Source organism: Malania oleifera, chromosome 7 (genome assembly GCF_029873635.1).
Source record: "Malania oleifera isolate guangnan ecotype guangnan chromosome 7, ASM2987363v1, whole genome shotgun sequence".
NCBI classification, from domain to species: domain Eukaryota; kingdom Viridiplantae; phylum Streptophyta; class Magnoliopsida; order Santalales; family Ximeniaceae; genus Malania; species Malania oleifera.
In genome coordinates this window covers 104,754,918-104,899,096 of record NC_080423.1, presented here as the reverse complement: position 1 = coordinate 104,899,096, position 144,179 = coordinate 104,754,918, and the positions used below count along the sequence as shown (strand labels likewise).

Genomic DNA, 144,179 nt, shown 5'->3' with positions numbered 1-144,179 from the left:
ATAGATATCATTCTCTTGGTTTTGAAAGAGGTTTTAACTTGTTTTCCATATTGACATGTATCACAAATTTTGTCTTTCACATAATTGTCTTTTGGTAGGCCATTTACTAGTTCTTTGGATGAAAATTTATGAAGTAGATCCATGCTTGCATGACCTAGTCTCCTATGCCATAACCAACAATTTTCATTAGTAATTGCTAAACATTTAACGTTACAAGTTTTGATGTCATCAAACTCAATTGTGTATATGTTGGATTCACGTTTTCCTACGAGGATGGTTTTTCCATTTAAATCATTTATTAAACATTTGGTGGATTGAAAAGTAATGTTTAACCCTTAATCACACAATTGACTAACACTTAACAAGTTGTGTTTAAGAGTATCTACATGAGCAACATTTTCAATAGCCAAGGATGAATTACCTATTTTACCTTTCTCGATGATTCTTCCTTTGGCACTGTCTCCAAATGTGACTAATCCTTCCTTTTTGTAGGATAGTGAGAGAAATTTGCTTGCATCTCCCGTCACGTGTCTTGAACATCCACTATTGAGAAACCAGTTGTTTCTTACAGAGCCAGTCTTCAAGCATACCTGCACACATCATTAAGTGACTTGTTTTGGTATCCATATTTTCTTGGGTCCTATGGGGTTAGTGTTCTTAATCACCCTTTTGTAATTCAAGTTCTCTCCTCTATTTCCCCTGAAGGGACAAGTAAATCGTATATGACCTTTTCTTTCACAATATAGGCAAACTTTATTAGCATGTGAGGGGTTTGGTTTAGGTGCAGGGTTTTTCTTTGATGCGGAGCTCCTTTTGGCATAAAGATTTGCAAATCCTATTGATTCTGAAGACGATAGGCCGTATCCTAATCCTTCTTTGAAAATTCCAAACCTTTGAGCTCCAAGCAACTTATCAAAATTTTCTTTACCATTTGTAAATTTATAAATAGTATTGTTTTGATCTTCTACCTTCTTTTTCAATGTAGAGTTTTCTTGAAGAATTTCGATTATTTGTCTTTTCAAGCTTCCAACTTCCTTTTGAGAAGACTCTTTGTAACTTATGTATTCCTTAGTGAGTTTTTCATTTTCAAGACTAAGAGATGCATTTTCTTCTTTCAAGGTGTCACATGAGCAGATTTGTTTTTGTTTGCATCTTGAATGATTTTCTTCTAAGAGTTTGAGTTTCTTTTTAGATGCTTTTAATTCAATATAGAGTTTTCTACAATTTTCTTCTAGTTCTTCATAAGAAGGGAGATATTCTTCATCAGAGTTTACCTCACTTTGTTCATCCGCTATAAGGCAGAAATGAGCAGCTTCTTCCTCAATTTCTTCGTCGGTTGAGGTCCCATCCAGTTCATCCCACTCAGTTGTGTTCATTGCTTTGAACTTATTTTTGTCTCCCTGTTGATTGTTGCCTTTGTTTTTGAAGAGAGGACAATCGGCCATGCGGTGCCCGATCTTTTTGTAATTGTAGCATCTTATGCTCAATTCTCCTTTCTCCTTTTGCCATTTCGTTTGTTCATCAGAAAATTCCTAAATCTTCTTGTAAGGAGGGCGACTTCATTATCATCATCATTTTCTTCCTCTTCTACGAGCTCTTTTTTGCTTTCTGGCTTTTAGAGCAATTCTGGTAGCCTTCTTGGGTACTTCAGCTTCTGCGGCATCATTTTTCTTCTTGATCTCATAGGTCATAAGAGACCCGATCAGTTCGTCAAGGGTGACCTTTGAGAGGTCCTTTGCTTCTTCAATTGCTGTGGACTTGGCGTGCCAAGATGCCGGTAATGAGCGAAAGACTTTCTGCACATTGTCTTCCATAGAGTACTTTCTATCGAGAGCTTTTAGTCCATTTGTGATGTGTGTGAATCGAGTAAACATGACAGTAATTGTCTCACCTTCTTCCATTTTAAACATCTCATATTCTTTTACCAACATATAAATTTTTGACCTTTTTACCTGGGTTGTACCTTTGTATGTCACCTGAAGCTTTTCCCACATTTCCTTAGCCGTGTTGCATCCTCATATTCGGTTGTACTCTTCATCATTTACAGCGCAATAGAGGAAGTTCTTGGTCTTGAAGTTCAGTTGTGCTAGCTTTGCATCCGCCTAGGGAAGTTTTTCAATAGGTATGTCATCGCCTTCTTCATTCTTGAAGGTGTAGTCTCCTTTAGTGATAACGTTCCACACTTGGTACTCAAAGGCCTGGATGAAGATTGACATTTGATCTTTCCATGCCAGGTAGTTAGCTCCACAAAATTTGGGGGGACGGTCCACGGATTGACCTTGGGCAAACATATCCGCCATATTGATCTTTTCACCTGGGAGTTACTCTGAAATTCAGCGACTGGCGCTCTGATAGCACTTGTTGGCCTGATTGAGCGTTTAGAGGGGGGGGGGGTTGAATAGATGTTTCTCGCGGATATGCAAATTTTCTACAAACACAAAATCTTGTCAAGAACAAGTGCATAATATCGCAATATAAAAGTGCAGCAAATGGTAATGAATGAGCAGTATAAAAGAGAGAGGAGAGAAGAGAAACTTAACACAACGATATTAACGTGGTTCGGAACCCAGCCTACGTCCACGCCTTGAGACCAACTCAAGGATTCCCAAAATTCACTATACGATCCTCCTTCAGGTGGAGAAGCCAACACACACAACTGCTCACAAAGAGCTTCAACAAAGTACTCACTTAGAGATACCATACAATGGCTCACAAAGGGCCTTTCTTTACAAGTGGTTGATAAGAGGTGAATACAATATTAAATGCTCCCTTTGAGCTGAGTATCACCACAATATCCTCACACTATGTCCTCTTTTCAATGGAGTAAAAACAAGAGCAAGAGCAGCAAGAAGAGGGCAAGTGAGTATAAGGGAAACCCTAGAATGAAAGCACAAAAAATGATCTTAATAAGTAAATAGGCTTTCTTGGTGAGAAATAAATGCAATAACTCTTATTTAAACATCAAATGGGCGAGTTGGGTGCTCGAGAGCCGTTGGACATTTATTGATGCAAGACAAGGGTGAAACTAGTCATTTTGTTGCATTTAATGAACCCTGTAGCTCGACATTCATCGACGAGATTTGTACTTTGTCGACGAGTTCTTCAGTGTATTCGTCGACGAAGCCCTATGTTCGTCGATGAGTTGCTAGTTCTGAATTCAGACAAGTCTTGGTTTCTTTTCGTCAACGAGAACCTTGTGTTCGTCAACAAGCTCTTCAGTGTATTCGTCGACGAAGCCCTGTGTTCATCGACGAGTTGCTGGTTTTGAATTCAGACAAGTCTCAGTTTCTTTTCGTCGATGAGAACCCTGTGTGTAAAGACCCAGAAATTTAAAAGGATTAAAACTATTTGGAAAAATAAATAAATAAAATAACAGATAAATAAATAAAAGGAATGGCGTGGGAAAAAGAAGAAAAAAAATTAAAATTTAAGAAATTAAATTAAATTAAGATAAATTAAATAATTAGTTATTAAATTAAACATTTTTGCATTGAATTTAAAAAAAGAAGAAGAAGATTCTGCAGAAGAGAAGAGGCGACCAACCCCCCCCGGAAATATTTTCCTGTGTCCAGCCATCTTCGTCTCCGTCTCTCTCCTTCTCTCAATTTCTCGATGAGTTTGCGGTAGATCGGGAAACGGAAGGTGCCGTTGGATTCCTGGTTCCGCTGCCGATATTTCTACTGGAGCAGATTTTTCATGGGAACGGCTTAGGCACTGCTCCTGAGGAAAGATAATTTTTTCCTATTTTCCTAATTTTGCTATTAATATGCGGTTAAATCGATGATCGGGTACCACCACGTGGTCCTAATCATGGTTGTCGTCATTTTGGTGTAGGTGAACTTCCAATTGGGGTTTTTTAGGTCCTACTCCAAAGCTAGAGTGAGATTTGGGAAATTTGACAATTTAGGTATATTTACGGGTATTATTATTTATTTAGGAATTATGGCCTTAGGAAATATTTAAATAATATTTTATTCAAGAATAATTTATTAGAATTAGGAATTTAATTTCAGGGTTAGGGTGAGCGCCGCAGGCATCTTTTCGGGGTCCCTCTTGGCGTAGTGCAAGAAATCAGGTAAGGGGAAAAATATATATTAAATCAGAATTTTTATAAATTTAATGAAAAATAAATTGTATTATATGTACGTGTAAATATTTCGGTATGAGTTTAAAATGCCAACTATTTACATTATATTTTTCCGAATTTAGGACTATTTATTGGATATGTATATGTGAAATTGAATTGATGAAAGAAAAATATTTTTCAGAATAATTATACAAGAAATTAAAAGTATTTTTCTAGTATGTGAATGTTAAATATGGGTTGACTTATTTTCAGGCAATGTATGAATTTTACTATTAAATTGTGTGGCATGAGTAAATAGGAATGCTGTATGGAAAAATGTTATATATATGAGATGCATGATATACAGGGAATGAACTGAGTATGAAAATGTTAAAGGAACTATGTTGCTTGTGTGTGTTAATGCAATCATGTAAAAAATTGAAATTTTCTGGGTAAAATAGCTGAAAGTGGCTGGTTAAATGTATGACAGCTGAAATATGTTGGGTAAAATAATTGAAATATGATGGGTAAAACAGCTGAAGTGGTTAGGTAAATGTATGATAGTTTAAATATGCTGGGTAAAACATCTGAAATATGCTGGGTAAAATAGCTGAAAGTGGCTGGGTAAATGTATGACAGTTGAAATATGTTTGGTAAAACAGCTAAAAGTAGCTGGGTAAATGTGTAACAGCTGAAAAATGCTGGGTAAAACAGTTGAAAGATGCTGGGTATGAAATGAAATGAAATGAAAAGGGAAATGAATGAAATGGAAAATGAAATGAAAAGGGAAATGAATGAAATGGAAATGAAATGTGAAAGGTGAACAATGTAAAATGGGAAAGAGTCACTTAAAGTGAAATACAATGCAATATTAAGCCAGGAATATGAACAGATGTGTATGATTGAATAATGATAGAAAGAATGATGTATTATGATATTAGAAGTATGTATGTACGTAAAACATGTTACGATTGGGCGAGGCGTACCTTTCTCCTAAGGGCTTGCTGAGTAAGGCGAGTGCACTAGTAGCTACAGATGTGGCAGTAGCCGCATAACATACTAGGGCAGAGGGAACCTACTTGTATGGGTGGGTAGATTTTCCTATCCTTAGGGCCTTCGCCGGTGAACTTTTGTATGAACTGTGCGACTACGAGATCAATTTATCACTTAAGGGCTTACTGAGTAAGGTGAGTGCCTTGGTATGCTTTAGCTGCAACCTTTGAGTTGCCTAAATATAAGAGCTGAGGGGGGTGCTACTTGTATGGGCGGGTAATCACCCCTATCCTTAGGTAATCTCGTGGGTTAAACATTTGCATGTGTTTGATTAGGTTCAGGGAATGATTTCAGAAATTATGTTAACGATTTTCAAACTCATGTTAGCCACACACTGTTTTAATTATTTGTTTCTTCCCTTACTGAGATGTTTCTCACCCGAATATGAATTTATCTTTTTCAGGATTTCCTCGAGATCAAGCTTTGAAAGCTCGAGGTTTTTATAGTATTATTGGGAAATGCATGTGTTGAAGGATATTATGGTTTATGGATAGAATTAGTACACTCTGTTATTATGTTATGTGGAGATTTTGTTTATGTTTTCCACTGCGTATATTATGGATCATGATTATCAGGATATTATCAGGTACAATGCACCGGACCCAGGTTTAAGGGTTCAGGGCGTTACACTATGTTCGTCGACGAGGGTATGTGTTATACTCATCGATGAAGCCCTGTGTTCGTCGACGAGTCCCTTCTTACTTCTTTAGAAAAAGTCCTTTTAAGTTCTAAGAAAGGTCCTTGTCTGTTTAAGGGTTTTTAGACACCTTAAGTAGCTTTACTTGTTTTTTTTGTGTGTGTTCGATATGCCCATTTCTTGCTCTTTATTTAAGTCACTCCATATATAAGAGATTTACAAAATAATCTCTCTCACTTTCACACTCAATCTTTTAAACACTTGCATATGATGTAGAGTCCATGAATGCTTTGAGTGGCTGAACTTTTGGTCATGTCACGAGTTGCTTCTGGCTTATTTGTAACTTATTTGCTTTGGTGCCATTCTGTGCAGCTGAACACGACTAGAGAAAAATGTTAGTAGCCTTAAAGAACTGCTAATGAGTTGTTGTTATCAAAACATAGTTGGAATGAAAGACCCTTAACCACTTGGTCTAACGATGCATATTTGTATGATGAAGAAGATCCGAAATGTATTTTGATTGACTTTAAGTACAACCCTTTATCATTTCGGCAGATTTCAATTCCTTAAAAAAATGCAATGGACCTAAGTCTTTGACAAGAAAAGACATGCCTAAGGTAGTAATGAAATCAAAGATTAATTTAGAATCAGATCTAGTGACTATAATGTTATTCAAATATATAAGAACAACATAATATGAGATGCATTATGATACAAAAATAAGGAAGTGTCAAACTTTGATTTGTTGAAACCAAGCGAAAAAAAGCTTGGTACTGAGCTTTGAAAACTAGGCCCAAGGAGTCTATTTGAGGCCATAAATGGCCTTTTTCAGCTTACACACATAAGGAAATTTTGGATGTACAAAACCAGGGGGTTGCCGCATATATACTGCCTCCTCTAAGTCACTGTGCAAAAAGGCATTTTGTATGTCTAACTTTTGGAGAGGCCAATTAAAGTGACAACAAGGGACAATATAATTTGGATGGTAGTAGGTTTGATCACTGGTGAAAAAGTTTCTATGTAGTCAATGCTTGCTTGTTAATGAAAGCCTTTGGCTACAAGACACACACGCTTTTCACAATTCTAAAGTGCCATCAGCTTTCCTCTTTGTTTTGAGTATCCTCTTGGGACCCAAAATATTGAGAGAAGCTGATGGTGGGATCAAGTCCTATGTGTGATTGTGTAAGAGTGCTCGAAATTCCAATTTCATGGCCTTTCGCCATTTAGGGAATTTAGAGGCCTAAGTGTAGGAAGTAGGTTCTTCTGGAACAGTGTGTGAAGTGGTGGTCATTGAATGGGAAGGTGATCGTTTTCGAGTGGGCCACAAAATTGTACCATCAATACATTTAAGAAGGTAATAAGTGTTTACCTTAGCACGAGTGATCATCGGATGAGATTTCGAATGTCACGACCCCAAAGTTTCTACTATATTTTTTTTTTCATTATCATATTAAGCTCTAATACCAATAATAATATCCACAAAGTCAACTTGAACCCAGGATGGGGCACCCGGGATATACTTGTCCATAAGTACATACTATCACTACAGCGGAAAACATAATGTATCTAAGTCTCATATACAATAACAGAGTGCTATAACCTCCATACATATACATATACATTCCCAAAAATCCAAAAAATACTCTAGGGATTATACAAAACATATCTCCAACTCTAAAACACTTACCCTGTATACTAGGGTACTAAGATCTCCTCTACTTAGGAGTTCGCTCCACTCGTCTATCTTGATTTCCTGAAATGTTTGAATTCTGGGGTGAGACACCTATCAATAAGATGTGATAGATTATTATTAGTGTGTGGCATCATGAGTTCTAGTGTGCTATAAACATTACTGTATATAGTCATTTGTACTGAAATAACTGTAACTGATAAATCAAGTAAATCTGTACTCATACTGTTATAAATCTGGTAAAATCACAATTTTCAACATATGCATATTGTATCATAATAACTTTCTATATACATGTAAATCATCTACTATATTTGTATAATACTGAAAGTTTCCCTTGGATGGAAGGCTAAGTCATGAATTAACCCCGCATGATTCGGGTTGTGCGGCTTGAAGGCTGGACTTAACACTGGTTGGCCTATCAGGTTAAGTCAAATTATGTCTGTATCTGTAACTATAATTGTATGCTCGATTGCCTACCCAGCTAGTCTGGACTCCAGGGGGTAACTCTACTCATCTATGGCTAATCGACGTTCATCCACTGACACCATATTTAATAGTGTGGCTGCACTGGATGTCTATTTAGTATAGAAACAGTACCGTGCTTTGTATCTGAACGATCCATCAGGGTTCTGCTATCATATAGTATGCTTCATATAGTATAACTGTAACATTAACTTTTCCTCCTACCTCTGTATAAAATCCGTCATTTGCATACTTCTATATAAAATCTGTCTTATCATGATTTCTGAATAAACTGTCATATTAATACTGTTCACAGCATCTAGGCCAGCTATATTGTCACGACACTGAGTCGGGTATATTATCACGACATCTAGGCCGGTTATATTATCACAATATACTGAAAAATATCATAATTTCTGTACTGTTTAGAGTTTTTCTAAAAATTGTTATCAAATCATATTTGTTCTGTGTAATCATAAAATAATCTGACATGCTAATATCTGTAGTAAAATATTTATACTCATGCCACACAATTTGTAATGACCTGCTATTTAGCTGGGTTTTTTTTTTTTTTTTTTAAAATTTTTTATACTATAACATTTATAATACTTTGATACAAAACTGGAATATACCTAACCAACAACCTAGCAGGGAGAAGCGGAAATCAAATAAACATAACCATATATAATTATATACAATACTAGAGTGCTAAAATATTTTCCAAAATATACATATATGATTGTTTTCCAAAAACACCCTCAACCAGACTAGGGCTACACAAAAATACTTCCAAAAATACTCACTCTAATATCAGGGCAATACTAAGACCCCTCTATTTGCGAGCTTGGTCTGCACGCTTACCTGGATCACCTGAAAAATGTTAAAGTCATGGGGTGATCCAACGTTTAGTAAGACGAAATATGCTATTGCTAGTGTGTGATAATTGAGTTACAATACTGTGAAAATCTATTACTATATAGTCATGTATCTTTGAAAAAAACAATACCAGTAATATAAACCATCACCTTTTCCCGTTTGCTTATCATATCTGTACTTTAGGTTTCTACTCAAAATACTTCTAATATATATATATATATATATATATATTTTCTGTCTCTATAAAACTGTATAAACATAATAATAACTGAAAACTTCCCTGTGGATAATTGTGTATCATGATTTAACCCCTCATGATAGGGTTGTGCGGCTCGTAGGCGGGATCTACCTTGACTGGCCAACTAGGAATAAATCACTATACTCCATCAGTTTGATCATCCCTCCTCAACCCATATCTGATGGGGAGGCTGTCCACTCATGGGCTCTATACGATCGACCTTTATACCACGTATTATTTGAATAGGTGGCTGCACTCTATATACTGTATGCAACTACGGTACCGTACTCTGTAAATTGTAATGGTCTAACAGGGTCTAATAATATATAATATATCTCTATATACAACTATCTATTTTACCATGATTTTGTAATAACTGTATAAACCATGACGCTGTAGAAAACTATATCTAAATCAATTGTGTTTCTGTAACTAACTGTAAATCTGTATAACATGGTACTATAAAACTATATAATCATGGTATTTCTATAATTACTGTAAAATATATTCACTGTCTGTATATTCTGTAAAACATATCTCTGAAAAATACTGTAAAATATATTTCTGTACTATATCTATTTTCTTAAGCCACACAGTAATTTTAAAACATATTAATCATACTTGATAAACTGTATAAATCTTTGCTTTGAATAATACTCTGGTAGAACATTTATAATTTTATACTGAAATCATACTCAAATAACCTAGCATAGCATATTTCCCTTAGCTGACTACTAAAAGCCTTAATCGTAAGGCGGTCCTACCCTCGCAAGGCTCTCCACTCAACACCCTAAAAACAACATTCGCCATAACAAAATATCAATATTTCTTTGCCTACATCATTTCTTACAACTGACAAAAGGCAAAAAATTGACTAAAAGACCTTACCTTGATTCTGGGAAGAAATTCAACTTGGTCTCACTGACGATCTGCCCCAGCAGACTTGAAGAGAACTCCACCAAGAGCGTCGTGGTGGCCTCAAATCATCGATCCGGTGAACGACGGGGCCGGAATGGAAGAGAGAAGAGGGAGAGGCCACAGGAGAGAAGAGAGAGAGAGTCTGCGCTGAAATTTTGCGTAAAAACTGAGTTTAAGCACTATTTATACTGCAGGATTCGTTGATGTGCCACGCCACCTCATCGACGAGTCCTATAGAAAATTCATCGACAAACCTACATCCTTGTCGACGAATTTCAGACTTCTCAAAAAATCCTCTCTTGGTATCTTCTCGTCGACGAGACGGGACCTCATCAACGAGATCCTGTAGAACCCTCGTCGACGAAACCCTTGTGTTCGTTCCTCTTTATTATTTAAATATCATTATTCTTCGGGTTGTTACACAATTTGAGTATTATTCTATAATATACTAACTGTTTGGGAAGAATATACTTTGCTAAAAAATAATATTAAATCAACTTCTAGGGTTTACTTAACTCAAACACCTGATTTCCCAAAAATATAATAACTCACAATCATAGTTCTCATATGCTTGGATATTCTAAAAAATTATATATATATATATATATATATATATCATTTCTGTAATAATAATTTTTTTTAAAGGATCATTCCATTAATCTTGTTTAACCTTTTTTTTTTTTGAGGTCGTTACATCAAAGACAACATAGGAGGAGACAAAGTTGGTGGAAAGGCTGAAACCGATTGGGAGAAATATGCATTTTGGGAATTTAGGGATTGTAAGGAGCTCAATGATGTAGAAAGGACAGTATTGGATCATGTGAGGAGGTCGAGAGTCTTAGTGGGATGGGAGAAGAATTAGATGAGTTAAATTGGTCCGAAGGTGATGTAGAGGCAGTGAGGATGTGTGAGTCGGCGAGAGAGGGATGGCTTGGGAGGCATGTGAGTGTGGGTTGGATGTAGGTGCAATGGGTGAGGTTTGTAAGTGTACAGGACGAACAAAAGTGGATAAAATAGGCATGGGTCGTGCGGTGTTGGACACATGCTGGACAGATTGTTGAATTGGAAAATGATTTTCATTAAATGTTACATCCCTAGAGCTGCAGACCTGACCCGATGGAAGATGAAGACATCGATATCCCTTATGATCTGGGTTGTAGCCCATAAACACACAGAGTGTGGATCGATGGTCCAATTTATGACAATCGTATTGTAACAACCCGACCCTCTACGTGGGCTCGAAGCGCTACTAATCCATTCATTTACCTGATAATCCACATTCTAATATCATGTACGCAGCGGAAAACATAAATATAATCTCCACAAATATAGTACTAGAGTTAACTATTTCTATCTATAATCCAAAATAACTAATCATCACCTGTATTCCATTATATACACATATCTCAAAAAACATTTAGTATTCACAAATATCCATTTCTTAGAAGACTTAAAACATAAAACATAAAATTTATACATTCTCAAAAGTATCATCAGAAATTATACCCTTTCTATTACTATATCCCAAAATGATATAACAACCTTGAGCCATCTAAGCTTGATCTCATGGAGGTCCTGAAAAAGAATAATTTGTATTCTGGTGAGACACATCTCAGTAAGGGAAGAAATAATATATTAAAATATCGTGTGGCTAACATGAGGTTTGTAAATAACATAAGTATACATTTTCATCATTTGCAAATCATTAGCATAATTTTTTAAATCATTTCCTGTTCCTAATCAAACACATGCAAGACATTTTACCCACGAGATTACCTAAGGATAGGGGTGATTACCCGTCCATACAAGTAGCACCCCTCTGCTCTGATACATTAGGCAACCCAAGGGTCACAACTGAAGCATACCAGGGCACTCACCTTACTCAGTAAGCCCTCAAGTGATAGATTAATCTCGTACTCACACAGTTCATACAAAAGTTTACCGATAAAGGCTCCTAAGAATAGGGAAATCTACTCGCTCATATAAGCATTTTTCCTCTGTCTTAGCACGTTATGTAGCCTATTGCTGCACCTGATACAATTAGGGCACTCACCTTGTTAGCTTTACCGTAATCCCAAGAGGGGGGGGTGAATTGGTATCTTTAAAATTTATCTCCTAGGTATTCCTCCTAATAGCAGTATGTTCACAAGCCTATGGTCAATCTAGTGCAAATAATGTAAATATACTAGAAATTAAATAAAGTAGTTAAACAATCACAAGCACCAGAAAGCAGTAAAGAGAGGATGACATGCAGATATGTTATCGAGGTTCGGCCAACTGCTACGTCCCTGCCTTGGCTAACCAACACAAGGATTATCCCAATATCTTGCTCACTTAAACGGGTGGAGCGGCACCTATACAAACCAGGTCAAATTACCACATGGCTGACCTCAACCTTTACACCAATCCTTACTGGGCTGGATTACCGCCCCTTTAGGCCACGCCTAGAATCTCTCAGATATACAATCAAAAGGTACAATGTATGGGTGCTTTCAATTAAAGAAAATTTGTACCAAAAATGCGTACAATATCACATACACCATAGATGATTTAATAATGTAAGCTCAGTGTGGTCTAAGTTGTTTAACTCTAAAAAATGTTTTCTATCAGTGTAGTGAGTATGTGAGAGTATCAATAATAATCTGTGTGTTTCAAAATATTCAATCAAACGTGTTCACACAGAATATCAAACAAGCCTCAAGAGTATCAATCAATAGAATGTCTCAATCACATGAATATGTATATGCTTGGATTGCAAGATATATGTAATCTTTGTATTTCAGCAAATGATATAGACTTGAATGGATACTGCCACAAAGATTAATATAACACACACAAATATCTTTTCAAAAACATATCAATATGAATACCAAAAGATATTTGAGTACCTTTGAAAATATTTTTGCAAGTCAAAACAAATACAACCTTTATAAGTAATTGTAATGAGAATGCAACACTCGGAAGTTCAGCAAAGTGTTCTTATGATAGGCTTATGAGACAAGCCTCCTAAGAATACTTAGGTAATGCTCTCAAGAAAATCGATTCAAGCAATCAAAGAATGAGAGAGCAAAAGCTCAAACCAATAACACTCAAATACGCTTACAAATGATACTGAGATGAAGTAGGTAAGTTTGAGTGAATTTGGAAGTAGTATAAGCAAGAGGGAGTATTTAACTTTGAGAGAGAATTTGATTTTCTATTTTTGCTAATCCGTGCTTAATTCTCCCAAGTGAAAGAGTATATATAGACATACCAAAATATTTGACCGTTGGGGACCTATTAGGGATTGTTAGAAAAGATTAATGATATTTAAATTAATTTAACCCTATCTAAAAATATTTAACCCGCAGTAAAAATGATGGCAGCCAGAGAGGTCCGGTCGACCAAAAATGTTTCGGTTGACCAAGTCTCAAATGGTTCGGTCGACCAGGAAATATTGAACTAAGGGCACAATCGACCAGGAGAGGGCGATTTCCCAATTTTCTGATTTTCGGTCGACCAGGCCATTTTGAACTGGCCTTTTCGGTCGACCAGACCACTGGGAATTCTCCCGAGGACCCTCCGGTCGACTAGGTAGTTGGAGTACAAAAAGGGTCCGTCGACCAGATGGTCAAACTTTTGACCCCATGGGGTTTCGGTTGACTAGGGCCTTTTGAACTACCTGGTTCGGTTGACCAGGTGGTCAAACTTTTGAGCGAGGAGGTTTCACTCGACCAGGGCCTTTTGAACTACCTGGTTCAGTCGACTAGATGGTCAAACTTTTGACCCAGGGTGGTTTCGATTGACCAGGCCGAAATGAATTGGCTTGGCTGGTCGACCGAAAGTGCACCATGTGTGCATTTCGGTCCCGTATCGAAACAAACAAGCCCTATTCAAGTGCCTTAACAAATATATGTGTAAATGTGTGTCCTAAGTTCACTTGGGGGCCAATTTGAAGACACCGAAAAAGTCTTTCTAAGGTCATTTTTTATTTGTGTCTAGTTTGAGCTTACAAAATAAATCATGTATGTGATGTGTGTGCTTATTACAAACCGAATACCCTAATTACTATTACAGACAAATTTCACTAAAAATATTACAATTAAGAGTATGAATTTGCCTTCAAGCTTTGAACTTTCATGTGCCATTAATGATCTGCTAATATGGACCTGCACATGAACTAGATATTTATTAAATACCGGAGTATTTGTCATTATCAAAATCGGGCGTGACCTATAAGGTCAACACGCCTTTTTCAGCAAGCTCTTGGGCGAAGAGTTTACCTCGCCCAAACGTAATATGTTCTACTAGCATAAATACTGATAATACCATAATACATTATTTTGTTTGCCATTATTTTGCATTTCTCAACTATTCATGTTTTCATCTTTTACTTTTCATTTCATTTCACTTTACATGACTCTTTCCCATTTTACATTATTCAAATTTCACATTTTATTTCTATTTCATTCATTTCCATTTTCATTTCATTTCATTTCATACCTAACATCTTTCAACTGTTTTACCCAGCATTTTCAGCTATTTTACCCAACATTTTTATGTTGTTTTACCTAACATCTTTTAGTTGTTTTACATGGTTGCATTAACACTCACATGCAACATATTTCATATAACATTTTCATACTCAATTCATTTCATATATATTTCCTATAAAATAAGACAACCTACATTTAACACTTATATGCTGAAAATATACCTTTCATTTCTTACATAATTTTTTTGAAAAATATTTCACTTTCATCAGTTCAATTTCACATATACATATCTAATAAAATAATCATAGGCTCAGAAAGCATAATGTAAAGGGTTGGCATCTTAAAATCATACCAAAACATATATACGTATATATAACACAATTGATTTTCCATTAAATTCATAAAAATTCTGGTTTAATACATATTTTTCTCCTTACCTAGTTTCTTAAATTACGCCAACAGGAATCTCGAAAAGATACCTACGGCGCTCACCCGAGTCCGGGAATAAAAATTCTAATTCCATTAAATTAATCCTAAATAAAATACTATTTTAATATTAAACTCAAAAATTCCAAATAAACAATTATACCTTCAAATAAAACTAATTTACTTATTTTTCCAAATCTCACTCTCACTTTGGAGTGGGGCCTAGGAAACCCAAATTGAAAATTTACTCAGACCAAAATGACGACAATCGCGACTAGGACCCCATGGTGGTCTCTGATCGTCGATTTAACAGCAGATTTAAGGAGAAATTGAAAAAATAGTGAAAAAATTCCTTGTCCCAAGAATGGTACCTACGCCGCTCCCACGACAAATCCGCTCCAGTAGAAATGTCGGTGGCAGAGTTAGGAATCCAACAATACCTTCAATTTCCTGATCAGCCAAATATCTGCCAAAAAATGAGGGGAGAGAGAGACGAAGATGGGGGAGTGGTTGACGTTTTAGGGGGGGGGTGGTGGCACGGTTCAATTGAAGATTTTCAATTTCATCCCAAGACTTCCTTAGCAAGTCTCTTTATACACATATATTATATATTATAACTTTACTTTTAAATATTATATATATATATATATATTTCTATATATCAATTACATTATTTATCTAATAAATCCAATTTAATTATGTTTAATTAATAATTTATTTATTTAATTAATTAATTTTTATTTTATTTCATTTTCCTTTCATACTATTCCTTTTTATTTAATTATTTATTTAATACCTTAATTTAATAATATTTAACTAATTAATTGATTAATAATTTTAATTAATAATATTATTTTTTTTCCCGGATTACTACAGTATGGAAGCAAATTTGGCCAACATGCTATGCCAAAGGTCCGTAGAAAATTGTAATCAAGTTTGAAAAGGAGAAAACCGATGTAGGCATTCTATTTATAAGATAAACAAAAGTTTGAAATGCCTCAGACTAGTATTTTGTTGGCATAGATGTCTGAGTTAAAACAGATAGTTCGATTTCAACTATATGACGATGATGACACTCAACTGTCCCATTTTGAGCATGTGAGTACGGACATGTGAGGCGATGAATAAATTCAAATGATTGAAGAATTTGCTTGAATGGTCTAAATTCACCATCGTCATCTGTTTGCATAATTTTAATTCTTAAGGAAAAGTAATTTTTGACATAATGTAAAAAGGCAAGAAAAACTGAAGAAACATCATATTTAGATTGGATAAGAATACACCAAATATATTTTGAAAAATAATCAATGATAGACAAATAAAATTAACAACCATTCGAGGATAAAACAAGGGACGAACGCCACACATCTAAGAAGAGTAACTCAAATGGATGTAAGGACCTAGAGGGTGATGGATAATGAGGAAGTTCTTGTGCTTTTCCTTAATAACATGTTGAGCAGTGTGAAACAGTCGTGTGAGAATTTATTGGAAGCTTAAACTGACTAATGATGAAAGAGGTAGTTTTCAAGGATGGATATCCAAGTCTGAGGTGCCATTGATATGAAAAAGTGTGTTCACCAATGTGTGCTTGAGGAGAGGCCGAAACTGAAGCTAGGGTGGTGGTATCCATAGGTGAGATAAACAAGCCATTTTCAATGGTTCCCTAAAGTAGAAGCCCCCGAGTTTGCAAATTATTCACATGAAAATAATTTGAATGAAACTCAAAGTAAATTGAATTGTCATACCAAAATTGATGAACAGACAACAAAATTTTTTTAATTAAAGAAACATGGAGGAGTTCAGAAATAAGAAATTTGATAAAGGGAGTGTGCAGATGTGCAAAAATCGTGTGATATATAGGCATTGTAGAACCATATCCGATGCTTACTTGATTCAAGCCCTGATATGAAGAAGAATCCAAGTTTAGGTTGCGCAACTCAGATATGAAATGATGGGTTGTGGCAGTGTCAAGAAACCAAGAATGAATATTTTATGGGGTGAAAGGAAGAGTGGTGATGATATTTTCTGATAATGAGGGAGGTGGAGCTGTTTGATAGCTATGATCAAATCTGTGGTAATAGACCAAGGCAGAGTGGCCGGGTTATTGACACATTTGACATAGGGGCCTCTTACCGATCAGGTTGAGTGTAGAAGAAGGAAGGGTCATACCTACCTCCTCCACGTCGACCACGAGAAGACCAAGAGCCTCTATGTAATAACCCAAATCCGCTAAATAAAATAAAAATAAATATAAAAAATGGGAAATGAATAACAAGAAAAGAAATTTAAAAAGGGGCATTAGAAGGGACTCATCGACGAACTCATTGTCTTCATCGACGAACGTCCTTCGTGGTCTCGTCAATGAGTACACATGTCTCATCAACGAGGAATTACTGAAAGCAAGGAAAATTCAGGTTTTTAAATGCTTCTTCGATGAACCCAATGTTCTCGTTGACGAATGTCCTTCTTTGGTTCGTCGATGAACCTTTTAGACTCGTCGATGAAATCCAGGTTATAAAGAGACACTGGATCCATTTTTAGCGTGAAAATTCTCTCTCCTCTCGCTTTCTCTCTCTAGGTTTCGGCCCTACCACCTTCCCTCTTCGATTCTGGCCCGTATTCAGCCCGATTCGATGATCGGAAATCACCACGAGATTCCTGGGGTGATTCTCTTCAAGTTAGCCGGAGTAGAAACTTGATTTGGACTTCTTGGGCACCACTCCAAAATAGGGTAAGTAAGATGTTTTAATATTAAATTAATTATTGGGACTGTGTGGGCCTAGGAGATGTTAAATGATAAATATTCTGGGGTTGAACTGATTAAGTAAAGATTTTTGGAATACAGGGTTCCATTTTCTGTTTGTTTTAGGCAGAGCTTCGAGGAATCAGGTAAGGGGAATAAAATTATACCCGGATTTTATTAAATTGAATTGGTTATTTTTGAGTATAGGAACCGTATAATTATAGTATGATTTTTTGAACAGTTTAGGAAAATGAAAATAATGATTTTGATTATAAATCATAATTGGGAAAAACAGTACGACATGAAAATATTCCTTTTGAATTACCTGGTTGTAAATATTGTATGGATGTGAATACCATCTGCTTGCTAGTGCTGTCTGGATGTGAGTACTGCCTGTGATGGTATGCAGTAGTCCTACATGGGCCACGTACATAAACATACAGTGAAATAAGTAGCTGCCCTACGTGGGTCACATATAGTGTAGTACGCAGCTGTCTTGTGTGAGTCACGTACTGGGTTTATGCAGAAGCCCTATGAGGGCCACGTACTGCGAAGTATGCAGTTGCCCTAAATGGGCCACGTACTGAGATCTATGTAATGTATTGTAATTCTGTGTGGTTGTGTGGTGATGTATGTGAACATGTGCATTTATGGAAAATGATTGATATTAGAATATGTGTGAATACTAGTATGTGAATATTTATGGCAAAGTAAATCTCTTCGCCCCAGAGCTAACTGTGAAAGGTGAGTGCTCTGATCGGTATTAGTTGTAGCCATACTCGAATCAAAGGGTACGATTATAAACGATGTAACGACCTCAAAAATTACATCATCATTTTTTTTAAACAAATGTGAACTACTCTGATACCCCTATTATGGAATCTCAGGCCTCAAAAGGGCACTGGGGTATTCCTGTATGCAATAATCATACCTACGCAGCGGAAATATACATCATACAATCATATATACCATACAATACCAGAATTCAGTATTACCATACTATAGTCATATAATACATCTCTCTCTAGTATCATCTACTCAAAATACCATACTTTGTACAAACTTACCCTATAAACAGGGCAATAAAATAGTCACGCTATCTGCGAGCCTGACATGCTCGCCTAGCTGGCTCACCTGAAAAAAATGTTAAAGTAATGGGGTGAGCCGACGCTCAGTAAGTGGAAATATGCTATTAGTAGTGTGTGGTGACTAAGTTGCATACTATTTTAATAACATTTGAACTGTATGAAATGATAAATTTGTAAAACATTTCGTATATTTTTCATAGTTTAAAGTATAACTGTATCATCTGTATTTTCTACTTTTCATACTGCTAATATCATACTATATTCATCAAACATTGTAAAACTGTATACATTTACATAGTTGTTCTTTATCCCTGGAACTCTGTATGTCATGATTTGACCCCTCATGATAGGGTTGTGTGACCCGTAGGCCAGACTTAACGCTGGTCAGCCCTCCAGGTAAGTCGCTATACTCTACACTACCTCAGTCTGGCCAAACTACATCCACTCCTAGGCGCAGTCAAACTGGCCCCCTCAACCCAGGGAACTGGGGAGCTGCATCCACTCCGAACACCGTTTGACGATACCCACACACTATCTGAGATATGTGGTTGCACTCTATCTGTATTAGAAACGGTACCGTGCTCTGTTTTCTGTATCTGTATCTGTAATATTTCATAGGGATCTGATACTATATATATAATACTATAATCTTTCTACTATTTTCATCATGTTTCCAAAATAACCCTAACGCTATAATTCTGTACTGTAAATACTGTAATATCTAAATAATATAACTGTAGCATCTTGATGCTATATCTGTAGATCTGACTGTATAATCTGTCTGTATACTCTATCTGTATATTCTGAGTGTTATGGTATTAGGAAACATGACATACTATAAATACTGTGTATACTGATCTGAATAAAAATTGTAATAAACTGATCTGAATAAATATCTATAATATATTGATCTGAATAAATATCTGTAATATTCTGATCTGAATAAATATCTGTATATGTATACTAATCTGAATAAAAATTGTAATAAACTTATAACGACTCGAGGAATAATGATGTTTAAATAATAAAGAGGGAGGGAAATGGAAATAGAAACAGAAGGAGGTAGCAATTCAGATACTTGAGGATATGTTGCGAGCGTGTGTACTGGATTTTGGGGGTAGCTGGACTCAATTTTTGCCGCTAGTTGAATTGCTTATAATAATAGTTATCAGGCTAGCATCGGCATGGCCCCATACGAGGCGTTATATGGTAGAAGATGCCGATCTCCTCTTTTCTAGGATGAAGTTGGCGAGAGGCGAGTTTTGGATTTAGAGATGGTTCAGCAGGTGTGCAAGAACGTTCGACTCATTCGAGATAGAATCAGTGCAGCAAAGAGTCGGCAGAAGAGTTACGCGGATACTCACTGCCGGGAACTGGAATTTGTAGTGGGTGATCATGTATTTATGAAGATAGCACCATTGAATGGGATCATGAGGTTTGGGGAGAAAGGTAAGTTAAGCCTTAGGTACATTGGCCCATTTGAGATACTTGAGAGAATATGGTCAATGGCCTATGGGTTAGCTTTACCACCATCTTTATTTAGAATTCACGGCGTGTTTTATGTCTCTATGTTAAAAAATACGTCCCAGATCCTTCTCATATCATTAGCTATGCAGAATTGGAACTCAGTGGTGATCTAACGTACGAAGAAGCTCTAGTGCGGAACTTAGATAGAAAGGAACAGGTATTGCGTAGCAAAAGAATACCATTAGTGAAAGTCTTATGGATTGAATCAGGTGATAGAGGAAGCTTCGTGGGAACTTGAAGATGAAATCAGACAGAAATATCCCCACTTATTCCATGAATTATAGTAGTAATGTATATGTTTAGAGTAGTAGTTTTATTTTGTTTAGCATAGTGTAATTGTAATATAGTATATAGGATAGGTAATATTTTAGTTTTAGGGGAAATTTTCTCTTATAGTTGTAATCTCTTAGAACTATCCACGTAACCACGGTATTCTTTCGCCATAAGTGAGGGCAGGTAATAAAATAAGTAGACCGTTTTGCCTTCTAAGAAGGAGGAATCATATAAATAATAAATTTCAAGGACGAAATTTTATAAGGAGGGGAGAATGTAATGACCCGAAGAATAATGATGTTTAAATAATAAAGAGGGAGGGAAATGGAAACAGAATTAGAAAGGGAAGTAAAGGAGCAGTTGCAGGACTTGCTGAACAAGGGGTTTATACGACCCAGTGTATCGCCATGGGGAGTTCCAATGTTGTTTGTAAAGAAAAAAATGGGTCTTTGAGGATGTGTATCAATTACAGGGAAATAAACAAGGTTACTATCAAGAATAAATATCTTCTACCCCGTATCGACAATCTGTTTGATCAGCTCCAGGGTACACGAGTGTATTCTAAGATCGACCTTAGATCAGGGTATCATCAGATGAGAGTAAATATAAAGGACTTAGCAAAGACAACCTTTATGACCAGGTATGGGCACTATGAATTTCTTGTTATGCCGTTTGGTCTGACGAATGCCCCAACTGTGTTCATGGATTTAATGAATAGAGTTTTTCACCAGTATCTAAGTCAGTTTGTGGTGGTTTTTATTGATGATATATTGGTGTATTCGAAGAATTTTGAGGATCATGAGGTGCATTTGAAGCAGGTACTACAGACACTCAGAGAGGAAAAGCTTTACGCCAAGTTTAGTATATGTGAGTTTTGACTTAAGAAGGTTGCATTTTTTAGCCATGTGATCTCAGGAGATGGTATTTTAGTAGATCCCAACAAGATTGACCAGGTGGTGATTTGGGCCAGGCCGAGGAATGTGCAGGAAGTCAGGAGTTTCTTGGGGCTGGTAGGTTATTACTGTCGATTCATTGAGGGGTTTTTAGTTTTATCACGACCACTCACACGTCTGACCAGGAAAATGCCATATTTGTGTGGGATGAAGAATGCAAGTAGAGTTTCCAGGAATTAAAGCAACAGCTCGTCACTGCACTAGTCCTGACGATTCCATCTGGAGGTGATGGTTATGTTATCTACAGTGACGTGTCTTTGAAAGGGCTCAGTTGTATATTGATGCAGAATGGTAGGGTGGTAGCATATGCGTCCAAGCAGTTGAAAGAATATGAAAAGAACTACCCTACTCTCGATCTGGAATTGGATGCGGTTGTACATGCACTGAAGATCTGGAGACATTACTTATATGGTGAGAGGTGTGAGATATTTTCTTATCACAATAGCCTAAAGTATTTCTTCTCACAAAAAGAGTTGAATATGTGCTAGAGAAGGTGGTTAGAACTCATTAAGGATTACGATTGTACCATTAGTTACCACCTAGGTAAAGCAAATGTGGTGGCTGATGTTTTTAGCCGCAAATTAGAGGATACAGCGCAGTTAGCAGTAGCAATTCAGCACCCGATTCAAATGGACTTGGAAGGCTTGGTGTAAAGTTAGTGGAAGATGATCCTCAGGAATTTATTACCAGTCTGGTTGTACGGTTTGCATTGTGTGAAAGAATTAAAGTTGCTCAAAGAAATGATCCCAAATTAGTGGAGGTGCTAGCGAGAGTTCATGATGGTCAAGGAGAGGAATTCAGCATTTCTGATGATGGGGCTCTCAGATTTCGCACCAGTTTATGTGTGCCTACGGATGATAGCATCAGGAGGACGATTCTAGAAGAGGCACACAGATCTCTATACACTATTCATCCTGGTTGTGATACCCCATGGATGAAAAACTTAAAAGGATTAGATATTACTACCTATATCAACAAGGTGCACCTTTCTTTTCGGCATCTTGGGATGGGTGACCATTTGGGAAATTTTCTCAGGAAGTGTGTGAGTGAGGACAAAACACATTGAAAAGGACACGTGTTAGTTTGTGGGACCAGTCATTAGTCTGATAAGGTCCGCTCCCTGTTGTCTAGTCCAGGTGGAGGATGAGAGACGCAATGCTCCCTGGCAGACCCAGGTTGGGGCGTTACACTGGTAGTACAAAAATGCATAGGGATCTATAGGAGTATTTCTGGTGGAGTGGAACGAAAATGGAAATAGCAGAATTTGTGCAGTAGTGTTTGACGTGCCAGCGGGTTAAGGATGAGCACTAGAGGTCGATTGGTCAGTTGCAGCCACTTTTCATTCTTGAATGGAAGTGGGACCACGTATCCATGGATTTTGTTACTAGACTACCGCCGGTGCCGCATGGTCAGAATGTCATCTGAGTAATTGTTGATAGGTTGACAAAGACAGCTCATTTTCTGCCCATTAAAGTTAGCTACCCTATGAACAGGTCAGCAGAGATTTACATACATGAGATTGTTCGACCCCATGGAGTTTCGGTATCCATAGTCTCGAACCGTGATCCACGTTTTACATCATGGTTCTGGGGGAGCTTGTAGGAGGCATTGGGGACTCAACTAGCATTCAGCACCGTTTTCCATCCTCAGACAAATGGCCAAACAGAGAGAACGATTCAGATACTTGAGGATATGTTGCGAGCGTGTGTACTGAATTTTGGGGGTAGCTGGACTCAATTTTTGTCACTAGTTGAATTTGCTTATAATAACAGTTTTTAGGCTAGCATCAGCATGGCACCATACGAGGCATTATATGGTAGAAGATTTTGATCTCCTCTTTTCTAAGATGAATTCAATGAGAGGCGAGTTTTGGGTCTAGAGATGGTTCAGCAAGCGTGCGAGAAAGTTCGACTCATTCGAGATAGAATTAGTGTAGCACAGAGTCAGCAGAAGTTCTACGCGGATACTCGCTGCCGGGAATTGGAATTTGAAGTGGGTGATTATGTATTTTTGAAAATAGCACCATTGAAGGGGATCATGAGGTTTGGGAAGAAGGGTAAGTTGAGCCCTAGGTTCATTGGCCCATTTGAGATAGTTGAGAGAATTGGGTCAGTGGCCTATCAGCTAGCTCTACCACCATCTTTATTCAGAATTCACGACATGTTTCATGTCTCTATGTTAAAAAAATACGTCTTAGATCCTTCCCATATCATTAGCTTTGCAGAATTGGAACTCAATGGTGATCTAGCGTACGAAGAAACTCCAATGCGCATCCTAGATAAAAAGGAACAGGTATTGCGCAGCAAAAGAATACCTTTAGTGAAAGACTTATGGATGAATCACGCGATAGAAGAAGTTTCGTATGAACTTGAAGATGAAATCAAACAGAAATATCCCCACTTATTCGATGAATTATAGTAGTAATGTATATGTTTAGGGTAGTAGTTTTATTTTGTTTAGCATTGTGTAATTGTAATATAGTGTATATGATAGGTAATATTTTAGTTTTGGGGACAATTTTATTTTATAGTTGTAATCTCCCAGAACTACCCATGTAACCACGGTATTCCTCTGCCATAAGTGAGGGCTGGTAATAAAATAAGTAGACTGTTTTGCCTTCTAAGAAGGGGGAATCATATGAATAAAAAATTTCGAGGACGAAATTTTATGAGGAGGGGAGAATGTAACGATCAAAAGAATAATGATGTTTAAATAATAAAAAGGGAGGGAAATGGAAATAGAAACAAAAGGAGGCAGGGGATTTGTCGACGAGGGCACACGAGGGTCTCGTCGACGAGGGCATATTTCGTTGACGAGAAGATACCGAGAGAATGTTTTCGGTAATTCAGAATTTCTTCGATGAAGGGGAGAGTTCATCGACGAATTTCCTATTAGACTCGTCAATGAGATGACGTGGCTCGTCGAAGAAGGCCGCAGTATAAATAGCCCTAAACTTGGTTTAATCGCAAAAAAAATCAATGCAAATCTTCCTCTCTCTCTCTCTCTCTCTCTCTCTCTCTCTCTCTCTCTCTCTCCTACGGTCCTTCCCTCTTCTCTCTTCAATTCCAGCCCCGTTAGTCTTCGGATCAACGATCTAAGGCCACCACAACGCTCTTGGCGAAGTTCTCTCCAAGTTTTCTGGGGCGGATCATCTGTGGGATCAAGTTGAATTTCTTCCCAAAATCAGGGTAAGACCTTTTATTTAGTTTTTGGCCTTCTGGAAGTTGTAGGAAATGAAGTAGACATAGAAATAATAATGGTGTATGACTGATATTCAGTAGGCGCTTTCCAGTAGTCAGGTAAGGGAAACGTGCTATGCTAGGTAACCATATATGATTTCAATACAAATTATATGCTTGTATTAAGTTATTATTCAAACTATATATATACAGCTTTTAGAGCCTGGTAATATTAATATTTACTTGTGTGGCTTGAGTTGATAACAGAAACAGTACTATATTTATAGAATTTTTGAATACCATGTTTATAGTTATTAATAGAAATACCATGATGTTTGCATGTTTATAGAATGACAAATTTTTTAGTGTACAGTATACTTAGAAATATGCATTTTCAGTAATTTTAGAATAAAACGTTTATCAGTACCATAACGCCCTGATATACAGATATTGAGACAGCAGTTCAGTTATACAGAAATCAGATTTTCAGTCAGTTTATTTAGAATTTTAGATAGAGTCTATGGGGTTATGGTTATTTTAGAAATCATAGTAAAAACAGTATATTACAGATATCAGTTACCTATATAGTATCAGACCTTGATGGATCAGACAGCAGAACACGGTACTGTAGGTACAGATATTCAGTTCAGAGTGCAACCACTTTACTTAGACAGTAAGTAGTATGAGGTCCATCGTGCCCACATCGGGACAGGCTCTCCATCAGATATGGATTGAGGGGGCCGATCAGACTGTTGAAGTTCAGTTGACTTACCCTAGTCGGCCAACCAGGATAGGTCCTGTAATAACCCAAAAAAAAAAATAGAATAATAATAATGGTTATTTAGTTAGTATCAAAACGAAAGTATTTCTCTGTTAGGATCCTTGATTCCATGTTTGATGCCTAAGAAAGACCTTGTCTAAGCGAGTGCTCAGAGACCATTGCGGCTCAATTGCTCCCTAGTGGTCGGCCTGGTCAAAATGAAATTTTATAGGATAAAACATGGTAGACACTGTTTATATACGTAAATAAGTACATAAAATAATATTTTTACTGACATAATTTGTAAAAATATATGATAAAATAATAATAATAAGTAAATTTGATTATGTTAGTTTTTTTTTTATTTAAAATTCATACCCGAGTTTATTTTATAAGTAAATTCAATTGTGTTAGTTAGTTCCACAAAATTTCCATGAGTTTATTTTTACGCATATTTAATTATACCAGTTCTATCTCTAATATACTTGCATCTATTTTTGGGTTAAGAAATGTTCTAATCTCCTCGGGTAAATTTTCAGCATTTCTTTCTATTAAAAAAAATTATATATATTTTTAACACAAAAATTATGTGGCATGAGTTTATTTTTACGTAACATTTTTCATAAAAATATGAGTAAAGATGAGATTTTCACGAGATTATTTTAAATTGCATAAATTATAATAAGATGGTTTTAAAACCCCTTATGGCAAAATAAGTTCAAAGTTACAGATGTTTGGTCCCGCAACTTAAAGTTTAAACAGATCAGAGTGCACCCACACTGTTACAAAGTGGTTATTTATGTTAGTGGATTTCTCCTGAGTGCACACCTGGTTCCGGACCAGGACTTAACAAGGAAAATCTCACTTAATGTTTACGTATATTGATTTAGTTTGGTCGGTCAGCCAGCTAAGTCCAGTTTTCGAACCGTACAACCCAGTCATGGGGGTAAACATGACTTACGGCAAACAAGGCTAAGAGTGGTTTTTACAATATATGTTTATACATATTTAATTACGTGTACAAAGTTATTGATGATTTGAAGGAAAAGTGTAAGTTTACATGAAAATTATCATTCTTGTGCTTAAATGACGATCTAAAGAAAACGTATAAGGAAAAGCATATGTATGTTTATCATTAAATATTTTTACAGTTACAAAGTTAAAAATTTAATTTAACAGTTATAGTATATGATTATAAAATTTTACTATTGTAATTGAAGACAAAAGTTTTATGCAGAAATTTTTAAATTTATATTTATTCTAGAAGCAGTTTTGAAGTTATAGCATTAAATATTATTTTACGAAATTTTTTAAAAAGCTCATTTTGGCCACACACTAATAATAATCTCGATTACTTACTGAGCGTCGTCTCACTCCAATCATACTTTTATTTCAGATAACTCTGAAGGGCATGTCAGAAATCAGGCTTAGCAAGCATGCGGGTGGAGATAGAAAAATAAAGATTGATTAGAAATAATAGTATGATGTCAGATATTTATGCCTGTGTAATTTTTCTTCTTTTGAAATAAATGATTGTAATATGGATAGTTAGCGCTCTTGTTTAATAATAATTGAGTTTATTTACTTCCGCTGTAAATCAATAGTAAAAAGTAAATATCCTAGGCCCTTCGGGGTTGGGGTATTACAGGTCCCACCTTCGGGCCACACAACCCTGTCATGAGGGGTTAAATCATGACATACTGCCATCTAGGGAAATTTTCTCAGATATTATAAGTATAAGTAGATTTCCAGAAATAGTAGTAGTATTATGAAAAGTAGGTTTATATAGTTTTAATTAATGTTATTTATACCAGCATTTGCAATTTCAGTTATCCATGATATTATTTTTAAACCCGATTATTTATACAGAAATATAGCTCAGTGGCCACACACTAGTAATAGCATTTTTCGTCTTACTGAGCGTTGGCTCATCCCAGTTTTGAATTATTTTTCAGGTGAACCAGCTAGGCAAGCGGAGCAGGCTCATAGGTAGAGGGGCTGTTGTATTGCCCTTTTTGAGAGTGAGTATTTTTGGGTGGCATGTTTTTGTAAACCCTTGGTATCGGTAAGGATAGTTTCGAGAGAACAGTGATGATTGTATATTGTGGGTTGATTTGACACTCTGGTATTGTAATATGTGTGGATTTATTTTATATGATTGGTTTTCCGCTGTTTAGGATAATGGTTGGATCTAAAACTAGGGAAAAAGATTTTATTTTATTAGCAGGTCGTTTCAAAACTAATCTGAATATTCATCTGTATATACTGTATAGCATGATATGCTGGAAAAAAAAAATATAAGTTATATATCAGATAAATATCTACCCAGGCGACACAAAAATTAAAACTCTTATTCTGTAAAAACTGCATAATAAATTGGTATATATGTATCTAAGAAATCTTTGTTAACATTTTTAAAACTTCTAGCATAGCATATTTCTCTTACCTAGTTTCTGAAAAGTCCCTACTGTACTCTGGCTCTACATCCGTAGGGTTTTCCACTCAACACCCTAAAAATCACATCTCCTAGAACAAAATATCATTATTTCTTCGTATATTATATTTCTTATGACTGTAGGAAAGACAAATACTGCATAAAATGCTTTATTCTGAAATTGGGATGGAATCCAAACCACTTCCACCAACAATCCACTTCGGCAGACTTGCAGAGAACTTTCCCAGATGCGTCGTGGTGGCCTCAGATCATCGATCCGGTGAGAAACGAAGCCAAGATCGTAAAGAGAAGGGGAGAGGGATATTTTAGAGAGAGAGAGAGAGAGAGAGTTTCCTGCGCCAAATTTTCTAGAAAATTCGGGTTTTCAACTATTTATAGATCCGGATTCGTCGACGAGACACGTCATCTTGTCAACAAGTTCCTAAGAATTTCGTTGCCGAACCTGAACCCTTTGTCGACAAATTTCAAACTATCAAAAACCCCTTCTCGGTATCTTCTCGTTGACGGGACATATTCTTGTCGACGAGGCCCTCATATGTTCTCGTCAACGAATCCCCTGCGTTCGTTGACGAGACCTTGTTTAATTCTCTGGATTATTACAAACGATATCAGAGCAGAGGAAAGATACATGTATGGGCGTGTAATCTTCCCAATCCTTGGGAACTTTCGCTATAAATATTGCTTTTGTTTGTGTGACTACAGTTTGTATGTTCCTTGCCAGTTATTGTTGATTAATTGATAAGTTTATATTTTATATATATATTAAAACTCTTCTGCCACACACTACAATAATTTATTTCTTCTTTACTTAGAGGTGTCTCACCCCAAGGAATTATTGACTTTTCAGGTCCTTCTGGTGATCGAGCTTAGAAAGCTCAAGAGCAGGGCTGAGAATTTTGGGTAAATTTCGGGTGGTAGTAAGAACTGAAATATGTATAACTATGCTTCAGAATTTCTGGTTATGTAACATAAAGTGAAGGGATACTCCTTTTTGGGTTGTATATAGTACTCTGGTATTTTATTTGAGGTTGTTCATTATTTTTCGCTGCATGTATCTTAAATATGGTATCAGAGACGGTGATTGGTCTCATCACACTCCGGGCCAGACCTGGCGGGTTCAAAGAGTGGCACTCTACCCTAAGGTGAGGAACCAAATGAGTTAGGAGATTTGACTGAATTATTATGAGTGGCCAGAGAATGGGTAATGAGCATTGTGTGGGTTTGATGGGCTAACTAAGATTCATCTGTAAGCAAGAAGCTGTATATTTGTTGTGGTGAGAGGGTATCATCTCGAGTTGTGAGAGAGGTGACCAAGGGATCATAATTTGTCCCAAGGTTAGCAAGTAAATAAATTGAAATTTCAAAGGGGAAGAGAGGCTGCCCAGCGGCGCCTAAAAAGGGAGCCAAAGTGTGACGACCTGCTTAATTTCCATATTTTTTTTCAATAAATATAATATCGCAAAGCTCGACATATCATAGCCCACCTGGACCCGTGGGTACCAAGGATATATCAGAACATATAGCAGAAGTCTAAGCAGCAGGAAGCATACAATCATATACATCTCATTTTACCATACACAATACCAGAGTTACTACAATCACTGTATATATATATACATACACAACACCCAACCCAAAAAGATGACCCTATCAAATACTTACCCTTCTGGAAGGGCAGATCTACCATACTAGATCAGCAGGGCTTTACCCGCTCTCCTATCTGGGGCTCCTGAAAAGTTTATAAAATTTTGGGGTAAGACATCTCTCAGTAAGGAAAATAAACTAATACCAGTGTGTGGCAACATGAGTATTCCGTGTTATACATATACCATACAGAACATATTCAGTAACTGTTTTGTCAAATCTGGGAAAACATATATATCATCGAAACATGGCAGAACATACTGCATCATCATAAGCATATTCATCTCATATAATATAATACAAAAACATTCCTATTAGGTTAGCTGGTTGTTGTCATGTATTACCCCCACATGACTGGGTTGTGTGGCCCAAAGGCGGGACCTGACAATGGTTGGCCGACCACCGCCAAGTCAAAAGTACAGTCTATAAATCTGATGAGTCTGCCAAACCTGATTTGTACACCAGGGGTGCTCACACACTTCTTAAAAACCACGTCGACCATCCAATCTCACACCACTCCATACAGAGGTGTTAACACAAATATCATGATCACAAAAACCATGGACACATAGCAACGGTACCGTGCAAGTGGTAACCTAGAGGCAATCAGGTTCTAATATCATATAACTTTTACTGAAACTATGATACATGGATATTTCATATCATTAATTATCAGATCAATCATATCATTTTTCATATATATACATATATCATGAAAATCATCGGCCCGTACGCCGGTATTACATATTTTACCATAGCTCGGCCCATACGCTAGCAAATCATAGCATAGCCTGTACGCTGGCAAATCATTTCCATAGCTCGGCCCGTAGGCCGGCAAAAAAATCATAGCATAGCCCGTACGCTAGCAAATCACATCCATAGCACGGCCCATATGCCGGCAAAATATATTCATAGCTCAGTTCGTACGCTGGCAAGTTATACACATAGCACGGCCCGTACGCCAGCAAAACATATAAAAATCTCGGCTCATACGCCGATTTTCCATTATAAAAATCCATATCATAATCACATTTCCAGAAAATAGTATTTCATAACATTTTATACTCATGCCACACCAACAGATTTTTCATATATTCAACATACTATCATTTTCAACAGTGTTTTCTCAAATATAAATCATATATATATATATATATATATATATATGAACATATTTACTTTCTTGAAATCAAATGCTATATATACATACATTTTCTTAAAAAGAACTAACTTAGTTTATCTCCTTACCTGATTCCTGCAAAGCCCCTAAGAAAATTTTTCTAGCACCCACAGGGTTCCCAACTCAACACCCTGGAAATAACATTCCCCAGAACTAAAGTTCAGTATTTCTACGCGTATAACACTTTCTACAAATGTCAAAAATCCAAATGTTGAGTAGAAAGCCTTACCCTGGATTTGGGACGGTTTCCAACTCAGCCCCACCGACGATCCACTCCAGCAGACTTGTAGAGAACTTTCCTAGGAGCATCGTGGTGGCTTCAAATCATCGAACCGGTAGAAATCCTGCCCAAAATCTTAGTGAGAAGGAGGAGGGACTGAAGGATAGGAGAGAGAGAAGCTCTGCGCAGAAAATTTCGTCCAAAAATAAACTTTAGGCCTATTTACACTGTGGCCTTTGTCGACGAGCCACGTCACCTCGTCGACAAGGTCAATACGAAATTCATCAACGAACTCTCCCCTTCATCGATGAAATTTAGAAACCCCAAAATCATCCCCTCGGTATTTCCTCGTCGATAAGCCACATCACCTTGTCAACGAGCCCAATTATATTTTCGTCAACGAATCCCATTCTCGTCAACGAGCTCCTGTTATACCCTCGTCGACGAGTCTCTTGTATTCGTCGACGAGGAGCTAAAAAATTCCTGGGATTATCCTTTCCAAAATGCAACGTCGTCGACTACCTCCTTCTGTTTCCGGTTTCCATTTCCCTTTCTTTTATTATTTAAATACCATTATTCTTCGGGTCATCACAAAAAGTCTTGGCTCTATGAAAATAATCTTAATGGACTCAGAGACCTTTTTGAGAGTGGCCAACTGATACTGAGTCTGCATTACTTGGGCAGTGGATTGAGAAGAAAAGAGAGTATGTAGTGTAGTCCAAGCATCGTGAGCAATGTCGCAGTTAAGAACTTGGGCTAGCACCTAGTCAAACAAAGATAAATTAATGGCAGATAGGATGAGTTGGTTGTGTAAGACCCACTAAGTATAATATTGGGGGAAACGTTGATCATGGGAGAAGGCATAGGAGAAGAGCCATCTACATCCAAAGAGTTGATGGCCCTTCAGAAAGGGTACAGATTGTGCCTTCCAGAGAAGGAAATTGTCGATTGTAAGCTTTATAGTGATGAAGTGGCTAGTGGAATCAAGGGTGGGATTAGGGGCCATGGAAGGTTGATTCTGTGTTGTGGAGTTGGGTGAAGAATCACTGGAAGCCATGGAAATACGAAAGGATGCAGGACGCGAGTCTCATATGAGCTCTGATACCATATTAAGATAATTTCTCAGCATGAGCATCAAGTGTCAGATGGAGTGCTCAAAGGAATTCAATATTCATTCCATTTCTCTTTCATACATTCTGTCGTGTTATTACATTGCATTTATAAACACATTCTAGAGCTAACAAATTTCCACACAATCAAGATCAATGTTGTCCTACTAGAAATGATCTTTTACTTCTAGAAGAATCTTTGCTAATCCTCTGCAGCACCGTGCTATCTTTCGCAGTGCCTTGCTTGTTGCTTGTTGTGATGATGGTGGAAGGTTGTTATGATATTGCCAAGCGATTATCTTACTAGATATTATCCTTAACATGTATAAATAACATAGGGAAAATAATAATATTTTTAGCACAAAAGTCAATGATGACTATATATTAAATTAAATTAATATACTAAATGAATAATATTTTTAGCTCAAAAATCTATGAAAATTAATAATATTTTTACCTCGGTTACTCTATAGATTAATATGTAAGCCTAGACAACGAGTGCTACAGTGATTTTAATCTAATATATATTTTAGGGGACTAAATAAGCCATACAACTTGCAAAAGATCTAACAACAAACCAAGTTAAAAACAATGTTTAGATCTTATTAATTATATTTAATATTCCTCTATTAACTTCTCATACTATAATATTTGCTTAATTAATTCATCACCTCATTATGTTGTAATCCTTGTTGATTTACATTGTTTCTTAGAAAAAGAGGGCTAGCTCACTTCTATAAACATAATCGTCATTTTTATATACCTTATCAAATAAATAGTCAGACCATAGATTCGAATTGTTCAAGTTGTTGACAGATGTACAAACTCAAAGTAAGCGCTAACATTCTTAATTAATAATTACTTAATTATAAAATTTAGCTATCTATTATAACATAAAAATATTTTTACTCACAATGATAAGTGGTGACTATTTTCCACGTACAAGCCTCACACATGTTCGAGACCCATACATATCTATATACAATATCGGTAAAAAATTTGGCTGAATGAATCTACGAGTTTGATGCTGGATATTTTTATCACTATTTATATCTTAATAAATATAATATTGGGTTGATTATAAGCTACATCTTTCTTTTAGATTTTGCAAACCCTTGCTTATAGCATGCACTTTCTTGGTTTTCTTACATTTAATACTTTTGTGAGATTTAAGTATGATGTTTTAGATTATACATGACAAAGAATATTTCTTAAAATAGTAATGTTAACTCCTTATGACACACACACACACATATTAAATTGACCTTTATCTCCAATTAATTAATTTTTCAAGAGTTTACCTTTTGGTCGGAAAAAATACAAGCACAAAATACGAGAAAAGGATTTTCGTTATTATTTGTCGGAACTCAATTGGATGGTTGATATGTGGTAAATTAGGCAGGTCGTTACATATTGACTTTTCATGTCCTTCTGGTGATTGAGCTTAGAAAGCTTAGGGGCAGGGTTGAGAATTTTGGATAAATTTTGGGTGGTAGTAAGAACTAAAATATGTATAATTATGTTTTAGAATTTCTGGTTATGTAATATAAACTGAAGGGATACTCCTTTTTGGGTTGTATATAGTACGCTGGTATTTTATTTGAGATTGTTCTTTATTTTCCGTTGCGTGTATGTTAAATATGGTATCAGAAACGGTGATTAGTCTCATCACACTCCGAGCCCCACCTGGAGGGTTCAGGGCGTGGCACTCTACCCTGAGGTGAGGAACCAAATGAGTTAGGAGATTTGACTAAATTATTGTGAGGGGCCAGAGATTGGGTAGTGAGCACTATCTGGGTTTAATGGGCTAACTAAGATTTTTGTGTAAGCAAGAAGTTGTATATTTGTTGTGGTGAGAGGGGATCATCTTGAGTTGTGAGAGAGGTGACCAAGGGATCATAATTTGTCCCAATGCTAGCAAGTAAATAAATTGAAAATTCAAAAGGGGAGAGGGGCTGCCCAGCGGCGCCTAAGGAAGGAGCCAAAATCTTCGCTCTATGAAAATAATCTTAATGGACTCAGAGCCCTTTTTAAGAGTGGCCAACTGATATTGATTCGTCATCACTTGGGCAGTGGATTTAGAAGAAAAGAGAGTCTATAGGGTAGTCCAAACATGATGAGCAATGTCACAGTTAAGAACTTGGGCTAGCACCTAGTCAAACAAAGATGAAATAATGGCAGATAGGATGAGTTGGTCGCGTAAGACCCACTGAGTATAATTGAAATTGGGGGCATCATTGATCATTGGAGAAGGCATAGGAGAAGCACCATCCACATGACCAAAGAGTTGATGGCCCTTAAGAAAGGGTACCATCTTTGCCTTCCAGAGAAGGAAAATGTCGATGGTAAGCTTTATAGCGATGAAGTGGCTAGTGGAATTAAGGGTGGGGTTAGGGGCCATGGAAGGTGGATTTTGTGTTGTGGAAGCTTTATAGTGATGAAGTGGCTAGTGGAATTAAGGGTAGGGTTAGGGGCCATGGAAGGTGGATTCTGTGTTGTGGAGCTGGGTGAAGAATCACTCGAAGCCATGGAAATATGAAAGGATGCAGGATGCGAGTCTCATATGAGCTTTGTTACCATATTGGGATAATTTCTCAACATGAGCATCAAGTGTTGGATGGAGTGCTCAAGGGAATTCAATATTTATTCCATTTCTCTTTCATACATTCTATCGTGCTATTACATTGCTTTTATTAACACATTCTAGAGCTAACAACTTTCCACACAATCAAGATCAATGTTGTCCTACCAGAAATGATCTTTTACTTCTAGAAGAATCTTTGCTAATCCTCTGCAGCGCCTTGCTATCTTTTGCAGTGCCTTGCTTATTGCTTGCTGTGATGACGGTGGAAGGTTCTTATGATATTGCCAAGTGATGATCTGACTTGATATTATCCTTAACATGTATAAATAACATATGGGAAATAATAATACTTTTAGCACAAAAGTCAATGATGACTATATATTAAATTAAATTAATATACTAAATGAATAATATTTTTAGCTCAAAAATCTATGAAAATTAATAATATTTTTACCTCTCTTACTCTATAGATTAATATGCAAGCCTAGACAACGAGTGCTACAATGATTTTAAAAATAATGTTTAGATGCTATTAATCATTTTTAATATTCCTTTATCAACTTCTCATACTATAATATTTGCCCAATTAATTCATCACCTCATTATGCTGTAATCCTAACTAATTTATGTTATTTCTTAGAAAAAGAGGGCTAGCTCACTTCTATAAACATAATCTTCATTTTTATATACTTTATCAAATAAATAGTCAGACCATAGATCCGAATTGTTCAAGTTGTTGACAGATGTACAAACTCAAAGTAAGCGCTAACATTCTTAATTAATAATTACTTAATTATAAAATTTAGCTATCTATTATAACAAAAAAATATTTTTACTCACAATGATAAGTGGTGACTATTTTCCACGTACAAGCCTCGCACATGTTCCAGACCCACACATATCTATATACAATATTGGTAAAAAAATTTGGCTGAATGAATCTACGAGTTTGATGCTGGATATTTTTATCATTATTTATATCTTAATAAATATAATATTGGGTTGATTATAAGCTACATCTTTCTTTTAGATTTTGCAAACCCTTGCTTATTGCATTTACTTTCTTGGTTTTCTTACATTTAATACTTTTGTGAGATTTAAGTATGATGTTTTAGATTATACATGACAAAGAATATTTCTTAAAATAGTAATGTTAACTCCTTACGACACACACACACACACACACACACACACATTACATTGACCTTTATCTCCAATTAATTAATTTTTCAAGAGTTTACCTTTTGGTCGGAAAAAATACAAGCACAAAATACGAGAAAAGGATTTTCGTTATTATTTGTTGGAACTCGATTGGATGATTGAAAAGACTTTTGAAGTCATCTTTCCGTATTTACTTTTATATTTGTATAAGTAATTACTTATTTTAGAAATAGAGTTGTGTGAATAAATTAATAGCCCCATGTATAAGTTTGCGTGTTTATTCTCTTCTTTTTCTCAATTTAAGGCTTGAATTGTATAATATAAAGTGTTCATCTCGTTTTCAAATCATATTTTTTTTCTCATTTTTACAATGATTCAGTTTTATTTTATCATTTTTTGCTCGAAATGAATCGTGAACTACAAAAAGGTAAAATTTAACACTTTTAGTTTAGACATTACACTAGTTGCAACGAATGAGATTTCTAAGTCGTCCATTCCAACTCTATTTTTATTTTTTCATATCACATAAACTAAACAAAAGTAGATTCACTTTTCATTTTCAAATCTAAAATTTTGGCTTCTTTCTAAGTCAAATATGTTGTTGTTTAGTCCATTTTTCGAGAGGGTGCATACGGAACAATGAATGTAGAGTCATGACCTAGCTAGCTAGAAACCTTATGTCTATGCTATTTTAAATTGTTTAATTTAGTGAGGCACCTATAAGGGAATTATAAATCATTTCATTTATCATGACACATGTGTAGCACCTTGGGTTAAAAAATAAAAGACTAAATTATAATAACCCTACTAGGTATTCTAGCCAGAAATTAATTTTATTCATATTTGAATAAATCATCTAATGCATGTACATATATACTCTTGGATTATATATATATATGAGGTTGCTTTAATGGAAGAGTGATAAGGAATCACTCTCACCTTCATTTCCAAGATTAAAATGAGTTATTGGAAGATTCTGGGGGTCTTTAGGAAATTTCACCAATGCTTAAGTTAGTGAACAGGTTTGGAAGGATGAAAAAGAGAATTTTTGGGAGTGTGGATTTTGAGTTTAATTGTGTCTTACGTCTTTCCCCTGTGTCATCCTCTTTTATCCTTTGGTTTCTTATGGCTTAATTGCTCTCTTTGGAAATAGGCTTTCCACTTACGACATGGTTGGTTATGGATGGATTGGTAACTATCTACGTGAGCATGTGCAAACTCGACTGAGCTTTCCAGTTTGGCGAGAAGGCAACTCGATTTAGCTCAAGCCAAGTCATGTGTGTAAAGACTCAGAAAATAATAGCAATTAAATAATAGAGAGGAAGAGGGATAAATGTGAGAAAAAGAAAATCCAAAAAGGGGCAAAGCAGGGTTTGTCGACGAACGCCCTGGTTTCGTCGACAAATGCCCTTGTAAGGTTCGTGGACGAGTTTTAGTGTCTCGTCGAAGAAGTGATACTAAGAGGAGGAAATTTAAGACATTGGTTCGTCAACGAACTCGTAACCTTCGTTGATGAACTCCCTTCTTTTGTTCGTTGACGAGGCTACGTGTCTTGTCAACAAAGCCACGTGGTCAGCCATCTATAAATACGTGAAAATCAGATTTTTGGCGAAAATTCAGTTGTTTTCCTCTCTCTCTCTCTCTCTCTCTCTCTCTCTCTCTCTCTCGATTTTCGGATCCTCTGCCTTCTCTCTAAGATTTTGGTTCCATTTTTCCCTAGTTCAACGATCAGAAGCTACTACATTGATCTTGGGGAAATTCTCTACATCTTACCCAGAGCAGAATTTTGGTTTGAGGAGTTTAGGCACCATTCTAAAATCAGGGTAAGTAGGTTATTTTAACGTTTTTATAGTTATCAAACTTTTCTAAACCCAGATCTTGTGTTAAATGAAATATACTGAAGTTTGAGTTGATTAAATTAGGGTGTTGTGATTTTAGGGTTTAGGTTTTCAAACACCACAGGCATGGGTTGAGAATCCCAGCGAGTATTTTCTCAAGAACTCAGGTAATATTAATAATTAATTAGAAGTTTAGAATTTTATAGGTTAAAGAGATATGTGAGCCTGGGGAAATATATATTTATATTCCAAGATTTTGTGTTTGGTATGCCGGGGGCGTGAGGATAAAGTTGGAGTTAGGCTTCCCAGTTAGTGAGGTAAAGAAAATATGCAATGCTAGTAATTTTAGGAATTTTTACCAAAAAAATATATGTATTTTGGGATATGAATTCTAGATGTTTAAAGGTATGAAGTTATGTGTTTTCAAGATAATTCCTCATATCATAAATTATCTTTATTATTAGGAAAATACGGGCTTCAGTATATGGGTTTCATTCATTTAATTGTGTAGCATGAGTAAATATCAATTCAGTATAGAATTTGCACAGCTTCCATAGTATCATGATTTTCAGTATATATGTATAGAAATATGTTTTACAGAATTTACATAATCAAGATTTACAGTATACCCACAGAAAGATATTTTACAGCATTTTCAGCATACCATGATACTCAGATTACAAAACCATAACGTTCAAATATTACAGTTTATTCAAATCAGCATTTATAATGTTATGGTTATTACAGTTGAAATAGAATCATGGTAAAACAGTAAGATATATATATATATATATATATATAAAATAAAATATCAGACGCTAATGGATCATATCAGATTTCAGAGCATGGTACCGTTGCTATTTCAGTTCAAAGTGCAACCACATATCTCAAACAGTGTGTGAATTTTATTAGTAGTCAACCGTGCCTTGGGAGAAATTGTAGGCTCCTCAGTAATCTGGGTTGAGGCGGCTGGTCTAACAACAAAGGTTTCAGTTGACTTATCCTGATAGGCCAACCAGTGTTAACTCCCGTCTACGGGCCTCACAACCCTGTTATGAGGGATTAAATCATGACATACAACCATCTAGGGAAGTTTTCACAGTTATGTATATATATAGATTTATAGAAAAACAGTAGATATATTTATAATTACTAAAAGTATGGTTAAATAGAAAGTTCAGAAACAGTTGTACTTTAAGCCACATAGGTGTGAGTTATACTGTGTATTATTTTACATGCTATCTCAGTTTCAGTTGTTTAACAATATATTATTCATGTAAACTCAGCTACCACACACTAGTAATAGCATATTTCATCTTACTAAGAGTTGTCTCATCCCAGTAATTTAACACATTTCAGGTGACCCAACTAGACGAGCAGATCAAGCTCAGAGATAGAAAGGATGTTTGCGCTGCCCTGTCTGCAAGGTAAGTGTTTCAAAGAGATGTATTTTTTAGTAAATCTTAGGAGGTTTGGTGGATGTTTCTGGAGTGACGTGTATGTATATTTTGGGGAAAATACTGAAATTCTGGTATTGTATTTATGGTATTATGATTTTATATTTTTCGCTGCATAGGTGTGTTATCTTATGAACAGGTATTCCTCGGTGCCCACTTTGGGACTGAGATGTTATAGTATATGTTATCAGGGGTATCAAAGTAATACAATTATATAGCATATAAAAAAAAATATGAATTTTTAGGTCGTTACAATGTGCATTGCACACATATTTCATTTTGGGGCAAGTTGGTGCAGCTCGGGTAGCTCACGTGCATTGTAAATGCTTGACACCTTAGGGGAGGTTGGTGTGGCTTGGCCAGGTCACGTGCATTGCACGTGCATGACACTTTAAGGCAGGTTAGTGTAGCTCGACCAAGTCACAAGCATATTCCACGTTCTTGGCATCTCGGGCAAGTCGATGCATGTGGCTTCTGTGATGGGTCCATCCCTGCTAATTTAGCCCTATTCCCAACAATATTGTTAAATTTTTGAGTCTAATCTCTGGTTTTGATGCTGACAAAACACAAGAATCTTATGTGTGTATCTAGTTTGTGAGCAGGTTTACAATAAAGCACACACATGAGAGTGGATTTATGGAAATCCTGAAGAACTTAAAGATCATACTCCTGGCATATTCAATAGGAAAATGAAGAGAAAAAGAAGAAGACTTGTTTGTGCTTCATTTTTAAATGCATTTATTATATTTGGGTCTGTAAAAATTAATGCATGACATGCATGGTAGGAATATACGCTCAACATGACAGTAAATTGACCATAAGGAAAAAAAATGACCATAGACAGACTTCAGTCGACCTTCGATCGATCGACACCAGGTTTTTAGGCTTAATCGAAAAGCCTAGACCGTAGACTGACCCTAGATCCTTGCACAAACACTTAGGAAAGTCCCCACTATCAACTATGCAATCAAGGGAAACTCATGATTTAAAATAAGACTTAGAACCTAAAATGAAAGGACTTCGGGCGACTAAATGTATGCATTGAAAATGCCTCCATCAACCGAATGTTTGATAAGTCAAAATGTTAACCTGACTTCGGGGGACCAAACTGAAGTGAACTAAGTGTTTTCGGTCAACCGAACTTATAATAAGGACTTTTCCAAGTGTCTGTGTGACGCCCCGATTTTTTTTTAAATACAAATAATACATACACCATATATCGGCCACATCAACCACCGATACCATAATATATAACCCAACCCGAAAGTGGGTACCGAGTATACAACCATACTCATATACATAATCCTAACAGCGGAAGTCATTTCATAAACATATACATTGTAACGACCTCAAATTTTTAATATATAATGTAACAAATTAAATGAAAAAGTCGACCCGAACCCGTGGGTAACGAGGACACCTGTCAATCATAGCGGAAACCTAAGCAACAGTAAAAATAAAATCTCAAACATCCATTCATAAAGCATAATACCAGAGTTATCTACATTCCCAAAATACTGTTTTTATTTACACTCTTTCAAAAAAATCAAAATAACACTAGGATCATACAACAAAAATCTCCTGATCCTAGTTCAATGCTTACCCTTCTAATAGGGAAGCTAAACCCACTCAACAGCGGCCTTGACCCGCCGATCCCTCTGGATTTCCTGAAAATCATTTAATGTTCGGGGGTGAGACACTTCTCAGTAAGGGAAAATAAACTAAATACAACTGTATGTCAACATGAATATTTAAGGCACTTATACATATACAATTCATTTCATAACTTTATAAATATTCATCATATCATACTGGATAATCATATACTTTCATATTTGTTAATAAATCATAACATACATAAAATATCTATTATAACTGTAATACTGAAAATATAAGCAGGATAAAAAGCTAGCTGGTGTTATATATTACCCCCTATGACTGGTTGTGCATCCAGAATGCGAGACCCGACAATAGCTGGCCGACCACTGCCGAGTCAAATATGTCTGTAAGTACGATGGGCCCACCACACCCTGGTCCGAACTGTCAGGTGGACGTCCACACTCTACTGAAAGCCACATCGATTATCCATCTCCCACCCCCTCGTGGGGTGGTTAGCACTAATCTGATCATAAACATCTTATCTATAAGCTACGATACCGAGCCTCTGAACTGAACTAAACAAACATCCGGGTTCTGATAACATATAATATATGATCATATATAACATCATTACAGCCTCGTGCCGAACATATCGTAATTACGGCCTCGCGCCGAACATAACATAATTATGGCCTCGTGCCGAACATATCATAATTACGTCCTTGTGCCAAACATAACATAACTACGGCCTCGTGCCGATCATAACATAATTACACGACCTCGCGCCGGAATCATTTCAGGTATATACATTTTGAAAATAAATCAATTATCATGTATTCGGCAAAATCATCATAACATAACATATCTTTTCATAATATCTGAAAACATACTTTGCTCATAAAATCTTTCATGTCATAATACGTTTCACGTCAAATAATACTCATGCCACACATGCACTGTATAAAATCATACTTCTTATTCTAAAATCGTAATTCTCTGGCATCTCATACATACATATATATTTCAACATAATAGCAGTATTTCCCAAACGTACATTTCATCCGTAATATCCAAATATAACATATGCTTTTCTAAAAATAAATTTACTCATAATTAATAATAATTTGCATGGAAAGTAACTGCTTTAGTTTATTCCCTTACCTAGCTACATACTCGACAATCTCCCTCTTCATACCACTCCACCAGTAAAACTTTCGCAAATCCCTGTACATTTTTGTACTGCCGGGATGAACCATATACAAGGATTTGTGAGCCTTATCTAAAATAGTCCTCCTAATGTCAACATCAGCAGGAACACACAGCCTAAAACGGAACCGCAAAGCTCTGTCATCTGAAATGCAGAATTCCTCTCCCTGACCACTCTGCACTCTGTCCATAACCTCTACCAATTCTGGATCTTCTTTCTAGGCAGCTTTAATTTTTTCCTGCAAAGTAGGTTGTACCACTAGGCTGGCGATACTTATTGGAGTATCACTCTTCATCAACTCAATGCCAAGTCTCTCTAGATCCATTATGATCGGACGCTGGATCCCCATAGCCGCCAACACTGAGCTCGCGGTCTTCATGCTCAACACATCAGCTACCACATTTGCTTTCCCGGGGTGGTAACTGATGGTACAATCGAAATCTTTAATCAACTCTAACCACCTTCTCTGCCTCATATTCAATTCCTTCTAGGTGAAGAAATACTTTAAGCTCTTGTGGTCGGAGAAAATCTCGCACTGCTCGCCGTACAAGTAATGCCTCCAAATTTTCAATGCGTGTACCACTGTAGCCAATTCAAGATCATGGGTAGGGTAGTTCTTTTCGTACTCTTTCAATAGTCTAGACGCATACGCCACTACCCTGCCATGTTGTATCAACACACAACCAAGTCCCTTTAAGGATGCATCACTGTAGATGGTATAACCCTCACCCCAAACGGGATGATCAGTACTGGTGCTGTGATTAGCCTCTGCTTGAGCTCCTGAAAGCTCTGCTCACAACTATCGTCCCACTCAAATCTGGCATTCTTCTTTGTCAGTCATGTCAAAGGTCCTGACAAAGTTGAGAACCCCTCGACAAAACGATGATAATAACCAGCTAACCCCAAGAAACTCCTAATCTCTTGGACGTTCCTCAGTCTAGCCCAGTTCACCACCACTTCAATCTTGTTGGGATCTACAGAAATTTTGTCTCTTGAGATAACATGCCCCAAAAACACAACTTTCTCGAGCTAGAAGTCATATTTGCTGAACTTGACATACAACTTCTTCTCTCTAAGCATCTGCAAAACCTACCTCCAATGTATCTCGTGCTCCTCAAAGCTCCTCGAATAGACCAGTACATCGTCAATGAAAATAACAACAAACTGATCTAGGTATTGGTGGAAGACTCTATTCATCAAGTCCATAAATATCGCAGGAGCATTCGTCAAACCAAATGGTATAACCAGAAACTCATAATGCCCATACCTGGTCCTAAAAGCTGTCTTCGATACATCCTCCGTTCTCACCTTTTCCTAATGGTAGCCTGACCTGAGATCGATCTTGGAATACACTTATGTACCCTGGAGCTGATCGAATAAGTCATCTATACGAAGTAGAGGATACTTGTTCTTGATAGTCACTTTATTAATCTCCCTATAGTCTATACACATCCTCGTAGACCCGTCCTTCTTCTTTACAAATAAAACTAGAGCTCCCCACGGAGATACACTAGGTTGTATGAAACCCTTATCAAGTAAATCCTGCAACTGATCTTTCAATTCTGCCAACTCTGCTGGCGCCATTCGATACAGTGCTTTAAAAATCGGCGTTGTACCTGGAAGTAGATCTATAGGGAAATCTACATCACGATCAGGCGACAAACCTGGTAATTCATTTAGGAACACATCTGTAAATTCTTTTACCACAGGCGTATTAATAAGCTTCAATTAATTTTCTGACATTTCTTTCACAAAAGCCACAAATCCCAGACAGCCATTCTGGAGCAGTCTCCTCGCCTGAACAGATAAGACCATCTGAGGTAAGGATTGCACTCGTGACCCTGTAGATCTAAATTCTAATTTCCCTAGAAGTCTGAATATCACTTCCCTTGCACGACAGTCAATAATAGCAAAATTAGATGCTAGCCAATTCATGCCGAAAATAATATCAAACTCTTGCATATCTAGCACCACCAAATCAGCAGATAAAATCCTCCCCTGAACATCAACTAGACAACCACAGAGCACCCTACTACATTTCACTGCTGACCCGACCGGTGTCGCCACTAACAGCTCAACATTTAATGATTGCTTTTTCGCCCCATATAATTTAACACACCCCAAGGACACAAACGAGTGTCTGGCACCAGAATCAAAAAGTGCAATAACTTTAAATAAAAACATACTAACAGTACCTGTCACCACGTCACCGGCCGCCTCAGCATCCCCCGGCATCAAAGCGAAAACCCTAGCAGGGGCCATATACCTCTGCTGGCCTCCACGTGGCGCCTGGTAACCTCCTCGTGCAGGTCTAGGAGCAGGAGCAGCTCTAATATGTGTCAGACACTCCCTCATCATATGTCCTGGCTCCTCGCACCTGTAGTAGACACCTCGTCCGGCACGACACTCCCCCAGGTGCCTCTTCCCATAAGATGGACAAGCTAGAAATGGATGCACAGCCTGGAAACCGCGATTCCCGGTCTCCTGTCTCTAGTCTCTATAATAGCCACATCTCTTCCACGAAATACGTCCAACCCCCTACTGGGAACCAGAAGGTATGGACCTCTTCTTCTGCCTCTGCTCCTCAGCCTCCAATCGCTCACCTATCTCTGCTATAGTGGCTCTATCCACTAGCTCAGCAAAATCCCGCAACATCAAAATCGATACCTGCTTATAAGTTTCTCTCTTCAGGCCTCTCTCAAACTGTCGTACCTTATTCGCTTCCTTTGGAATGATGTATGGGGTGAAGCGAGATAGCTCGATGAACCTTGCCGTGTACTTTTGTACTGATAGCTGTTCCTACTTCAGATTCAGGAACTCCTTAATCTTAGCCTCCCTGGAAGCGACTAGAAAATACCTGTTGAAGAATATTTCTTTAAACCGCTCCCACGTCATCTCCAACGGTATAGTCCTCTGCTACTTTAAAAGTCTCACTGCTGACCACCATCTCTCGGCCTCCCCAGTCAGTCCACAAGTGGCAAAGAGCACCTTCTGCTCTTCTGAATACTACAACACTGCAAATATTTTCTCTATCTTCTGCACCCAGTTTTCAGCAACAACAGGATCTGTCCCTACTGAGAAAATCGGAGGACTCATCTTAATAAACTTCTCAATCGAACTACTGTGGCCTGCCGATGGACCACCTTGTTCCTTCAAACTCCTGGCAATCTCTGCTATAACTTGTTGTGCCACGCTGCGTAAGACTGCATCTAAATCACTACCCGCAAAGCCTGAGGGTCCAGCACCCTCACTCCCACTAGCGTGGGCACTATTGCCACCAAGGTCCATCCTGAAAAGCAAGTAACTTAACTCAAAACCCACTTCTCTATACATATCATCCAACTCATATGGTATATTCTCCTATTTAATTCATCTCTCCTAATCTTAATTCAAGGTTCAATCCTGCACCCTAGATACCCAACCCGACGATAGTTTACAATGACTTTCCTGAAATCGTCACCCTAGGAAAATCACACAAACCACCATGGAAGTCCTGCATCTAGAGTACAAAATCAGACCTCAAATCCCCTAATCCTATACTCTGGTATTATTATTACTGCACTCTAGAGTCTACAGAACCTAGTATCTTAGGCTCTGATACCAAACTGTAATAACCTCAAATTCTCAATATATAATGTAACAAATTAAATAAAAAAGTCGACCCAAACCCGTGGGTAACGGGGACACCTGTCAATCACAGAGAAAATCTAAGCAGCAATAAAAATAAAATCTCAAACATCCATCCATAAAGCATAATACCAGAGTTATCTACATTCCCAAAATACTGTATTTATTTACATTCTTTCAAAAAAATCAAAATAACACTAGGATCATACAACAAAAATATCCTGATCCTAGTTCAACGCTTACCCTTCTAGTAGGGAAGCTAAACCCACTCAACGGCGGCCTTGACTCGCCGATCCCTCTAGATTTCCTGAAAATCATTTAATGTTCGGGGGTGAGACACTTCTCAGTAAGGGAAAATAAATTAAATACAACTGTATGGCAATATGAATATTTAAGGCACTTATACATATACAGTACATTTCATAACTCTATAAATATTCATCATATCATACTGGATAATCATATACTTTCATATTTGTTAATAAATCATAACATACATAAAACATTTGTTATAACTGTAATACTGAAAATATATCCAGGATGAATAGCTAGCTAGTGTCATGTATTACCCCCCATGACGGGTTGTGCAGCCAGAAGGCAAGACCCGACATTGGCTGGCCGACTACTGCCAAGTCAAATATGTCTGTAAGTACGATGGGCCTGTCACACCCTGATCCGAACTGCCAAGTGGACGTCCACACTCTACTGAAAGCCACATCGACTATCCATCTCCCACCCCTTCGTGGGGTGGTTAGCACTAATCTGATCATAAACATCTTATCTATAAGTTACGGTACCGAGCCCCTGAACTGAACTAAACAAACATCCGGATTCTGATAACATATAATATATGATCATATATAACATCATTACGGCCTTGTGCCGAACATATCATAATTACGGCCTCGTGCCAAACATACCATAATGACAGCCTCATGCCAAACATATCATAATTACGGTCTCGTGCCGAACATAACATAACTACGGCCTCGTTCCGAGCATAAATTCATTGAAAGTTTAGCCAAAAAAATTTCCCATTGATTTAATCCATAAATTCATTTGTGAGGGAAATTTTGTGAGCTAGTGAGTCTTTGCACTATTATTGCAAGACTCATTAAGCTTGTCTTGTGATTGTGAAGCAAAATCTTTTTGACAAGCTTGGTTTGCTATTGTCTCTTGTGCTTATAATTTTGAGAAAATTATTTTGAGATATTTAGATTACAATCTTTGAAAGTCTTTGAATCCCTACTTGAGATTGATATATATTTATAAATTGTTTCAAAGATAGATTGATAATACACTCTTGCATTTGATTGCTTGGTAACATTACCTTGAGTGTTATTACACATTTTTGCACTGAGCTTATAGTTCTTATATGTGTGAAGTACATTGGATATACTAGTACATATCTGCTTGTATTAGAAGCATTTGTTTGTACGTAAATTTATATATTTTTTGTATTCCCAACGTATGGTCAGAAGAGGGAAACATGCCCTATGAAAAGTCTCGGACTTGCTCAGAACTGGTTAGGAGAGCACCAGACTGGTTCTGATCCGGTTAAGAGAACTAGGTGCACTATCCTGTAAGGTGTTGTATTAGGTGTCGTTCCACCCGTTAAGTGAGTCATAGTGAAATCTTCCTATTTGTTAGCTTGAGACGGGACGTAGGCAGTATTAGCCGAACCGCGATAACATATCTAGTGTTAGTTTTATTTTCTACAATTTACTTTCTATGCATGTATGTTAATATTTATTGCATTGAATGTTTGACATACTAAGATTACTTTAATTGCTTACATATCCGCTCAGTAGTTTATCTGTTGAATTGGTTTGTGCTTTAGACAGATCTTAGGTTGCGTAATACTGCTGTCATCTAGTTTAACTTAGAAAAATTTTTAAATACCCAATTCACCCCCTCTTGGGAATACACCAATTCTAACAAATATAGATAATAATTCATTGAAAGATTATTTGTTGAAATTGAATTAAATAATTAAATCTCGGGTTAGAATAAGAGTCAGCATTAGTGGATAGCAAAACTAATAATGTATTTATTATAATGGCCTCAACAATTTAAAATATGTATTTGTTAAACTGTTTTCTAACTCGATATTTATTAGTTGATAGTATGATAAATACATAGTTTTTAATTTAAAAATTATTTAGTCAAGATCAAACTCAACACTAGTTAATTATACATATAAAAGTAAAACAAGAGACTCTTTTTAACTTCCTAAACTCTAATGCTATTTTTTTATAATTTTAAAATTATTCTAAAAAATTTCTCACCAAATATTCAAAGCTTTCTATAAAATTTAATTTATAAAATTTAAATTAATATAATAGTCCTTATCTTATGTTTGGAAAGACATTAAATTTGAATAAAAGATAATATAAAATTGCATTGAATTGTCAAAAACCACTTAAATTCAAAGTCAAACTCCAAAAAATCATTCTCCCAAATACACCATTAATATTATTAATAATAACACTAAATCACAAGTTAAACATTAGTTTATTTTCTCAAAGTAAACAACATGTAATTTCCTTTAATATATTTGTTAATTATTTAGAGATAAAATCTTTTAAATTATAAAAAAAAAAAATAAGATACCTTTATTAATTATAAAATTAATTAACAAAATAGTCAAGAGTAGACTGTTCAATTGACACAACTGTCTAAATTTAGTAATAAAATTATTTTGTATTAAAATATGAATATTATTAATTTAAATTTAATATTGATTAATAAATTAAAATAATTTTTTTATACAAAAAATTAATAATATGCCATAAATTACAAAAATCTTTTCTAGTATATATTAAAAAGCCAACTCGTACATTATGACGTAAGTGTGGTGTATGGAACTTAGCGCTTTGCCTCCATTAATTGCTTACTTTTTTGGTGGTGTATTTAATATGGGAGTCAAGACAAATGCCAGAAGTCACGCGTGATTCTATGAAATCATTTTTTTTTTTTTTAGTGACAGCCAAATTTAAAATAGGAAAATAGGGGTGAGGGCTAATGCGTAACTTTTGCTATATAACAATTTAAAATTTAAAAAAAATTAGTTTAACACTTACAAATTTAAAATTTAGATTTTAAATTGACAAAAAAATTAATATAAATTTACATTGAATTTTAGTAAATTTATAAAAATTTAATTTAAAATTCAAAATTTTATACTTACAAACAAAATCTAATCCTACATCTTGGAGCATAAATTTCGAATGTTAAATTTGAACAATTTTAATATAATTTTATCTTACATCTTATTGAAATATAATAAAAATTCAAATCTAAGCGCTATAGGATAAAAGAATTTATGACTTATTTAGTTGAGCGGAATAACTATTCATTAGAATTAGATAGAATAAATTTTAAATTATGATAATTAAGGTAATAGTTATTTCTCATGACTATTCTACTAAAATTAATTTATTTTTGAAAAGAGAGATTATACAAATTAAAATTGAATTTTTTATCTTTCTATTGATACTTGAGTAATTCATATATGAAAGTGGTCAATAATTTAAATATGAAAGTGGACTTTAATTTAATGTGCAATAAAATGGAATGAATTGAGAGTAAAATAAAATAAAAAATTGTATATCTTGAGAAAACATTAATTAATCATTTTAATTAAATTAATTCTAGACCCGTGTGAAGTTAAGTGTGGGTTGTTCTATTGAAAATATAATTCTATCCACACTCTTATAAGTACACTTGCAACTTAGAAAGCATTAAAAAAAAATGAAATAAAAAATAAGAGAGAATTTATTTTTCTGTGTTTGCTTGCATATGGAGAAAAGAAAACAAATTAAAAATAAAAATATGCCAAAGTGAATAATTAATGATTAATTTTTTATATTGTTTTATCACATTGGAATTTGGAACAAATTTTTATAATAGAAAATACAATAAAAATAAATTCTCTTTTAATTTTTTCTTTGTTTTACTCGATCTTATAAGAAAATAAGTAAAACATACTTAAAAAAAAAATTGCTTCTTTTGACTTTTTTGGTAAACAAAAAATATTTAAAACAATTAATTTTTGTGTTAAATGCAAATGCATGTACATTTTAATTACTTGGTTTGAACTACTTAATTAAATTTTATATATATATATATATATATATATATATATAAAACTTAATTAAGTAGTTTTTTCGATCCATGGCAAAATCATATTAGATCCAGTGTATACAATCGGTGCATCTAATATTTTTTATTTCTCATATTTCCTGAGATTTGACAAAAAAGACATAGACTTTTTCTGAAGTTTTAAAATTTTCATTGATCTCATATGATATTTCAAAAATATCATAGACTTTCGACAAAAAAACACAAACCTCCCCGCAAAAAAAAAAATATTTTTTTTTTTTTACAAAATATAAGGGAAGATTTTTGTCTTTTTCAAATAGACCTAAGGAGAGATCTCTAAAATCCTTAAAACTTAACTGAAGGTCCTTAAAATTTTTAAAGTCTTAGGAGAGATTTAAAAAAAAAAATTTAAACCCTCAGAGAAGGTCCTTGAAAAATTTAAAATCTCAAAAAAAATTAGTATCTTTTTGCTTAACCTTAAATAGATGAATATCTTTTGCACAAATATTTATTATTTACATATTTCTTTCCTTCAGAAAAATGTTAAGGTGATGGGTGATTAATAGGCAGGTGCATGTTTAATTATGGTACGCATTTATGATTATAGTCAAAGAGTATGAGCCATGAAATTAAATTTGTCTATTACCCCACTTAAGCCAAAAATCAAAATTCTATTTCACCCCCCACAATAAAACCCAATAATAATTAATAATCAACAAAGAAAGAAAGGCAATGGAAATGGAAATGGAAATGGAAACGGAGTGTCCAATTTGTGGACTCGCTTAACTGCCAAAACGACCACATGGGCGTCCCGTAAAACATGAAATCGCAAGCTTAAATTTTCAAATGGGTCCCACATTTCTAGTTTAATCACGCCACGAACCCCGGCCATTCCCCCCCCTTTAAATTCACCCCCTCCTCCTTCCTCCCCACCTCACTCTTCCCTCCCTCTTCACTGCAAGCTCCAATGGCGCTCCTCTCCTCCCTCTCTCTCCTCATCTCCGTCTTCTCTCTCCTCTTCCTCTCCCCTGCTTCCTCCTCCCAGGTCCCAAACCCTGACTCTGTCGCCCAAGACCTCGAGAGGTACGTACGACCGCCGTCGGCCGGCCACATTACGCATTTCCCCGGTCGGACGAGCTCTCTGCTACTCCAGCAGTTCAATATTTGTTCTAAAGTCATTTTTTTGTTTTGCAGGAGCATTAATGCATCGAGGAGGAATCTGGGGTACCTGTCGTGCTCGACGGGGAACCCCATTGACGACTGCTGGCGGTGCGACCCTAACTGGGAGACGAACAGGCAGCGCCTGGCGGACTGCGCCGTGGGGTTCGGGAGGAACGCCGTGGGCGGCCGGAACGGCAGGATATACGTGGTGACGGACCCAAGCGACAACGACGCGGTGAACCCCCGGCCGGGGACGCTCCGGCACGCCGTGATCCAGGACGAGCCGCTGTGGATCATCTTCAAGCGCGACATGACGATCCAGCTGAGGGAGGAGCTGATCATGAACTCGTTCAAAACGATCGACGGTCGAGGAGTGAGCGTACACATCGCGGGTGGGGCCTGTATAACGGTTCAGTACGTGACGAATATAATAATACATGGGGTGAACATTCACGACTGCAAGCAGGGGGGGAACGCTATGGTGCGGAGCAGCCCACGGCACTACGGGTGGAGGACGATATCGGACGGCGATGGGATATCGTTGTTCGGGGCGAGCCACGTGTGGGTAGATCACTGCTCGCTGTCGAACTGCCACGACGGGCTGATCGACGCGGTGGAGGGGTCCACGGCCATCACGATATCGAACAATTACATGACGCACCATGATAAAGTCATGCTGCTGGGCCACAGCGACACCTACACCCAGGACAAGAACATGCAGGTCACCATTGCCTTTAATCACTTTGGAGAAGGCCTCGTCCAAAGAATGCCAAGGTAAAAACTTTTTTTTTTTTATCCCTTAAAAAAATAATGATAAACCCAAAAAAAGAAAAAACATAAATACTATTTCAACGCCATTTCGGGCGATATCCCAATTGAGTATCAACTCATGTAGATGCGAGGCTCGTCTCCGTGTCTGATTAAACTAAAATGTGATTCGGGATATGATTATTACCTGAAAAATGTATATACGTTATCTCTTTCGATAAAAAATGGTCGATTCTAGATTTAAAACTTAAGTTTTGACTTTTAAATTCGAAATCCATGCAAATCTTAAACTTTTAAGCCTATTTGGGGCATCCTCTCATTTGGCGCCACTTGGAAATATTTTAAGATATAAATGATTGTAAGGTATAAAGTTAGGTGCATGTAAGAGCTTTTAATTTAGACTCAAATTAGAAAAAAGTATCAACGAGAATAGAATTTCCTAAAATGATTATAGCGTCAAAATGAAATTTTAACTTGGAGAATATGATTTTATGGGTCAAATTATTAAAGATTAATCAAAATGAGCAATGAATTGCAAAGTCATTCTCAATTGAAAGCTATCTCAAAAGAGTACTTCATCAATTATTTAGGTGGGTGGGGCATGAAATGTATATATATATATATATATATAATTTAAAATTACTTAATTTAATTATGTTACATATATGGAATACAGGTGTAGGCATGGATACTTCCATGTGGTGAACAATGACTACACCCATTGGGAAATGTATGCCATTGGAGGAAGTGCTGCCCCTACCATCAACAGCCAAGGCAATCGGTTCCTTGCACCAGATGACAGATTCAAAAAAGAGGTAATACAATTATCCATTTCATCACTTGTTAATCCATTCATACCCATTTTGTTATTATATCGAATCGCATTCAAACTCACGTAATTTCAAATTTACGATATCCCATTACAGAAAAGTCAATGACCCATTTCATAACTTATCAAATTGTCCATACCCATTTTGTTAATATTACTATAAATTTTATCTAAATTCTCATCATTTCAATTACCCATTTCGATAATTTTAAATAATTTAGTGCGTTGGATCGACCATTAAATGAGTTAAGACTATAAATACATGTAGGTGACAAAGTATGAGGATGCGCCCGAGACCGAGTGGAAGAACTGGAATTGGAGGTCCGTTGGGGACCTAATGTTGAACGGGGCATTTTTCACATCAGCTGGATCTTCGAACAACTACGAGAGGGCTTCGAGCTTGAGTGCGAAACCATCGTCTCTCGTGGGTGCGATAACCGCCACCGCCGGAACTCTCAGCTGCAGGCGGGGGTCTCGCTGCTAGCGAGCTAGCCAGCTCGTGATCGTGATCGATCTAATTAACAGATATATATGAGTTTGGGGTTTTAATTAAAACATATAATTTATTTACTATATATATATATATATATATATATATATATATATATATATATGTATATGAGTTAAAAGTGATCAAAGGGAAGAAAAATACAAAGAAGGAAAGGGGAAGGAAGAGTAGAAAAAGCAACAGTGAAAGTGGGTATCTCGTTGAGGGTTTACTTTACTGGGTGTTCTCTTTTTCTTCTCCCTCCAATTTTTTTCCTTTAGCACTTTTTACTTTGTTTTGTTTTGTTTTGTTTTGTTTTGGTTTTGGGTTTTTTTTTTTTTTGACTTGATTCTCATGATTACAACCTCGGCCTGTTGATCTCCGAGAACGATTTCCCTTTGGGTTGGAGAAAGCAGCAAGTGCAGATGTGTTGTTGATATATAATCCTCAATATATATATTTATCTCCTTATTTACATTTTAAAGTTCTTATTTGACTCTCTCTCTCTCTCTCTCTCTCTCTGTTTGAATGGGAACAGTAGTGAAAAGACAAAGGAGGAAAATGAAGTGAAGACAGGTGAAAATGTTAACAGAGGAATTGAATGGAAAGTGACAATTAAGGAGGGGAGTTGAACAACTACCGCTAGTGAGGAAAAGTAGTGATGGTCAAAAATCAGGTGGTGAGGAAAGAATAAGATAAAGAGTTAAAAGAAAAAAAAGGAAAAGAGGGATGGGGAATCTGATGCTAAGCTTATTCACACACACACACACACACATATATATATATATATATATATATATATATATATATGTGTACGCGTAAAGCCAAATAGTATGTCCAAAATTCCGGTGTAAATAATCCTAACCCTACTTGGACCACTTTCACACTTCACAATCTTCAACTCTTTTGATATTAACATATATAATAGAATTTATATAGTACCGGCATCCTTGATAACAACTATTCAGATATTAATATGTATCTTATATCAATAAAAAACATCACAAATATGTATCCACTTATTATCATTATCATTGTTATTATTATTATAAAATTAATTAATCTTGTATTGTATACACACAACGAGCTCTCATGCCGAATGGATGTAAGAGTATTATGCTACTTAGATCAGTTGTGTATAAATATATATATATATGTATGTGTATGTATGTATGTATGTATTGAAATATTGATGGATGGAGAAGGAATGATCCTGGGTCTAGTAGGAAATGAAATGAAATGATGCAGTGTGGGGTCTTAGTTATAAGAAGGAAGGAGAGCTTTTGTTGTTGTGTTGAGTGAATTGAAGAATGGGTTAGGGTAGGCGTGGGACAAAAAGGGAAAGCGCAGTCCACATGCATTCATATAATATATTTAATTCCTTTGAATTCTTCTTTTGATGGATGGAAGCCCCACCGCTCAATTGTCTTCTTCTTCTTCTTCTTCTTCTTCTTCCTCTTCATTAATCATCCATGTGCTTGCAACTTACAAGCACACTCTGTTTTCTTTATATATGCAACATATGTATACGTATGCATTTATCTTCTTGTCAAATTAAATTAATTAAAAGGTGGCTAGGTAGCTAGCTCGCTAGCTAGCTGCAGCATTCATAATTACCAGTAATAAAATCCATATACGCCTCGTGTTTTGGTAAGCCCCCAAGTCAAGAGTCCAAGAGTACTGCAATGCTCTTCTTGCCACTCCATGTATAAATGTCTCCTATGCATGTCACCATATGCGTCCTCACACCATGCATGCATGCATCACAGACGCATTGCATGGCTTGAGGACCGCCCCAGGGTTTGTTGCCATTTACAAAAAAGAAAAAGAAAAAGGGGGAAAACAGGAAAAGGTCATGGTATAGTTAATTGTTTGGTTGGGAGGTAAGAGAAGAACTTATATAAAATTAGTCCTCTTTTAATGAAGAACATTACGGATCTTTTGGTATACTCGTTAAAAATTAGAGAAATAAAAATAAAAAATAAAAAATTTAAATTAAAAATTAAAACTAGAAATCAAAAACTAGTGATCTATTTGGTTAATATATTTATAAACTAAAATGGATTTAAAAATATTAATTTTTGTTTTAAAATCTATTCTAAAATATGATTAAAATAATACACATTAAAAATATTATAATAAAAATAAAAAATTATTATGATTATTTTACTTAATTGTTATACTTTCAAAATACTTTACAATAAAAATTTTATTGGGCATGATAATTGGAAAATAGTAAAAATATTTTTTAATTGGCTTTATTATTATTTTTAAAAATATATGAATATTTTTTACTTCAATTATATTTAAATATATATTGTCATTTTATTTTAACTTTAAAGTGTATAAAATGAATGCATGATTTAATCCAAAAAAAAAAAAAAAAACCCTTTTTGAATATCAAAATTTTTGGTAACAAGTTGTCAAAACAAATGAAAACCGTAAAATCTAATTTTCAGTTTTTCTCAAAAAATAGAAAATTGACAACAGAAACCAAAAAAAAACTGACAACATAAACAAACATGTTTTTGTAAAATGTTTTTTCGCCGTATAAAAATGAAAACAAAAAACAGAAAACAACAATGATACTAAACAAACCCTTAACAATTCATTAGGAAAAGTTTAATTAATTGGATTCTATTCTTAGGTGTAGTACTTTTGAGTAATGAGATAATCATTTTTTTAGATGAGCAGAACTATACATTAAAAGTTCAATTACATGCACTATTTTTAATCCTCAAATGTAATGGTAAATTCTTTTTCAAATGGAGTAGGCACTGTACTCAACTGCCCAAAATTCAACAAGTGTCCAAATACACATTGACATTATTAAATATCAATTGTTGGATTACCACTTTACCTAAAAGTTTAAGCTATTAGGTTGTGGGTCAACAACGTAACGTGCAGCCCGATAGCACGTGGAGAGATAAACAAATGACAAATAATGCCACATAATAAATACGGGTGACAAGATTAGAACTCAAGACCTCCTGGTAACCAGAGCTCTAATACCATGTTAGATTACCACTTCACTTAAAAGTTTAAGCTATTAGGTTGTGGGTCAATAATGTATATCAAGCTTTAACATCAATAAATATCCTATTACAACCAATGATACCTTCATGAGATCTTGAACCCCCATCTCCACAAAGGATAACGAAGAGATGAACTATTAGGCCAAAGGTCAGGCTCCTCTCTAAAATTATATAAACTCAATGAATATACGACTTTTTAAGCTAGGGGTTTATGGTTAGATCTATTTTCTTTATTAATTAATTATCTAAATGAAAAAATAAAGCAACTAATACGATGGAGCGAACATTAAAAGAATTTTTTAATTAAAGTAACCCAATAGAAAAATCTGAATACAAAATCGAAATAAAGACAACAAACATAAAAGCTAATTTAAATATACAAAATTCGATCTCAAAATACACTAAGATATTGATTGAAAGGGCCAAGATATTTACAAAAAAGAGGATTAGAAGGAGAAAGGAAAGCTATTTTCTAAACATGCATGTCTTGAATATGACATATTACTCTATTATATATATATATATATATATATATATATATATATATATATATAAATTGGAAAAGGCTATATTTAGAGTAGTTATAACTTATAAGTTAATAGCTAAGGTAGTAATTGAGATTGTCTCAATTTCACTTTTAAAAAAGTTATTTTTTTACCTCTTGACTTTTTTTGAAAAGTAGGTCTTTCATTTTTGAAAATAAGGCCTTTTCCTTTTACTTTTTCATTGACACTCTTCTTGATTCTTTATTTTTCTTTTCATTTCATAATTATTTTAAATTTTTTTTCCTTTCAAATTTTCAAAATTATGACACAGAGATGGTCGAACTTCCACTATATAACCTAGCTAGACCTTATGTGAACAATAAACCTGAAAAACAAAAAAAACAAAAAAAAAGGCAAAAAGAAAATATTTGTGATACACAACATGTGACGACCTGATTTTTCTACCATTTATTTTTTCCTTTTCAATACGGTAAATTACAATAATCAATCTATATCTCTGATACCACACATCAACATGACCCGACCCAAAGTGGGTTACTGGGGTGACCAGCCCATCTCTTATAATATACCAAACAGCGGAAACAAACATATATACATCTAATCTCAAACACAATATCAGAGTGCTAATATCATCATAATACATAGATAACTCTCCAGAACCAAATTTTAACAAATACTAGGTGTCCCAAATGTTACCATACACACATCAGTTCTTACCATTACTTACTTTAAACAAACAACCAACTAATCCTACCCTGGAGCTCCCTAGGCTTGATTCCTGGTATTTCCTGAAATGTTAAATTTATAGGAGTGAGACACCCTGAGTAAGACAGAATAAATTATTGACAATGTGTGGCAACATGAGTTTGGTATATCAAAATGCATTCTTTAAATCATTATTTCAACTGATCGAGAAAGCATGTAAATATGTACTCATAACCATATATATATATTCAAAAGCATTCATTTCTCCAGAATATGTTCTAACTCAATGAGTATCCACATGTACATAAATCCACATGTAGGTATTTTACAAAATATAATAGATCACATAATTTCAACTCTCAATGCCTACTTACTTTCCATACTGAGCATTCCTCCCCGTCGGCCTCAGTGCAGACTTCACAACATAATTTCCATACTGAGCATACCTCCCCATCGGCATCAATAGGAACATCACAACATACTTTCGGTACTGAGCATACCTCCCCATCGGTCTCAGTAGGAACATTACACATACTTTTCATACTGAGTATACGTCCCCATCAGCATTAGTAAGAACATCACACATCATTTCCATACTGAGCATACCTCCCCATCGACATCAGTAGAAACTACACACATAATTTCCATACTTAGCATACCTCCCCATCGGCATCAGTAGGAACTTATTTTCACACTTCTACATTATTCTCAACCTTTCTAGATACCAGTATAATACACTCATTTATACCATATAATACGATTTATATAATTATACAGTAACGTAATCTCAATTTCACAATTTAGTATAAAAAATTTTATATATATATATATATATATCATCGTATCTGTGTATATCTCATCATCTTTTTATAAATCTCATTTCATCATATCTGTATAAATCATGTTTGTATATATGTCATCTCACCGCCTCTGTATAAAACATGTTTTTATATATCTTATTTCATCATATCAGTATTATTCATGTTTGTATATATCACATATCATTCATCTGTATTAAACATATTTGTATATCTCATATCATCATATCTATATAAAACATATATGTATATTTCATATCGTCATACCTGTATTTTTGGTAAAAACTCATCATTACATATTTTAGCATAAATCTGCTATTTCATGTTTCTCATGCCAACAACTTTTGAATGATAACTCATAATCTAATAATCACAGAGAAATATACGTATCATAATATTCCAAAATCATATACAATATTTTCATTTCCACATACTTTAAGTCAACCAATTTTTTTTTCTTTTTAACTAAAAAAGGACGACACATCCATTTATTTATTAATATACCCTCACTTTTGGCAGAGGAATACCGTGGCTACAGGCTAAGCAAACGGGAGATTATAGAACAACCAACCAAATTAGGACAACAAAACTAAACATAACTAATAAGGAAGATAAAAACATAAACATAACTAGAATCAAATCAAAATACACCAAACAAAACTTTAGAGTTGAACTAATGACGAACGGAAACAAAACCCCACCTATCCATCCGAAGAATACCTTTCAGATAACGTGGTAGAAGGTGTTGTTCTTCGTAGATTACATTATTTCTCATTTCTCCTTTTTTAGCAAGAAAACCAGCCGCACTATTGTCTTCCTTATATTGATGCATCACCATGACGTTCACTCCTTCTAGTTCCACTACGAGCTCCTCCCAAAAATCTCAAAGATACCACAAAGTGCATCTACCTTTCCGAAACCACTCAACTACAATTTGCGAGTCACTCTCAATAATCACATTAAAATAATGCAAACGTTTCCCTTACCTGCTTGCTAAGAGGATGCCTACTAAGATCTTTAAACCAACGCCCACAACATATCGGAGTTCAAAACCCTGAAATCATATTTTCCCATTTTAATCAGCTCAACCCCAAAATTATAATTATCTTAATATTCCTAAGCTCACACGTTCCCATTAACCGGTTAAATTTTAAAAAAATGTGGGTATGATTCACTTCCCATATTTAAATTTAATTTCTAACATATTTAAAAACACCAATATAATTAAATCCTCACAGTTTAATCTAATTCCAAAATATTCTCCAAAAATCTATTTAATCAAATCCCTTCAGTTTAATTTAATCTCAGGAATATTTCCAAAAATCTAATATTATCCAATCCTGCAGTTTAATAAAATCCCAAGAATATTTCTAAAAATATAATATAATCAAATACTACAATTTAATAATTAACTACTAGAATTCAAAACAACATACATAATTTATACTCTTCACCTTATCCCAGGAGTGATATCTAGGAAGCTCAAATCACAAATCCACTCTAATTAAAACAACGAGGATAGAAGTTGGGATCCTGATATCGCATCTGATCGTCAATTTAGCTGAAGATCTGAAGAGAAATTGAGGAGAGAGAGAGAGAGAGAGAGAGAGAGAGAGAGAGAGAGAGAGAGAGAGAGAGAGTTACCTTATCCCTAAAGTGGTGCATACGATGACCCTACGACAAATCCACTCCGGTTAACTTGTTGAAAATTGAAGCCCGGACCTCGTGGTGGTGTTCGTTTTTCGATATGGCTTATGGATGGAGAATAACTTTTGAAAAAGAGAGAGTGAGGCCGTGAGGAGAGAGAGAGAGAGAGAGAGAGAGAGAGAGAGAGAAATTCACGCCCGGGGGGCATTTCAATTTCAATTGGAATGTACAGTCCAAGCTTAATATTCAAGCTTTCTTATATGTATATAACATTATATTATTATTTTATTTTATTTTATTAATATTATATATATATATATATATATACACACACACATTTATTACTTATCATCTATATGTTTATATATATAAATATATATATTTTTATATACTCACAATTAAGTTCATGCCATTATTATTTATTTATTTATTTATTTTTTTCAGGTTACTACACAACACTTACACATTTTATACATACAAATGAGTTATCCTTTATAAGGGCATTGAAAAAGATAAGAAATACTTGTGGTACACAACACAAACACATTTTTGAAAACAAGACCTTTTCCTCTCTTTTTTTTTAATCGATAATCTTCTTGATTCTTTATTTTTCTTTTCATTTTATTATTATTTTTTAAAAAAAAAATCCTTTCGAACTTCCATGTCCGAAGCCTGAAATTCAAATCTTGAGAAAGCTAAAAAAATAAAAAATTTATTAGATGAGAAATGATCTAACTTCTATATTGAACCTAAAAAAGAAAAAAAGAAAAAATTACTTGTGGAACACAACACAAGCACATTATATATATGCAAATGAGTTGCACTTGGCAAGGCCAATGAGAACCCAATTAATAATCTTAAGTTCCCATTGCTTCAATTGGGTACATCTCCCCATCACGATTGAACAAGAACCCAAATCCCCTGCAGACCAATTGAAAGTAGAGAGTGCTTATATTAATATACTTATATATCCAAAAAAGCAAAACAAAATGAGACCCCACCACGTGGCAGGCAGAAGAATGGGAATTTGGGGGAGAAGGGGGTATAGGTCTAACTAACCAACTGGAACCAGAAGATGAGTGGAGCCCAAATGGGTCCATGGTCCAAGAAACAAGGCACCATCACGTGCACCAACTGGATCATGGGTCGGACCCCAGTTGCATATTGACCAGGGATTTTGAATTTTGAACAAATTTATAAATTTAGAAGCTGATTGGGAGCCAACCATGGAAAAGGGTTGGTCTGTGGCTGACCGTTGATTTCATTTCAGTGGCGGTTCATGCGGAGGAGGCCACATGATAAATTTGATATGAGGACTTTTAGGGTTAGGGGCATAAGGGTAATTTGCGGGGTTATTGCGACCTGGAGAAGCAAGGGACATTTTTCAACGGTGGAGTGGCTGTCTTTATGGCAAAGCAAAGCAATGGGACAATTGTGATGAGTGAGTGTGAGTGTGTGTGTGTGTGTCCTTTTTTGAAAAATGACAAATGGGAAACTTCTATGAAGAGAAAAGGAAAATGAAAAAGAAGTGAAAAGGAGAAGGTGATGATGAAGATTGAGTGAGTGAATGAATGCATGCCTCTATTGGGTGCTCCCTCCCAAATTCAAGGAGATTTTGCAACTGAATGCTTTGGCCTACTATCATTTTTAAAAAAATAATAATAATTAAAAATTAAATTGAATGGTATAATTGATTTCTTTTATTATTATTTGTATCTAAAATTTTATAAGGTTTTAATAACTAAGGATCATTAAATGTTAAACGCTCTTAAAATGTTACTGATAATCTTCAAAAAACATTTCAAATGGGTACCAAAAGTTTGGAGGACAGACATGAATCGAGACACACTTTAATATCCCTACTCACCAAATTGAATGCAATGGGTCATCTAGGATTTTAGGTAATTATAAAGACAAGTCACGCTCAGTTAGAAAACTCAACGCCTACTTTGTGATAAAAAATGGTTAACAAAATAAAATTACGTTTACAAGAAATGGATTAAATCTTTAGATTTAAAATTTGAACGAAAGTAACATAGTTAAATATATTGTATAATTCCAAATTCAAAACTTAGAGAGGGATCATATATGTTACTTGCTTAAAAGTAGGGTGCAAGCATGCCACTCAAAAACACCAAATTGCATATTTTTGTTTAAATGAAGGGACTTAAAATTCAAATAAATTATTTGTTTTGGGAATTTTCATGGATCATCAAATCCATTGTTTGGATGCATCAAACAAGTCATGCGTTTGCAAGGCATTGTTTGGATCCCCCTAAGGATTCATCACACATAATGTAATAATTCATATGTAGATATATAATATTGGTAAAGTAAATGGGCTGGTTGGACAATTTTTTGATGAGTCGGGTATGTAAAGACCCATTTACAGCCCATTTAGTAAGATTAAAATTACACATATCCAACCCAATCAGCCCATTGATTTTATTGACACATTAAAGTTACAAATTATACTACTAAGTTATCATTTTGTCCATAATGATTTTAAACAAAAAATTTATCTTAAAATGAGGTGAATTACGAATTTGACCCTCAATATTTTTTCCCCTATTTACCCTCAGCATGTGATGAACTACAAGGAAATTTTTATTTTGGGTGGTCTTAAATCAGTGTGTGAACACTCTGAGATCACTCTGTTCCAACACATGAACATAAAGAATCTACTTTTAAAGGAAAATGTAATGAAGAAAAAAAATTTAAAATACGAGTGGTTTGATATCACAAATCAAGTGTTGATCCAATTCTTGACAAGTTAACAGTGCCATTCAAATTAGAGAGTTTCAGAGATGGATGGAATTGGGAATGGGTGTTCCGAAGAGGAGTTGCCATGAACATCCACCCCTTTGAAGCGGGCTTTCTATGCAGATTTCCTCCAGAATCTGCTCACATTCCCAGCCACCAATCTTTTACTTTTCAGTTTTCAAGCAAGAAGATAGAAAAATTGAATACCAATTCCTTTCTTTTCTATCCAATATTCCTCTTCCCAAACAGTCTTCCTCTCAAATTGGTCCAACCGCCTTGCTGCAGGCCTGCAGTTCAATCTTTGATAGGAGAAGGAGAAAGATAAGGCTGGTGTATATTTCTCCCATCAGATTAACCTGTAAAAATCATCACCAAAACTGCAATATAAAATCTTTTGTAATATATATCTTTGAGTTATTTTTTCTTAAAATAGTTTGCAATTTCAAGATGTCCACTAAAATTAAAAGAGTAAGCAGTCGTAGGGGCAGATGCAGTTCAAATTTCAACAACCTTTTTTTTTTCAACCAAAGCCTGTAGGCAAAACATTACACTATATTTGCATCACATTCACAATTCCATTCCCAATTTAAGTCTCACAGGGGTGAAAAGAAGAAGCTCATATGATCGTAATAAAACAGTTAGAACATAGGATTTCATAGTTCTTACAAGATGTATAGTGTCATGCTTGGCTACTTTCCAATGAAACTTGCCCGTTTGGTGCTGTGTGTCCCAAAGAGTCCTGCCTGGTGAAACCTGTCATCAATATAGCATCCTTTTTTCTAATTTTCCTTTTTTTTAAGAACACTCATCCCAAATGTGCTCACAATTGTTTCAAGTTTAAAGCGATATAATGTGGCCAAACATAGGGATACATACACATGCAAAATATCGTAAAATACAGATGCGAGAGAGTTCAAAACATAATACAATTTCAAGGAGGTAAATCAGAGAAATACCAAACAGGATTACAAAAATTACCAAAATTGACATGGTCTTCAAAAAATTTAAGAAGCCAATAACTTTTATTAAGCAGCTACTCTTTCTGACAAGCATGGGAATAACTCACATAAAAATGTCAGTATCTCTAATGCATTGCTCTCATCTGTCTTTGAAATCCTAAGCTTCTTATAATGCAGATTGAAAATGGAAATTTTACTCTAATGTGTCACTATGTCTTGGATTTAACGTAAAACCCAGTCAAAGGGAGAAAAAATCAGGGAAACAGTCATGTCATCAAACTACCACAATGAGTAATCTACTACCAAGCTGAAACTCTTTTCTATGGAAGCTTTGCAATGGCATCCTTCCACGCAGCAAGAATTAAAAGCAGAAGTAACAAGGACATCCGAAACTGCAGGTGGAATGGCCAGTTTGTTGGCAACTAGAAGCAACAGCAGAACATTTATTATGGCAATGTGATTTTCCAGAGGTATCGAGTCTGGAACTATGGATCTGACTTCTCCATCAGAGTGCTGACATTACCCACCACAATGTGCTGGACAGGGTTGTTGAAGTTGTCATACGTAAAAATAGAAGTGGGAAAGACTGACAGTAGCATACTTATCCTGGTTTCAAAACTCTGGTTCATCTGGATTAAAGAGAATAATTGTGGTTCTACATCAGAAGATTCTCATCCTATTGGTATTATGCGCATAGAAAGACTCAAAAAGAGCTCCTCTGCCCAATGCACAGGAGTAAGTGGGAGAGAAGGGCATCAATATTGTTCCAAATGTACAAAAGATTTCTCAGTCAATCAGGTGCCTAATCAACCACGATATCAACTGAGCAATATGATAGTACAAATAAATGCAAAGAAAGGGCAGCCCGGTGCACAAAACTCCTGTGTATGCAGGGTCCAGAAAAGGGGCAGACCATGATGGGTCTATAGTATGCACTCTAACCTTACATTTTTGCAAAAGACTGTTTCCATGCCTTGAACCCGTGACCTCTAGGTTACACGACGACAACTTTACCATTGCTCCCAGACTCCCCTTTCAAATTAATGCAAAGAAATAGAAGAAAAATTCGGGCAAGTAGGAGCGGTGTTAGTGATCAGAGACTCTGTGAAGGAAACTTGCAAGTAAGAACTGCCAACCATGGTAAAGCCTGACATGCAGATACTTCTCTTGGTGTAGGATCCCTTGCAGGTTATGGATATGCTACAATTAAAGAAAATATCTTGTTTAAGCAGATTCATGATATCACAATGCAACCAAGAAAGCTGGATTCCAATAATATGGGATATTCATTGTCTGGCCTCTGCAAAAAATATGTGTAGTATAAAAGCAACTTATGCATTCCTCGAGAAAAAAGGAAGAAAGAAATGGTTTTCATTTTGAACTAGCTTAGCTGCCATTACTACAGCGAAACAAGAAAGCAATTTCACCAAACATTTTTCTCCTAATAACCCTTCCACAATCTCTCTCAGCCTCCTCCATCCCCCACAGTTTCACAAGGAGAAGTGGTATGAGTGGCATCTCTATTAAATCCAACCCTCATTATTAGTAGTAAAAAATGTGTACGAGTAGTTGACTGCAACAACTTTACTTTAGTATGCAATATTGGGTAAAAAATAACTCATCAAGTCAAAACTTTTGGTTAATTTGATTTATATATTTAAAAAATTTATTCTAGTTCAGTTTAATTATATTTTGAAAATTTATAATCAATTAATCATATTATAATTTTACAATACCTTTTATGTAATCTGAGATATAATAATTGGTATATAACTATATATAAAGTGGGAATAGCTTGACTTGCATCATTCTTTTAAATTTAAAATAGTTACAACCATATATAGAGGCAAAACCAAATAAACCCACGAAACAGAACTTATTTGCATCAACTTCAGTTAATTCAGTTTTATAGATGTTTTTGTTTGGTTAAATTAGTTTTAAATGGATAAATTTAGTTTATTCTGAAACCTGATCTCATTACATTAACCAAATAGACTGATTTAATATTTACTGGCAATGCATTGAGATTCCTCAAATAATTAAGGTATTGAAGACATACAAAATTCAATTAGAATGGCGAAAACAATTGCTACACATGCACGTGCTAAGTTGGAAAGTTATAGTCCAGTAAAACTACGTTTTCCTGGTCCACCCAACACATAAGGCAACTCTTGGTTCAACAAGAATCTTGTGTCCTATCAATTCTGGTGAAAATCTTATCATTGCAGAAAAAGCCCTTTTGATAATAAGTGGGAGTTACTAATACTTAGACACACAGAATATATTAAATGATTTCATCATGGTTATTCACATTTCATTGCCCTTAGAAATCATAGTTGTAAAAATTGATGTTAGATTACCACTTTACCTAAAAGCTTAAGCTCTTAGGTTGTGAGCCAACAACATATATCAAGCCTTAACACTCCCCTGCATGTGCAGCCTAACAGCACGTGGAGAGAGACACACGATAGATAACACCTAAAGAGAATACAACAACTTTTTAAACACCACATAATAAACTCAGGCAATGAAACTAGAACCCAAGATCTCCTGGTGACCAGCTCAGATACCATGTTAGATTACCGCTTCACCTAAAATCTTAAACTGTTACGTTGTGGACCAACAATGTATATCAAGATGTAACAATTGATAACATGAATAACTGCCTGCCCACAAGCTTATAAGACCAACTGGAGCAAGAGAGGAAAAAGGAAGGTTAAGAGAAAACAATAGGAAAATAAACAAGAAATTAAAAGAGAGTAAAAATGAGGAGAACATTCAATTGGGGCTTAATGCTCAATACTCCAACCTGCCTCTCATGGTTACACAATCAAGCCTATTATAGGTTTTCTCCTAAAGATTCAATAACAAACACACTCTAGGAATTAGCATCAGATCCTAATTAATGACATGCAGTATCAAATCCGTAGAAATTATTCAAATCATAAAAGCCCTAGATATATATAAAGACCCTATATTATGTCTACACCTATGGTAAACATAAAGATCTCGTTGAGTGTGATCCTCATCAATTCCTCCTTGGTGAGAAAAACTTACCGCTGGCAAGGGAAGGCAGATGTGCTGCTCCAATAGTTCCTAATCCACACAACACAACCCATCCTCGACCACACATGTGGAGGTTGAAGTACAGTAATTGGTCCACTTGATGAGGTATCATCTATACCCTCCTTGTGTAGATGTAAAAGGCTTATCTTCAAGAATGCTCTCAACATGATCAGCACAGCAAAGTGGGAGACATGGAAGCACTGGAACTAGAACTGATGGAGAAACTGCTAAAGAACGTGAGATATTTGCATCCACAACCGAAGACATAAAAGTGCCTCGATAAAGGGTTAAGTCCTCAACATTGAGTATAGGGCTAATGGTCATATTGCATGGAATTTCAAGTACGAAAGTATTAGGCCCAAATGGCAAAGAATGTGAGGAGAACCACAGGCAATAAGCATCTGACTTCTTAAAAGAATGCTTGGGGGGAATGGGGTAATATTCAGGATGGATACGTGCCAACACATAGCTACCCTCATTTAATTTGATATGCCTGTGAGTATCAATTTTCATAGCAATCTTTTGTCTAACATCAGCATGAAGATCACAAATATGTTGGGCAAAAGACTCAGCTGACACAGATGGGGGGCATCAGGTGGCAATGGGATAGATGTCAATGGAATAGGGTCAAGGTGGCAAGGAGAATATTCATGGACAATTTCAAAAGGACTCTTTCGAGTAGATTGATTCACTGAATTTTTGAATGCAAATATTTCAGGCTAAATATAGATCATTTAATAGTTTGTATGATAGATTAGGTACAAAAGAAGGGGAAAGAGATATATTTAAACTTACTAAAGCTAGAGAAAGGAAGAGGAAGGACTTAGGATATGTAAAATGTATAAAAAGTGAGGATGATATTGTCTTAGTTAAGGACAAAGATATTAAAGAAAGATGGTGAAGTTACTTTAGTAAGTTGTTTAACGAAAACCAAATAGAAATTTTAAACTTAAAATTGTCAAATGAGGAAAAGACTAAAAATATAAGATTTATTCGCAAAATTAGAATTAATTAAGTTAACTTTGCACTAAAAAAGATAAAAAATGAGAAAGCTATGGGACCAGATAACATCCCAATTGAAGTTTGGAAATGGTTGGGTGATAACGGAATTATATGGTTAACTAATTTATTTAATACAATTGTAAAAACTAAGAAAATGTCAGATGAATGGAGGAAAAACACTTTAATACCTATATATAAAAATAAAGGAGATATTCAAAATTGTAATAACTATCGTGGAATTAAACTTATGAGTCATACGATGAAACTATGGGAAAGGATAGTTGAACAAAGATTAATGTTAGAAACGAAGATTTCAGAAAATCAATTTGATTTTATGCCTAGGAGATCTACCACAGAAGCTATTTATCTTTTAAAAAGATTAATGAAAAAGTTTAGGGAAAAGAAGAGGGATTTGTATATGATATTTATTGACCTTGATAAAGCATATGATAGGATACCTAGGGAAATTCTATGGTGGGTTTTAGAAAAAAAAAGGCGTATGTTGTAGGTATACTGATGTCATTAAGGATATGTACGATGGAGTAATGACTAGTGTAAGGACTATAGATGGAGAAACTAGAGAATTTCCAATCACTATAGGTGTACATCAAGGATCTACTTTAAGTCTTTATCTTTTTGCTTTAGTGATGGACCAATTAACTAAGAATATTCAAAAGAGGTTCCATGGTGTATGTTGTTTGAAGAAGATATTGTATTAATTGACGAAACTAGAGACGGAGTAGAGGCTGAGTTAGAATTATGGAGAGAAGCTTTAGAATCTAGAGGCTTTAGGATAAGTAAAAATAAAACAAAATATATAAAATGTAATTTTAGTAATGATAGGAGAAATAGTGGAGACAAAGTTAAACTTGATAATGAAGAAATAAATAGCACTTGTAGATTTCGATACCTTGGATCTATTATGCAAGCTGAAGGAGAAATTGAAGATGATGTAATGCACAGGGTTAAATGAAAAAGTGCCTCAAGTGTGCTATGTGATCGTAAAATACCCTTAAAATTGAAAATGAAGTTTTATAAGACAGCTATAAGACCAGCTATGCTATATGAATCGGAATGTTGGGCGACGAAGAAACATAATATCCCAAAAGTAAAAGTTGTCAAGATGAGAATGCTTAGATGGATGAGTGGTATAACAATAAAAAATAAATTAAGGAATGAACATATTCGTGGTAAGTTAGGTGTAACTCCTATAGAAGATAAGATAAAGGAGGGACGACTTAGATGGTATGGACACTTGCAACGTAGGCAACATAGTGCACCTATGAGGAAGAGTGACTTAGTTACTGTGGAGGGCTGTAGAAGGGGTAGGGATAGACCTAAAATAACTTGGGAAGTATCTATCAAAAGAAATGGTCCATGATCACATAAATTGGCGGAAAATGATTCATATAGCCGACCCTACTTAGTGAAACTAAGGCTTGGTTTTGTTGTTGTTGTATCCACTACTATGCACCTAAGTCAGTCACCCAAACTACTAGCATATAATCTTGTCTGGGGTAACTCTGATCTTCTAATTCCCCATCTTGAGTGACCACACACCTGTGATTTTATTTTTTGTTTGACATTATTTATTTTTATTCTTGGTGCATTAGGAGGCCCAAAGTCATTCTTGAACTGTGGCTCTACCAACAATTCTAATGGTGCAAGGAAATAAATAAATAAAGATATCAATATAGCCCAATATTTATGGTCCAATTTTACAGCATAATAAAAAGGCTTTTTTTTAAATGTGTTGAATGAGGCCTGAGGCTAGGTAGAGGTTCACCCGTCCAGATTCATCTCCCTGCAAGATAATACAAAGACATGTTCCAATTAAGGCTAGGGGAGAAGAATGTGGAAATGTAGCTTGCAATCAAGGGAACAGGTTGAGAGTATTATGGCCTGCACTCAAGGAAGGAGATTTTGGGAGTTACTGCAGCACACCAGCACTACCTATTCAAAAGGAGGGGCAGCCTCAAAAAAAGGGACACACGAGAAAGGCCACAAACGAATGAGAGGGAAACCAAAAAAACAGTTGTACGAGTCACGATCATGTGAGGAGAAGAGAGTCCTAACTCCTTAGGCAAGCATCCCCTGACATTCTTCACGCATGAGGATAACCTCATATCATCATACTCTATTGCTACAATCATGGTCTTTATCATCTTATGATCATCATCATCATCCCCCAATTTCCTCATCATCATCAACACTTATCATCTTTTACCCCCATTGACACCTTTCGACCTCCACACCCACATCAACATAGCCTCCCTTTTCATGGCTAATTGGCTATACAAGCACAGCCTGTAACACTTCTCCTCCCTGGATCCCAAAAAAACAAAAAAACAAAAAAAAAAAAACAAAAGAAAACCAATGAACCACTGCTTCTGGAAAGAGAAATTGTAAGAGAAACAGAAAGATAAGAGAGAAAGGGAAGAAGAGATCTAACACCAGCAACCGTTCAGCCCATGGCCTCTACTACTTCAGTGGCAGCCATGAATGCTCTGCAACTACTAGAGATAGAAAGATACTGTTCCTGGAGATCAATCGACTGGTGGTCATGGGTGACAAGTAAGGTGCCAAAAAGAACCGGAAAACAGAACCAAATTGAACCAAAAAAGCAGTTCACCATTTTTTTTTGGGTCGGTTTCAGTTTGGACTTCTCAACTTTTTTATTTAACACTTTGGTTTTGGTTTGGCCCATTAAAACTGCAGTTGACTGATATGTTATAAATATATATGATATATTTTGTCTTATATAATATTAATAATTCAAAGAAAAAAATAATTTCAACAATTTAGAGCTTGGATTGGTCACCTTTATGTTACTTTTCAAGATGTAAAACTTGGATTATGGATTTTATTTATATTCAATTCACGGGTGATGTAACTAAGCTTATGATGCATGATACTTTAAAGTTTACAAATTTGCATGATTTCTTATGATGCTTGAATTATAATGTTCAAATTTAAAATGTACATGCTTGACCCATTTGGGTCTACCAGGTCGACCTGGCCTAAGCATTTTAATCTCTTGTTTTTTTTTTTTCCCCCTTTTATATATTTATTCATGTGTTTGTGCACTGGGTTGCCCCTTTATGTTATTTATTGTTCATTGATCTATTTTCACTATAAAATCCCAAAAATTTGAGAAAAAAAAAAAAACATGAAAAAATGTTCTTTTTAAGTAGTTCTAGCATTATTGTTATCATTGTTAATATTTTTTATTTTTATTTTTTTGATAAAAAAGAAGTTATTTTAGATAGAAAGAAGGGAAGATAAACGAGTTGGGACAAAAAAGTACACCAAATAAAATATAAAAAAAACCACCAAAGAAAAAAGAAAAAATAAATAAAAACTAAAAAACACAATCAGAAAATGAACTAGACAATATTAACCAAGCAAGCCCCTTTTTAACCCCTTCCTATCATAATTTACCAAGCTCTTCAAATCCGCTACTTTTCTTTGACCCTTCAACTTTTGACTTATGCCACCATCCATGCATATTTTTTTCCCCTCCAATATCAGTCAAATTTTTAATTTTTAAGTCCATTTTCTGCAAAGATTTTGAGCAGAAGTCCTTAGGAACCTCCTCTAAGGGTGTAGGCAGAATTGCATCCCTTTGCTGCGAACTGTTAACTAGCCCATCATTATAAAAAAAAATAGAAACTCCCTCCAAATCTTCCAACAGGGTTGGATGAACATACAATAAATCCCTATTGCTTCACAATTATCTGAAACATACCCATTGTCTCAGATTTCATCCAACAACCCCCCATTGCATTCAAACTCACTAGTATCATCACTTTCCAAATATGAAAAGTCCCCGCATTACTTCCTTTCCTTTTCTGTACTTGCCCCATTACTATACCCAACCTCCTTAGTATAAGAATCTTCCATTATGCTAAGCTCTCTTTTAGAATCCCTTCCATAATGGCTTTGCCACTGACTCAACAGATCTTCCTATCTTCAAAGACCTTCCTCATCTCAGCACCTGTACAAGCCGCCTTCCAATGAGCATAAAGCTTGTTTCTCTCAAATCAGTTTTAATTTAGACCAAAACTATCAGTTTTCCCCCGCAAGGCATCTTCTTATTTTTCATTCTTTTCCATACCACCCTTTAATCCTCTTCAAAACTTGTTGCATTTTTAATTCCATGATCTTGTTTTGAATATAATCCGCTAATATTCTAAGCTTGTTACAAAACTTCATCAGTTTGACTCATAACTTGGAGAGTAGTAGACTGGGAATGGATTCTACTAACAAAGGAACTAGGGTCCTCCTTCCTGGTACTCGTCTTCTGTGGTAGGAACAGTATCTTGGGCCTGCCCATTTTTGGTTTCTGGCAAAGAAGAAACTGGATCACTCTTACATAAACCATAAGCCTGACTACCGCCATGGCTCATCTGCCTAGAGCCCAAAGGCTGAGCTCCCTTTGACTCCACATTAAAATCCAAAACAGACTTTCCTGAACATTGGGCCTATTCAAATAAGTAGCCCAACTTGTTCAAAAAAGACATGCCTCCTTTTTCAATTAATTGGGCCAAGTCCAAAACAAGAAATATGGCCCCCTGGCCCAGTCCTCTTCACAATCTCCTCCGCAACCCTAGCTGCATCTGAGAGAAGCATAACCCCTTCTAGAACCCTAGCTTCCCTCCCATTTTGGTCAATTGATTCTGGCCTGTCTATGATGGAACCTGACTCTGAAACCCCATGATCCTTCAGTTGCATTGCACCTCCACACCGACAACATCGTTCTCACTCAGCCATCATAACAGATTCCAGAGAGAGATTGACTACCACGAACCACATCTTCATCTTTTTTGCCTTCCAGTACCACCTGACTCCACAACCTGGAAAATGAAGAGTCATCTGCAACTACACCACCAGATTCCTTCCGAAATTCCTTAGCAATCTTGCTAAAATCGTTTGCAAAATTTCTCCATCCATTGCCCTTTGCATCGCCAGGAATACACACTGCAAATTTCCTTTTCCATTCCAACCCTAACTCCAAAAATTTTCCCACCTTCGTCTACCTAATCGACATACAATATTGCATGCTACCCCTTACAAATGCTCTAATAACCCCTTTCCATCCGTCTAAAGACGACCCATCAACAAACTAGAAAGTTGCCTCCTTAGACAACTCAACCCATATTCTACACGAGCAAAAAGAAGAAATCTCCTGATCTTGTCTAAACGAAGATCAAAGAATTTTCCTTCAATAAGATCGACTGGTTCACCATAGCCTACAACATAAGGCTCCATCACTCTATATGCACAAAAGAGAGAGAATCGTACCATGAGAGAGCGAGAGAGACTTTGATCTTATCAGTTGTGTTATTCATTCCAGATACTAGTGTTATCATTGATATTATTAGTTATTTGATATCTATTTTGGTTCATCTTTATGTTATTATTATCTTTCGTCTAAAATATTAAGAAAAAAATGTGAAACATAAAAATAAAAAATTCAAGCTAGTCTCATGTTGCGTATTTATTTAATAAGATCTATTTAGTTTCATTAGCCATCTTATTTCTTTAGAATTTTAGTGCCTAGTTTTTTCTATATGTGCAACGGTTAGGGTTTAGTCCTTAGACATATGATTGCTCAATTACCTTGAAAACCTTAATTAAAATTATTTCAATGAAGGACACCTAAAGAGGCGTGCTAGCGCTCTACCAAAATCTCCAAGTGATATTATACTCACTCCCTAACCAGACTAGGAGGGCTTTATAGGGATTCAACAATAAAAGGAAAGGTAAAATTGAAAATAATGATCATTAATTCAATCAATGATTATCCATGCTTCAACGTTATCATTTACAAACCGAGGCAATGGGGCGCTAGTACCTTCTCCACACTTAAGTGGTAGTTAATTAGGTGACCTATGACAACTACTTTGGATAAAGGTTAGTGGCGACTTCATTCAAAACAATATTGATAGGTAATCCCTATTATTACACCACACTCTCTCGCCAGCCTTCGAGGCATCAAAGCCATGGCCCCCAACAGTTTTAAGCAACCCAAGAATAAAGTTCATGGTAAGATCCTCCAGAGGTGTATAAGTGGAAGTTTTCTCCATCATAGACAAAATCCTAGCAACATTTTTTTTAAGGAGAGCCAATACAACCTAAGATCTATATAACCATAATGGTTATTGTTGAAGTCAAAATATAGACCCTTGTTCCTCACATCCATATCTCTTTTGGCAATGCCTCCAACCAAGGGAAAAGAGAACTTGGGAAATCTTCAATGGCCTTTAGGGGCCTAGTCTAATGCTTAAGTTAGTGTGGGAAATACAGAAATACAATGAGTAAGCCAGCATAGATGTTTCTTATTAGAGATTACCTATAGATATTGCTCATTACTTAAATCTTTTTACCTATGGCTCCTCCATCTAGCCTCTTACCTATGGCCCTTTTATAAGCATTCGTAAGGGGTTAAATACCCTATATTTATGGGGAGTGACCTCAATATTGCTCAATTTTTTTTTAAAAGGAAGGGGCCCTTGGGGGGGGGGGAGGCTGCACCTGCATAATGTCATATATATTGATGGGGAGGTTACTCCCCCCATATTGTGCTTTATTTAATGGTGTTTATGAATTTGGGAGTGCTCTCACTAATTCACAGGACAAGATGCCTCCCCTCCCCCCTTGAACCTAAAGGATCATTAGGTTTAGGTTGTTGGACTCTGTCCACTCTAACAAGCTTTGTTAGGTAGGCCAATCTAGCCTGTTTGACTTGGTGATTTTGCCAAGTGAGCCTATCTGGCCTTTTGGACTTGGCCATTTTGCCAAAGTAATGTTAAGTAGACCTATTTAGCATGTTGGACTTGGTTCTACCAAATAGGCCTATCACTATGTTTCAATCAACAAGCTCAATCATGAACACATATTCAGACATTTTGGAGCTATATTCAGAAGACCAAGATCTCATCCCTATAGGCCCACTTCGCATAATGCCAAATGCAATAGATAAGACAGTTCCATGCCATGATAAATGGCCATGTATAGTAGACTAGATTGGTCCACTTGGCAGAATAGCCAAGTCTGAAAGGCCAAATGGACCCACTAGGCATAACTACCAATCCAAAAGGCTAGATAGACCCACTTGGCAAGGCCTGGTAGAATGGCCAATTTGGGCAGGGTAGTATCCAACTCAATAGAATGGCCCAATCCAAAATGCCAAATAGATTCACTTAGCAAAACGACCAAAACTAAAAGGCCAAATGTGCCCACCTAACAAAACATGGGCAAACAGCCAAGTCTAAAAGGCTAGATAAGCCACTTGGCAAAATGGTTAAGTCCAATAAGCCAAACTGAAAAAGCTTGTCAGGATGACACAAAGTCCAACAATATAGATAACATGAAAGCTACTCTTGAAATCTAAAAATCCATTAGGTCTAGGAGTAGGGGGATATTGATGAAGGTAAAATAGACCCTTGTCTTATGAATTAGTAAGGGATCCCAGAGGGCATCCCTAAATTCATAAAACACCAATTTAATAAAGCACATTATGGGGGAGTATCCTCCTTATCAATATATAACAGTATGAAGGTACAAGCCCTCCCCCAAAACCAAATAATGTCGAGGGTCAATGATGGAGGATCACTTGCAAATAATTCTAGGCAATCATATTTTGTTTGAAGATCTAGAAATTAAGGATTTGTTTTGAATTAGAAAATCAAGATATTTTAGAAGTTTAGTTAATGTAGGGTTATTTTGTGTATTTTAAGTACTTGGGGTTTATTTTGTAATTACTTGTTTTAGTTGTATTATGTTGGGTGTGTAAGTACTTTGCTTGTAATGTAGTAAATAGTAATCAATTTGAAAATTGAGACTTCCAGCGCTGGTCTCTCTCTCTCTCTCTCTCTCTCTCTCTCTCTCTCTCTCGTGCAATTCTCGCCCTCTTCCCCTTCTTCCTTTCCCTTCTTTTCTCTCTGTGTTTTGAATCTTCTGATTTGCTGTTCTGTTTCTACTCCAATTCTGCCTTCTCATTCTCTCTGTTCTCTCTTTAACTCCTTTTTTCTCCCCCAATCTTCTCTGTCTTCTTTCTATATCTCTCTCTTGATTCTTTCTATCGCTTTATATTTGTGTTTCTATATGTTGGGATATGAATCCGCCCAAGATCAAATAACACACACAAATAACACACAAGATTTACGTAGTTCGGCCAATTTAGCCTACGCCCACGGGAGAATAGTAACTTCACTATATATATATATGGGTATACAGTGAAGGAGGAGGATTACAACACTCAACTCACTCACCTTAATGCACACTCATAGAGCACTCACACTTGTTGTGTCTTCACTCACACTCTCTATCTTCATAACGAAGAAGTATTCCTTTTATAGGAGAAGAGGAGGAGATCATCGCGGCAAGTCTTTTCCAAAAAAAAAACGTCACCATCAACTTTCCTTCTTTTTCAATGCAGTAGGTGGAAATGGTTGCACCAAACTGCAGCCAAGTATGACCGCCATGTGCAGCAAGTCTTTGCCTCCTTTTTATTATATGAGGTGGACCCAACAAATCTCCCCCGCCCAACTCATGTGGATTGTTCTACCAAACCTATTGTGGTTCTACAAGCTTCAAGCTTTAACTTGGACGTTGTCTTAGTCATCATGTCTAATGCATTGTCATCAGTATGGATCTTCTCTATACTTAACTGCTTTGACTCCAACGCTTCTAGAATCCAATGATATCGAACATCCATATGCTTTGACTTTGAATGAAAACTTGGATTCTTGCTGAGATGAATAGCGCTTTGACTATCATAGTAGAGAACATAATTCTCTTGCTTTGAGGCCAAGTTCCTTCAGGAACTTTTTCATCCATAGAAGCTCTTTGTTTGCTTCAGTGATGGCGATGTACTCTGCCTCAGTAGTGGACAATGCAACACAATTTTGTAACTTTGATTGCCATGACACTGCTCCCCCTGAAAACGTCATCAAGTATCCCAAAGTAGACTTTATGGAGTCAACGTCACCAGCCATATCTGCATCTGTGTAACCTTCCAACATGGGTTTTCCATTATCAAAACATAAACATAAGTAAGAAGTACCTTTGAGATACCTAAGAATCCACTTGACGGCTTCCCAATGTTCTTTGTCGGGATTAGAAAGGAATCAACTTACTACACTAATTGCATGAGCGATATCAGGTTTTGGGCATACCATGGTGTACATCCCACAGCTGAAGAGTAAGGCACTTTCTTCATTTCTTCTTTGTCATTTTCACTAATAGGATATTACTTGAAAGTAAGCTTGAAGTGTCCTCCAAGTGGACAAATGACTGGTTTTGCCTTGCTTATGTTAAATCTTTCTAGTACCTTCTCAATATACTTTTCTTGAGATAACTACAACTTTCTATTTTTCCTATCTCAAAAGATCTTCATTCCAAGAATCTGTTTTGTTGGACCCAAATCCTTCATTGCAAAGGATTTGCTCAATTCTTTCTTCAACTTATCTATCTTCTTAATGTCACAACCAACAATCAGCATATCATCCACATAAAGCACAAGAATAATGAAATCATTACTAGAAAATCTCTTAATAAAAACACAATGGTCATATTTGAACCTGTTACACCCATGCTCTATCATGAAGGAATCAAACTTCTAGCACCACTATCTCGGTGCCTACTTGAGGTCATACAAACTCTTTCCAAGTTTGTATACCAACTATTCTTTTCTTTGACCTCGAATCCTTCAGGTTGTTTCATGTAGATTTCTTCTTTAAAATCACCAAAGAGAAATGCAGCTTTTACATCGAGTTGCTCGATCTCCAAATTCAAGCTGGCAGCCAATCCAAGAAAAACTCAAATAGCATCTTCACCACGAGCAAGAAAATCTCTTCAAAGTCTATGCCTTTTCTTTGACCAAAACCTTTCACAACTAGTCGCATCTTGTACCTTGGTTGTGAGTTTCCTTCTTCATTTTTCAATCTAAGCACTCATTTGTTGTTGAGTGTTTTCATTCCATTCAGTAATTCTACCAAATCATAATTGTGGTTCTCATGTAAGGATTTCATCTCTTCTTGCATGGCCTTCAACCACTCACTCTTGTGCTCATGTGACATGACATCCTTATAACATTCTAGTTCTCCCCTGTCAGTTAGCAATACATATTCATCTAATGAGTATCTGCTAGAAAGTTGACACTCCCTAGTGGATCTTCTTATCTGGTGTTCTGCTACTAGAGCTTCTTGATCACCTTCAGCTATTGGTTCATCACTCTCATCAACTTCTCTGTTATCGTCATGCTCTTCTTGTGACTGTGGTGGTGAATATGGAATCAACTCGATTGGATTCCTAAGACACGCTTTGGATTATCGACCTTCTTACAATCATCAATAGTTTGATCTTCAAAGAACACCACATCTTTGCTTCGGATGACTTTTCTGTTTTTGGATCCCATAATTTGTAACCGAACTCATCAATACCATAACCGATAAAGACACATTATTTTGTCTTTACATCAAATTTGGTCCCTTCATCCCGAGGAACATGAACAAAAGCTTTACAATCAAACACCTTTAAGTGTTTATAGGATACATCTTTCCCAGTCCAAATCCTTTTAGGAATGTCACCTCCTAAAGGAACTTGATTACGCGTCAAAGTTGCATTATTAGGCGTTTAAATTCATACATTAAGGATTATAATTTTAATTAAATGTCTAATTATGCTCAATATTTTAACATTGCGCTCTATTTATAATATTTAGGTTTTATTCAATAATTTATAAATTTTTGGTATTTTATTATTGCAGGGTAATTTATGGATATTAAAGCGAACATTACTTCGTAATCTAGGCATAATTCTCCCATCTGAGCTCCGATCGAGATGATTCAAAATGCTGTGGAAAACCAAGAAAATGCTCTACAACTTTTGGTGTTTTGAGTTTTGAGAGCTACGGGCTGTAGGAAGGTCAAAATCAGGCTTGTGCATTGGGAAACAAAAAAAAAAAGAAAAAAAAAAAGGGAAGAAACAAGAAAATATATATATATATATATATATATATATATATATACCTTTTTGGGCCTCCGTGTGTGCGCAAGTGAGCTGGGCCGGGTTGATGTGACCCGGCCATGCAGCGTGTGCCTGTGTGTGTTGGGCCGTGTAGGGCTTCTGGTGGCTGGGTTCTTTTTATTTTCAGCAAGCCTCCCTTCCCTTCTCAGTTCTCGCCCCCTCTTCTCTTTTCCTTTTTCCCTCTCCTTTCTCCTTCTCCTCTTCTCTTATCTCAGTCCCTTCTCTCTGCCTCCTCTCTCCCTCTTCCCTTCTCTTTTGTTTTTTTTTTTCAGCACCTCTCTTATCTCAATTCTCTCTGCCTCCTCTCTCCCTATTCCCTTCTCTTTTGTTTTTTTTTTAGCACCTCTCTTATCTCAATCCTCTCGGCCTCCTCTCTATCATTCCCTTTCTCTGTCTCATCTCTCCCTCAGTCTGCTCTCTCCCTCTCTGCCTTGCCACTGCTGCTTCAAGGTGTGTTGCTGCCGCTGGAGGAGGTCAGAGTTGCTGCTGCCAACCCGAGTGCTTGCTGCTGCTGAAGGAGGAACCCAGGTGCTGCCCTGTCGCTGCTTTGTGGAGGAGGACCCGAAACTCTACAGTGTTTGTGCTGTGTTGCAGCCACGGCCAGACTCCCCTCAAACCATACGGCCTGCCATACTTTTCTCTCTCTCTCTCATTCTCTTCTCTTATCTCTTATCTCTCTCTCATCTCTTTTTGTTTATCACTTTCTTTTATTTATTTAAGTGTTGGGATCTACTTTTCTTTTTTAAAGTCAGTAGCTTGTTTTGTTATTTAAAATTATTTAATAGTTAAGTTTAATCTCTCTCTTCTCTCTCTTTAGTTTATTTTTAGAGATTGTTATTGAAACTCCATCGTGGTTGGGTGTTTAAGTTGTTGACGGAGTTGAATCTTAATTGAGTTTTGCATTTAAATATTGTCTTTTGGGTAATTTTATTATTACAGTTAGTATTTTTTTTTCCTTGAGTAATCTTGTTAGATTTAAATCTTACTTGATCTCAAAATAAAATCTGGTACTTTTAATCAGTTGGATTTTCATTATTGATTAGCATAGTTGTTTTTGTTTGATCAGTTGAATGTATGCAGGTTTATTACTTTATTATTCTGGTATTGCGTCTAGCTTTTATTTAGTTATTTTATGCGTGTTAATATTTTAGTTAGGGTTTAAGTTTCATTACAAAAATCTCAAAAATCCAAAAATCTGAATCTGAACTGTGTTTAGTAACCTTTTCGTTTCTTATTTTCCTTTGAAATTACATTAAATTTTGAATTAGACTGCATTCCCTTCTCGCTTATGTAGCCAAGTCTGTTGTGCCATAACTCAGTGGTGACTTCATATTCTGTAGCATTCACATCTCCTACACAGAGTTGCTTAGCTTGAGTGTAGTATAAGCTAGCATCCTTTTTTCCTTTGGCCACCACCAAATTCCTTTCTTGAGCTTCCAGACTCCATTACCAAAATAGCTTTCATAACCCATGTCATCAAGCTGACTTGTGGAGATCAGGTTAAGACGAATGTCTGGGACATGCCAAACATCCTTCAGTAGTAGCTTGCATCCAACATTTGTTTCTATCAACACATCTCCTTTACCAGCGACTTTGCATTTGACTTCATTTTCCATCTTAACAAAACCATAATCACCACATTAGTAAGATGAGAAGAAGTCCCTTCGTGCTGTTACATGGAATGATGCTGCAGAATCAATCTTCCATGTTGTGTCTTGGCAAGTGAGGTTAACGTGTCCTTCCCTACACACCACGTAAGTTTTACCTTCATCAGAAGTCACAACTGCACTACTTTTGTCCTCCTCTTTCTTGTCTTCACTAGTTTGTTTTGCCTTCCATTACCAATAGTCCTTCTTTATGTGTCCAGGCTTATTACAATAATAGCAGGTGAAGTTACCTCTTGATTTTGATCTACCTCTAGACTTACTTCTGGACTTGCCTATGTTCTTATTGTCTCCTTGGGAATATCTACTTCTGCCCCTCTTAGTAACCATCGCTTGTCCTTGAGAGTGAGTGGGCAAGCCTTGCTCAGCTCTTCTCTTGCCTTTTCTAATGATGCTATCCTTCACCATACTCAAGATTACCTTTCCTTCTGGTGCTGAATTATTGAGAGCTACCACCAGTGTCTTCCAGCTATTTGGTAATGACCTCAACAAGATCAATGCTTGTATTTCATTTGCAATAGTCAACTCCATGCTTGTCAAATTATCAAGAATTTCATTAAATTTATCCAAGTGATCTGAAACGTTTTGTCTATCACGTAATTTTAAATTCACAAGCCTTCTAATCATGAAGGCTTTGTTCCGGACATTCTTTGGCCCTTCATCTCTCTCCAAGATGTTGCCAAAGTTTGTAGGCATCCATTTCTTTGGCAGTATCACGGATTGCCCTCTACTCAACTCACTGTCTTATAACACTGACAGCTTTTCTGTTGAGCTTCTTCCAATCGGACTCATTTTTTCCACTTGGTATAATCCCTTTGCATTCAATAGGATCGAACAGATCTTTACAGTACAACAAATCTTCCATCATTGTCTTTCAAATTAAATAATTTGTCTTTGTAAGTCTGATCATGGAACTGCTCCCAAGACTTGTACTTTCCTCCATTTAATATTCTCTGGTACTGTACGTGGACAAATGCAGTGAACAATGTTACTACAATATAATCTAAAAATTAAGAATACATCCAATCATGAAGATGGTATCAATACACATCAATAAAACCTACCATCAAGGCGGTACTAATACACGGAAATAAAACCTATCATCAAGGCAGTATTAATATACAGAAATAAAACCTGCCATCAAGGCGGTAAACCAGTAGCTCTGATACCAATTGTTGGGATATGAACACACACACAAAGAACACACAAGATTTACGCGGTTCAGCCAATTTAGCCTACGTCCACAGAAGAGGAGTAACTTCACTATATATATATATATGGGTATACAATGAAGGAAGAGGAGGATTACAATACTAACCTCACTCACCTTAATACACACTCATAGTGCACTCACACTTGTTGTGTCTTCACTTAAATTCTCTATCTTCACAACGGAGGAGAAGTACTCCTTTTATAGGAGAAGAGGAGGAGATCATCGTAGCAAGTCTCCTCCCAAAAAAAAAAACGTCACCATCAGCTTTCCCTCTTTTTCAATGCAGTAGGTGGAAATGGTTGCACCAAACTGCAGCCAAGTATGACCACCATATGCAGCAAGTCCTTGCTTGCTTTTTATTATATGAGGCGGGCCCAACACTATTACCTATCATTCATCAATTTAGTATCAAAACCCAACCACAATTACCACGCCATAGCCAAACCATATACCTTGCAGCCATCAAAGCCACAGATCAAAGCACTACTGTTGTTGCCACCAGCCAAAACAAGGAACAGTTATTTTGTTATAGTGATTCAATTTTCAATCCGTAAGTATTGTTGCAAACTACAATACAAAGCATTTAAAGTTCTAAACTCACAGGAAGACCCAGAAAACTACAGCATTGCAAAAGTTTCCAGAAAATTACAGTCATGCGCATGTCTCAGCTTTCCAACACTTCTCCAGAAGATTTTCATGACACCACCCACACCATTGAAAACAAAACCCACCAAAAGACCCATCTTAATTTTTGAGACTATACTGTAGCAACATTGTTCACTGCAGTTGAGCATATTAAATGAAGGAAAATACAAGTCTTGGCAACAGTTCCATGCTTAGACTTACACAAACAAATTATTTCATCTGAAAGACAATGATGGAAAATTTGTTGTACTGTAAAGATTTGTTTGATCCTATTGAATGCAAAGGGATCATACCAAGTGGAAAAAATGAGTCCGATTGGAAGAAGCTAAAGAGAAAAGCTGTCAGTGTTATAAGACAGTGGGTTGAGCCGAGGGCAATCTGTGATACAGCCAAAGAAATGGATGCCTACAAATTTTGGCAACATCTTGGAGAGAGATGTATGAGCCAAAGAATGCCCAGAACAAAGCCTTCATGATAAGAAGGCTTGTGAAGTTAAAATTATGTGATAGACAAAATGTTTTAGATTACTTGGATAAATTTAATGAAATTCTTCATAATCTAACAAGCATGGAGTTGACCATTGCAGATGAAATATAAGCATTGATCCTAATAAGTTCATTACCAAATAGCTGGGAGACACTTGTGGTAGCTTTCAGTAATTCAGCACCAAATGGAAAGGTAATCTTGAGTATGGTGAAGGATAGCATCACTAGAGAAGGCAAGAGAAGAGCTGAGCAAGGCTTGCCCACTCACTCTCAAGGACAAGCGATGGTTACTGAGAGGGGCAGAAGTAGATATTCCCAAGGAGACAATAAGAACATAGGCAAGTCCAGAAGTAAGTCTAGAGGCAGATCAAAATCAAGAGGTAGCTTCACCTGCTATTATTGTAATAAGCCTGGACATATAAAGAATGACTATTGGAAATGGAAGGCAAAACAAACTAGCGAAGACAAGAAAGAGGACAAAAGTAGTGCAGTTGTGACTTCTGATGAAGGTAAAACTTACGTGGTGTGTGAGGAAGGACACGTTAACCTCACTTGCCAAGACACAACATGGACGATTGATTCTACAGCATCATTCCATGTAACAGCACAAAGGGACTTCTCATCTTACAAATGTCCTGATTATGGTTTTGATAAGATGGAAAATGAAGTCAAATGCAAAGTTGCTAGTAAAGGAGATGTGTTGATAGAAACAAATGTTGGATGCAAGCTACTACTAGGATGTTCGACATGTCCCAGACATTCGCCTTAACCTAATCTCCACAGGTCAGCTTGATGACATGGGTTATGAAAGCTATTTTGGTAATGGAGTGTGAAAGCTTAAGAAAGGGAATTTGGTGGTGGCCAAAGGAAAGAAGGATGCTAGCTTATACTACACTCAAGATAAGCAACTCAATGCAAGAGATGTGAATGCTATAGAATATGAAGTCACCACTAAGTTATGGCACAACAGACTTGGCCACATGAGCGACAAGGGACTCTAGATTCTTGCAGCGAAAAAGCTTCTTCCAAATTTCTCAGGTAAATCTATGAAGAATTGTACTCATTGTTTAGCTAGTAAACAACATAGAGTTACATTTCGAAAGAACCCCCCATTTAGGAGAATGCAGATTCTACATTTGGTTCATACTGATGTGTGTTTTATGAATGATAAAAGACTAAAAGTATTGGTGGATCATTGTATTTTGTTACATTTATTGATGACCACTCTAGAAAAGTGTGGGCTTATCCTTTGAAAAGTAAAGACCGGGTGTTAGATATGTTCAAGAAGTTTCAGACCAATGTTGAAAGACAAAGTGGAAGAAAGCTAAAATGTGTTCGCTTATACAATGGTGGTGAATACATTTGACCATTTGAAGAGTATTGCAAAGTCCAAGGTATCAAGCTTGAGAAGTCAATTACCAAGACTCCTCAACATAACGGCTTTATAGAAAGAATGAATAGAACCATCTGCAACAAGATTATTTGCATGCTCTCTCATTCAAGACTGCAAAAATCCTTCTGGGGTGAGGCGTTAATGACAGCAGTTCACCTCATCAACCTTTCTCCTTCAATTCCTATAAGAGGTGACATTCCTAAAAGGATTTGGACTGGGAAAGATGTATCCTATAAACACTTAAAGGTGTTTGATTGTAAAGCTTTTGTCCATGTTCCTCGCAATGAAAGGACCAAACTTGATGCAAAGACAAAAGAATGTCTTCATCGGTTATGGTATTGATGAGTTCGACCACAGATTATGGAATCCAAAGAACAGGAAAGTCATCCAAAGGGAAGATGTGGTGTTCTTTGAAGATCAAACTATTGACAATTGTGAGAAGGTCAATAATCCAAAGCATGTCCTCAGGAATCCAATCGAGTTGACTCCAGATTCACCACCACAGCCACAAAAAGAGCATAACGATAACAGAGAAGTTGATGAGTGATGAACCAATAGCTGAAGGTGATCAAGAAGCTCCAGCAACAGAACCCCAGATAAGAAGATCCACTAGGGAGCATCAACCTTTTAGCAGATATTCACCAGATGAGTATGTGTTGCTAACTGATGGGGGAGAGCTAGAATGAGTGGTTGAAGGCCATGCAAGAAGAGATGAAATCCTTACATGAGAACCACACTTATGATTTGGTAGAATTACCAAAGGGAATGAAAGCACTCAACAACAAATAGGAGTTTAGATTGAAAAATGAAGAAGGAAACTCACAACCAAGGTACAAGCACGACTAGTTGTGAAAGGTTTTGGTCAAAGAAAAGGCATTGACTTTGAAGAGATTTTCTCACCCATGGTGAAGATGCTATTCAAGTTCTCGGATTGGCTGCCAGCCTGAATTTGGAGATTGCGCAACTCGATGTAAATCTGCATTTCTCCATGGTGATTTTAAAGAAGAAATCTATGTGAAACAACCTGAAGGATTCGAGGTCAAAGGAAAAGATCAGTTAGTATACAAACTAAAAAAGAGTTTGTATGGCCTCAAGCAGGCACCGAGACAATAGTATAAGAAGTTTGATTCCTTCATGATGAAGCACGAGTATAACAGGTTCAAATTTGACCATTGTGTTTTTATTAAGAGATTTCTAGTAATGACTTCATTATTCTCATGTTTTATGTGAATGATATGTTGATTGTTGATCGTGATATTAAGAAGATAGAAAAGTTGAAGAAAGAATTGAGCAAATCCTTTGCAATGAAGGATTTGGGTCCAACAAAACAGATTCTTGGAATGAAGATCTTTTGAGATAGGAAAAATAGAAATTTTTGGTTATCTCAAGAAAAGTATATTGAGAAGATGCTAGAAAGATTTAACATGAGCAAGACAAAACCAGTTAGTTGTCCACTTGCAGGACACTAAAAGCTTACTTTCAAGCAATATCCTACAAGTGAAAATGACAAAGAAGAAATGAAGAAAGTGCCTTACTCTTCAGCCGTGGGTAGCTTGATGTACACCATGGTATGCACAAGACCTAATATCGCTCATACAGTTGGAGTAGTCAGTCGATTCCTTTCTAATCCCAGCAAAGAACATTGGGAAGTCGTCAAGTGGATTCTCAGGTATCTCAAAGGTACTTCTCATTTATGTTTATGTTTTGGTCATGGAAAACCTATGTTTGAAGGCTACACAGATGCAGATATGGCTGGTGACGTTCACTCCAGAAAGTCTACTTTGGGATACCTGATGACATTTTCAGGGGGAGCAGTGTCATGGCAATCAAAGTTACAAAAATGAGTTGCATTGTCCACTATTGAGGAAGAGTACATCGTCATCACTGAAGGAAGCAAAGAGCATCTATGGATGAAAAAGTTCCTGGAGGAACTTGGCCTCAAACAAAAGAAGTATATTCTTTACCGCTATTCATCTTAGCAAGAATCCAAGTTTTCATTCAAAGTCGAAGCATATTGATGTTCGATATCATTGGATTCGAGAAGCGTTGGAGTCAAAGTAGTTAAGAATAGAGAAGATCCATACCGATGACAATGCATCAGACATGATGACTAAGACAACGTCCAAGTCAAAGCTCGAAGCTCGTAAAACCACAACAAGTTTGGTAGAACTCTCCGCATAAGTCGCGGGGGGGGGGGGGGAGTTATTGGGCCCACCTCATATAATAAAAAGGAGACCAAAACTTGCTGCACATGATGGTCAGACTTGGTGAGCTAGTGTTGGGCCCACCTCTTGCAATAAAAAGGAGGCAAAGACTTGCTGCAGATAATGATCATACTTGGCTGCAGTTTGGTGCAACCATTTCCACCTACTGCATTAAAAAAGAAGGAAAGCTGATGGTGATGTTTTTTTTGGAGGAGACTTACTACGATGATCTCCTCCTCTTCTCCTATAAAAGGAGTACTTCTCCTCCATTGTGAATATAGAGAGTGTGAATGCACTGTGAGTGTGTATTAAGGTGAGCGAGTTGAGTGTTGTAATCCTCCTCTTCCTTCACTGTATACCACTATATACCCACATATATAAATAGTAAAGTTACTCCTCTCCCGTGTACGTAGGCTAAATTGGCCGAATCACGTAAATCTTGTGTGTTCTTTGTGTGTGTGTTATTTGATCTTGGGCGGGATTCATATCCCAACATGTGAGACAAAACCAGATTCTCCAGCATCATACAGAATTGTGAGAATTGAGTTTAGCCATGATATTTTGGTTTTCTCAACAGATATTTTCACTTGGCATTGAGGATTATTGACCTATACTATAGGGCCTTGGATTGTTAATGCAAATTTCAGGGTCTGCATTTGGATTGAGACCAACTATGATATTTTAAGATTTAATGCAAGAAAATTAATTTTACTATGCTAGATTTTGATGTCAGTTTGAACAAGTCCAACTTCGATTGTTTGATACATATATTTTTGAAAAAATAACTTCAGCACCATCAGTCCCTAAAGGTCAAGCTTAAAATGAATCTTTTTTGGAATTTATGCAAGAGTGCAAGACATCCAGGATTATTGTTGATAAAGTAGAGAACCTACAACCGAGAAGCCAACATTTTTAATATTTTGCAAGATATGATTTTTAGAAATTTTACATGGGCATCTATACTTTGTCTTGAAGATCCTGTTCGTTTCAACAGAAATTTTTCCAAGAGAGAATTCATCGCTTGGCTGTTTTATCTTGATATTTATTTTGAATACAATGAAAACAAGAAGGACAAGATTTGTATCTTACTTATAAGCTTGTGGGCTATGCAGCTGAGTGGTGGGATAGAAAACAACACTACCGAAGACAACAAGGCAAATCTCAAACTGTCCTTTGGTTTAGAATGAAAAGTTTGTTAATATCAGAATCTTGAGATCATCTTTCATGTCAAGAGAAGAAAGAGTTTTTATTTTGGACAATATAAGCTTCCAATCTCGAAACAGTCTATAACATATGAAACCAGACGTTTTTATGAAATATGATCACAGAAAAGAAGAAATTGCAAGTGAACCTGCATTCTAAACAACCTACGAAGGATGACATAGAAATTGTTGTTATGAACTACACCTATAACCCTGAATTTATTGTTGTCATGGATTATCAATGTGGGAATGTAAGCTCAATGATTGTGTAGATGATAGACTACATTATGCATCCTTGAAGGGCAAGCAAATGCAATGGAACATTGTAGAAGAGTCCAAGGGGCAGGCATCAAAATTCAATGTTAAAATCGGGAATTCGATTCAACACAAGTTCTTTTTAGAGCATAAAATTTTCAGATCATGTAAAAAGTTTCAAACACAGACCCCCAGCTTGAATCATCTTCCAAAGTGTGATAATTACTTTATTGGGATTGGGAACTTTGAGGAGAATTACAATAATTACTTTATTGTGCCACTGCAAAACTCAAGGTTGAGTGTTCTCTAACAATAGGAGTTTGATGGAGGATTGCTAATAATTCTAGGCTCTCTCTCTCTCTCTCTCTCTCTCTCTCTCTCTCTCTCTCTCTCTCTCTCTCACACACACACACACACACACAAACCCCTTGGGGAAGCCTATAAAAGGAGCCATAACTTAGGGGCCAAAGGGATGGGCAGTATGTAAGCAATAGGCACTACCTCTAAGAAATATCTACATAAGCAAGATTTAATATGGCCTACTCATCCTATTCCTCATTTCTTACACTGACTTAAGCATCAGAGTCAGCATTGGAGGGCACTGAGGGTCCCTCTCAAGATCTCTTTTCCCTTGGTTGTAGGTGATTACTAGCAAGCTATGGATGTGAGGACCAAAGGGTTGATTTTTGACGTCAATGGTTAATTGGTTATCATTTAGCACCTTTTGAAAATAACAAATGATACTATAGTCAAGACAAGAAGTGTACTCATCCTTCAAATGTTGAAAGCCCACTATGTGAACACTCATAGTGTAAAAGTGCTACGACTCGACTAAAAGTGTCAATGAGATTATTCTCAGTACTCACATGTATTCTTGGCAACATTTAATCTATTTAACACTAGGATTCTTTTGTGATTGCAGATACTTCCGTGTTAGGTGATCATAATATATGACAAAATCTTATAGTAGTAGATTATACCCAAGGTAGTTAGAATCAGGATCCCACCTAGAATCGTTGGAGGGGTCTGGATCGAATCATGGATCGTAAGATTCTACTTACAATGTGAAATAAATTAAAAAATTAGGTATTTGGCATATTATGACAACTCTCACTAAAATAAGCCTAAAGACTTGGTAGTAAGTTTAAGAAATTTTTAAAAATTTCAAGAACGTAACTAGCTTCCTAGCTAGGCTAGCACCAAGTAGGTTTTCCCTTCAACAATTTTGACCCTAAAAAAATCTGAAAGCTTTTTGTTGAAGGAAGAAGAACTTTTTGTTAGTCAAAAAAGAAAGAGAAAAAAATAAAAGCTATATGCTCTATGCTTTTTGGGGGGGGGGGGGGGGGGGGGAGAAGATAGGCAAAAGGAAGAAAGTAAAAAAACAACAAAGGTAATGCATAACTGTTACAAGCCTGCAACTTTAAGCTCTCAACCTGACTGTACAACTCTCTATTTGTTGAAGCTCTCTACTGATCTCAAAGCTCTCAATCGACCTCTACTGTTGCTAGAAAAAGTAGTGCCAACCTACTGATAGACAATTGGGGATTTGCCCATCAAGAACTCTAAAGCTCTCAAAGATCTTTCATTAACAAGGGATGAGAACTTTCAAGAGATGCTCAGCTGTTCACTTGACTTGGATTGAACAAATCCCAGGACATGCTCATCACTTTGCCCTAATTTTCATGCATTTGGGCCAACCAAATCAAATTGTGTCTATTGCAAAAGTAAAGTGTTTGGGACAATAAAGATATATATTGGGCCTTTTCTTTAAAATCCAAATTAGAAAAAATCCATATTCCATTGCACAAGCAGGATCACAATCCTAAGGATCCATATAGTATCCTATTGGGATCCTACTTTAGGATCCCGATCGATTAGGCAAGTCTGGATCGTAGGATGTAGGATCACAAGATCCAAACAAGGATTTTGATAGCCATGATTATACCACCAATGCCTAAGTGCTTATACCAGAAAACATATAACTCTTTGGCATATGTGGAATATTTTAAATTCACATAATTGAATTTCTCACTAAAGCAGGCTAAAGGGTGACCCTCTTGATTTAGCACTCCACCATACGTATTCCAAATGCATAATAGACAATCTCAATGATATCAATTTTTAAGATTTATCATAAGCAAGTTTACTAAAATTGCTAATGAGAATCCCTGTACAATTATTAATTTAATAATGGGAGGGGAAAAAATGAATTTGACATTCTCAATCATTTAGATTATAAAAAGGAGGGAAAATTACTTGAAAAAAAATTATGATAAAAATGAAAGAACTGCATGTCAAATATAAATTGCACACTTCTTGCTTAGCATTTTTGAACATTCATCGTAGTATTTCTGCTCTTGTTCGCCTATCATGTGAAACATTTTTCTAGTGTCAATATCAAGTTTATGCTTATTCATGGGCTTGGGTGGCTTAGAGAGGTACATCAATACTACAATTTTGCATATTTTATTTCTTCAGAATTTGGGGATAGCTCATATCCTAGTCAAAAATTATTCCATTCATTAGTTCATTGTCCTCCAGCTTTCAAACTACTTTTTCCTTCCCAATCAAATCTAGATTTACATCACCCTCTCAACCCACAACAGCCAGAATCGCTTTAACAGCTATTTCAGCTAGACTACTTGCATGAATTTACACTTGTAAATGACACAGAAATGATTATAATCACAGTAAAATAGGAAAAAATCATTGAAATCTCATTCTTAAATCCATCACCCAGCTCTTTTTTTGAGTTGGGATGGGGATGAGCAAGAGGAAGAAATTCACTTCGAATTATACAGATGAAAAATATGTTGCACAATAAGTAACATTAAAAATTTTAAATGCAGAATTATACAACTAGTAATTTTTAAATGCTGCAAAAGTTTTCTTGCTGTAAATTGTTTTTATTCAAACAACAAAGATCTATAACAAAAGCTTCTAGCAGTAACTGCAGCTACGTTCATTAGCCCTTTGGAACATTAGGTAACCAAGAAGTGTGGTAATGTACTAATGGTCAAGCATGTGTGTGTGTGTGTGTGTGTGTGTGTGTGTGTGTTTGTGTGTGAGAGAGAGAGAGAGAGAGATGAGACCTTACATCTTTGGGACAAAGTAGTCAAGCACGTCCAAACTGAAGGTTGTATGTTTGCAGTGCCAACTCAAAAAGAAGCCATCTCATAACTTTCAGCAACCCCAACAGGATGAATACAACTTTCAAATAGGTGTTCAGTCTGCTCTGAAAGAGACCCAACCATTGTGACTCCAGTTGCACCATTGGCCATCCACCAAATATCATTGTGTTGACTATAGAACAACTTACTTATCCATCAGTTCCGATAGTTGAAAGAAGCATTGTGAACTTTGTTATGGGTCATAAATCTGCCCATAGAAACCATTCAGCTCAGCAAATGAAAAGAGCAAAATTTGCATAAAAGGCTACAGTTACCATTGCCATTGCATCAAAGCCTGGCAGATCAGGAGAGATTCAACATAAAACCACCAATAATCTGAGTTATTCAAATGACCGCATCCTACATTGGAGAAAGAAATCTTTAGAGGTGTGATATTTGCATCAGATTATGCAAAGTTGTAAGTAAATTGATGCCTTGAGTGTTCTTATCAGGTGGAATATTTTAGGAAAGAATGACTTGTAAAATATCTCTTTAGTATGCATCAGATGCCAAGATAAGAAAGGTAAAAAGGCCTGAATTAAGTAAATCTTAAAAGCACAATGAGAGAAGCATTGGTGAATAGGAAGTGACAGGGCACACATAGAACTCCTTAATTGACAGTTTGCATAACCTATAGTGTTGATGATATCAATCAATGGCTTACATTTAGGCCAGAGGCATTCTATCAACAGAAGGAAAACTCTAATATTCAAGTTCTTAGCTTGTCAGGCTTACAATAGTACCACATAATGATAATATGGATGATAAAATGAAAGAACAAGATGGATGCAAAAATATAATTTCATTATGCCACATTCAACGATCGCTTGCTAGGAGATTGGGGATTAAATGTGCTCTACATCAAGGAATCTAGAAACAAATGGATCTTTGGAAGTCTATTACTTGTGATACCAATCTATAATAAAACTCATTCTTGGAGTCCAACTTATGGCGTAAAATTTTAGGTTGAGGGGTTCCTTGATCACAATATCAAAGCTTCCTTGACCTCGACTTAGGGATTATTTGGAACCACTTATGAAAAGTACTAAACTGAAATGAAGTGTTGAATTTGATAAGTACTATTAGAAAGAAATTTTTAATTCTAAGTGTTTGGCAAAAAAGTTGTGAAGTGCCTGCCAATGCTTAAAATGACTACTATGGATCTGTATTTTTAGAAAATTTAATTAATATGTTAGATAATTTTAGAATATTTGGGCAAAAACTAAGGACACTCATGGAGTAAAATAATTTTTGGGAAAAAAAAAACTAGCTTTTAGCTTTTAGAATCTTCAAAACTATAAATTTTAGAAGTTTCTCAAAAAAGCTAAGAGCTTGATGTTTTAGAAGTTGAAATTTTTGTTTGCCAAACTTGTTATATCCAGCATTTACTTTTAAAAAAGGAGAAGTTCAGCAAAGGGGGATCAAACTCACCATAAGTACGCTCTCTATGCAATCCGCCCTTTATCAATTCATAAGCAACATTTCAAGTTAACATGAAATTCTAACCAAAGAGTAAATTTTTACTAATTTTTTTTTAGGTTTGATGGAGAATAAAATAATGTCTACATCCAGGAAGACAAAAGGCACCTGAAGGTGTAACCTGAGACAATCAAATAAGGAAAATGAAGGGATCATAAATCCTAAATAAAAGAGGGAAAATAAAGGAGCATGACTCTTTAAGACCTTATCACTCCTTACAAATTAGAGGCACACAATATTGAATATAAAAAAAGTGTCTCGTCTATAAAAAGGAACTCTTTGGTAAGGTAAACGAAGACTATTGATCTCTTTGAAAACTATTGCTATTATGTCTTTACTTCTTCCAAGCTTGTTTTGTTCTCTTTACATCAAGGTCATAGATTGGCCCTACAAATTTTAGCATCAAAGTAGATTGGCATGCCAAATACAGGAAGTCTATTTCCACAAGACAATCCTTGTAGCTGGAGAAAAAAGGGGAAGGGGTGGGGGGGAGAGGTGGGCGGCACCTTGATCGGCCCCCATCCAACAATCCAGAGAAAGAGATGAAGTGGTGGGAAACTTGATCATCCCCAAACCAGGGAGTGCCTCAGCTCCAAGGCCTGAAGAGACTAACAAAAAAACAGAAAGGGAAAAGGGGAAAAAAAATAATAGGTAAAAGGCCACGGTCGGCTTCAATTCCTAAACAAGAACAAAAATCAGCACCAAGATGACCCCACTTAGGACTTGACTTTGGTGATCAGAGAAATCTTTGGAAATCACCCCATAAGCAGGACCAAGAGCTCCATGACAGCTAAGCTCGGCCTCTCACCACTCAAGGCACTTCTCCGTCTTGGTTGTATCCAACAACAATGCTGGCCACCAGTTCTGCAGGAAATGCATGGACTACAATAACTCATGGCCGAAAAAGTTCACTAGTGCATTTTGTTCAATTTTTCCAATCAATGTATGGAAGAGTAGATGTAGAAGCATTGCATTTATTTGCTAGCCCAGTCCTATTGTTCTACTTACAGTCTCCATCAAAATAGGACACATATATTCATACAATCTTCTCTCATTTGGGTCTTGGGCAAGAGTAATCAATTAAAGTGAGCGTGGTGATCAAGGACCTCAGGTATGTCCTCCATTTCTTACTTCCATGTTCCCACAATGCGTACAAATTTGGTGTTTGCTTAAAGGCCCAACCAAAAGGCCAAGGGATCTATTGGACCCTATCCCTCCTTTAAAGGTAAGGCTGTCGTGAAATTTACTTGAGGCAAAAATGTCCATCCTAGAATGGTGTTCGCCAAGGGTTTGCTAAAACTTCTCTAAGGACAAAAACTATGCATAACCAAACTGCAAGGATTTGCACATTGAATGGTTGTGTGCACTAAGCTTGTTGTAAGGCATCAGCATAAAGTAACATTAGAGTATCAGATCCTCAATTCCTATTTGAAATTGAGGTCTTCATTGCCCAATTTCCAATTATCTCATCTTTGGCTTCATGGGTTTTGTTCTTTACCCTAATCAAGTTTACTATGATAATTTAATAATATCTTTTAGTATTGGCTTGTGTGGTCAAGTTGATGGCAAAAATCATTTCATAAGCCTTTTGAGTATTTTGAATCGTTCAATGAGTTTGAATTCTTTCCCTAATTTATTTATTAGGTTGCAAAGAATATGATGATTCCTCGTAGTAAGTTTAGGTTGGATGAGAATGGATGGGATAACAATGCTAGCTTGAGATGTTCTTTGGGGAGTCTGTGGAGGTCTATTTCCCATATCTACACTATTTTCACCCCCCCCAAAACACTAACTTAGCAGTGGAAAGGGGATCTTGTATTCGTTTTTGAAAAGACTGATGGCTCGAGAAAAATTCTTTTTCCACTTCTTTTCCTTGTCTTTTTAGATTGTGCTCTGAGCCAAACAATGTTATTTCTTTCTTTCTGGATAATGGGAGTGGCTTTCTAGTCTCTTGGAATTTTCATTTCAAGAGACCTTTATATGATAGGGAGATGGTAGAGTTGTCTTTATCGTTGTCCATATTGAACAAATGCAAATTATCCTTGTGAAGGAATGTTCATTCTTTGCGACTGGGTCATTTGGGGCCTGGGGGTGTTTCGTTGTAAATCATTCTTTGAGTTTTTGACTAATTCAAATTATCCATGTCCCCTTTATTTAGCTATTTGGAAGGTTAAAGTTCCCCAAAAAATTAAAGTGTTTACTTGGTTTGTTGTGCTTAACAAAATTTACCAATAACTTGCTGTAGATAAGGAGATCTTTGAAGGCTCTCTCTCTAGATGTTTACATGCTCTGTTTTAGGAATTTCAAAACAGCCTCTCACCTCTTTTTGCATTGCGATTTTGCATGGACGATTTGGAATAAATTGTTCAATTTCATGGAAGACATTTGGGTATGCCCCTATTTAGTGGAAGACTTGTTAATCACTTCTTTTTCAGGCTTTAGAAGAAGGAAGGATAGGGCAGCTCTATGGGAGTGCAGCAAGTAAGCAGTTTTATTGGGTCTTTGGTTGGAATGTAATGCGTGGATTTTTTTCTAGGAAGAAGTTGAATTCATATTTGGTGTGGCAAAAGATTCAATTCTTAACTTCTTTATGGTGTATCGGGTTTGGTTTTTTCAAAGAAGCTAGCTTTCAAGACTTAAATAGGGATTGGAAGAATTGGTAGGATTGATTTCTGTCTTTTGATGTTTTAGTTTTTTTGGGTTTGTTCCAGATTTTTTGGGAGATGCCCTTTCTCCTCCATGTAAATTCTATTCCTATTAATTTCAAGATGGGTCAATCATAGGATATTTTCATTTTAACATGATACAAAAAAATTGGATAGATGTGAGAGTACGGTGAGATCTACAAGAGAATACAAAAAAGTTAAAATGCACATCAAGTAGCATTATTATAATGCGACAAGGCATTCTCTTTTTAATGACATCTGCATGCACGAAAATATATTTCAAAAAATTAGCCTAAAAAGGTTGTACGACTAGCCCAACAAGCAAAATAAGCTCATTTGGTAGAATGGTCGAATACAAAAAGTCAAATAGGCTCACTTGAAGAAACTAGCAGAATGGCCAATAATGAAAAGCCAAATAGGCTCACTTGACAGAATAATTATGTAGAAAAAGCCAAATAAGTTGACATAATGGCAGGAACGAAAAGCCAAAAAATAGACCCACTTGCTATAATGGCTGATTACAAAAAGCCAAATAGGCTCACTCGAAGAAAACTAGTGGTGGCCAAAAGAAAAAGGTCAAATAAGCCCACGCGGTAGAATGGCCAGGGCAAACAGCCCAAGCTTTGGCTCGGACGAAAGAACCAAGCTCTTACTTGAATGCAAAAATTAAGTCCTACTCATAAACTGAAAAATGAGTTCTACCCATAAATTGACAGATGAGCAATAGATGAGATCTACTCATAAATTGACAGATAAACTCTACTCATGGTTGACAATTCAACTCTACTTGGATTTGAAAAATAAGCCTTGCACATAGATTGACAAAGGAGTCGTGCTTATAGATTGTCAATGAGCCCCTCTTGTAGATTCATAGACAAGTCCTATAAATTGACATATAAGGCATGCTCATAGATTGGCAAATGAACTCCGTGTATGAATAACATATGAGCTCTATTGATAATCAAAATATGGGTATTTCCTCACAAGCAATAGACGAGCAAAAAATAATGTGAAAAATAAGTAATCAACGCTTAAAGATGGTTTTCAGAGCTTCAGAGTGACGGACAAGTGATGGAGGATAAAATAATATCTACAACCACAGAGACAAAAAGGCACCTTGACACAAAAGTTGTATCCTAAGACAATCAAGGGAAATGAAGGAATTGTAATTCATAAATAAAGGAGAAAAAATTAAAGGGCGTGACCCTTTAAGACCTTATAACTCACGAGTTAAAGACACTCAACATTGAACACCAAAAAGGGTGTCTCTCCTATAAAGGAGACTCTTATGAGAGGCAAAAAAGGATGATTGATCTCTTTAATACTATTACTATTTTGTTTTTACTCCTTTCATCCTTGACTTGAGTGTTTTCTCCTACGGAAGTCATCCAGGGTCCCTCGAGCTTTCCTTTTGCTCTTGGTTGCAGGCGATCGTTACAATCTATGAAAGATTGAGGTACAATTTTGCAATCAACAAAGTTCAAATAAAGGCGTGAAATTGAAAAGCTATTTCAGTTCACTGCAATTCCCATTTATTTCATAACTAATATGCCCGTCTCAGTTAAATTCCATTAACAATTCAAGCAAAATCGCAACTGGATCCAATCCAGGACAACACTAAGGCGCATAGATAAAAGTAATCAACACGCTAGAAAACATTACGAAAAAGCTGAGTAGTTTGGCACGCTAAGTAGGTGGCCTTTACGAAAAATTTCCAAAAAAATGCAAATATGCAAAGGTATGCGGAGGAACCAGGAAGAAGAAAACGGAGACCAAATTAAACAGCGCAGAGAGAGAGAGAGAGAGAGAGAGAGAGAGCGCTAACTAATAATGCCGCTCTTCTGCTTCTGCTTCTCCATGGAGGGAAAAGGAAGCACCCGAACGCAAGTTTGGGAATCTAATGCAACCCGGAAGAAATTGAAAGGTGTTGTTTGGTTGCGTGAACTGGTTGTACCCAGTCCGAGATTGGAATTGTTTAATACCGTTTACTATTAGCGCGTGATACGTTCCTATAATCCTATATGATTACATCACTTCAATGGACTTTCTAATCTTATAAAGTCTTTCCGGCTGGGCTTTGAATTGACATGAGCGTTCGAAAAACTCTCAAGGTCACTGCCTGACTCATCTTTATTTCAACTTGTGTTAGATTAATTCCCAAATTTGAAAAGGATGTTGACGAAGCATATTTGCCACTTTTTTTGAGATGATTGATTGATGTTAATAATGCTAATTGATATTTTAGCATTGTCAATTATGTGGTTGTTAATTTGTTTGCCTTTGTTGCCAATCACCACAATTTGTAGATATAGAGATGAGTTCGATTTTCAGCATCAACAATATAGCTTATACCTTAAGGTTACGTTTGAAACTCAAAAAATATTAGAAAAAATAAAATACTAAGGCTTTTACGTTTTCATATTTGATTATTGAGAAAACTATAAAAGACAATGAAAATATGTACCAAATTAATGAGCAATATTTTGATTTTTCTCTTCTTCTTCTTCTTTATTGTATAGGAACTACAGGCACCAACAAACCCTTCAGACCCCCTGGACAGCACCAAACCTACGAATCAGCGTCCTTCCCCTAAGTCTCGCTAATCAGGTAAAATCCGGAATGCGAACACGACTTCCGTGCATCAGTTGGACGTTCGACCAACCCGATCCCCGGGACACATCTCTATTACCATCCACGGTTCCCACTAGCTCACAAAGAACTCTTACCATCCACGGTCCCTGCTGGCTCACAAAGCGAACTATCACCATCCACGGTCCCCACTGGCTCACAGAATAAATTCTCATCATCTACAAGTACCACTAGTTTCGTAAGTATATCTACCTGAAATTGAACTTCCGATGTTCATTCTTACGTACTGATATCTTTCCACCGCTTCATGCCTGTGGGGGCAGTTTTTCTCAATTTTTAATCATATAAAAGCAAACTTTTATTTTTAATAAAATTTAATATAAAAGGAAAATATAATAAAAAATGAGTTTCCTCCTTATTTTCTTTTCCTCAAGTAAAATTCTTAATCCAGACGGACCATAAATGAAGACATATGAGTTGTTTGGTATCACTTCCAAAAATTATGAAAATAAAAGTAAAAATGAAAATGAAATTTATAAACAAAAACTTATAATTGAAAATTGACAATACGATTGGTTAATATTTCTAAAACTAAAAGAAGATCAAAAGTTTGATTAATTTTTGCCATTGAATTAAATAATAGTTAAAAATATTATTAAAATAGTAAAAGTACAAAATAATACAAATTTTAAATATTATAATGAAAATAAAAATTATTATAATTATTTTATTTAATTATTATATTTTAAAATTCACTTTACAAGAACAAAATTATTGTACATGACAACTATAGTTTAAAAAAATTTAATGGCTTTTATAATTTTTATTATTATTTTGAAAATATATGAAAATTTTAAATTATATTTTAAATTTATATGGCCACTATATTTTAAAATTTAATTAACAATTATGTATGAAATGAATGATTCAGGACATAAAAATTGATTATAGATATTATATTAATCTAGTAAAAACTTGTCAAAACAATTAAAAATCATAAAATTTTCATTTTTAATTTTTTAAAAAGTAACTGAAAATCGGAAAAAAAAAATTTTAAAGACATTTCATCTTCTAAGACCAACACTTTTGATGTTATTTGACGTATAATAATTTCTATATGTCTATTATGGATCTGTACCCCTTGGGATCGATAAATCTTTTGTAACCAAAGAAATACGACTTTGCACTATAGTTAGTTAGCACCAATCAATAATCTCCAAGGAATTCTAAGAATTTTTGTTATACATTCGTTCCAACCTTCAATCATCTTTTCTAGGTTCATTGATATTGAATCAATCGAACGCACTTCTAAACACTTTCATAACCTATTTATTCACTATATAAAAATAAAAATGAGAAACAAGAAACATCAATAATTCCGAACAACCTCAAAATTTCTTCGACCTTGAAAAACCTTAATCTTAATTTTTTATACTTATAAATAAAAATTTCCAAAAATTAATGTCAAATTTGAAAACTTTATTTATTTATAAGATCATATAATATATATTCCTCATCATCGTTATTAATTATCATTGCATTAAATTAGCTATTTCCTTCTAAATGTTTTTTAGGCTATTTTGATGGATTCTCATGTTACATACTATTTTTACACATGTGCTTTTTCAAATTAATCAGTGCATTAAAATTATTAATTATGTGAGTCTTCTTTCTTTTAGTAAACTTTTTTTTCGAGCTAACACTTTTCAAACATTTCAAAAAGTGCTCTATAATTTTTAATGTTGTGACATTTTAAATAAGATTAGTAACGACTTGCCTTAATTAGAGATATACCAAGTAAAAAATTTATTTAAGTAACAGTTCATCTACATCGGATTAGAAATCCTTAAATAAATACTATATTATATAAATATTTTAAATTATTAAAAGATTACTTGTTTGGATCGAAGTCTTAATTTCATATCTTACCTAAAGAAACATTTTTAATGAACGGTTCTTCAAAAAAGTTATAGACGATAAATATTTTGATCTTTTTTTCTTTATTAGTCAACCCAATAATTTGTATTATACAAAGACTTTAACAGACATATAATATATAATGAACATTAAGCGATAAATTATTGCTTGCGACATGTTTGTGACCTTGATTAATTTATTAAATAACAATCTCACTTATGAATAGATATATGTTAACATCATTTGTATATCTTTGTTTTCTTTTCTCTAACACTTTTGTTCTTCTCATGAGTCTTCCTTTTCTTTGAATTTCTTGTGCAACTCTTCGTTCCTCATACCCTTAGAAATATTTATTATTAAGTTCGTTATAGTTTGAATAAATATTACAAATTCTTTTTAAATTTTATGACACTTGTTGTTTGTGTAAGCAATTTTGTTTCTTGTATTTAACTTATTTTTTAATTTTCTAAATTTGCATAGGAAATTTGGAAAACTTGTGTATGTGCGAGCGTGTGTAATTTTTTAGATTTCTAATTTCTTTGAAGGAGCATGGAGTTTGGATCTTAAATTTGAATTGTCCTTGTAATGAGCCCAAAAATTTTATGCATGAAAATGTAAAAATAAAAATAATAATAAAAATAAAAATTTAAATTTAAATTTAAATTAATTAATTAATTATTATTAATTAAATAATATAATATAATATTATATATATATATATATATATATATATATATATATTATAGTAATAACTTCAATTTCAGGAAGAAGAAATCAAAATATCAATAAAGCTACCGCAGCCCCCTAAATGCCTATGCCTTCCCTCTCACTTTCTCCTCGATTTCCTCGGTCAATCGTGCGCCAATCGAAAAACTAAAGATGTCGCAGGACTCCATTCTCCGCCACCGACATATCTACCAAAGCGGATGTTTCGTATGAGCGACATAGGCATATCTTTTGAGATAAGGTAAATTCTTACACTTACCTCAATTTTTCTTAAATCTTTAGCCCAATTGACAAACAGAAACCGCCAGGAGATTTGTTGACCCTATAAGTCACACCTGGTTTTGATTATGATAAATACTCAGGTATTTGATGGCTTTCAAGTGTATGTGCAGGTTCACTTTAATAGATCAAGTAATGGCACATGAAAGCAAAGCATGAAGACCCTAAGGATTCTCTTTCATATTGTAAATTCAGTTAATGTAATATGGGTCTGTAATAGTAACTAGGGATATCGATCTGTAATAATCTCTGCATGTTATGCATGTAGATAATTGTAAGCTCAACAAGATCGTACTCTGATCATAGGGTACCAAATGTCATTAGGGCACCTCGACCGATGCCGAATTTTTGGGACTATCTCAAAACGGCCTCAGTAAGACCCTAGTATGACTCTAGGCCCCACTCTCACATATATCATACAAAATACAAGAGTGCTAAAAATGTGCTTAAATCAAATATTTATAAGGAAATTGAGAGAGCTCGGGCGACCGAACCCCTGGAGTTCAAAACTCCTCGGGCGCCCGAACTGTTGAAGAGTCAACAGTTGACTTGGGCTCTCGGGCGACCGACTAATAATGTGCATATCTTCCACGGGCGCCTGAATCATTTGAAAGGGACATTCCACCAACTCAAGTTACCGAATAGTTTAGTTCAAAAAGAGCCCCGGGCGACCAAACACATGAGTTCTGGCCACCGAATATAGGACCGGGCACCCGAAGTTACAAACAAAGGCTACTAACTTTGATTCGGATTGCCGAAGCATGACACGTGTGACCGAACCTATTTAAATACCTTTCATTCGTGTGTCTGTTCGGGCAATCGAACTACGGTTCAACCACCTGAACCTTGACGGGTTAAAATTGTTTTAACTGGGGTAAAATCGAGTTAAGTTGGGTTAATTGTATTAAACATTTTTGAACTTTTCTAAGAATACCCAACAAGTCCCAAACGGTTATAATTTTACCCTAGCTTATAAATATGAGTTCATTTGTGTGGATTAGTACGTGATTAGCAAAAAATCATTAACAAAAATCCTCTCGTTTTCAAAATATTATTCTTACCCAAATACTCTCATAACTCTATTCCCTTGATACATTTTAGTATTGTGAGAGCATATTGGTTGTGCTAGTGTATATTAGGTATTGTTAATACTCCCATTGTTCTTGTTTGATTGACTAATTTTAGGGGAGTTTAGTTAAGTTTGTCCCACATATTTTAATATCATAAATCTTGTGTTGGGATAAACTAACAAACTTAGGGGTCTTTGCATTGTCATTGCAAGATTCCCTTAACTTCGATTTTGTTGTGTAAAAACATTTTCTACAAGCTATAATATTTTTCAAACTACTCTTGAGCTCATTACATTGAAGGAAAATATTTTGTGTTAAGTTTGAACATTTGATTAACATCTTTGAAACTCTGATTTGCTATTGAGCTTCCATTTAACTTGTTTCAAAGATACAACTTGTTTAGAACACTCTTGAGCATATTAGCAATCATATTTTGTTGAGTGTGGCTTGCACAATAATACACATCACTAAGCTTACATTTACCTATATTATTGACGTGTATGTGATTGCGCTTATATTGGATACATATCTTCTTTACATGAAAGCATAATCACTGTAACAGTCAGGTTGTGAAAAATACTGTTATATTTCCAAGCATGGCCTAAGGGGGTTTGATCTAACCCGGAATGATCAGGTTGGGGTCAACCTTGTGAATTTGACCTAGGGTCTTCTTCGCCCCGTAAGGAGAATTTGTAAAGGTTGAGGTCAGTCCTGTGCTAATTGACCTGGTTGTATTAGGTGCCGCTCCACCTGTTAAGTGAGCCATTAGTGGAATCATCAGACTTGCGAGTTAGAGGCGGGGACGTAAGCACAGTTGGCCAAACCCCGATAACATATCTTGTGTGCACTGTTTATCTTTCTACAATTTACATTTCTACACATGTATATTGGTAAATGCTGCACATGATTTTTATTTCCGCACGTTATATTTATGTGCGCATTTGAAATTGTATAGACAAACCCTAAGTTGCGAATATACTTCTATTAGATTAGTTAAACCTAAGAATAAATTCCAAAATTCTAATTCACCCCCCCCCCCTCTTGAGAATACACCAAAGCTAACGAGATTCATGGGGAGATTCTCTACAAACTAGTCGGAGCAGGTTTTCGAGTTGAAGCTCTAGGGCATCAACCTTAAATTGGGGTAGGTTTAACAACTTGGACTTTTATAGGCTATTTAGGGTATTCAAAACCTATGGGTATTTTAGTGAAAGTTACTTTGGGCATTGTAATGAATAATGCAGTGAAATTTGAATTTCAGGGTTTAAGGGGTTTTAAACGTTGTGGGGCGTAGGTCGGGGTTTTATCGAACTTTTCAGGAATCGGGTAAGGGGATTAAGTTAAGTTAGTAATTTTATGAAAATTAAAACAATTTAATTGTTATGTTTATATATATAAGAATTTAAAGGTTATTTTGAAAACCAACCGTTCGAAATGAATTTTACAAACCTATGATATATGGTATGGTATTTTTGAAGAAAATGAATGGTTGAAAGCTTGTTTGTTTACATGGTTATGTTAAAATGTGGAAATCGTGTGGCAGATGATTTAATTGGTATGGATTATCGTATATGTGGATTTGGGGTTTTAAAATACTGAACTGTTTGTGAAATACTGAAATTGTTTGCGAAATATTGGAAATGTTTGTGAATAATGCAGGGATTTGATTTGATGGTCGAGGGTCGGGATTTTGTTTAAATGGTTGTGAGCCGAATTGTATTTGTGGCCGGGGGCCGGGTTTTTGGAATAACAGGAAATTAATGTGAATTGATATTTTAAATGGTGATTTTTATTATCTAAATTACATGATATGCTTTAAAAACCCTGGGGACCAATGTCTTGTGAGCACGGTACCATTGCTAGGGATTTGTTATGTGGCTGTGTGCGCCCACACCTGTGCTGAGAGGTGTAGGGTGACCTGTTCGATTTTCCTATGCGAGGTGAATATACCCCCCTGGGTGAGGGTAATTGGACTAGCAGTTGGAGCTGCATAAACCCATGGAGTATGTTAGCGAAGAGTATAGTAATTCCTACAGCTGCTCCTTTAAATCCTGAAGTTATGTTGGAGCCATCTGGTAAGCTTTAGAGATTGGTGCCTTATCAGGCAGCAACTCCATCATAAACTCCACCTCACGATTCGGAGGTAAACTGAGTAAGTCTTTTGGAAACACATCCAGGAACTCGTTAACCACTCGAATATCCTCAAGCTTTAACTCATCCTACGGTGGTTCCTTCACTCAAGCTAGGTACCCCTGACATCCGTCCAATAGTAACCTCCTCGCCTGTAATTCTGATAGAATTCGTGGCGTCAAACGCACACACGGTCCTACAAACTCATACTCCTACTCCTTGGGAGGTCTGAATACTACCCATCTTTCCTCGACAATCGATCACAGCATAACTGGAGAATAACCAATTCATCCCCAATATGACGTCAAAACCAGACATATCATACACCACAAGATTTGCCGGTAGTAGCCTTCCCTGAATCTCCACTGGGTAGCCTCCCAACATCCTTTTACAGGACGTTACACTCCCAAACGGCGTAGCTACAGATAACCCCTTATTCATAACTTGGGTCTCAACCCCACATTATTTAACAAAACTCACAGATACAAAAGAACGGGTTGCAACCAAATCAAATAAAACAACAACTCTATTTGAAAGGAATAACAAGTTACCTGTCACTACATTCCCCACACCATTAGCATCCGCTGTAGTAAAAGAATATACCCTCGCTGGAACTGTGTTTGCCTGGATGGTTTCCCGAGGTATCCAATTGTTACCCTAGTTCACACTGGATGTAGGCGTGTCTCTCTTCGGTGTGCAGCAGTCACGAGCTGTAACAATTACCCCCAAATGACTGGCACTCACCTTCATGCCATCTGTGGCACCTGATACAACAATCGCGTGACTGATCCACCTGAGAACACTGTCGCTCGGTATTCTAGCGGTAACCTGAGCCATGGTTCCTCTTCTTCCATGATCCATGATCAGAACCAAATGACACTGGCCATTTCTTCGGTTCCTGATCCACCTTATCCTCCCGAATGCCGGTATCGATCACAATGGCCTTATCCACCAAAATCGAAAACTTAAGGATCTGCAGCATACCCACTAGTCTGCGGATGTCTTTCCTCGGGACCTTCTTGAACCTCCGAGTCTTCTCGTACTCATTCGAGATAAAGCATGACAGGAAACGAGATAGTTGTAAGAACCCGAACTGTGGTATGTGGATTTAATATTTGAAATAAGGGTAAAGTGGTCATTTGGGCAAGCTTCGTCGACAAAGCCAGAGTTCGTCGACGAAGTCCCTTCTGTTCTCGGCAACGAAATTTAGTGTCTTGTCGACGAGGAGATCCCGAGGGATTTTGGAAAAATCTGGAACCTCGGCTCATCGACGAGGCCACCGTCTCTTCGATGAAGGTAATGGCGGACTCGTCAATGACCAATTTTTTGACGAATCCACCTGATTCAAAGGGCTATAAATATCCAAATGGGTTGCTTTGGAGCTAAGTAATCTCAAATATCTCCTCCCTCTCTCTCTCTCTCTCTCTCTCTCTCTCTCTCTCTCTCTCTCTCTCTCTCTCTATAACTCGAAGCTCTCTCTCTCTCTCTCTTGATTTCGTAGTCATTCATCACCGGATTCATAAATCTGACGTTACTGCGAGGATTAGGGAAGAATTCTCTACGTTTCTAGCGAATCAAAATCTTTTGTTCGAGCAGTTTCGTGTTTCGGGACAAAATCGAGGTAAGGCTCGGTTTTTCTTTCTGATTCAAAATATGTGTAGTAGTATGAATTGTAAGCATGTATTGTACTGTACTTTGTAGGTTTGGGAGTCTTGGTTCGTAGTTTTGGGGACCGTAGAGTTCGTAGTTGGAATTCGGGTTAAGGTAAGGGGATTCAGTTTATATCAGTTTATTTTCGAAATCGGGATCGGTAAGCTTGTCGGTTACGATCGTATGTATGTTTTGGTAACTTATTTGGGGAAATCTATTAGGTAAAATATGATATTTTTGAGTTACAATTTTTGAAAAAATTTTGGGATTTCGGGTATCATCTCTGCTTTGTTTGGAAAACGGTTTGTTTTGTTTAAACTGTATTATTGAGATGACTGTTATCCATATTTGTATAAAGTTGTATACTTCAATTAGAGAACGATATGATTTTCCATAAATCAAATAAGTGTGGTATGTATGGTTGTATGTAATTGTTCCAGGTATTTGTAAAACAGCTAGTGGCGGCTAATTACCATACACTAATGAGTATAGGAATGTGAGTTCCAAAAATGATTCTAGGTTTTTGTGAAATCTGCTAGGGGTGGCTAATTACTGTATGCCGAAACAGCTATGTGGCGGCTAATTACCGTACGCTATGCCATGTATCGATGTGAAAACCGTGGATGAGAGTGTCCGGCTCTATATCCGAGGGTGTGAAATATTACTACGTATCTCGGCTGGTCACCAAGGGGTGTGAGCTACACTGTATTAACAATGTAATCACTATGAAGTTTCGGGTTTCATGGAGTAGTTGCGTATTAGCAATGTAATCGCTGTGAAGCTTTGGGTTCATGGAGTAGTTGCGTACTAGTGTGAGTTACATCGTATTGGCAATATAATCGTTGTGAAGCTTCGAGTTTCATAGCGTAATTGCGTATTAGTGTGACGACATTGACCATGTGTTTTGGGTAACGTATGTACTGGAATGAATTTTTGAAAATACTGAAACTGTATGGAACTGTATGGAAATGTTTTCGAACTGTATCGTATTGTATAGTGTTATCTTTTGCGTAAAATAACACTGGTATGCCACACACTGATATAACCTGCTTTCTTCCTTATTGAGAAGTGTCTTACCCCGAATGTACGTACAATGTTTTCAAGTTCATCAAGTAGCCGTAATTAGCATCCTCACAATCAGAAGCGGGGGTGTCATTAGCTGATGTTAGTACCTGATTAGGTACGAAATTTTGTAATCGGGTTGTCGTGATGGTTTTTTGTAGACACACAGAGTATGTACGATATTTATGGGATTGTATACCTTAGTATTGTATGGGTTCGTGTATCCTAACTTTGTATAGACTCCAGTATGATATGTTATATAGATAGATGAAACATTTTCCGCTGCGTAACTGATGAGTATGAATGTATATGTGTATGTGTATAGGGCATCTGTGTACCCCATAGGGCCGGACCCTCTTATTGTATTGTATCATATATGTTTGAATTGATACAGAAACAGGTTAGATTACTATATCACACCTGAGACCCATCTGCGGGTTCGGGCGTGACAATAGCTCTATATACCGACAGCATACCCCTGCACCGTCATATCTCCCTGTATTAGAACAGATAACTCATCCACCTTTACATCGTGTGTGGAGGTCAGGAGGCATCTCTCAAAGAACACTTCCTTGAAACGGCTCCACGTCATCTATGTTGGACCGACTCTCTGCTTCTCCAGCAGACTCACCGCAATCCACCATCGCCCAGCCTCCCAAAATAGCTGGAAGGTAGTGTAGATGACTCTCTGCTTATCCGTGCAGTGTAGAACCTCTATAATCCTTTCGGTCTTCTCAACCCAGTCCTCTGCTATCATCGGATTGGGTCCTCCTAATAACATCGGAGGGTGCATACATATGAACCTCTTGATGGTACAACCTGCAGCGGTAGGAGAATGTTCACGTATCCTAACATTCCACCCGATCTCCCGCATAACACGCCTAGTCAACCCTCGAGGCATTGAAGGAGACTCATCACTCGCAGTCCTCTCGGAGCCACTATCCAAGTTGTTATCCTTGGGCTCCATTATGAAAAATAAAATAGGAATCGATTAGAATTCCTACGTCATATATAGTTTACACAATTATTGCGGGTCCAGGTCTGTCCTATCACACCGACACGAAACCATCAATGGTTTGCCGTGATTTTACTGAAATCGTCATTCGAGGAAAAACACAGAACACCGCCAACGAGTCCCTGTCTAGCAATAAAACAACCCTCGGCCTATTCTACCTTTTTTTTTTACCTCTTATACTCTTATATGTACACATATTAACGTATAACTAAGTCTACAAGACCTAAAAACCTAGTTAGCTCTGATACCAAGCTGTCACGACCCGAACCCTACAATGGCCCCAAGGTGTGATATAGTAACCTAACCTGTCCCTGTATCATATAAAAACACACATGCTACTATAATGAATGAGGGTCCGACCCCGTGGGGTTCCCGTACACCCTCTACACATTCACATACACGACATATATGAAGCAGAAAAGTTCATTTCATGCATATATAATACCATACCAAAGTCTATACGAATAGAGTCTAAGCTCCATAATACAAAACATAACCCAGGGTGCCAACAATACCCAAAATGACAACCCTGTCATAGTCCAAGTACTTACACCAATACTCTACGCAATAAACCAACCACCACGCTCCCAACACTAGGATGCTAGTTCCAGTTACTTGAAAGACCTGAAAACATGTACGTATGATAGGGGTGAGACACATCTTAGTAAGGTAGAATCAGGTTATATTGGTGTGTGGCATATGAGTGTTATCATGACATAAAATATACACAGTTCATTTCCAGAATTTCTTCAAAACAGTTCTAGTATAGTTCTCAACACACACATGATCAAGCAACCCAATGTCATCACACCCTTTGGCACGAAGCCGACCCACATTACACGGAGTCCCCAACACATGGCATAGCCCCAGGCTCCCATGGAATCGTACCGGTATATCTGGTGGATCCACACCCTTTGGTGATCAGCCGGTAAGAGGTGATATTTCACGCTCTCGGATATAGAGTCGGACACTCTTGCCACTAGCAGGTAGTCTTTCACACCCTCGGATATAGAGCCGAACACTAAACAACGAACTGAGTTCCCAAAACCTATAAATCACAGTACGATAATTACTTATAATCTTACTCTTTACAGATTTACCGAAATGGAACTGAAAACTGAGTCTTACCTCGATTTTTTGGTCAAAACCCGAAAACCTCAAAACAAAGATCCGTTCCACAAAATACGTAGAGATTCCTTCCCTGACTTTTAAACTACGCCGACAGGACCCCAAACCGATACTCGTGACGTTCACTTGGACCTTAAATGAAAAACCCTAGTTTAATTAAATAAACCCCAATTGACTCAAATCTTAAGAAAAATGCTTATTTAATACTTTTTAGACTCCAAATAACAATATTTGTTAAGAAATTCCCAAAATAATTTACTTACCCTGATTTTGGGATATTTCCCAAACCTCTCAAACCAATGATCAGCTTCTACAACCTTACAAAGAACGATCCTACGAACCTTGTGGTGGTTCCGGATCGTCAAATCAGGTCAAATCCAGCCTGAAATCAAAGAGAGAAGGGAGAGAAACTGAATTTCTAGAGAGAGAAACGAAGAAAAATCATTTTCTTCGTGTGGAAGCAACCTTTGACCTTTTTATAGACGCTGCTGCCACGTGGATTCGTCGACGAGACACGTGGGTTCTTCGATGAGCCACTGAAGATACTTCGTCAACGAGAAAACACTTTCGTCAATGAAATTCAGAGTTTAAAATTTACTCTCTTGGGATTCCTTCGTCGACGAGGAACAGAATTCGTCGACGATCCCTAAAAGGACACTCGTCAACGAAGACAGAACATTCGTCGACGAGGCCTGTTTTTCCTTCTGCAATTTCTTTCCTTTTTCCCCTTATTATCCTTTTCATTTATTATATTTCCCAATTATTTATAGTTTTAATTTCTGGATCGTTACACTATACATGCATTCTTTTTAACAATTCCAGAAAATAATATATATCAATACATTTCCAATATATCATTATATCAAACCATAAACTCATAACTTTAATTAAAAAATAAAATTATTTTTGTAATAATCAGGAAAAAAAATTAATTAAAATTATTAATTAATTAATTGGTTAAAGACTATTAAATTAATGTATTAAATAAACAAATAAAAATAAGTAGTATAAAAAAAAATTATTAATTAATTAATGAATTAATTAAATGTTATTAAATTAAATAACTAAATAAATAGTAAAAAAAATAGAATAAAGATATATAAATATATATATATATATATATATATAGATATATATAAAAGTTAAAGTATAAGTTTAATGTATATATATATATAAGGTAAGTTAAGTAAGTTAAAAGAAAAAGGTAAAAAAAAAAAAAGGATAAGAGAAGATTAAAGAAGCGTGAACTAGTAGCTTCCGTCTCCTTTTCTCTCTGCATTTCTCCAGCTATTCTCTGCGAGCATCCGTCTCCTTCTCTCAATTTCTCGACTAGTTTGCAGCGGATTAGGAAACGGAAGGTGCCGTTGGATTCCTGGTTCCGCTGCCGACATTTCTATTTGAGCAAATTTTTCATAGGAACGGTTTAGGTACTGCTCTTGGGGAAAGGTAATTTTTCCCAATTTTCTCAATTTTGATGTTAATATGCTGTTAAATCAACGATCATACACCACCACCGGGTCCTAATCGTCGTTATCGTCATTTTGGCGTAGGTAATTTTTCAATTGGGATTTTCTAGACCCTACTCCAAAGCGAGAGTGAGATTTGAGAAATTTGGCAATTTGACTAAATTTAAGGGTATATTTATTTATTGGGTATTTAAGAGCTTAGGAAATATTTAAATAATATTTTATTCAGGAATAATTTATTGGAGTTAGGAATTTTTGATTCAAGGTCCGGGTGAGTGTCGCAGGTATTTTTCGGAGTCCCTATTGGCGGTTCAAGAAACCATGTAAGGAGAAATTATATATTAAATCAGATTTTATTAAATTAAAGGAAATAATTTATGTTATATTATATGTATGTTTTGGTGTGAATTATTAAAATGTCAGCCATAAAATTTATGTATTCTGAGCCTAGAATTGTCGATATAGTTATGTATATGTGAAAGTAAACAAATAAAAGTGAAAAGAATTTTCTGATGAATTAAATAAGAAATGAAATGTATTTTGAGCATATAAATGTTAAATATGGGTTGACTTATGTTATGAGAAATATGTATGAATTTTACTGTTAAATTGTGTGGCATGAGATTCTGTGCAAATATATGTTAAATGTATGAGATGCAGGTTAAGTAAGTAAAACATTGAAAATAAAATGTGATATGGACAATGTTGCCTGTATATGTTAAATGCAACTATGTAAAGGTACGACAGCTAAAAACCGGGTTAACAGATCTAGCTCATTTCTAACTGATGATAGCTAAAAGGAGTTATGTTAAATTCTAACGCATTTCTATGTGGACTAACAAATGGCGGCTAAAGAGCGGCTGTAGAACAAATGAATGAAATGAAAATGTTATGAAATGAAATGACAAGGAATGACAATGCAATGAAATGAAATGTGAAATGTGAATGATACAAATGGGAAAGAGTCACTTAAAGTGAAATACAAGGAAATGTTAAGTTATGAATATGAAATAATGTGAATGATTGAATAACGATGGAAAGAATGATGTATTATGATATTAGAAGTATTTATGTATGTAGAACATGTTACGATTAGGCGAGGCGTACCTTTCGCTTGAGGGTTTGCTGAGTAAGGCGAGTGCACTAGTAGTTACAGATGTGGCAGTAGCCGCATAACGTACTAGGGCAGAGGAAACCTACTTGTATGGGTAGGTAGATTTCCCTATCCTTAAGGCCTTTGCCGATAAGCTATTATTGAACGGTATGAGTACGAGATCAATCTAACACTTAAGGACTTACTGAATAAGATGAGTGCCCTGGTATGCTTTAACTATGATATTTGAGTTGCCTAAATATCAGAGCAGAGGGGTGCTACTTGTATGGGCGGGTAATCACCCCTATCCTCGGGTAATCTCGTGGGTTAAATATTTGTATGTGTTTGATTAGGTTTAGGGAATGATTTTAGAAATTATATTAACGATTTTCAAATGTTAAATAATATGTCATATATAAACTTATGTTGGCCACACACTGTTTTAATATATTGTTTCTTCCCTTACTGAGATGTGTCTCACCCGAATATGAAATTATCTTTTTCAGGATTTCCTCGAGATCGAGCTTAGAGAGCTCGAGATTTTATAGCATTTTTGGTAAATAGAAAGAGAAAATGATATATTTTTATGTTAATTTTGAAATATATATTTTATGTTTTACGATTTATGTTTTAAGTTTTATAAGATATGGATGGTTGTGAAACATATTGGTATTAGTGGATAATGTTTTGGAGACATGTATATATTTGAATACTGGTGGATGATTAATTTATTATGGTTGGTAGTTAGAATTAGTAAACTTTGGTATTATGTTATATGGAAATTATGATTATGTTTTCCGCTGCGTATGTTATGGCTTATGGATCTATCAAGATATTATCAGGTATAACGCGCCGGACCTGAGTTTAAGGGTTCAGGGTGTTACAATTTCTCATGCCACACGATTTGAGTAATAATTCTTAATATGATAATTGTCCTAGAAAAATATAGATTTTGCTGAAAAATAATATATAACCTTTTATAGGGTTTTTCTCAAACTCATAATACCAGGTTTTTTTCCCCCAGAATCTAATTTAAACAAATCCCTTAATTCAAAGATATTCTTAAAAATCTAATTTAATTAAATACTATAATTTAATAACAATTATTTAATACTTCTTGACTCCAAATAACAATATTCGTTAAGAAATTCTCAAAATAACTTACTTACCCTGATTTTGGGATGTTTCCCAAACCTCTCAAACCAACAATAAGCTCCTACAGCCTTATATAGAACAATCCTACGAACCTTGTGGTGGTTCCGAATCGTCTAACCGGGTCAAATTCAGCTCGAAATCGAAGAAAGGAGGGAGAAAAACCAAATTTCTAGAGAGAGAAACGAAGAAAAATCATTTTCTTCGCGTGGAAGCAACCTTGGATCTTTTTATAGACGCTGCTGCCACGTGGATTCGTCGACAAGACACGTGGGTTCGTCGACGAGCCACTGAAGATACTTCATCGATGAGAAGACACTTTCGTTGACGAAATTCAGAGTTTAAAATTTATTCTCTCAAGATTCCTTCATCGACGAGGAATATAATTCGTCGACGATCCTTAGAAGGACACTCATCGACGAAGACAGAACATTCGTCGACGAGGCCTGTTATTCCTTCCGCAATTTCTTTCCTTTTTCCCCTTATTATCCTTTTCATTTATTATATTTCCCAATTATTTATAGTTTTAATTTCTGAATCGTTACACTATACATGCATTCTTTTCAACCATTCCATAAATTAATATATTTCAACACATTTCCAATATATCATTATATCAAACCATAAACTCATAACTTTAATTAAATAATAAAATTATTTCTCATGCCACACGATTTAAGCAATAATTCTTAATACGATAATTGTCCTAAAAAAATATAGATTTTGCTGAAAAATAATATATAACCTTTTATAGGGTTTTTCGTAAACTCATAATACCAAGTTTTTTCCCCCAAAAATCTAATTTAAACAAATCCCTTAATTCCAATATATTCTTAAAAATCTAATTTAATTAACTACTATAATTTAATAATCAAATACTAAAATTTAATAATCAAATACTTTAATTCGATCGGTTCAACTTTAAAATAACAATTATTATAAAAATCTCTATGTTCACAAATACCAATTTAATTAACTCATAATAATAATAATAATCCAAAATTCAATTTCCATATACCAGAATATTCAGAAAAACATGTATATAATCTCTGCGATCTCATATTACAATTTAATCAGTTAAATTATAAAAATTTATGACAATTTATTTCTCTTATCTCACCCCAAGAGAAGTGCCTAGGAAGCACAAACCTAAAATCTGTTCCGATTAATTTGTTAAGGATTGAAGCCGGGACTCTGTGGTGGTATCCGATCGTTAATTTGGTTGAAGATTTGAAAGAAATTGAGGAGAGATAGTGAGTTTACCTTATCCAATAAGTGGTGCCTATAACATTTTAATCACAAATCCACTCCAGTTAAAATGTTGGTGGCAAAGATAGAAACCTAAGAGTATTTTCCGTTCTCCAATCGACACATGTTTGGCTGAGGAAATCGAGGAGAGAGAGACGGAGACACGTAAGGAGAGAGAGAGGCAAAGAGAGAGATAATCCCTTAGGAAATTTAACATCTTTGGAGAGAAGGATTTCTATATATATAATTACAATATTATATTATATTATATTAATATGTTATTAAATTATATTATATTAGTAAATTATTAATTAATTAGTTAATTAATTATTTTATTTTATTTTATTTTGGATCACTATCTTTAAATATTTTTGGGATCGTTACAGTTATACAAAAAAAAAATTGAAACTAAGTATGAAAAAATAAATACAAAAATAAAAAATAAACACTTCATTGAAAATTTGAATTGAAACTAAATAAAATTTTTTATTCCAAGTTGCATTTAATTTTTAAATAAATTGTACCCCACTAGCAAATATACTAACAAAGCCATTTCAATAAGACCGACATAAAAATATTGAACATAAAGTAACCATAATATATTTATTTTACGAATTATAAAGAAAAATAAAAATTTTACATATGTAGTTTAGTTTATTTAAATAAATAAAAAAATTAAATGAAGACGATGATTTATTTAATACACATGGATCATAGTTGGCAAAGACACCTACTGTCATTTGGGATAATTAAAAATTTTATTTATGAAAGACAAATTAAACACGAATTTTTATAAGTAACATGTAAGGGAAAGATCTAAGAAGCAACACTCCTTTATAAAAAAGTGCTCCTAATTTAATTGCACAGTGCCGCCCACCCCGCCGGCCGCCGTTACGTACCTGTTTGGGTCAAATTCAAAGTATGCTGGAAAAAAATAAAAATAAAAATGCAGGCATGAGATTCTTTTGGTAAGCTGTTCCTGTACGGAACCAATCGTTGCCTTCCATGTGGATCTGGTCAAAGTGCCCTCAACGTGGACGTTTTTGATTGGTCCTTACTAAAAATATAAATTAATGATGCATTTGGGAATTTAAATTTAGATAAATTTGAATAAATTTTGATATAAATTTAAATTGAAAGTCTCTCCAAACAAGCGTAAAAGATTTTAGTAAAAAATATAAACTTTCCCTACCCTGTATTTGTAACTCCTAAGCATGTAGTATGGATTTTTAATTTAAATTTGAATAAAATTTAATACAAAGTTATATTAAATCTCATTTAGATTCATAAAAATTGTAATCTAAAATTTAAAATTCAAAATCCCAAATACTATCTTGAAGTTGTACAAATCTTTTAAGTTGTTTTTTTTTATAGAATTTTACAAAAAATACCTTTTCTTAAGTTTAAAAAATGTACCATTTTTTTGATATATAATTTTTGAACAATTACACCTCCCATTTTTCACTTGTATTTTCTTCTAAGGACAAAAGACATTCACCTCCCTTTAAATTAAATGTAAACCTTTTAATTTTGAGGTTTAAAAAATTGTGTAAACCATTTTAAGGTATGACAAAAACCTTTTCTAAAGTTCTTAAAATCTTACAAACCTCTCTTAATATGTTTGATACTTTGGAACACTTGTACCTTTTTTACAATTTTCTTGGTAAAAAATTTTAAAAGTTTGTATCCTCTTGCCAAATCTAAAAAGCGATTTATAAAATTTTTTGCTCAAAAAAGGGCAATGTTTTTTTACCAAAACATAAAATGACATTTATAAAATTTTTTAAAACTTCAGATATGCCCATATCTTTTTGTCAAACTTTAAGAAAAGTTTGTGTCTTTCTATTTTCTAAAATTATTTACATAAATTTCGACTTGAAGCAAACTGCAAATTATATTCATTAATAAAGGGACTAACCCCATAGGATAAGCTTTTAATATGGTATCCTTACACAATAGAAGTCCAAAGGACATTCCATGGCAAATTTCCAATCATTACATACATCAAAGTTAATGTCATTAGCTAGTTATTATAATTTTAATTAATAACTTAATCAAGGTTTTCGCTGATTGCCTATGTTTCAGCCTGCAATAAAGAAGATATAAAGACCTTGTCTCCCGATATTCTGATCTACAAAAAATTTTTATCCCTCAAAATAATGGATGCCATTGTCTTTTTCGAATTCTTATCCCATATTATATCACACTAAATTGATTTTTTTTTACCAATTCTATTGATTGTCAGCTCTTCCCTTTTGTTTCATTTTTCTATCAACATTTATTCCTTACAACCATAGAAAAGGAGTTTGAATTTGTTAGGATGTCGTAGTTAACATCCTCCAATTCTCATAAATAGATAGGATAAGTGTCATTTTTTTTTTTGGCTCCTATCTTTCCTTAAGTTTACGAATATTTTTAACTGGAGAGTTTATTACATTGGGCAGTCCAATCACATCCATCTTTGATTCTTTAAGATGTACATAATTAAGTTACTCTTGCATGGTATAGTCACCGCGCACGAGAGAGGACCACCAACTTGTGCCACATGGAATGGATTGGACATGCCGAGACACGTCAGACTGAGTAGACTCTTAAGTCTTAATATACTCGGCCTTGCAGGCGCTGACGAGGCCGCTTATCGCTGCCAGCCTCACCGGCCTGTGCCCGCACGGAATCTTCAGAAGGGCAGGGGCAAAATTGGAAAGCGATTGAGTTTTCCTCTCCTTGGAGAGTGCTAACCACGCGCGGAAAGAGGAGCGTGGGATTCAGCACGCCTGTAATTCATTTTATTTTCTTTAATTTGTCTCCTTCCTCTCCTCTGGTGTCTATAAAGGCAGGACAACCCTCTAAGGTCTCGCAGAAGAACTCATTCAAGACGTTCATTTATATCTGTTTATGGAAGACAATCGCAATATGCCTATGCCGGCGAACAGTTCCGCCTGTGATCTGCACGGACTTCCGTCGTTCGTGGTTGATAAGATAAGGGCCGGTGAAATGCCCCCGCCCGACGTCCAAGTCCTCACATCCAGCGGACTTCGCATCCCTGCGCACACTGGCATCTTGGTACTGCATCGCTCTGATTTTCTATTCACACATCCTCAACTGGTTCGCGTTTCTGTAGGAGCAAATTCATTCGGAAGATTTAATCTGTTTTTTAAACTGAAAATAGGATCGAAAATGCGAACTAAATAAAAACCGAAGTGCGATTTTTTAATTGTTGTTCTGTTTCTCCCTTCCAATTCCGTGTTTCTGATAAAGTTAGAGGAGAACTTTATTAATTTTGATTTTCAGAAGCGAGTTTTTGTTCTATATTTCAATAAACATTTCATTCCGAAGGGATTTTGATTGAAAATCAGTGACACAGCCGACTAATTTTTATTTGTTTTTGGATTTGTTATGTGAAATCGAAGGCTTCAGCGTCGACGGTGCTGGAAAGCATCTTAGATCGGCCTCGCAAGCATCGGAGATCAGAGAGAGTGATTCCGATTCTCGGCGTTCCTTGCGAAGCAGTCGCCGCGTTTGTTCGATTTCTCTATTCCGTCAGGTCAGTCGCCGTCCACACGCCTTTCTCATTTTTTTTAAACTCACCTCAATCATTGCATCTCAGCCGTTGATTCGAGATCTGCGTCCTTGCCCCGAATCGATCTGACGGCTGTGGTGTCGAAGTCAAACCCAAAGTCTGACTCGAATTTTCAATTTTCTTTGCGCGTGTTCTTCTAAATTCATTGTATTTATACAATTAAATAAAATTAAATTGAGGATGCGTGTGGAGTTGATCTAGCCGTTCATCCTCCATTTCATGACACGCGGCAGATTTCTAGCCTCGCGTATTTTTACCGTTGGCCGGTTTGATAATTGTTTAGATTTTTTTTTTGAGTAGGCAGTTGAGGAGGGTGAAATGACGAAAACGCCCTTGTATGCAGGTGCACTGAAGAGGAGATGGAGAAGTACGGGATTCATTTGCTGGCTCTGTCCCACGTGTTCTCGTTGCCGCTGTTGAAGCAGAGATGCACCAAGGCTTTGATCGGACGGCTGACGGTGGAGAACGTGGTGGACGTGCTCCAACTGGCGAGGCTCTGCGACGCACCCGATCTTTACCTGAAATGCATGAAGCTCGTGTCTGCGCATTTCAAGGCCGTGGAGGCGACGGAGGGATGGAAGTTCCTGCAAGATCACGACCCCTGGCTCGAGCTCGAGATTCTTCAGTTCATGGACGAAGCTGAATCGGTAATTTCAATTTATTAGCTTACCCTTCCATTTTAAACTCAAAAAATCATTTGCGAATTTGAAAAATCGAGCTGTTCAGTCACAACATTTGCAATTGGGATTTTGGGAAATAATTAAAAGCTCGAGCAAGAGACTATAGTCCGTAAGTCAATGCAGAGATGCGTAATTCATCAATTACTGAAAATAGAAATTAATAATGATTTGTAGAAACCCCATTAACTCCAATTGAAATTAAGCTAAAAATCTTTTTGCGAATTTAATCGAGCTGTTCCGTTAAAAATTGCAATTGGGATTCTGTATTCATAATTCGTGGCTCGAGCAAGAGATTGTTGTCCACAGTCCATTGCGTAATCGAACATTGCTTTTCTAAAATTTGAAAATGGAAGTTGGGATTTGGTTGATTAAAAATTAATGGTTGGTTTGTGAACAGAGGAAGAAGAGGAGTAGGAAACAGAGAGAGGAACAGAGCGTGTACTTGCAGCTGAGCGAGGCAATGGAGTGTTTGGAGCACATATGCAGGGAGGGGTGCACGAGCGTGGGCCCTTGTGACGCGGATCCGAACGAGAAGAAGGCACCGTGTGGGAAGTTCGGCACGTGCGAGGGTCTGCAGCTGCTGATCCGTCACTTCGCGGCTTGCAAGAAGAGGGTGAACGGCGGAGGATGCTCGCGGTGCCGACGGATGTGGCAGCTGCTCCGCCTTCACTCCTCCATCTGCGACCAACCGGAGCATTGTAGGGTCCCACTTTGCAGGTAACTCTTCTTACCAAAGTGCTAAACGACTTGGTTTTGATGACCCCATGCCAGCCAGCGCCAGTATAGGCTATTTTGTCTCTGTCTTCGTATGCTTTATTTTTTTTGCAAACGTGCATGGGGGATGGGGTTGTGACCTTATCAGTTATCGCTTATCTGCGGGCACTTATTTATTTATTTTTAAAAAGAAATAGAGAAAAACGAGTGTGTGGGAATCTGGGCTTTTATGGAGTGGGGAAGGGCTTATTTGTTTGGGCCTTGGGGGCGGCTGATGGGCCGTCGCTATCTCATGGGCTGTACACCTTTTCGAAACTTACTTCCAAATTACACCCATATCTTAGCTGTCGCAGTCGTTGTCGGCCCAATGGGCCGGTAAATTGTTAATCTCCCAGTGTTAGCTTCCCTCTAAATCGCACGCACAAGAAAAAGATATTTAAGAAGAAGACAGCGACATGCTAATAATAGAGTAATACATCCAACCCAACGAGGTCTGCACCTTATTCATAAGGTGGTCGACAAAAATGTATATACCAAACTTTGTCAACACTTTTCTCAAGTGGGATAATAATAATAATATTATTATTATTATTATTATTATTATTATGACATGCTTAGATTCATAATTAATATTATAGGGGGTAGAACTTATAAGAATTTCTAAGTTAATTAGTGACATTTAAGTGCTCTTTTATCTTTAGAAATTATATTAAGTATATACAAAAAGAAGGGCAAAAGATATTGACATTCCTTGAGTTTAGAATTAAAAATTAATTACCTTCCTTTAAAATTTTAAAAAGTCCAAAGACCTCCCTGACCTTTCCATTATATTTTGTAAGAGATAAAAATTTTGAAGGGCACAAGTATTCCAAAAATTAAATCTCAAAGAAAGTGTATGAGTGTTTTGAAATCATAGGAGTGTTGTTTAGTATTTTTAAAATCTCAGTAAAAGTGAATAGTTTTTTTTTTTTGTCTGACTTACCTAAAAAGAGAATCCATTCTTTGAATGAAAAATGGACAAATATGAAAAGAAAATGAAATTTTTTAAAAAGCAAGCAGAAGGTTCTAGTTTCATGGAACGCCTGTGGGATATTGCTTTAAAAATATCTTGGGAAAAGAGCAGTAATTAATGTCCTATGGTGCTTCTCTTTTTACTAGTGCCTTCGGTTTAAAAAAATCTAGGTTGATGGGACCAGATATTTTGTACGAGTCCCTTTCCTTGTTGGTTGCATATTACTTTTCTCCACAGCGACTTACTGTTTTTTTTCCCCCGGGAGACTTGTGCACACATTGGTTCGGTAGTGTCAGAATCTCTAATTAGTGAATTAAGTAATTTGAGAATGAAATAGTTGACCATGATGAGAATGGCTTCTACGTGCAGGCAATTCAAGTTGAAAATGCAGCCAGAGAAAAAGAGAAAGGAGGAGGCGATGTGGAGGCTACTAGTGAGGAAGGTGGTATCAGCAAAAGCCATCTCCTCCTTGTCCCTCCCCAAGAGGAAGAGAGAAGACCAAGAATCAAGGGAGACCGAGCTGGTTAATGGTCATGGCATTGCCAGCTTCAGACGCCTATGATCATATTCATTTATTTTACTCCTCAAAACTACGTTAGTGAAAGAGAGACAGAGAGGCATGAGTTGGGTATGTCGTAAATGGGAGTTGTTCTTTTTGGTTTTTGGTTTTTGTGGACTGTATTTTATCTGGGGTCAAGTGTAATTAGGGGATAATATAGGGGTAGATATAGATATATAGTTTGGGAATGATAAATGTATTAAAGAGTAGTACTAGTGTTTGTGTTGAGTGATGGTGCGTGTCATTGTATGTCTCACCTTTTATGCAGAGTTGATATACGCACTTCCTCTTACTATAAATTCAAGTGTTTGCAATTCATGTTTCACATTATTACTAGGGGTAATGAGTCAAGCTAAAATTTGATATTTTGATTATAGCTTGGGTACATAAACAAAAACAATGTATCTATTATAATAGATACATTGTTTTTGTTTGTTATATAAATACCAACCATGTCACGTAACAACATTTTGAAATTTAATGTGTCAAAATAAATAACACTTTACCTAAATTAAACAAAGAAAGTTATTTTTGACATCAAGGTCACTTGGTTTGAGAGCAACAAGAATATGTGCGTATAATGAATTGTCTTTTCTTATTTTACATGACAAAAACAATATTATGATCTGGATATTGTAAAATAATTTCACTTTTAAGAAATTATAAAAGAACCGTACCTATGCAAGATCATACTTTACCTAATAGATGTAATTATGAATCCTATATTTTTATTTTGCTTAAAATGACATTTTTATAGATTAAGTAAGTGAAAATCAAGTAGGATTGACTATTACATAACTAACACTTGATCTTGTAATTTCTTCTCATGGTACACGTTATGAGGTTAATAACAATCAAATTTTGAATTGGAATCATTTTTTTAGTTGTTTGTTTAACACATAAAACACATTTACAATTTTATTTATAACCTATGCTCTTTCTTCATGCATCAGTACTCCAATTAGTGAGTATGCTGCTTATTGATTAATTTACTAAAGTTTTCTTAGAAATTTCTTCTCTTTGTGGGTTGAAGGAAAAAAAACATAAATTATTGAATTTGAAAGGTCCAACAAGTGATCAACAACCTAGACCATTGAATGTTCGTGGAAATTAAAACTCAAGCAGCAAGCAGGCATTCTTTATCAAATTAATAAATGAACAACAACACTAAAAAAATCATCCTACAGAGTATAGGCATCATCAATGAGATATTTTAATATGTTCAACTTGAAGATTTTCTATTGCTAGGTGATATTTTAGTTTCAACTTGAGAATTTTTTATTTTGTAGGTTTTGAGAGTAGGGTGGGTTTGGTGTAAGTTACAATATAGTTGTCAACCATACTCATTCTTTGAATCTTATTAATTAGATTATACTCTTTTTACTTATTATTTGGAGGAATATATTTTGAGAGACATTATTTGCACTCAAAGAAAGTATCTCGCATTTCACTTTTAGTTTTTAATGTATCAAATGATAATTTTTACTCCCTTTGAATCTGACAAAAAGATCTTTTTGAGACTTCAAAAATCTGAGGAAATTGACATGAGATTTTAAAAAATCTCACAAGTCACACTTGACATTTGATTTGTCTTCTTCTTAATATTTTTTTCAAATATAAAAGGAGGTCTGTGTCTTTTTGACAAACCTCATAAGAGACCTATAGAATTTTTTTTTTCCCTTTTTTGATGACCAGGAGCCTTGGGCAGTGAAGCATGGAAGCTAAGACCTCTTGTAGTCCATCTTAGCCACGCCTTGAAAAGCAAGATTTTTAGAATTTTTACAATCTCAAGGGAGGTATATGAGATTTTTAAAATCTTAGGGTGAAGTTTCTATCTTTTTATCAAATCTCATGAGAGATAAAAGACATATTACCCACAAGAGAAAAAAACAAAAAATAGGAGAATGAACAACATTTTTCTTTAAAGTGTGAATAACACCTTCTTTTTTTTTTCCCCACTTGTTTTATATGAATTATAAGCTTTATTTTAGTCAAATAAAATCAGACTAGGATACTGCATATGCTTGAATAACATTAACAAGTTGCGTGCGGTTTATGTATTAAGTTTACTTACAAAAAAAATTCAATGGAAGAGTTTGTGCGACACAAGAGGACAACTCTGCTATGTAGCCCAAACCCAAACTTTTTTTTCTTTGAAAATAGAATGGCCTAATTGATTAACAAACCCTTTAGGGCGCATTTGGGATCATGCAATTCCCTTTGGTCTCCAGCCTCAGCTCCATCCACTTGCTCACGCAGGAAAAAGGTGCCAATACCATGATGTTCAGCCTGGGCACTCAATGTAAAGTTTTGCCTTTTCTTGGTCAGTTCAAAATTCCCTTTTGTTTCCAAGCAGGCAAGCATGCACATTGACCCTTTTTTTCTAAAGGCTGGTAAGACTTTATGCCCTTATTGTGTAGAGAAAGTGGCATGTGCTGGTGGAGACAGCCAAATATGAATTCCCCTTGTGGCCCTAACATGCTTCTTCCTTCTGCAGTCTAAAAGTTTCAATTACACTCTTTTGCTTTTGCAGTCTAAGCAGCTGAAGAGGTTCCCCATGAGGACCTGCATCATCATGCTATGAGGTTTTTGTGCAAAGGGTCCAACTGCTAAAAAAAATCTCTAGCGATGATTTGTAAAAATTGTTTGGTGTTCCTGATATTGTGCAACCCGTTTCTTCCGCTTTTTCTTTCTACCATGTCCTTAATAGTGGTTGGTTATTCGTTACTTCCACTACCGAAATGAAAACCGGGCATTTCATGGATCAAAAAATGAAAACTGAGCAATGTTACATGGTCTAAAAATGCTGAAACACTATTCGTTTTCGTGACTCTCCCGTGTACTTTTAGTGGTGGCACTTGTAGGAATAATATGAGAAAAATGGTGTAATACTGAAAATTTGCTTCAAAGCACGTTACAATGTCGTTTTCCTTAAAATGTTATTTGCTCCCATCAGATTAGTGTGTATTGGGTCAGCAAATACGTTTTCAGGATACAATGAAACCCAAATTATTATCTAATATCAGTTTACGTTATATACAAATGAAAATTGATCACAGACACCATTAGAGTAATCTAAACATATTTTCTGGAATTCTATTTCTGCAGGAAATAGAATTCAGATTTGAAAAATATATAATTTGAGGAAACTTTTTGTAAGAAAGAGAAGAAGATAATGATGAATTTTTTTTTTTTTTTTTTCGTGGAGTTAGCTCTGTCTTTATATAGACAAAATCATGCCTTTTCTGAAAAGTTGCATCTGTTTCGAAAGGTTGCATCTGTTCCAAAAGGTTGCATCCGTTCCGAAATGTTGCATCTCTTAACTAATTTTAAGAGATTATTTCATCTTGTCATTTATTAACGACCTTTTCTTTTCCACTTTTTCCAATGTGGATCAAACCCACATAACTTTAAATTCTTTAGAAAATTCATCAAAGAAGACTTTGAAAACCCACCCATAAAATTGTATATTTTAAAAAATAATTCAACATTCCCCCACCATTTTCAAAATATAGATGAAAAACAATTTATTTAGATAAGAGGTAATTTATGTATAAATGAAGGTATTTTTAGAACTTGAATCTTCACTTAGTGAATACATATCAAAGTTAATCAAGATAACATTGTAGACGAACTTTGAACTAGCAATCCTCTTTTGATTAACCGGATACACATCACACACAAATTATCAAATCTTTGGGTGTTACCAAAAGCCGACGCGTGGATTGGCCTCGTGTCTATATCCCAGTTTGATGAGTGTTTTAGAGATAAATCCATTTCTCATAGGAAGCGGCACCACTTCCGACACTCATATAGGTAGGTTTATTAAAGGTATCCCTTTAATTAAAGTACCTCACAGAGCCTGTTATAAACCTATTAAGAGCTTAAACTCAACCTCCACCTTTTCACATTACAGGTACAAAGCACTATTTTTCTTGGAATGAATTATGTGATACACATATACATTTTAGTGCTTTCAGTCACTACATATGATGCACTTTGCTCATTGAACTCAAGAGCTTGAAAATTTCAAGTGTTGAATCGAGTTTCCATCATTGGTGACTATGGGTTATGGATTTAAGTTCCATCCCCTTCGATGTTTTCCCGACCATGTCTTTTGCAAGTCTTTTTGTTAATGGGCCAAATTTTGGCTTGATCTCACAAAATCTATGATAATTACCCCATCAGTAATTAACTGCCTCACTTAACTATGTCTTAGGCCAATATGTATGGATTTACCATTATATATATATATATTACTATGTGCCTGTGACAAAGTTGTCTTACTGTCACAATGCAAAGATATAGGTGGCATAGGCTTCGGGCAAATTGAAATTTCTAATAGCAAATTCCTAAGCCATTATGCCTTTTTGCTACACAAATCTTAGCCACAAATTCTGATGCCATAGTAGAATCTGTTATAAGGCTTTGTTTCTTGGAACCCTAGGAGATAGCTCCTCTACCAAGGGTGAATATCCACCCACTAGTTGATATATGATCATTACGATCAGTTGTAGAGACCCAAACCGTAATAAGCTGGTTCGTCGACGAAGGAATCACACTCATCGATGAAGTCCTTCAGAGCCTTGTTGACGAAATTTAGAGCCTCGTCAACGAGCAAATACCGAGTGGGTCAGAGAAATATCTCGAACTTAGGCTCGAAGATGAAGGGATGGCTTCGTCGACGAGCTGTGTGGCGGATTCATCGACAAAGATGCCACCTCGTTGACGAGTTGGACTTGGTCAAAGGCCCTATAAATATCCATTTTGGTTGCTTAGACACTAAGTTTCTTCCAAAGCTCTCTCTCTCTCTCTCTCTCTCTCTAAACCAGCGAAAACTCTCTCTCTCTCTCTCTCTCTTTCTCTCTCTCTAAGATTCTTCACTATTCGTCGTTCGTTTCCAAAAACGGAGGGTACTGCGTGGATCAGAAGAGGAAATTCTACAATTTTAGCGGATCAGATCGTCGTTTCGAAGATTTTTGAGTTTTCCCAAAAATCGAGGTAAGAATTTGATCTCAATTTTTTTGGATATTTGGATAGCAACGAAATTATAGTAAGGTTATGTTCTATGGTTTAGGTTTTCAGGATCCTGGGTTGTCGGTTTGGATCGGTTTTGTATGAAGTTTCGTTTCGAGTTTAAGGTAAAGGGAAATTGATTGTAACATTTATTTTTGAAAAACTAAACTGCTAAAAAGTTAGTTTATACTTATATGTATGATTTAACTGCTTATTTGCTAAATTCTACCAAGTAGAAATGCCAGTTTTACGATTTTACAATTTTTGGTAAAAATGAGGATTTTGGCGTATGATCTCTAAATGTTGTGAAAATCACCTATTTGCATTTAAACTATAGTAGGAGATGCTTGAATCATTTACTTTTACATTTAAATGATGTTTATCAGATTTTTATCATTTAGCGGATTTTGGATTAAACTTGTGTGATATATGTTGCAATGGAAATGTATGAATTTGATATACTATGTATATGAGATATGGGAACAGAAGTTCCAAATTTGTTATACGAAAAATGTGGAAAATAGAGGCTAGTTATACACCGAGCTGTATATATGTAAAAAGGGGTAAACCGAGTGGATAGGTGCCGGTTTGAACCCGATGTGATTATCTGAATTTGTGAAAATACTGGAATTGCACATGTTACTATATTTTGCTATAAATTGTATATATGATAAATGGAACCACAACTTGCTACAAAAGGGGTTGAAAGATACTCCAGTAAAAGGGGTTGAAAGATACTCCAGTAAATGGGGTTGAAAGATACTCCGATGTGAGAAGTTGAAAAAACTTCATTAATGAAGGTGAAAGATACTCCCAATGGCAGGGAATTCCTTAGCTGGAAGGGTACAGTGTAACCACACATGTAAATCAGTGTGAGTACATAAATAGTCGGCTAGCAGGTGAAATAAAACCATTGGTGAAATAATAGACCAAATGGGGGCAGTTGGACTATATATTAGATACTTGAAAAATGCCTGCACGAACATGGCATTGTTGGAGATATCTGTGCACAACCTATGCCACGAGTTAAATAGGCAAAACATGTTATGACAAGCTGGTAGTTGTTCTAATATTCATATGCATGATTTAAATACTAGAATGTGCAAATAAATCTTATATATTACAATATTGTAAAGAAATGTTTCACATATATATATGTATGGGTTTTATTCAAATATGCATATGTGGTCACACACTGTTGTAACACTTTCTTCCTTACTGAGAGGTGTCTCACCTTAAGTACGATGGGCCTGCCCCTCTTGGTCTTGGACTGCCAGGGAAACAACTCCACTCTACACTGAAGCCACATCGACAGCCATCTCTCACACTACTAGTCGTGTGGTAGCATTATCATAATTCTAAACATATAGCTACGGTACCGTGCTTTTGAAAACTGAACTAAACCATACCATTCGGGTTTTGATAACATATAATATGTTTCATATACTGAACATAACTTTTTCGTATTTCATAATAATATCTGACAATATTTCATGAATTATGTCTTATCATACATGATTATGGCATCTGTGCCAACATAAATCACGACATCTACACCGGCATAACATAACATTTAATCATGGCATCTGCGCCGGCATATCATAATATACTGAACATGATTTCTCTATATTGTTAAACATTATATTCCTAAAATCATGGTTCTTGTATTGTTTTATAATTGCCCTGAAAACTATCATATCATGTTTGATATGGAAAAACATATTATTCTAGTATACATAATTACATGGAAATTTCAACTCATGCCACACAGAAATGAGTAACATTTTAAATGTAAAATCTATTCTAAAATCATAATTTCTGATAAAACACATTTAAATCATACCCCTGTTCATATCAGTATTTCCAAAAATAATTCTATAATATACATATTTTCTTGAAAATAAGTATTGTAGAATAAAAATAATTTCATGAAAAATTCTAACTTAATTTATCCCCTTATCTGGCTTACTGAGAAGCCCACAAAACACCCAATCCTACACCTGCAGTGTTCCCAGTACAACACCCTAAAATTAACATTTTTCCCAAACAAATTTTAGTATTATCTTACCTAACATATTCTCCTTAGTCCAGAAACACCAAATACCCAATAAAACTGAGATTAACTAACTTACCCAAATGTTGGGATGATTCTCAAACTTCCCAAATCGAATTTCTGTTCCGGTTATGTTGTAGAGAATCTTCCTAGGATCACCGTGGTAGCTTCTAATCGTCGAACCAAGGAGAATCAGAGCCGAAAACTTAGAGAGAAGGGAGAGAAACTGTATAGAGAGAGAGAAGAATTGATAAAACGAAAATTTCCTCCACTGAAATCGATTTTGGGCTATATATATAGAGTGATGTCCATATGGTCTTGTCGACGAGCAACGTCTCCTCGTCGACGAGTCCAAGCAATAGTCTCGTCGACGAGCACCTACTCCTCATCAACAAGATTTAGGCCTTGAAAACGGCCCTCTTGGTAACTTCTCGTCGATGAGACATGCGTTCTCGTCGATGAGCCCAAGAGCCCTGCTTGTCGACGAGCACTTTTATACTCGTCGACGAGACCCTACTAAAATCCCTTTTTTAAAAAAAATTCCTTTTCTCTCGTTTCTTTTATTATTTAATTATTATAATTCTTCAGGTCTCTACATTCTCCCCTCTTTATAAAAATTTCGTCCTCGAAATTTACTATCTGCATTGACAACATCCTTTAAAGAAAATGAGCTACTTATTTTATTACTTGCCCTCACTTATGGTGGAGGAATACCGTGGTTACATTCAAGATTCTAAGAGATTAAAAATACTTAAAATAAAATTCTCTCAAAACCAAAACACTACCTACCAACTGAAAATTATTACATATACTGACTAACCTGCATAAAAGAAACATTACACATCTACTTGTATCTCTTCCTGATTACTGTTATTCCTCGCTAAATAGATGCTGGTATTTTTGCCGTATCTCTTCCTCAAGCTCCCAAGAAGCTTCTTCCACTGCTTGATTCCTCCACAAGACTTTTACTAATGTAATCCTCTTACTACGCAATTCCTGTTCCTTCCTGTCTAGAATCTGCACCGGAGTTTCCTCATAAGCCAAAGTATCACTGAGTTTTAACTCGGCATAACTGATGACATGGGAGGAATCTGGGACATATTTCCTTAACATGGAAACACGAAATATGTCGTGAATTCTAAATAAAGCTGGTGGTAAAGTTAGCTGGTAGGCAACTAACCCTACTCTTTTAAGAATCTCGAAAGGGCCAATAAACCTAGGGCTCAACTTACCCTTCCTCCCAAATCTCATAACTCCCTTCAGTGGCGCTATCTTCAAAAACACCTGGTCTCCTACTTTAAATCCCAACTTCTGGCGGCGAGTATCAGCGTAGCTCTTTTGTCTACTCTGAACTGCACAAATTCTTTCTTTAATGAGCTGGACTTTATCGTAGGCTTGCTGCACTATTTCTGGTCCCAACACTCGTGTAACGACTTGCCTATTTTATCATTAATTTTTTTTTTTCATTTTTCCCTCCATAAAAATATCTAATATAATAATCCTGACAAATCATAGTCAACCTGGACCCATGGGTACCGAGGATATACATGAAATACAATTCTGATACCTAGGCAGCGGGAAACATAAATTACACACATACCATCCAACAGTTACAATACCAGAGTACTACAAATCCGTTAAGTATTTATATATATTTACAACCCAAAGAACCAAAAAGACAAGTCTAGGATCATAATACAAAAATCATCTGACCCTAACTCAGTAACTCACCCTCCCACTGGGGTGGTATAAACTGCCTCAACTAACACGGAGTTCGGTCCTCCTGTCTAGCTAATCTGGGGTGAGATACCTCTCAGTAAGGGAAATAAACTAATATTAGTGTGTGACAACATGAGTATTTTCGTGTTATATATATAACAATACATAAATCATATTTGATAAAACTGTCTGTATCATATCTGGGAAAAACATGTTTTATAATAACATGGTATAACATACTGAATTTCTATACATAAAAATAATCTCATATACTGTACATGAAATAACACTCTGGATGGATAGCTGGCTGGTGTCATGTCTTACCCCCACAGTAAATCATTTACATCAAGTCTGACATTTGCATTTGCATAGAATTGTCACTTGCATCTAGTTTAGTTTAAGATTAGTGTTTCCATACATCATTTCATTAGCATTGTATTTCACACATACATCATCATGAAAATCAAAACCAAGCATCATGTACCTACCTTGAAAGAACATTTTATTTTCATGAAATCCAACACATTCATGACATCAAATATAGTCTAGGAATATCACATCACTTCATCAAAACTTAGAAGGAAACAAAAGAAAATATTATATATAATTGTCATCAACAATCGATAAAAGTATTTTCACAACTTTCATACAAAACAGTACACATACACACTACATATAATTACTGTAAAAATTTTGGCAGAGTCTCCTCTTAAAATTGAGTATCCATCCATGCTTGCACCTGTAAAAAAATTTATTGGAAATCAATAACAATATTTTCACAAATTTCATACACAACTGTCTACATTCATTGTAACGACCCGAATCAAATGGTAGTTAAATAATAAAAGAAAAGGGATATGGAAACCGAAAATAGAAGGAGGCCATCAAAGCGTTCGTTGATGACATTGAACTTTGGAAGGACTAATGGAAAAAGGGGGAATCAACAGGACTTCATCGACGAATACAGGGGATTCGTCGACGAAAGCTTAAGAGAATTCGTTGACGAACACAGGGGCTCGTGGACGAGAAAATACCGAGAGGGGTTTTGAGGTAGCCTGAATTTCGTCGATGAATACAGGATCTCGTCGATGAAATTTGTGAAGGACTCGTCGACGAAGAACGGGCTCGTCGACGAAATCCTCTGTTTTATATATACGAAAATTCGAATTTTTTTATCTTATGAAAGAAGCCATCACTCTCTTCTTTATCTCCCCTTTGGCTCTCTCTCTCTTATCATTTTTGGGCCAGATATACATCAGATCGACAATCCGAAGTCACCACGACGCTCCTGGCGGAGTTCTCTCCAAATCTGTTGGAGCAGATCGTGGGAGAAAGCTAGTTGGAAATCATCCAAGAGTTGAGGTAAGACTTTTTAAGCCATATTTGGTCTTGCACTAGTTATAAGAAATGTTGTGCACATGAAAATACTGAAATTTAATATTGGGGGCTTTCAGTTTCGGAGTATTGGTCAAAGAACCCCTCAGGTGTTAAACTTGAATGCTTTTGGGTAAAAACTTTCTACTCAATATTTGGGTTTTTGACAGTTGAGGAAAATGTTGAATATGTGGAAAATTTGTTGTGTGACATGAGTAAAAATGTTGAGAAATAATGTTTTCTGGGAATGTGGATGATACGGATTTTTATGATGGAAAACTGGCGTACGGGCCGATATTTTTATGTGATTTGCCGGGGAACGGGCCGTGCTATGTGACTGTGATTTATCGGCATACGGGCCGTGCTATGGGATGTGATTTGCCAGCGTATGGGCCGTGCCATGTGATTACTGTTTGCCAGCGTACGGGTTGTGCTATGTGTAGCTGGCGTACGGGCCGAGCTATGATAAAATGTGTAATACCGGCGTACGGGCCGATGATTTTCATGATACACGTATATATGTGAAATGATATGATGGATGTGAAAATAAATGATATGAGATATTTATGTATCACAGTTTTAGTATATGTATATGATATCAGAATCTAATTGGCTTGGTTTAGGCTAGCACTTGCACGGTACCGTTGCTATGTGCCCATGGTCCTCGTGATCATGATATTTGTGTTAACGCTTCTATTTCCCAATAATACTATAAAAACCTTGAGATCTAGGAAATCCTGAAAAAGATAAATTCATATTCGGGTGAGACACATCTCAGTAAGGGAAGAAATCATATATTAAACACAGCGTGTGGCTAACATGAGGTATATAACAACATAATATTTAACATTTAAAAATCGTTAACACAATTTTTGAAACCATTCTCTGATCCTAATCAAACACATGCAAAAGATTTAACCTACGAGATTACTCGAGAATAGGGGTGATTACTTGCCCATACAAGTAGCACCCCTCTACTATGATATTTTGGTAACCCTAAGGTCACTAATAAAGCATACTAGGGCACTCATCTTACTCAGTAAGCCCTCAAGTGTTAGATTCAACAATAGCTTACCGACAAAGGCCTTAAAGATAGGGAAATCTATCTGCCCATATAAGTAGGTTTCCTCTGCCCTAGTACGTTATGCAGCTATTGCCACATCTGAAGCTCTAGTGCACTCGCCTTACTCAGTAGGCCCTCAGGCGAAGAGTGCGCCCCGCTCAAACGTAACATGTTCTAAATACATAAATACTTCTAATATCATAATACATTATTATTTTTTGTCATTATTCAATCATACACGTCCGTTTATGTTCATAGCTTAAACATTGCATTTTATTTCACTTTAAGTGACTCTTTCCCATTTTACATTATTTACATTTTTCATTTTATTTCCATTCCATTCATTTCCTTTTTAATTTCATTTCATTTCATATCCAGCATCTTTCAGCTGTTTTACCCAACATCTTTCAACTGTTTTATCCAACATTTTTCAGCTGTCATACATTTACCCAGCATCTTTTTGCGGTTTTACCCAGTATTTTTTAGCTGTTACACATTTACCCAACATCTTTCAGCTGTTTTACCCAACATTTTTTAGCTGTTTACATGGTTGAATTAACACACACAAGCAGCATAGTCCATATAATGTTTTATTCACAATGTATTACTTACTTAACCTGCATCTTATACATTTAACATATATTTGCACAGAATCTCATGCCACACAGTTTAGCAATAAAATTTATATATTGCCTGTAAAATAAGCCAATCAACATTTAATGTTTATATACTAAAAATACCTTTCATTTCTTACATAATTGTCCTGAAAATATTTCCCACTTTCATAAGTTCATTTTCGCACATACATATCTAATAAACAACCCTAAATTCAGAAAAACATAATTTAAATGGTTGACATTTTAAATTCGTACCGAAACATATACACACACACATATATATATATATATATAACACAATTCATTTTTCATTAAATTCATAAAAATTCTGATTTAATATATATATATATTTTTTTCTTTACCTGGTTTCTTGAACTACGCCAACAAGGACCCCAAAAAGATGTCTGCGGCGCTCACCCGAACCCTGAAATTAAAAATTCTAGTTCCATGTAATTAATCTTGAATAAAATATTATTTTAATATTTCCTAAACCTATAAATTCTAAATAAATAAATATACCTTTAAATATAGCCAAATTACCAAAATTTTCAAATCCCACTCTCGCTTTGGAGTAGGGCATAGAAAATCCCAATTGAAAAATTACCTACGTCAAAATGACGACGATAACGACTAAGACCTCGTGGTGGTGTCTAATAGTCGATTCAACAGTAAATTTAATCAGAAATTGAGAAATTAGGGAAAATATACCTTTCCCTAGGAATGGTGTCTATGCCACTCCCACGATAAATTCGCTCCAGTAGAAATGTCAGTGGTAGAGTTAGGAACCAAACGACACCTTCCGTTTCCCGATGGGTCGAATATTCGTCCAGAAATGAGGGGAGAGAGAGGCGGAGACGAAAAGTGAACGAGGAGCAGGAGAGAGCACAGTGAGACGCAGAGAGAGATCTCTGCGATTCCAGGAAGCTTCAGCTTCCTTCTTTTTTTCTTTTACTTTAACTTAACCTATATATATATATTTAAAATTTAACTTATATATATGTATATAATTATATATATATTATAATAACTTACCTATATATATATATATATCTTATTTCAATATGTTTTTTTTTTCCTTATCATACTATTTATTTTACTTATTATTTAATTAATTAATTTAATAATATTTAATTAATTAATTAACTAATTAATAATTACTCTTAATTTTTTTTCATACTATTTCCTTTTTATTTGTTTATTTAACATATTAATTTAATAATGCTTAACTAATTAATTGATTAATAATTTTAATTAATTAATTTTTTTTTAATTTTTTTTTCCTAGGTTATTATATTCTTCCTTCCTTTAAAGAATTTCATCTCCGAAATTGATAAATACTATTTCGAATAAAATCTTTCGTGACCCCAATGAATCTAAGTTAACCTCGAATAACAATAATTAGGAACTCCACAAATTTAAACTAAACTCGCAAACAATCCTCAATTTAACCCTCAAACACCTAACTGAACCACCAACCATTACCAACACCCTTCTTCAAGGATTTCCCCCTCTCACTCAATTATTTCAACCTTCAAATTCTAATTTCAAGTTCTAGTCTCTCTGCTTGGAAACATCACTGTTGATGGATTTACCATGATTTTATGAAGTTAGCTACTTCTTCGGAAAAACATAGAAGACCATCAAAGGATTTCTACCCCCAAGCTTATGAAATACGACTCAGAATTCCTAACGGTATCTTAATCTACCCATCCTTATCCTTATCGCAACTCAATCCTATACTCTGGTATAAATCATCCTTAACCTAATACTCAAATATTTCCATATCCAGGTGATGTGAATCTAATCACACTTTCGGCTGGACATTGCTCTGATACCATATTGTAACGTCCCGAACCCTTAAACCCAGGTCTGGTGCATTATACCTGATAATCCATAAATCAATATATACGCAGTGGAAAATATAAACATAATCTCCATATAACATAATATTAGAGTTTGCTAATTCTAACTATAATTCATAATAAATTATCCATCGCCTGCATTTCCATAAATCTACATAACTCCCAAAATATTTCAGTATTTTCACAATCATTCCTTACTTACCATCCTTAAAATATAAGACATAAAATATAAAATATTTACATTCCCTAAAGTTAGCATAGAAATATACCATTTTCTTTTTCTATTTCCCAATAATGCTATAAAAACCTCGAGTTCTAGGAAATCCTGAAAAAGATAAATTCATATTCGGGTGAGACACATCTCAGTAAGGGAAGAAACCATATATTAAACACAGGGTGTGACTAACATGAGGTATATAACAACATAATATTTAACATTTAAAAATTGTTAACACAATATTTGAAACCATTCTCTGATCCTAATCAAACACATGCAAAAGATTTAACCCACAAAATTACTCGAGGATAGGGGTGATTACCCGCCCACACAAGTAGCCCCCCTCTACTATGATATTTAGGTAACCCTAAGGTCACTAATAAAGCATACCAGGGCACTCACCTTACTCAGTAAGCGCTCAAGTGTTAGATTTAATAATAGCTTACCGGGAAAGGCCCTAAGAATAGGGGAATCTACCTGTCCATACAGGTAGGTTCCCTCTGCCCTAGTATGTTATGCAGCAACTGCCACATCTGAAGCTACTAGTGCACTCGCCTTACTCAGTAAGCCCTCAGGCAAAGAGTGCGCCCCGCCCAAACGTAACATGTTCTACATACATAAATACTTCTAATATCATAATACATTATTCTTTTTTGTCATTATTCAATCATACAGATCCGTTCATGTTCATAACTTAAACATTGCATTTCATTTCACTTTAAGTGACTCTTTCCCATTTTACATTGTTCACATTTTACATTTTATTTCCATTCCATTCATTTCCCTTTTCATTTTATTTCATTTCATACCCAGCATCATTCAGCTATTTTATCCAGCATCTTTCAACTGTTTTATCTAGCATTTTTCAACTGTTATACATTTACCCAACATCTTTCAACTGTTTTACCCAATATTTTTCAACTGTTTACATGGTTGCATTAACACACACAAGCAGCATAGTCCATATCATGTTTTATTCACATTGCATTACTTACTTAACCTGCATCTTATACATTTAACATATATTTGCACAGAATCTCATGCCACACAGTTTAGCAATAAAATTCATACATTGCCTGTAAAATAAGCCAACCAACATTTAATATTTATACACTGAAAATACCTTTCATTTCTTACATAATTGTCCTGAGAAATATTTCCCACTTTCATCAGTTCATTTTCGCACATACATATATAATAAATAGCCCTAAACTCAGAAAAACATAATTTAAATGGTTGGCATTTTAAACTCATACCGAAACACACACACACACACACACACACACACACACACACACACACATATATATAACACAATTTATTTTTCATTAAACTCATAAAAATTCTGATTTAATATATATATTTTTTCTTTACCTAGTTTCTTGAACTACGCCAACAGGGACCCAAAAAAGATACCTGCGGCGCTCACCCGAATCCTGAAATTAAAAATTCTAGTTCCATGTAATTAATTCTAAATAAAATATTATTTTAATATTTCCTAAACCCATAAATTCTAAATAAATAAGCATACCCTTAAATATAGCCAAATTACAAAATTTTCCAAATCCCACTCTCGCTTTGGAGTAGGGCATAGAAAACCTCAATTGAAAAATTACTTACGTCAAAATGACGACGATGACGATTAGGACCTCGTGGTGGTGTCTGATCGTCGATTCAACAATAGATTTAACCAGAAATTGAGAAATTAGGAAAAATATACCTTTCCCTAGGAATGATGTTTATGCCGCTCCCACGATAAATTCACTCCAGTAGAATAGTTGGTGGCAGAGTTAGAAACCCAATGACACCTTCCGTTTCCCGATAGGTCGAATATTCGTCGAGAAATGAGGGGAGAGAGAGGCGGAGACGGAGAGTGGACGAGGAGCAGGAGAGAGCACAGTGAGACGCAAAGAGAGATCTTTGCAATTCGAGGAAGCTTCAGCTTCCTTCTTTTCTTTTCTTTTTTCTTTTTTTTCTTTTGCTTTTACTTGAACTTATATATATTATAATAACTTACCTATATATATATATATATCTTATTTCAATATGTTTTTTTCCTTATCATACTATTTATTTTACTTCTTAATTTAATTAATTAATTTAATAATAATTAATTAATTAATTAACTAATTAATAATTGCTCTTAATTTTTTTTCATACTATTTCCTTTTTATTTGTTTATTTAACATATTAATTTAATAATGTTTAACTAATTAATTGATTGATAATTTTAATTAATTAATTTTTTTTAAATTTTTTTAAAATTTTTTTTTTCGGGTTATTACAACATGTGTCCGTCGTCTATCCTCATGGACAATCCTCAATCCAGACCTCACCAATCCCTGTACTGCGAGATCAAATCTACCTCCTCTAGTGTGTCTGCCTGTAGTATAGAACAAAATTTATTTAGTACATAGCCTCCATAAAATCCACATAACATAAGTACAATGCGTGGGTCAATGTCTATTTACGAGGCTTATATATAGAGATGCAGTCCTATCCATGAAGCATCGTGTGATGGACTTATACCACCTGAAGTATGGGTCATCGGGGCGCAAAGGACCATTCTCAAACTTCACTAGGATGATATGCTCTCTTCGATCCGACCACATATCCACATACATCCTATGAAAAGTCATCCAACCGGTCATCCTTCGACCTCATCTGTCAACTATATGGAGGTTGTACCCATGAAGATGTACCCCCTATGTAGAGAAGGGGTCGGGAATGCCTTGCCGATAGCCAAACTGATGCAAAAATCAGTTAGGGAGATGCCACTCCAAAATATGAAAACATATGAGTGGAACTCAAGGTACCCACAAGTCACTCCCGACGTGATAATTAATGGATAAGTCAACTATAATCTCATCAGTGTACGACCTTCATATGAATTGCACATAAACAGAAAAAAAAAAAAAGTTAAGTAGACTATACATATCTCCTACAGAAAAATAGATAATGTGTTATGAACTTAAACTATGATTTGAATAAAATACCTCATGATCCTGGTAAATGTCCAACTCGAACTTGTACCAGGGTAATGTATGTTCTGCAACTAATGGAGCCCTCATGTCGTCCCTCCACCCGTACAAAATGAAAACATAAATATTAGAATGTAACCTAGTAGTAAGTACTACTTCATATGTTATAGAGCACAACTCCATTATAACAGAAGTTGTTACTAACCAGTATGCTAGTGGTAATCGCTCAACTGGATGACTGCTTGCATCCTTTCAATCTGCAGCATACCCAGGCGTGAAGGAGCTAGGGAGAGACATCTCTCCCATGCCCAGATTTGAAGTAAACGTAGAGCAGAGATCTCCCTCCTCAATGGGTTTGTGGCGCGACACATCTCTCTGTATAACCACGCCAAAGTTGCCGATCCCCAGCTATACAAACTAATCTACGTAAGGTTTCTAACAAGGGGAGGAACATTATATGGGCGTACTGCTCGACATATCGCAAAATAATGCCCCACATATCAAGCGCAAAATGTGGGCTCATGCGAAGAAGACGATTGTATGATCATATGCATCTGCTGGTAAATGACTGAATTGCGTTTGTAGATATCGCATGTGGATGCGGGAACCATGCATCGCAGTGTCAAATGGCACAACTCCTAACAATCGGTGGCACATATGGCATAAGAATTGGTGTGATCCCAAGAGGGGGGGTGAATTGGGTTTTAAAAACTTTTTGGCTAATTTAAACAATTCGTCGATTCACCACAATATCATATCCCATTCAACATGTATACGTGTATGTAAAGCGAGTTTAACAATAAAAGCAAACATACACGTGTGCAGTATCTTATTTAAATCAAATGTATGCATGAAAATAATTTCGACATTAAATAAACATTCATACACATGCTGAAATTAAAGTGCAAGAATTTAAATAAGTTAGAAAGAAACACACCAGATTTGATATCGAGGTTTGGCCAAACCAGCCTACATCCCCGCCTTGGACTTACCCCCAAGAATTCCACTATACTTGCTCACTTAACTGGACGGAGCAAAAGCCTTTTACATCCTCTCCTTACAGGGCGAGGAAAACCTCAGCTCAATTACTAGGCTGATCCAAACTAGTCTCACTTACGGGGCTGAGACTCCCTAGTTCAATTCCGAGTTGAACCGAACCGGTCTCACTTGCGGGGCTGAGACTCTCCAATTCAATTAACGGGCTGAACTGAACCAGTCTCACTTGCGGGGCTGAGACTACCCAGTTCAATTAATAGGCTGAATCGAACCGTTACAATAAAATCATTTTGTATATAAAATATGCTTCTGAAATACAAGCAGAGATGTACAACATTAAAATCTAATATGCATTCTCATATGATTTTGAAATGAAGCTCATGTAGAGTATGAGTTTTCTCTCAAAATATTTTTCAAGTAAAACTTGAGAGTTTGGAAAATGATTTTCTTTTCTAAAATGATTGACCTTTAAAAAATAGAAGGAGAAGCTTCTCAAGCAAGTGTATATTAAATTGATATATGCTCAAGGCTCCCTCTTGTATAACCCAAAGAAATTCTCCAACAAATGTAGTTCAAGATAAGAGTAGGAGAATATTAGGGTTTTCTTCAAAATGATTGACCTTAGTAAAATTAATCCCAAGAAGGCATTCAAGCAAAATATATGAGCAAGAATATTAGCCCAAGCTTTCAAGACATTATTCACAATAAATTTCTCCAAAAAATATTTTTCCAATTAAAAGAATATGGGAGAAATTTAATCTTTGAAAACATGAAAAATAGAAAGGCCTTCAAGCAATATACATATAGAGAATGTCATATGCTCAAGCCTCTTTAAATATAACCCCAAAAATATTTTCCCCAAAAATGGTTTTCAAAAGAAGAGAATAGGAGAAATTTTAATCTTTGAAAATATATCACAAATGAAAGAAGAAGGTCATCAAACAATATATATGTATATGATATATGCTCAAGCCTCTTCACATAAAACCCCCAAGAATATTTTCTCCCAAAATGATTTTCAAATAAAAGAAGAGTAGGAGAAAGATGAGAAGTTAAAGAACAAATGGGGTATAGAAGTGTGGGAGAATCAAAGAATGATAAACTAAATTAACAAAGGGATTCTCCAGCAATTTTCAAGTGTTTTGGGGTTATATTTATAGGCAAAAATCCCTTGTGACCGTTATATAGCCATTGGGACCTTAAAATATATTTTTATTTTAAAAACTAGCCATTTTTCGGCCATTGGAACACTTTCCAGAGAAGGTCGGTCTACTAGGCTCAAGATACGGTCGATCGAGGCTTGAAATCCACGAGTTTCGGTCAACCGTAGTGAAGGTTAGGTCAACCGGCCTTGACTTTTCTACTCGGACACTGTTTAGTGTTTTGGCCGTAACTTTTTATATACAACTCTAAATTGGATGTTCTTGATATAAATATAAATATAAGAGAAAATATCACAACTTTTATGTTGAACAAATTTTAAGATAATGAGTTTTGATTTGAGAAAAATGCCCATCAATGAGATGGAAGAAACAGGAAGGGATTTTTTCTCTTACAGACACGTTTCAGTGTTTTGGCCATAACTTTTTTTGTGTAACTCCAATTTGGACGTTCTTAGTATCAAACTCAAGCTATGGGAAAATTCCACAATTTTTATGTTGAACATGGTTTGAGATGAGATCTAATTGAGTGAAAAAATTGCTCATTTCTAACATTCAGTCGACTGGCTGGTTGACTGACCCCATTGAAAAATTTAGTTTTTGCCTTCTTTTAACTTTAAAACCATTTAAAAACCTTTGTATAAGTTAGAAATTTTATGAATAGAGTTTTTCATGTTATTTGGAGGTCCTATGGTCAATCTAAGGTCAGGTAGAGCTTCAATTTTAAATCATGTAAGTTGCATGCACATTCAACCCTAATTACTATTACAACCCAAAAAATAAATAAAGTCTTCGTATCTTCTGCTCCTCAATGCTCCATGGAATATGCCGATTGGTGTTCTTCTTAGTGCTCTTTACGACTTCCATTTTGCATTCATCACTTGTGCTTACAGAAATATAAACCTGTTCACACTCAATTACATAAGTGGGATATTGTGGTTTGTCATTATCAAAACAAGGATCAGACTCAAAAAGTCAACAGTAAAGACCTATGAAAAATAGAAAATTGTATCCTTTAGACTTCAATTAATTGGAAAATAATATTTTAGTATTACTTTTAAATATATAAAGAAAACAACAAACTATTTTGCACAGTTAATATGATATGACTACATGCCCCCCATAGTACGCAATTGATGGGTTGTACTCTATAAAATATGATGTCTTTAGCTTTGGGGTTTTGGTAGTGTTGGAGTTAATAAGTAGGAAGCGAAACAGAGGATTCCATCACCCTAATTATCACCTTAATCTTCTTTGGTTAAGGTGGATTTGATTGTTGTTATCTGACACCCCATCGAAGAGTCCTTAATCAAAAGGCAAGTAGATATAATTTTCGCTATGTCATGCTTCTCTTACATTCAATGTTAATAAATATGGAAACATTGACTTTATATTTTACCCCTATAAAACAGGTACATAGGCATATGGAGGGACAGATCCCTTGTATAATTTCTTTCCTATATCCTACACCTTCCCTAAATCTTGCCCCTTCGAACCAACTGATTTGCACATTCCTACGTCTATGGCATGCCCTCGTTGTAAAATTGTATGCAATATGGAATATAGGCCAATATCATTATCATAATTTCAATAATAATAATTATAATTATTCAACATACTTTGCATGACTTCTTCACAAAAAAGGAAACTAAAATGACAACATTTTATTAAAGTTTCTTCTTTTAATAAAACTAGTGACGTTTCATATGTTGCACGTGTTGTCATGTTGTGTTTACCATTTCCCATCAACTTTACAAACGATGTTATGTGTAGCCGAACATTGTACACAATCAACAATTTCTAATTTGAAGTATACAAATCTTGCAACCTTCACAAATAGTTGCCCCCACTCAGATGGATGCACTTACTAAAATATTGAGGATTTATTAATACGACAAATACCTAGTATAACGAAGGTAGACCTAATAGAGAAGAAACAACACGAACTATTTAATATCTACCATAACAATCGGACTAAGTTCATCACATGCTTATTAAAAATTTGGAAACAAAATAAATTTAGCAAATGCATACATGACAACCTTTTAGTGTTCTAACATAAATAAAAGATAAAAAAAAAAAATACAAATCATATAATAAAATTTCATGCTATCAAACACACAATTTCATATGCATTCATCATTTATTCAAATAAATTAAATATGAACAAATTAAGACATGAAAAAAACCTAACCTCAAATTGGGGTTTCCCAAATTATGATTCAAATCACCAAATTTGGTTCAACACAATCAAATTCAACGTATCAAATACTAATTTCTTCCATGAACTAACAAAAATTTGTACTCAAAATTCCAAATCTTAACAAAATAAGAACAAGTTCAAATAAATTAAATATGAACAAATTAAGATATGAAAAAAAACCCTAACCTCAAATTGGGGGTTCCCAAATGATGGTTCAAATCACCAAATATTATTCAATACAATTAAATTTAATGTAGCAAATACTAATTTCTACCACGAACTAACACAAAGTGTTGGGGAGCAACAATCACACATGAAGAAAAATCAAACACATCCACACCGGAACATCGGAATTATGTGGTTCGGTCGAATCAACCTACGTCCACGGGAGCACACACCACTACACTATACTGGGAGAAAAATTACAGAGGAGTAGCCACATTGCTCTACTCAACTCTCTCTCTCTCTCTCTCTCTCTCTCTCTCTCTCTCTCTCTCTCACTCCTCAACTCTTTGCACTGCACAACACTCTACGCTTACAGCACTCACACTACATACACATCTCTCACACCTCTCATGACACACTGCTGCACACACACGCACACACACACACACACACACACACACACACACACACATATATATATATATACACACAAGGGGGGGAAAAATTCAAAGACGGTGGCTGCAGTTTCAACAAAGTCTGCAGAGTAGGTGGCCGCCGGTCTTCAATGTCCAAGTTAGCGACTGGGCTGGTGCGGCTGATGGCAACTCCACACCTACAATCTCAACAATCTCCGACTTGGAGACGGAGACAACATCTCAACCAGTGTATAGGCAAATGATGTGCTCATGTCTGTCTTCAAGCATGAAGACCAACTGAAGTTGAGCACAACTTTAGCTTTTCTGTAGTCACTACCTTCATCAACATGTTAGCTAGATTTCTGCTACCTTGAATCTTTTCAAGTGTCAGTACTCCATCTTCTAGTAAAGATCTGATGAAGTGATAACGCAATCCGATATTTTTGGTTCTGGAGTGAAATGTAGAGTTCTTTGTCAGATGTATCGCACTCTGACTGTCGCTGTACAAAACATTCCTCTCCTGCTTTAACCCAAACTCTGTCAACAAACCCTGAAGCCAAATCATCTCTTTGCTGGCTTCTGTCACTGCTACGTACTCAGCTTCTGTAGTGGATAGGGCAACAATCTTTTGTATCTGCGACATCCAACTAACAGCTATTGTGCCAATAGTGAACACGTATCTAGTGGTGCTCCTGCGGTGATCAATTTCACCAGTAAAATCGGCATCTACATACCCTTTGACTTTCAAATCTCCTTTGCCGAAACATAAGCACTTATCAATAGTGCCCCTGAGGTACTTGAAGATCCACTTCACTGCTTTCTAGTAAGTCTTCCCTAGATTAGACAAGAATCTACTGACTTCTCCCATTGCTTGGCCAATGTTCGGTCTGGTACAAACCATGGCATACATGAGACTTCCAATGGCTGAGGCGTAAGGTACCTTAGCCATGAAGTCCTTCTCTTCATCTATCTGGGGAACCTGATCCTTGGAGAGGCAAAAGTGTCCTGCCAAAGGTGTATTTACTACTTTGGCGCTACTCATGTTAAACCTCTGTTGAACACGACTAATGTACTCCGACTGAGATAACTGCAATGTTCCTTATCGCTTATCTCTGGAGATCTGCATCCCAAGTATTTGCTTCGCTGAGCCTAAGTCCTTCATGTCAAATTCCATTGACAATTGCTGCTTCAATTTCCTGATCTCTTCTATATCTGGTCCTGCAATCAACATGCCATCCACATATAACAACAGAATGATATAGCTATATTGATACCTCTTGAAGTAGCAAAAGTGGTCGGCGTTACACTTTAGAAAATCATTCCTGTGCATAAAGCCATTAAATTTCCGGTACCATTGTCTAGGAGCTTGTTTGATACTGTACAAGCTCTTCTTCAACCTGCACACCAAATTCTCTTTACCTTTCTCTAAGAATCCTTCTGGTTGATGCATGTAGATTTCCTCATCAATATCACCGTGAAGAAACTCCGTCTTCACATCTAACTGCTCAAGATGTAAACCCTCTAAGGCTATAATACTCAGAATAGATCTGATGGTTGTCAATTTCACAACTAGTGCAAAAATGTCGGTGTAGTCAATTCCTTCCTTCTGCTCGAAGCCTTTAACTACCAACTGAGCCTTGTATCTTCTGGAGTCGTCATGCTCCTCTTTGATTTTGTACACCCACTTGTTGTGAAGGGACTTCTTACCTTTGGGCAACTCAACTAGTTCCCACGTTCTGTTGGAGGCGAGGGACTTCATCTCGTCCTTCATTGCAAGCTCCCACTTGCTCGCATCTCCTGCTTGACATGCTTCATCATAGCTTTCGGGCTCTCCTTCATTTGTAAGAAGTAAATAATCTATATACCTTCTGTTTGGTACATGGGGCCGAGTAGATCTCCTAAGCTCTGGAGTTGGAGTAAGAGGCGGTGGTGCGACGATCTGCTCCACTGGTTCCTCCGCCTGAGGATTCTTGGCATTCTGCTGGTGTGTCCCGACACATTCTGGGACATTATCCATATTTACATAGGTTGATTCTCTATGAACTGGTTCGGTGGATTCTGCTGTGTGCCTATATTTGTACATCACATTTTCATTAAAAATCACATCTCTGCTTCTGATCACCCTTTTGTTTTCATCATCCCAAATACGGTATCCAAATTCATCTCCACCATAACCGATGAAAGTGTATTTCCGGGATTTTGGATCCAACTTATCCCTGACATGATCATTGATATGTACATATGCAACACAACCAAAAAATTTCAAATGTGAAAGTCTTACCTCTTTGTTACTCCAAACTTCTTCTACTAGACTATAGTCCAATGGTACTGAAGGACTTCTATTAATCAAATAAGCTGCTGTGTTGACAGCATCTGCCCAAAACATCTTTGGCAAGCCTGACTGCATATGCATGCTTTTGGCTTTTTCTATCAACGTTCTGTTCATCCGCTTGGCTACGTCGTTGTGTTGAGGCGTACTTGGCACAGTCCTTTCCATTCTGATACCATGCTTGAAGCAGAATTTCTTGAACTTGGTGTCAACATACTCTCCACCGTTAT

The 144,179-nt window shown here is 35.9% G+C and overlaps 2 protein-coding genes and 1 long non-coding RNA gene across 5 annotated transcripts; 2 read left to right on the top strand and 1 right to left on the bottom strand.

Annotated features, from left to right (window-relative positions):
• The first annotated feature begins 50,485 nt into the window (after positions 1-50,485).
• Positions 50,486-53,288, top strand: LOC131160536 (probable pectate lyase 18). The gene is made up of 4 exons (XM_058116320.1): positions 50,486-50,635; positions 50,747-51,487; positions 52,158-52,296; positions 52,579-53,288. Exons 1-4 carry the CDS (start codon positions 50,520-50,522, stop codon positions 52,792-52,794), a joined length of 1,212 nt encoding a protein of 403 aa, XP_057972303.1. The 5' UTR covers positions 50,486-50,519; the 3' UTR covers positions 52,795-53,288.
• An 8,936-nt stretch (positions 53,289-62,224) lies between these two features.
• On the bottom strand, positions 62,225-96,670 carry LOC131159701 (uncharacterized). Of its 3 annotated transcripts, XR_009137855.1 has the most exons (5): positions 96,534-96,670; positions 90,839-90,923; positions 90,491-90,771; positions 62,938-63,024; positions 62,225-62,627 (listed from the first exon to the last, which is right to left on the bottom strand). It is a non-coding gene; the product is annotated as an uncharacterized LOC131159701 (long non-coding RNA). The 3 variants fall into 3 exon arrangements; XR_009137853.1 differs by having other exon boundaries at positions 90,491-90,923; positions 96,534-96,627; XR_009137854.1 differs by lacking the exon at positions 62,938-63,024 and having other exon boundaries at positions 96,534-96,582.
• Positions 96,671-115,860: 19,190 nt separating this feature from the next.
• Positions 115,861-120,092, top strand: LOC131160455 (BTB/POZ and TAZ domain-containing protein 1). Its single transcript, XM_058116155.1, has 5 exons — positions 115,861-116,296; positions 116,644-116,777; positions 117,157-117,460; positions 117,891-118,210; positions 119,589-120,092. The coding sequence occupies exons 1-5, from the start codon at positions 116,129-116,131 to the stop codon at positions 119,779-119,781; spliced, it is 1,119 nt and encodes a 372-aa protein (XP_057972138.1). The 5' UTR covers positions 115,861-116,128; the 3' UTR covers positions 119,782-120,092.
• The last annotated feature ends 24,087 nt before the right edge of the window (positions 120,093-144,179 follow it).

What these genes read in the sequence shown, in the direction of transcription:
- LOC131160536 (XM_058116320.1), top strand. Translation starts at nt 50,520, where the DNA reads ATGGCGCTCCTCTCCTCCCTCTCTCTCCTCATCTCCGTCTTCTCTCTC. An exon ending in GTCGCCCAAGACCTCGAGAG is followed by an intron (nt 50,636 to 50,746) that starts GTACGTACGACC and finishes TTTGTTTTGCAG; the next exon opens with GAGCATTAATGCATCGAGGA. An exon ending in CTCGTCCAAAGAATGCCAAG is followed by an intron (nt 51,488 to 52,157) that starts GTAAAAACTTTT and finishes TATGGAATACAG; the next exon opens with GTGTAGGCATGGATACTTCC.
- LOC131160455 (XM_058116155.1), top strand. Translation starts at nt 116,129, where the DNA reads ATGGAAGACAATCGCAATATGCCTATGCCGGCGAACAGTTCCGCCTGT. An exon ending in CGATTTCTCTATTCCGTCAG is followed by an intron (nt 116,778 to 117,156) that starts GTCAGTCGCCGT and finishes CCTTGTATGCAG; the next exon opens with GTGCACTGAAGAGGAGATGG. An exon ending in TGTAGGGTCCCACTTTGCAG is followed by an intron (nt 118,211 to 119,588) that starts GTAACTCTTCTT and finishes TTCTACGTGCAG; the next exon opens with GCAATTCAAGTTGAAAATGC.